Source organism: Homarus americanus, unplaced genomic scaffold (genome assembly GCF_018991925.1).
Source record: "Homarus americanus isolate GMGI-L3 unplaced genomic scaffold, GMGI_Hamer_2.0 scaffold12409, whole genome shotgun sequence".
Taxonomy (NCBI): Eukaryota; Metazoa; Arthropoda; class Malacostraca; order Decapoda; family Nephropidae; genus Homarus; species Homarus americanus.
The window spans coordinates 164,889-295,000 of NW_024726559.1; the positions used below are offsets into that span (position 1 = coordinate 164,889).

At 40.5% G+C, this 130,112-nt stretch overlaps 4 protein-coding genes across 7 annotated transcripts; 2 read left to right on the top strand and 2 right to left on the bottom strand.

Moving 5' to 3' along the window:
• Positions 1-139: 139 nt before the first annotated feature.
• LOC121865640 (CDAN1-interacting nuclease 1-like) lies at positions 140-20,596 on the bottom strand. The gene is made up of 11 exons (XM_042365163.1): positions 20,493-20,596; positions 20,091-20,223; positions 17,500-17,612; positions 15,646-15,756; positions 13,820-13,956; positions 10,484-10,563; positions 8,191-8,240; positions 7,036-7,169; positions 4,382-4,487; positions 3,112-3,245; positions 140-1,391 (listed from the first exon to the last, which is right to left on the bottom strand). The coding sequence occupies exons 3-10, from the start codon at positions 17,589-17,591 to the stop codon at positions 3,113-3,115; spliced, it is 843 nt and encodes a 280-aa protein (XP_042221097.1). The 5' UTR covers positions 17,592-17,612; positions 20,091-20,223; positions 20,493-20,596; the 3' UTR covers positions 140-1,391; position 3,112.
• Positions 20,597-32,191: 11,595 nt separating this feature from the next.
• LOC121865641 (sorting nexin-29-like) lies at positions 32,192-68,521 on the top strand. Its single transcript, XM_042365164.1, is given in 18 exon segments — positions 32,192-32,279; positions 35,427-35,505; positions 35,775-35,839; positions 37,738-37,871; positions 38,911-38,987; positions 41,605-41,750; positions 49,713-49,812; positions 56,044-56,196; positions 57,443-58,082; positions 59,282-59,420; positions 60,309-60,438; positions 61,364-61,556; positions 63,759-63,924; positions 64,138-64,212; positions 64,968-65,174; positions 67,074-67,208; positions 68,377-68,466; positions 68,468-68,521. Coding segments are annotated over 17 exon segments (2,526 nt in total). The 5' UTR covers positions 32,192-32,279; positions 35,427-35,483.
• A 21,139-nt stretch (positions 68,522-89,660) lies between these two features.
• On the bottom strand, positions 89,661-93,089 carry LOC121865643 (sialidase-like). Its single transcript, XM_042365169.1, has 2 exons — positions 92,407-93,089; positions 89,661-89,730 (listed from the first exon to the last, which is right to left on the bottom strand). The coding sequence occupies exons 1-2, from the start codon at positions 93,087-93,089 to the stop codon at positions 89,661-89,663; spliced, it is 753 nt and encodes a 250-aa protein (XP_042221103.1).
• Positions 91,389-104,797, top strand: LOC121865642 (early nodulin-75-like). 4 transcript variants are annotated; one of them, XM_042365166.1, is made up of 4 exons: positions 91,389-91,452; positions 98,549-99,497; positions 101,963-102,238; positions 102,986-104,797. In XM_042365166.1, exons 2-4 carry the CDS (start codon positions 98,568-98,570, stop codon positions 103,448-103,450), a joined length of 1,671 nt encoding a protein of 556 aa, XP_042221100.1. In that variant the 5' UTR covers positions 91,389-91,452; positions 98,549-98,567; the 3' UTR covers positions 103,451-104,797. The 4 variants fall into 4 exon arrangements, with proteins under 4 accessions (XP_042221100.1, XP_042221102.1, XP_042221099.1 ...); XM_042365168.1 differs by having other exon boundaries at positions 91,390-91,452; positions 98,554-99,497; XM_042365165.1 differs by having other exon boundaries at positions 91,392-91,460.
• The last annotated feature ends 25,315 nt before the right edge of the window (positions 104,798-130,112 follow it).

Below are 130,112 nucleotides of genomic sequence, written 5' to 3' on the forward strand. Positions count from 1 at the left end.
AAAATATACGGTTCATAGGAAAACCAGGTATTCATGAATTTCAAGGAGTAGCTAGCCTAATTTCTATCACTCTTCTTGCTGAACATAGTTTTATGTGATGGAATAGATAAACATGAATTTTAAAGAATGAAAATAAAAATAATCCAAATGAATAAACAAATAAATAAAATATTGTAAAATGTGGAGACCCCCAGATTGTGGAGGCCCCTGGGCAGCTGCCCACTCCTGAATCCGGCCCTGTGGGTGTGTATGCCATGATGTCACGTCACATCTTTAAAGCCCAGTAACCAACCAGCTCAAAAAACATTTACTTTCCACGTTTAATCTTTAGTTTTCTTATTTTATTGTTTTGTATTATATTTCCACATTTCTAAGCCACATTACAGTATTGTAATGATTTCTTCACAACTTTTAGAGTTTCAGTACAAGTAACAATATACGAGGTGGATGAGCTCGCAAGTCAGCCACGGTACTGTAGTTTATAGCCAAGGCCTTGACTAGACCCGCCTACATACGCATTACTTATCACACATCCACACCCATGCTCTTCATTCTTTTTATTATTATTATTATTATTATACAGCATGTTGCCATTGTTACATAAACTGAAACTATGAATGTTGTGGAAAAATCATTTGAATACTCTAATGTGACTTAAAAATAAAGAAAATATAATATAAAACTTTAAAATAAGAAATATGAAGAGAATGGGTCTGAATTCTGTGTGGAAGCAGTGAGCAATTTGTTAATAGCGCATCTGGCGACTCAGCTGGTTAGGTCTATTTCAGTTTAAAAGTGCACCACAACCACCTCTACTATACGTTTACTTTATCCTCTTTGCCACTGATTGTCAAGTTGATTTCAGCAGAAAATATTTTGGAAAAATAATAAAAGCATAAAAAAGCAAAAATTATGCAAGATAGTACATACACTGCATCACAGCTCAGCTATGATCAGCTGTCTGCCAACCAACCCTTAGGGTCAGTCAGCAGAGGCAAAATCCCTCTCCCGCTCAGTACACGTATCAACTGAGGTTGAGAGAGGTACGGGTGGAAGTATCTCCCCCAGCCATATGCTCCTACATTCACTATGAAGTTCTTTTTTTCCCTGAGCCAAGCACGTAAAGGTGAATGCGCAAAAGATGAGACACGACTGTAATGTGAACAATGGCCATGTACACCAGTACCACAGAACTGGTTGTGGTCAATGAAATTCCTGAACTTGTACTACTTTCTCTTCGAAGGTGTTTAAAGTAGCTGTAGATATTTTTTGGTTATTTCTGTTGGACGATCACAATCATCTTCATAAGGACCAATACATGCTGCATAGGCCACGACATGAGCCACATAGTTCTGTTCATGGACCCGGTAGAAAAGGCGAGACATTGGCTCCTGTAAAGATAATGCTAAGTGAATATTGCATAAAATTTTATAGATTAACTTTACCATTTTAACATTACACACCCCCCCCCCCAATGTTATGTTCCAAAACCCATGATAAAGAATTTTTATAAAGTTCCCCATCAGTGACAGCGGAGGTTCAAGTCTGAACCACCAAAATTAGTCTCTTTGTTTACAACAAATAGTATGCATGCCTGTGTGTACACTGCCATTTTTCGATGCTGGGAAAATCACTTAGATCAAGTGTGATTACAGATTAATATGTAAGAGAAGGGTTATATATTCTTGTGTGTGCGACTGTTTATGTATAAATTATTTTTCATTCATCCTTTATTTGAGTTCACCTCCAACTCACCACCAAAGAGTTCTTGAACACATACATAGCCTACTGACTGAAATAACATCACAAATACCATTTTATACTGATGGCTCTCTTTACACTGCCTGTGGGAGGGCTGCCAAGTAACTCGGCCTAACGTAATACCATACAATAAAGAAATGAGTTAGAATCAATAACCAGGTCATGGTGCAGAGACCATGCCATGATGTTGAGACAACCAATGTCATGGTGCTGAGACCAACACCATGGTGCTAAGGCGACCAATGTCATGGTGCTGAGACCAACATCATGGTACTGAGACCATGTCATGGTGCTAAGACCAACATCATGGTGCTGAGACCAACATCATGGTACTGAGACCATGTCATGGTGCCGAGACGACCAATGTCATGGTGCTCAGACCAACATCATGGTACTGAGACCAACATCATAGTGATCATGGTGCTGAGACCAACACCAAGGTGCTGAGACCAACACCATGGTGCTGAGACCAACACCATGGTACTGAGACTAACATCATCATGCTGGGACCAACACCATGGTGCTGAGACCAACTTCATGGTGCTGAGACCAACATCATGGTGCTGAGACCAACACCATGGTGCTGAGACCAACACCATGGTGCTGAGACCAACATCATGGTACTGAGACTAACATCATCGTGCAGGGACCAACACCATGGTGCTGAGACCAACACCATGGTGCTGAGACAAACACCATGATGCTGAGACTAACACCATGGTGCTGAGACCAGCATCATGGTACTGAGACCAACACCATGGTGCTGAGACCAACACCATGGTGCTGAGACCAACATCATGGTATTGAGACCATGTCATGGTGCTGAGAATAACATTATGGTGTTGAACACAAACCAAATAATCCAAACTTAACAATTCTAAGTTGGATTGGTTAGATTGGGTCAGCTTTTGTTATACAGTATTTCTCTAAACTAAATACAGTACAGGAGGTCCCTGGGTTACGAACCGGTTCCGTTCTTGAGGATGTTCGTTCGTCGGATTTGTACGCGAGTTGGAAAACATGCTATATGCATACTATACTTACAAAACAATATTTGAAATCCCACTATATCACAGCCTAAGTCCTTATATACATCTAAAATCACTTAATTTAAGAAAAAAGAAGACATAGAATGACAAATACAGTAAATGAAAGTAAAAAATAAGTCATCAGGTAAATAAAATACTGCAAATTTAAAGTTTAACCTCGTTCGTATCAGCGAGCATTCGTAAGTCGGGGACCTCCTGTACAGTATACAGTACATAATTTCCATGTGTTTTTGCGATAGTAATGTGGGATATGCCTGAAATGTTGATAATTAATTAAAAGTGTATAAAATTGATCACTTACATCAGGCTACTGAGAGAGGGTCCATAAATGTGATGTTGGTGGGGAAGGAGTCTCGCAGCATGATGCCCTTTTCTCCATGTTCATCCACTTCATCAATGTAGCCAAACCAGTATATGACCAGACCTGCACCAAACCTACAAACCATATATTACATATTTACACATTTTTACACTTCCTTAATGAAAAATAGGGGTTTGGTGTAAATGGGACTGCCCAGTATGGGCCAATAGGCCCGCTGCAGTTTCTTCCATTTTTATGTTCTTATAAATTGACTTGAAGCATCTTTGGGAGCACCTCTGATGCAATTTTTTGTTGTAAGATTGATTGATTAATTGGGTAGAATATCTAGCATTGCAGCCTGTGGCCATTTGATGCCAATAATGAAACCTATTTTTTTTTTTTTTTTTTAACAGGGAATAGCCCACCTGGGCACAGATCATCGACCCACAATGGGGCCTAGGGTGCGAAAAAATAAGAGTAAAATTAAATTAAAAATAGAAAAGAAAAAAAAGATTACCGGTAATAATCTACACCACGAAGAGCCAGAAAACCAGCTTTATAAAGTGAAACAGATTGTATGAGTACGGAAACAGAAAAAAGCAGAGCATTCCACAGTTTGGCTGTGTGAAGAAAGAAGGATGTACTGTATTACAACGGGTTATTCTAGTGTGACCGACATCCACAGAGAAACGGTGGGCACCGCGGGCAGGACGAGTGTTACGAGCCCACGGCCTTGCCTGCGGTGCACAGGATGCCAAATCCACCGAATATTGCCCGTTAAAGTACCTGTAAAAGAGAGAGAGTGAAGCAACATTGTGGTGAAGAGAAAGGGAAGAGAGATAATCAGCTAAAGGAGGAGAGTTAATAAGACGAAATGCCTTTGATTCCACCCTAACAGTTGGACAGAAGAAGAGCCACCCCAGATATGAGAACAGTTTTCCCAAGGACGAATGAATCCCTTATAAACTTGAAGCAACTGCTCAGGAGTGAAGTAGCTACAGCATCTGTACAGCATTCCCAGCTTTCAGGAGGCAGCTTTAGCAATGTTGTGGATGTGTGACTTCCATGACAAAAATAAAACCCAATTACGTATGTTTAAATATCGCATCACACAATTACACACCTACAGTCTCTCATCACACACACTCACTTCACAAGACATTATTTCTATAATTTACTTTGTACTGTACTTCACACCACCACACTACTTGTCTTTACAAAAAAGTAACTAAAAACTTAAAATGTAAATACTGTACAATCATAAGTTTACCTGTTCCAGTAACTCCAGAACTGATCCTTCAGGTAGTTACGATGACTTTCTTCATCACCAAAAGATGCCTTACTCTCTATCCAGTTGATTACTTTCCCATCCACAGCTGCAAAAAATTTCCAAACACTTCAAATCTGTCTGTAAAATTATACCTACAAATTATTACTGTTGTGCCATGTACTGCAATGTTGCACAGGAGGGCCAAATGGCACAGAAAATTACTAATCACCAAATTGCCCCTTGTACATAACCCATAAGGTTGCATGCTGTTTGAAAATAATTAATGCTTATGGGCTCAGTTAAAATATAATTAAGCCCTCGGTATTTAAGTGCAGCTTTGATTTTGGGTCATGTGAAAACATAAAACATTTTAAATGTGTAATTGCTAAAATATCTATGTGCAACATAAAAGGTGAACACAGGTTGGTTAACCTGAGAATCTATCAAAACAGTACAGGCAGTCCCCGGGTTATGAACGAGTTCCGTTCCTGGGAATGTTCTTAAGTCGAAACACAATCTATGTGCATACCATACTTACAGAACAATGTTTAAAATCCCACTATATCATAGCCTGAGTCCTTAAATATATCTAAAATCACTTATTTTAAGAGAGGAAGAAATAGAATGACAAAATACAGTAAATAAAAGTAAAAAAAATAGGTCATCAGGTAAAAAGAATACTGTACTGTAAATTTAAAGTTTAACCTCGTTTGTATCGGCGGATGTTCATAACTCAGGGACTGTCTGTACAGTACAGTACTTGTAAAATCCTGGGAGTAGAGGTAAGAACAGAAAATGGGGGCAGGTTCGTCAACTGCTTCAAAATGAGGGTTCAGGTTCGAAAATGCACACTACACTATTTAAATAAAGATGAATAACAATATCAGTATGTCACTTTGCTTGACAAATGTTCAGCTAAATATCAAATGACTAGTATACAGTGAAGCATAAACTGAACATTGAATCTGCCCTAATTATCTGGTTCAACTCCTCATAACACAACTACAGTTACAGCAATCTAATCCTTAACTTATCATTATGTACACAAATATAACACAATTAAACATACAGGCATCCCCCGCGTTGCGGAATTTCTCTCGTACGGAATTTGTAAATTATGACCAATAATTTCGCGATACGGCCCGTAATCCGCCCTTAGGGAAATTGGGGTAAATTTTAACAATTAAAAAAAAAATCACTACGTATATAAAATTAAAAATTTTTGTTAAAAATTATAATTTGTTGAGTGTGGATTTCTTGGTGTCGCCCTGCGGAGTCAGTCCATTGTTTACATCCAGTGTGCGCGCATGTTTCTTGCCCCAGCAGTTGGATTTAACTTTTACAAACATACAGTAAGTACAGTACAGTGCATTACCCTCATTCAAGATGACTGGAAAGAGGCCATCAAGTGGAAGTGACCGCAATAGCGCAAAAAGAAGCAGCAAAGGCATTACATTGGGTATTAAACTTGATGTTTTAAGAAGGTATATCATAAATTATTTAATGTACTGTATTGTATGTGTTTATAAATGTTTATTTTCATTCATAAAAGTGCTTGTATTACTTTTTTGGGGCCGAAAAAAATTCCTTAGGAACGCATCTCCAGTTTTATAATGGAAGTCAATGGGAAAATAGGTTTCGCGTTATGGCCAATTTTCCAGGGACGCAACCCTTCCGTAATGCGGGGGATGCCTGTACAATGGTTGTACCTAACAATACAGTAATCACAAGAGCAGTTACTGATACTGTACACAAACACCTGAATAGGTGTTCCCCAACAAATGTATGTTTACCTTACCAGGTACTTGAAATCCTGGCCGTGTCTGCCTCTGCCCGAGCAAGGGATCTAAAGCCTACATTATTTAGTGTGGAATTTAATTTGGCTAGTCCTCTACGCTAGTCTTCACTATTTTAACTCATTTGATTGTCTTAATAAATTACATGAAATAGATTATCATATAATATTATTAAAAACAATAACTTCCCCCAACCATTATCCATTACTGTAAACTTCCCCCTTACATCTACAGTACTGTCTTGTGACCACCAAGTAATTTATAATGACTAATCTGCACATGTCCTTCCCTAAGCTATGAGAAGTTTCTGGAGTGAGAAAACAGTAATGTGAAGGGTCAAAACCAACCCCCACAATATCTAAATCAGTAGGTTTGGGTAATTACCTGTTCAGCTTTTATAGTAACAATTTGTAATCATGTTATCAGTAAGAAAATACTAGTACACATTTCATTTGGGACCTTATCATCTGTCCTTCAGCATATTTCCCATAGTTTATTTAACATTTCATGTATATTCTTGGCCTATTACACTACTCTACTATATTTCCAAATTTGGAAAATTGCCAAATCCTGTTTGTTTCTGGTCCAAAGCCTGTTGAATAATTAATCAATATCATACCTGTAAATAAAACATCAAGTTCACAAACGTTAAGGTCCACCTGTACTCGAAATGTCACTGATTTTTGCAGTGTGAAGGAAAACGATTTTGCCATGACACTAAAACTTCAAGCACAGTGGGCCTTGTGGTGGTGATGCCTGTGTATATTTTAGGCCTGTACACTACACCCCTTGTGGTGGTGATGCCTGTGTATATTAATTGCAGTACAGCAGTTAACACTATCTACAATACATATTTACCTATAGGAATTTCCAGCTTGACGTCAGGTGTCTTGTCATAGCCTCTCAGTCTCAGTTCGTCCTCATCATAGTAGCTAATATTTAACTCTTCAAGTTTTCGACGCAAGAAAAATTCATATTCATGGCCAATGGAACTGTGAAGTACAGTATGGAATTATAAATATAAAATTGAGATCAGAAATTAAATTGAAAGGTATAAAGCTTGGAAACTGGCTTAAAATGGATACCAATATTTGTTTGAGCTAATTTTACTTATGGCGGCCTTTCTTCATAATATACTCTTCAGCATAAAAGTGAACTATTTTTCCAATTATTCCACCTTTCTTCTCATATTCCTCCTCTCATTAATTTTTGGACAATGTAAACTGTTCCTCCAACACAGTGGGGGCATCTTAAGTCATTTGAAACTTTAATTTTATCCTTTCTTAAAAACAATGAGAACATCTTATTATGATGACTGCCCTCCAAAATCTTTCATTATATGCCATTACCTGTTACAGTAAAACCTCCATTTAACAGACATTAATATAACATGAATAGTCCATTATAAGGTGTCACATCTAATGGGTCTTGATATAATGGACTGTATTTTAATATATAGTCTGTTGTATGGAGGTTTCACATACTGTATAACAAACCTTGATATAATGGACAACACTCTCCTGTAGAGTCTGTTAAATAAAGGTCTCTGTTGTTATGTTGTTCAGTTTCTGACGAACACAGTAAATCAAATTTTCTTGACAGTAAATATTATACCTTGATAAACTCTTACAATAGAAACACTGAGCTTTTAAAACAGGTTGTTTTCATGTCTTAACAAGACCATTAAAACTTCAATGTTGTAGTCAATCCAGAAATATCATACAAGTTTACTGATGCTCAAATGGAGTTGCAAATGAGATCTTACCCAGTGGAACACTATAACTTACAACACAACACTTACTCTCCTCTTAATATTAAATTATGGATAACACAAAAAACATTAACAATTAATACTGGTAACATCACCTCGCACTGAGAGAAAAAATGGAAGACTGATATGCATATGTGAGTAAAGTAACTGATAATGACCCAGAGAATGGCTTGGGAGATTAAGATATTGTTCAAGAAATAAATAACTTACACAAAAATGATGAACCATCTTGAAATACTTACTGTTTTATGCTGTCAACAAATGGCCCATAGACATCATCCTCAAGAAGACACTAAAAAAGAAAATATATATTGTACTGTATGTAAATTAGCACATGAGAACACCCTTGAACTTTCAAAATGGACCTGCACAGTACCCAGTACTTTTACCTGTCTAAACCTGTAACAAGTAAAATGTGACATCTTCTTAGCCCCAAACCTCCAATGCACACACAATAAAAACACCTCCTTTACATACACACACACACACACTATTAACATCTTCTGTACACACACACATGCACACACACACACACTATTAACATCCCCTGTACATGCACACACTATTAACATCTCCTGTACATGCACACACTATTAACATCTCCTGTACATGCACACACTATTAACATCTCCTGTACACACACACTATTAACATCTCCTGCACATGCACACACTATTAACATCTCCTGTACATGCACACACTATTAACATCTCCTGTACATGCACACACTATTAACATCTCCTGTACATGTACACACTATTAACATCTCCTGTACATGCACACACTATTAACATCTCCTGTACATGCACACACTATTAACATCTCCTGTACATGCACACACTATTAACATCTCCTGTACACACACACTATTAACATCTCCTGTACATGCACACACTATTAACATCTCCTGTACACACACACTATTAACATCTCCTGTACACACACACTATTAACATCTCCTGTACATGCACACACTATTAACATCTCCTGTACACACACACTATTAACGTCTTCTTTTACCTTTATCCTCTTCACCACTGATTGGCTCGTTAGCTGCTTGGGCGATCGGTCACGTCTCTGTTATGCACTGTTGGTAAGTACTGGGCATGGACCGGCTCCTGAATGTATCTGAACCTGCTCCAGTGTTGGTCAAGTCTGGTCTTGAAAGAGCTCACACTCGGCGCCATCACAACACTCTCTGGCAGGTTGTTCCACAAGTTACAACTCTCACTCCGAAAAGTTACCCCTTACAGTTTTCTGGATTTGCGGCTTCTTCAACTTTGAGCTGTGACCCCTTGTGGGGCGAGCTTCAGCCAGCTCGACAAAGCAGTGCCCTTTGAGATGTTTATATACCGCAATTAGGTCTCCCCTTGCCATCTGTAGTATAAGCTAGGCAATTGCAGGCACTCTAATCTCTGTGGGTAGCTGAGGTGTCGAAGTGCAGGCACCAGTCTGGTGGCCCTGCTTTGGACATTTTCAATCAATTGACAATCCCTAGTATATCTCAGGGACCAGACAGGGTGACAGTACTCCAGGTGGGGAAGCAATAGGCCGGTTGGCCTGTGCATGGCAGCTCCTATCGGGAGTTACAGTCACCCTCTATCATCCATGAATCTATCTAGCCTCCTTTTAAAACTTTCCAGCATCCCAACACTTACTGCAAAGTTGCTAAGCTTCTTATAAGACCTAATAATTTAGTTGCTTGGTTCACCTTCTTCTCACAATGTCCTGAGAACTTCAGTTCATTGACAACATACATGCCTCGGTCCTTTTCGCATTCAGTCTCAATGCAGCCATTTCTTCGACCATTCTTGGAGGTCACAGAGATCTTTCTGCAGCTCTTCACAGTCTGCTTGGTTCTTAATTTCCCTAAATAGCTTGGCATCGTCCGCAAACATTAGTGTGGAAGAGTAAACAGCTTATGGCATGTCATTTATGAAGCAAACAAACAACAGCGGGCCCAATACACTGCCCTGTGGTACTCCGCTTGTCACGGGTACACAAGACGATTTCGTGCCATTATTCACCACACATTGCTTGCGGTCATAGAGAATCTCTGATCCACGCTAGGACACTTCCCCGAATCCTATACCCTTCCAGTTTAATTTTTAGCCTTTCATGGGGTACACTGTCAAAGGCCTTGACAAAATCTATGTATATATTGTCGATATTGCCACCCTGTTCCAGAATTCAGGTCTAAACATCCAGTACCTTGAGTATTAGTGTTAAGCAGGAGCGTCCCAGCATAAAACCGTGTACACACACACACAGGCAAGATATAAAAATATACAGTATATATATTTAAAAAATAATTTAAGTGTTACTACAGTATATATATATATATATTATCATAGCTTTAAAATACAGTACACCTAATCTTTGGAAATACAATGAAACAAATAACATAAATGCATTTGACTAATACTTAAGATGACTTAGAAACATGTTCATCAGCATTACTAGTGGTTAAAATAATTTAAAGTTAAGAAGATATATGAATCTACTTCAAACTTGAAATGCAACACTAATATTTACCAAGTATACATCATAACCGAGGTCTCGGTCCTGTATTTGTGTGGTATCTCGCAAAAATCCATTAACTCGTGACTTGTTCACTGAAAGAGATATTATATGAAGATAATTGTGGTACAATATTAACATTAAATGTGTGGAAAAAACAAGAATGACTAAGAGGTGGTCATAAGCTGCCTCAGCACCATGTCTCGCGCTTTCTCTCTCTCACTTTGTCAGTGCAGTATACACTCTCTCGCTCTCTCTACTTGACTGTGACTGCTTCTCGTAAGTCTCTATTTATTTGTTTTTCTTTGTCCATCTACAATACAGTATCTCTTTCCTTGCCTCTCTTGATCTCTTTCTCGCATACAAGTAATAAACATGAGTAAAACTACATAACTCAAAACAAAAATAAACAATGAATTTTCTTGAAAATATTGTCTTCCCATCATATTTTCATGCAAACTTTGCATGAAATTTAAACTTAATCAAAGTGGTGCATGAAGCAATGTAAAGTTTGCATTAACAGAGTAGCAGTCACGATGGTGACCTTATAGTATACAGTGACCCCTCGTTTAACGAACACCTCGGTTAACGTAATTTCGATTAACGAACTGCCTTCCATAAGGATCTTCAATTCGGTTAACGAAAAAAAATTCGCTTAACGAACTTCTTACGAACCGACCTCAACATGTTTTCGCTTGCACTGACCGGGCAACCAGCTTTAGTATCAGTCCGCCAATACATTAATCGGTTCTAGGGCTTAAATTCCTTACTATTTTTGTAAATATCAAGAAGTTTATACTATTCAATAATTTTAAAAGTTTAATATTCAATTTTTTAGTCATTTTAACAATTATTGAACGAAATTGAAGGTAAAGTGACTAGTTTAATGCGCGGCATCCAGCCTCTTAACACAGCAAACAGGCGTCAGTCTCTCTCTGTTTTCACTGGAGGTAACATCTTGCTTGAGACTCTCTTCAACTAAATGCTTTTTTTCTGTGTTTCCAAGCAAATTATTGGTCATTTTGAAATATATTTTATATATTGACAATATATAATGCAGTGCAGCATTGATTTAAAGAAAATAATCTTGAATTAAACCAGAGAGCTAAAATTTTATGGGTGAAATGGCACCATGGGGTGACTTCTCTTCCACCCCAATGCCTTCTCTTCTTCCTTCTCCTCCACCCCCATTCTAAATCCCATCATCATCATCATCATCCAGGAGCCTTCTACATACACACCTCAAAGTAAGTGAACTTTTCTACCATTTTTGTTGAATTTAGGAAATTTTCGGTGAGCTGGAACCAATTACCCAAAAACCCATTGAAACAATGGTTTCGGTTAACGAACGTTTCGGTTAACGAACGACCTTCTGGAACGGATTGAGTTCGTTAACCGAGGGGCCACTGTACTGTAATACACTGCCTTCAAATACTATACAGTACTATACTTTCATGCTATATACACCTCACAGTATACTGTATACACTGCCTTCATATACTATATTTCAAGCTATATACACCTAACAGTATACCATATACACTGCCTCCATATACTATACTTTCATGGTATATACACCTTACAGTATACTGTACTGTATATACTGCCTTCATATACAATACTTTCATGTAATATACACACACAACCAGCAACCAAATTATGATCATCAGTTTGTTTTACACATCCATTCTACATACAAACACTTCAAGAGGGTAGAAAGCACACTGTATACTGTACCTAAATGCAATATCTAACACTATATCCCCTAATACTGTACAATGATAGTAATCTCCCCATTAGCCAGAATCCCCTATCCCCGGAACACTCCAATAGCCGGAATTGAAATCGGGCTGGGAAACTCTCCATTCCGGGTCTGCAAAAGAATTTTCAAGGATGAAAATCGGACACATTTTCTGGAAAATTTTCCAAGAAAATGTCACCAAACTTCTCCTTTCTGGGCCTGGGAATAAATTTACTATATCGTGAGATCTGAGAGATTGCATAATGCTCCGCCAGGTGCGTGAGTGGCCTAGCTGCTTGGATCACTTAGTTCATATTTTACTGCGATTGTAGAAGGTTGTTCCCTCATTAGCTGCTGTTTTTGCATACAATTTTTGTTGTGCACTACTGTACATTACTGTACAGTACCAGGACACAATCACCTTAACTTTTGTCTTTATTCAAGACATTTTACCTGTCAAATTTGGCTCTTCATTGGTGATCACATTTACCATTTTTTCTTTTTTTTCACTCTACTCCTAATTTCAAAAATACAATTATTTACTGCCTCCAGCAAGTCTTCACCAGTTGTTGTTCCTCTCATTGGCTGCAGTGATGCCAATTTTTCTGTGATCTTAAAATTTTTGGAAATGCCTTGAATGAAAATTAACAACTGTGCTATGTCTCGGACATCACAACTTTCATCAGTGCCAGTGAAAAGTATTCAAGTCTTAACTTTATCTTCAAACTGCAGATACATGTTCTCGGAGACGTCTTCAACACATCTTACAATACAGTAGGTAGTTCATCTTGACAAACTTACTTTCTCAAACTGGTTTTTCTTGTCTGGACATAAAATAGAGGCAGAATCAACCACATATTCCTTTATAAATTCTCCTTCAGAGAAATAAAAACCCACAAATTTGGGGGGCCCCCTGTATTTTTCTGTTGTTGTAATTGAGTAACCATCTTGTTAGCTTTCTTCCTCTTTTTTTTTCACCTGAAAAGTTTTTTTTATTTACTGGTATGCTTGGTCTAATGGCCTCAAAATGGTGATGTAAATTTTAATTTTTTAGCACTGCCACACTCTCTTTGCAATTTAAGCACATTGCTTTTCCATCCATGTTGATAAAAAAAAAAAATAAATAAAGTAAAGTCCATTCCTTGTTGAATGTTCAACATTCTGCCTCAGCTTTTCTCTTTTTAGATGCATTCATTTTCACTTTTAAGTACAAATTTTGACATACCACAGTAACATCCTCTTCATTGAGAAGCAGAAAGAATACTGAACTGAGCTTCTCTAGTGGGTGTTGGAGCTGGGCACCCAGGTCAGTGGACACATTGCGTAGTGAGGTGTGGCCGTTCGCCATAACTCGAGAATGGGTTTCTTAGGTAAGGGTTTACTGACTTTTCTTCACCAAATCCTAATCCCTATGCATAACCATACTTGGGATATTCCCAAGATCAGGTCAATAAGTGATGAGTCGGTCTTGCTGCTATGGGTGCCCAACTCCCTCATAGTGTAATAATGATCCTTTGTAAAAAATAAATAAAATAATATTAACAAAAATAAAAAATCCCTATTTGGGCCATATCACGCCCGCCCCTGATTTAAACCACTGACTTACTTACCTGTCATATCTGGGAAGTTGGCAGTAAGGTACTGCTCCAGAATCAGCTTAGCTAACATGGCAGGGGAGTAGTCCATCTCCTTTGCCTTCCTCACCAATATGCCGGGACTTTCTCCACGCTTAACAGATGACAAGTAACTGAAAAATCATAATCCATAATAAAATTCAGTAGCTCCAAATGTCCATCAGGTGCTGCTAGACAAGATATTGGCCATAACTCACCATTGTAACAATAAGAAAATACTATGCCATTGATCTCCTTAAAGATAATTTTGGGTTAAATCCACAAACTAAGATTCACTAAAAAAATCAATTCCACAATGCTTTTGTCCAAAGAATTCTTTGTAATTTCAGTTTTTTTCAAACACTAATTTTCTTTGAAAGGTAACTATTATTTACAAATTTTTCGATTATACTTAAGGTATAGACCCTCATATTCAAGACTTGGGACCATGACCAAACCAGTTTTGCTTCCACACACTCACACAAACTCAGTTGAACATTGGTTTTACTTCTTAAGTAATACTGTATATGAAAGAAAATATTGTAAAGTACAATGAACCCTCAAAGATCCGGACTAAAAGGGGGACCACCTGACCGGAAAAGCAGATTATCCAAATCTTCCGGTGAATGTACTTAATGTATAAAACCGATAAATAATGAAAAAAAAAACACCAAAAATACAGTACATATTATCCTGACCACTGGGCTTAGTTATGCAAACTTTTTCCTGAGAAAAAGTCATAATTTTGAGCAACATATTACTGTACTCATTTGTACTCGATGTACTACACTAAATGAATATTTTTTTTGGGGGCAAAATATGTAAATTCTACCGTATATTCAAATTATTTGCTGTTTTGCAAGGGTTCCAGCAATGCAAGTTATATTCTGCTTATTTTAGTATGTAACATTTTATAAAATAAAAACTTGAAACCTAAAACTACCTTCACCCTGTTTTGGGAATGCTTCTTAGGGAGGCTTCTTAGCTCAGAACCCCCCAATTTTTTTGTCCGGATCTTCCGAAATCTGGATTTACCGGGTTCAGATCTTCGAGGGTTTACTGTACAGTACTGTACATACATATAGCACTTAAAAAAATAATAACCGTCTACCTGTATTTAGTTGTTGAGAGTTCCATAAAATTGAGTTACAAGAGTTTGTTGACATTCCATCAGCTTGTAGTGTTTGAAGACGTTTGCCAGAAGTAGAATGTTCATTAATAATTGTTGTCTGAATTGTGTTAATACGAATTAATATTAATACCTGCTCAGTAAAGATACTTAAAATATTTATGAACTTTCTACTTCTGATAAATCTCATGAAATGCTACAACCTAATGGAACATCAATACTCATGTAACTCACTTTTATGGAACTTTTCTATTTAAAGTATAAATACAATATTTTCTTTAATTTGTCATTTAAGAAGTAAAACCTCAATTCTTTGATTAAATTTGACCAGTGTTAGTTTCAAAAATTATCTGAACACAATATTAATATAGTACAGTAGTTTATTAATTAACCCTCACCTCTAAGTTAGGCTAGAGATTATAAAAAAAAATTTCAGAGGGTCTTTAATGAGCTGTTTTGAGCATATTTTGGAGGCTATTTTGTTTTCACGATTTTACATGCTTAATCACAAAATTGGGCTTGGTATTATATCCCAAATTGTAAGATTCAGCACACCTAAATTGAGTTAGAAATAGAAGTTACCAAGTTCTGCTAAAAAAAATGCCTCTTGGTGCCATAAAATGATCCATTTTCATGAATTTGGTCTAGTCTATATTGACACACTTGAGTCAAATTCTGAGGGAGGTGAACCCACCTGCTGTAAACCTTAGCAGCATTCTCCTTGGCATTAATACGGTGGAAGCTCTTCTTTACTTTCCTCTGCATCTCCTGGGCAGCAATGCTGCTCAATGTAGTTCTCTCAATCCTGCACAAATAATGTAAAATTATCACAAACATCATGTAAAGTAGATGACCAGTGTCCAATGTTCATCTTATTTATAGGGTCATATCAGAGGTTCTTATGGGGTTATATCAGGGGTTGTTATAGGGTCATATCATGGGTTGTTATGGGGGTCATATCAGGGGTTCCCCAATATCTACCTGGTTCACCTGTCATCATCACAACCTTCCCCATAAATCTTTCATCTTCACTAATTCATACACTGTTTCTGTCTTGAGTGGCAACATAATGACTTGTAAATTTTTCGTCAGGCTCAACTATCGATTCAAATGACAAGTCTGACAGTCCTTTACCTTTTCAGGGCTGATTTTGGCATTTGTTCAGTTTAATGGTCTGAATGTTGTGAGACTAAGTCCAGCTTGTGGGATAGCTAAATCATATTCAATTATTATGCATCTTTTAAAAAGAATTCTAATACAGTACAGTGCTCAGTATCTCAACACATTTTAAACTGCTTTTCTTCTATAACATTTTATCCAGCATATCTAGAGTGTCTTGTTTACCTCATTATACCTGTACCAGACTTTGTTCAGACCCGCGTAGTATGATTTTGTTTACATTAAGCGTCAATTGGTTTTATTGCATTGTACTAAAGAATTTGCTGGAAAAACTTTTCATAATGGAAGGTATACATGTAATATGTGATAAGATGATATTGAGAATGCTTCTACACCACACTACTCCTGAGTGTACAGGACTTGGCATCATAATGTGGCAGAGTACAAGCCTACCGTATGTCTAATTGAAATTCTACAGTTTATAGTAACGTTAATGTTGTACATATTTTTTTCTGGCTGATATCTGACAATTTTATCAAGCTGAGAGCAAGCCTATGGACTGATGGGGTTCATGTATGGTGATGTGACCTGCTCTACGTGAGAGCAAGAAGCATAATTATTAAAGTCTACAGAGAATTCCCTTTATGAGATTATGACTGTGCAGCATCAGTGTTGTGTAAATTCCTAAACTAAATATTGTTGAAGGTCCCACATTATGTACTGTATTACAGTACATAGATACAGTATAGGGCTGGAACTGCAACGATGGCATTTAAAAAACTAGGAATATTTTCACCAAATACCATCACCCCAAAAAAGATATGTTCTCCTAGGTTCTTATCCTCTTACCCAGAGTATGGACACATTGATCCTGGTGGGAGATACTGTACATAAATAGCAAAGTATGTATTCACAATGCAGCATATTATAAACAAAATACTGTATATCATAGTCATGATAAATGTTGAAAAGTTGCTTTAAATTTTTCTCTTCTAGTTTTCCCTTACTATGTTTTTCTGCGATTCTTAAGAGTTCCAAAATTTTCATTAGCATTTTCATGACTACTGTTATTTCCAAGAGTTTTCCACAATTTTCAATGACTAGGGGAACCCTGCAGGTACAATCAGAGAAAGGTGTTTCTATATCCACAGTTCAAGACATGTAAGATTGTATCATGCAAGAATCCATATCCATATCGCTACGACTGCAAGAGAGGACTAGAAACGCGATCCGTGAGACATTAGTCGAATCCCCACTCATTTTTACTACAGGTACTGCAATTCTGCCACATCTTGACTGGGAATATGACAGGGGATGTAGAAACACCTTTCCCTGACTGCACAAGTATAAGTAGGTAGAGTACAGTACCAGGAACAAGACAAATTGACAGGCTTGGAGGAGGGACAGTAAACAGCAGGAGTTAACTCACCCAGGGAACTTCTTCACAAGAGCTGCATTAACATTTTCTTTGCGCTTGGTATTTATGAATTTAATTACTTCATTAAACTGCTCAAGCTTCATTCTATTGACTGAGGTATTAAGCTGAAAAAAATAGAAAAATACATAAAATATACAGTACAGTACAAGTATAACAAATTTGCTATACAGTACAGTATTCCCAATTTACTGATGTGAACATTAAATTCATGAGTATAGGTGGACCCATTTAGGAAAGAACACTCACATAGACTCCCACTATAGAAGCAGAGATATGTTCCTATTAAAAAAACTTCCCAACACGTCTTATATATGACTATATATACCATAGTGTGGCAGCTTGGATCACCATGTTCACTTTACGCGGTGCATGTACTCTTTTACACGGAGAGCGGCGCGGGCAGGGGTGCGCACAAGGTCGCCCAGTCATCAAAACATTACCGATTTCTTCACCCGCCACCCACCACAGCCGGCCCAAGTCAGTGATAGTGAGGATATGGACTTATATGGACTTTGAGGGGTTTGACAAAAAGGGCCCTGCAAGCCTCTGTGGTGGATAGTGATACAATTGATACAAGGGGTCCGACTAATTACCCAAATGTACCCAATTGTAGCCGCAATGAAGTCCTACATGAATAAATCGGACTGCTAATCACTTCTCGACTAGTATTTGGTGTCACGAAGTCAAAAAAAATTGGTAAACTTAATTTAATCTGCGTTAATAGATCGAATGCATGTACCTAACCTAACCTCGACTAGTATTTGGTGTCACGAAGTCACAAAAAATCGGTAAACTTAATTTAATCTGAGTTAATAGATCGAGTGCATGTACCTAACCTAACCTAACCTAACTCAACTCAGATTAAATTAAGTTTACCAATTTTTTGTGACTTTATGACACCAAATAATAATCGAGAAGTGATTCACAGCCCGATTTATGCTTGTAGGACCATCATTTGACTTCACTGCGACTACATTTGGGTTCATTTGGGTAATTACATGCTCCCTCGGTACAAGCACGCGATCTATTAACTCAGATTAAATTAAGTTTTCAAATTTTTTGTGACTTTGTGACACCAAATACTAGTTGAGAAGTGGTTGGCAGTCCGATATATTCATGTAGGACCATTATTTGACTTCATTGCGGCTACATTTGGGTAATTAGTCGGACCGGATACAAGTGATACAGGTGAGGGCCAATAATCTGCCCTCTGCTTCAGAACCAGCCCCCCATCCCCGTGTGCCCAGCCATCTTTTCTACTAATGTAAGTGTTAAAAAACCTAATATTATTGATATTTCTCTTAATTATTAATTGTGTGAGCATACCATCATAAAATTAAGAAGTTATTTTTACTACAACGTAGGTATTGTGTATGAAAAAGTGGAGTTTGGGGGTCGGCCCAGTCTCTATTTCAATTAATCCCATATGTTCTGTTGTTCACTTTACGTGGGCCTCTGTGGGTTCAATTGACCGCGTAAAGCGAGGTTTCACTGTACAGTAGACATAGGATTAGACAGCAACATAAGTAAATTTGCTGATGATACTAAAATAGGGCGTGTAATTAAATCCGACGAAGACTCCAAAAAATTGCAGGAAGTTATAAACAAATTTCTTTCATGGTATGAAAAATGGCAGATGAAATTTAATGTCAAAAAAATGTAAAGTTCTTTACCTCAGAGAAACCAGATATCAGATGAACAATATTGATGTAGAAAAATCCGACTGAGAAAGATTTAGGGGTAATAATAAATAGCACCTTTAAACCAAGACAACAATGCATATACCGTACGGTAAAAGCCCCATAATTCAAAATAATAGGGGCTCTAGCCTTTACGAATTATGAGGGATACTTTTTCCTAAAGGAATAACAAACAAAATCACAGTACAGTATTCGTCTATTGGTTGTTCGCGATTTCCACCATGTTTACCTGAGGCTATACTCCTCATTTCCTCCTCCCCTTGTAGGTTAGGTTAGGTTAGGTTAGGTTAGGTTAGGTTAGGTTAGGTTAGGTTAGGTTAGGTTAGGTTAGGTTAGGTTAGGTTAGGTTAGGTTAGGTAGGTTGGTTCCTTTGTTATAAAATATGGTTTTTTTGTGTGTTTTGGGGTGAGTTTTACTCAAATCGGACCTCCTTTTTGTGCAAATTAGCGGTTTCTGTTAAAATACAAAATTTCATTTTTTTTAACAAATGCTAATTTGCACAAGAAAAGAAGGTCAGATTTGAGTAGAACACCAAAAAAAAAAAAACCTATTGTCAACCAAAACCAGAGGACAGCCAATGGACAAATATTTACCTTATTATTTTATCATGTTACTATATTAAAGAATGTTTGAATGGTCAACTAAATCCCAAACATGACTGTCCAGCACATATGTACTGTACCTGTATTGTACTGTAGTCAGATTCGCCCCAGTTGGTGACCCAAGTACACCAACGACCACTTTGACAATTGGACCGAACAAATAAGTTAATATGTTATATGTATGTAAATTGTAAAATTGTAAATAAAAAAAAAAAAAATAAAAATAAATGGTTTTAAGTGATAGAAACGTCTTTGTATGTATACCTCAGTAAATATTCACCTTGATGCAAGTGTAATCATAAATTATGTATATTATAGATATAGTAAGTACGTATAATGTCACTAGCCTATTAAACCAGCTTTGTAAACTGTAGTAACCAAACTGGGAGTCTGGTGGAGTATCACGGCTGTTCCTGAAATTAGAAAATAACATAAACCACAAGATAATCTTAATTAACTAATAGTCATGTTTTGTGGAAACATTTCTACTTTAAACATAAATCTTATAGTTTAATTTCAAATGTTTATATTTCCGCTATCGAAATGTAGATGAAAACAATATTCAGTTTACAGGTGCAGGTCGTATGTGTGAAATATTACTGTTACCTTTAAATTTCGAGAAAAAAAAATTAATATTTGTGATCAACTTTTAAACTCAGTACGTAATTGAACTTTATTTCACCTGTAGTCAGTAGTGTTCTGCCCAAGGAATATAGAAGAAATAAATACTACTCCGCGTGTCAGTGGAATATGTCGCACTAAATGTAGATGGCGATGATCAATGAGTCGTCTGTTGCATGTAGATCCAATTTCCACACTGGAAACGTGGACAAGATAAATATAGATAAAACCACACAAGTAAAGGGAAATATATATATATATATATATATATATATATATATATATATATATATATATATATATATATATATATATATATATATATATATATATATATATATTTCATGTAGATCCACAATGGAAACGTGGATAAGATAAATCGTGATAAAATCACACAGGGGAAAGGGATACAATGGAGAACCTTAGCTTTCGTCTTTATTCAAGACATCTTCAGAGGCAACTGAATTACAAAGACTGAGAGAGAGTGTGGGGTATGGGTTGTTTGGGTTCACACTCAGGATGGATGGAGAAAGGAAACTCACAATGTGCTCTCTGTATACATGTTGTATTGGATGTACAATGCAGCTTGGTGCTGGGAAGTGGCAGCATGGTTACAAGCGTGATGTAGAGAGAGCTGGTTGGTGAGGATGCTCAGAGGAGGACCAGCTTGTGGGTCGCCATGCTCTCCGGCGGGAGCGAGGGCCGCCATGCAGGCGGAGGAGGAATGTTGCTGGCTGGTTGGTGTAGGTAGAAAAGAGCCAGGTCACCACGAGGTCAGGTCTTAAATAGCGGAGGTAGGCGTGGCTTAGTAGTTGACCTCCGTCATGTAAGGCGGCGCTGGTTGACCTAGACCACGAGGCATACACTGGGGAATTCGCGGGATCGGCTACTCAGCGACAAACAGCGTTTGTAGGGGAGAAATCCACTACAAGAGCTTATGTACACAGGGTGACCTTACAACACATGACATCCACTAATCCACAGACCAACCACACAGTAAACATAAGAAGAGATGTGGGTCAGTACTGTGTCGAACCGTCTGTCCTCAAACGCAGGAAGATTAATCGCATCCTCTTTTGTGAACACCAAGGAAAAGAAACTGTTCAATGCCTCAGCTTTGCCCTGGTCAGAATCTGCGTAGCTATCATCTTCAAGCCTCAGGTCCGATACTCCTCGCGTTTTTAAATTTGACTTTGCACAGCTGTAAAACGCCTTTGAGTTTGACTTGACCCCGCTTGCAACCAGCCTCTGGAACTCCTTTTCAGCCCTTCTACACTCTGACTTTGCTTGGTTTCTGGCTCGTGCATACATCCCCCTGTCCTGCTCGTACCTAACCCACGCCTTGAATTTCTGGGTTTTCTTAACTTTGTCGACTGCCGCATGGTTCACGTGTAGGGGTCTCTTTGTATTCCTAGAGGCACTGGGTTTGGTCTTGAGTATACAGTATATTTTTCGATCAAATGGTTCACTTTACAAGCCATGATATTCAGCGTAGTGTCTGCGTTCTTTTGCCTTAGTGAGTCAGGCAGTGGATACCCCTCATCCCGTCGTTATTTCCATTGTAATATTTGCACCTTGGCCTGGTTTTTTCGTGAACTAGGTAACAGTTAAATCTGAATGACAACATTACATGGTGACTGGTGCCAACTGGGACTAGATGTTCCAGTTTTGCCACCATACGGTATCCTCCTCGTTTGTTATGATGAGGTCCAGTGGCTTGGGTGTTTGCTCCCCTCTGTACTGTGTTAGGTCTTTAGCATGTTGGAACAGAAAATTATCTCTCAGATTTTCTACTGTTACGAGTGTCCGCTGTTAGTTTCTGTTCTTTGTATAAAAATCGTTGTTTCGGATGGTGTGTGGGTGTCTCGGGCAGCTTCGCTCACTACTCGCCCACACCAACTGAGCCCTTATTTAAGTATTAACTTTGTTTATTACATTGCATTATGTTTTATTGTATTGTTTTATTACATTAAGTTTGTACATAGGTTAAATACGTGGAATTAATGTCAGTAGGGTAATTTAAATATAGTTTTATGTTTTAGCCAATCAGGATATGTTACGTCAGTATTTGGCGGTAAAAGGTGACGTCGGTGACCAGCTGGTAGTCGGTAGTCAGTCTAGACACAACTGTCTTTAAGTTAAGTTACTTAACTTAAAGACAGCTGTGCCTACTCTCTCTCTCTCTCTTATGTTTTGGGAGTTGGCATTTGACTATTGTGATTTGCGTTGATTGATATTAATATTGTGTGATAATGTTAGACCTTCAGTCTTACTCAGCCGCTTACAAACATCTTATCGTATTATTGTTGTTTTAGTGTTTGTCTGTTAATATAATATTTTTAATTAAATCTACTTCATGAATTTCAATATACCCCATAGTAATGAGGTGATGAATTTCGTGGGATCTATTCCTGGACCTATAGTACAAAGAGAAATTTGAATTTGTGATATTGTTACGACTTCTTGATGGTAACTAGGAAAAACGCGCATGCGTGCGTAGTGTCAACAAAGGCTGTAAGAGACTGCTCCTTAAAATTCGTATTTCTGACGAATTCAGAGAGTCTACCAATCCCAGCCTGTGTAGACAACTACAGTAAGACCCAGTTATCAGCACAGTGGCATATATTTTTTTGTTACTTTTGGACTTTGTCATTTTTTGGGGATAAAACATCTGGTCCTACCACCCGATCCCTCTGAGCAAAGTTTTCAAGTTTGCGCATGCGCAGTGTGATAGTGTGACGTCATTACCACTCCACCTGACTGCAGTGTTGCCAACGTGTCCTATGCCCGCCGTTAAACGCTCCCGTTCGTTGGAAACGGCGGCAGTAGGTGACAGTGATGCTGACGACTTTCTTCTTGAAGACACGTCAAAGAAGAAGCAGAAACCTCAGAAGTCAGGGTCTCCAGCAGGGGCCACGGCTCCCCCTTGCACCCCTTCTGGGGCTGTAGAGGGTGGACTCCTGTCATCGGGGTCCCCAAGTGAGCCTACATGTGGCTCAATGACCGACCCTCCGCCGACGATGGACATAGGGGATTCCCTTTGTCTCCCTGCCCCGTCGCGCCTTCGTCGTCTCGCCTTCCCTCGGGACTTGCCTCTGAGCACACGGACGACCTGGTTCTTCCGTCACTGCTCTCCACTTCAGGACTCAACACTTCGCCTCCGCCGAGGTCCCACAGCCGTGATAGTCACCACACAAATGGACGAGACGGTACGCCTGCTCACTCAGGTGGGCTTTCCTGCTCCCCAGGGGGAGGTGATGCTGAAGTTCACCATCATCACCCCAGAAACTCGTCGTACCAAGGTAATGGTTCGCCACGTACCCTGGGAGATCCCTATCGACGATCTTCGCCCTCTTCTCCCACAACTACTGGACATGGAGCGCCGCATCAACCCGGTCTCCAAACGTCCATCCAACGAACTCATCGGCTGGTGGGTGGGCCCCCTCCCCCCGAAGGTGAATGTAGGACCAATTCACAACTGTCCTCTCGACCGATTTATCGGAACCCCGAAAATCTGTGGTCGTTGCCAATCGTGGAAACACCGCACCTGGGAGTGCACGAGGATGGTCGCCTGCGGTTTCTGTGCAGGTCCTCACGACACAGTGGAATGCAAATCGAAAATTCAGAACAAAATCCCAGTTATTCCACGGTGCGTCAATTGCCATGGCAGTCACCACGCCTGGAATGCCAATTGCCCACAGCGTCCTGGCACTCGCCCGGGGAAAACTTACCTTGTACCACCGCCCTCGTCTCTGACGAAGCCCCTGTCAACCAAACCTCAATCCTATCCACCACCGCCTCTTCCATCCACCAAGGATTTCCCATTGATCTCCTCTCCTCTACCACCCCCTCCATCACCCCTACCACCCATCCTTTCTCCCCTCCCTCCCTCTCCCTACCGTTCTTGGAACAAGGTCGTTGCCGGCCCTGCCACACAGTCACCACCATCTCCTGCCCACCCGGACCCCCGCTGTCTCTCACCAGCACCACCACCTCTTACTCAACTGAACCCTCACCGTCCCTCTCCGTCGCTACCACCACCACATGCCCAGTCGGGCCCTCGGCAATCCTCGCCGCCACCTCCAGCTCATGCACAGGTACACCAAGTTGGTTCTATGGAAACAATCACTCTCCGTCTGGATCGCCACTCCAAGCAAATCAACCTTCTCTCAACCCAACTCGACTTGTTTGTGAAAACAATTGCGACATTGCAGAAGCAACAACAACTCATTCTGGACACCCTGACCCAACAGGGGCGCGCTTTGCAAGCCCTGATGACCCGCCTCCTTCCATCTCCCGAGATGGAGGATCCATCCCTCGCTCTCCCACTCCTCCCTCTCCATTTCTCTCAACAGAATTTGGTACCTCCTCTGGAGCCCTGTCTAGCCCCTCCGACTCATCTCACACCGGAGGCCGTTCCCTCCTCTTCTTACAATGGAACATCCAGGGACTTAGACCTCGCCGGACAGACCTCGCCCAGTTTGTGCTCTCCCATCAAGTAGATGTTGCTCTACTTCAGGAAACCATCACAGACGATGTTACTCCACTCCGCCTCTCTGGCTATTCTGTTTACACCCTGCCTCGGTACCGTGGGCAGGCTCGTGGCCTCCTCACCCTTGTGCGTAACACCATTCCATCTGTTCGTCTCCCTTCACCTGACTCACATGGACCCCCGTCTGAATTACTTTCTGTCTCCCTTACTCTTGGTGACCGGACCCTTCGTGTAGTCAATGTTCATTTCAAGAGTAATTCTCTGGACCCCCAGGTTCTTCACGACCTCCATGATGGGGTTCCCACTATTGTTCTTGGCGACTTTAATGCCCGCCATCCCACTCTTACTCCGGATCATCCCACTCCATGTACCCTTAATGGATCACATCTCTCACAGTTTCTTAATGGGGATGATGATGTTCGCTTTCTTTGTCCTGACGATCCTACTCGCCTCCCCCATAGTTTCCTTGATGTTGGCTTACTATTGAACGGTCATACTTCCTTTCATCCTACCGTCTGCACCGAGCCTGCTCTGTATAGTGACCATCTTGCCGTTACTACCCATCTCAGGCTCTCCTTCTCTGCCCCGACATCAACTCCTTATCGATCCCCTCGCCTTCGTCTCACACAAGATGCTGTTCCTTCCTTTACCCAATACCTTTCTACCTGGGCGGATTCCTATGTTGTCCCTCAGTCCCTTGACTCTTACAGCGCTGATTTTGTTGATGCCGTGTATGACTCTGTCAATCGCGCTACCCCTCCACGCCCTCCCCGTCACCCCAGAAGTGCCACCAACTACTGGTATCGTATCCCTGCCATGAGACATCTCCGGCAGGTAACCCGTGATCTCCACTCTGCCATACGGAGGTCTCGGTCTCCAGAGGACTGGGAAGACTTCAAAAATTGGTGCTCCTTTGCAACTCAGGAGCGCCGTCGGATACGTGAGGCGGACTGGCTATCCTTCACGGGGTCTCTATCGTTCCAGTCGTCACCCTCTTATGTATGGAATCGGATTAATGCTATACGGGGTACTCGACGGAGGCCTCCTCCCCACCCTGACCCGCCTCCCTTGCCTGCTCTTTAATGGAGGACTGGGCACGAGCTTCCTCCCCTGAGGCACTTCCAGATCCAATGCAGGAGGCAGTGCAGGCCCGCATCGATGCGTCTGAGCCTGTTGTTCGTGCTGCTCTTACCTCCCCTGCCCCCACTGATCATCCCATCACACAGTTCGAGCTTGACAGTGCTCGTCGCTCTAGAAAAGACACCTCTCCTGGGGATGATCAGATAACCTACTCCGTCCTCAACGCCTGTACTAATATTCTTAACGGCCCCTTGCTTGCTCTCTACAATATGTCTTATGAACATGGGGTTCTCCCGTCCAACTGGAAAAATGCCACTATTATCCCCATCCCTAAGCCGGGAGATCCTGGGAAATATCGACCCATTAGTCTTACCTCCTGTGTTTGCAAGATGATGGAGAGGATACTCCATCGTCGCCTTCTTCACACCATAGGCGGCTTCCACAACTCCCTCAATGGTTTCATTCAACATCGCAGCACAGCACACTCCATTGCTTCCTTTTATTGCAATCAGACTGCCCGCGTCTCCGTCTTCCTTGATATCAAGGGAGCCTTTGATACGGCTCAGCCTGCCCTCATTTTAGCTGAACTTGCACGGTTAGGGGTTAAAGGGAGACTTCTACAATGGATCGCCTCTTACCTCACTGGACGTCAGGCCCGGGTTCGCGTTGAAGGCTCTATGTCTCCTGTTCAAGAAATGAACCTCGGCACCCCTCAAGGTGGAGTCCTGAGTCCCACCTTGTTTAACACTCTCATGCACTCCATTGCATCACTCCCGTGGCCGACAGAAGTTGTCCACTCAGGATATGCCGACGATGTCCTCCTCCAAGCCCCTGACTACCTCAGCATGCAGGAAGCCCTTGATCTGGTCTCCAGAGAGTGTGATTCACTTGGTTTCCTTCTTTCAACTGCGAAAACAAAAGCCATGTGGCACGGTCGTGTTGTACCTCCACCCCTTTTCTTATCAGGAACGCCCTTGGACTGGGTTAATGAGACAAAATACCTGGGTGTGTATGTAACTCGCACACGTTGTCAGATCCCTGAAGTCCGCTATCTTCGAGACATATGCTTTCGGCGTCTCGCTCCCCTCTCTACCATGTGCAGGGGTTCCCTTGGTGCCACCATCCCTGTACTTCTCACCATGTACAAGTCCTTTGTCCGTTCCTGTGTCGACTACGCCGCCCCTGCCCTCGTCAACATTAGTCGGACTGCTGTCAACCGTCTCGAAGTTATCCAGAGGAAAGCTGCTCGTATCATCCTTGGGGCTCCTCAGTGGACACGCTCTACTTCTCTATATACCGAACTTGGTCTTTCCCCCTTACAGGATCGTGTCCAGGAGTTTTACCTAAAAACTGCCGTTTCCATTCTACGGGATCCTAGGGGCAACTATGTCCAAACCAACTTGACTACTGCTGTCCGAGACCGACCTCCATCTAGAAGACAGTGGCGAGGGTCACTCATCCGAGCCCTTCAGGAACACGACCTCCTGCCTGATATTGTTGTCACCCCTGCTGTTGGTTCGTCTCCTTCTCCCTGGCTGGATTTTCAACCTGAAGTGATTGCCCTCGGTGGACCGCTCCCGAAATCCCAGGTGAACCCTGTTATTCTCTGCAAATACCACCTCTCCAGGATCGCTCACTGGTCCCCAGGTAGGGTCGTCCTCTACACTGATGGTTCTGTTGACCCCGCTACAGGTAGGGCCGGGGCTGGTGTCTACATCTCCCGTCCTCATGCCCCTGAGCCTATCAAACTGTCTCTCAGAGTTTCTGACGGGGCATCCTCCACTCAGGCTGAACTAATAGCCCTCCTTGCTGCCCTTCTCGCTGAGGAAGAAGCAGATGGTTTCTGCCCCTTGCTTGTCTGCTGCGATTCCAGGTCTGCTCTCGACGGGATCGCATTTGGATCTGGGGAAAATAAGGACCTCATCCTCCGAATACGAGGGTTAACATCCACACTTCAGGATGAAGGCCGTCCTGTGACATTCCTATGGATACCTAGTCATGTCGGTATCTTGGGGAATGAGGCAGCAGATGACCTTGCCAAGACTGGCTGCAACAAGGCCACACCTGACTACGTTGTTCCTCGAACACTCTTACAGATTAGGACCCAAATCCGCCGCAAACAGAGAGAAGCTCGGGAAGCAGCCATCCCCCTGGACTCCCCGCCCACATGGTACGATGTCCTCCGTAAACTTCCTGACTTCTCGTACGTCTACGGGAAAGGGTCGCGGAAGGGGGACGTGATTGCTGCCCGTATCATCATTGGGTATGACTTTGCTTGGGAGATTGGTATCCCCACATCCCCTGAGCAACGCTCTTGTGCGTTATGCAGAAGACCCGACAGCCGCACCCTTATTCACTACCTCCTAAGATGTCCCCACACACAACGCTTCCGTGACGCCTGCTGGACCACCACTCCACGACCCCCTGACGGAGACACGATGATCCTCCCAATACTGGCCAGATATTTTGTAAATAATATTAATTATGTGTTAAAGGAACATCCTTCCTTCCTTAGGCTTTAGTAAGCCCCTTTATAATATTTATACTGTATATACTTTTCACATTTGCCAGATGATTCTGGTGTCATTGTACAGGGGTACCTAGTGACAGCACTAGGATCCCGCTTCCTCTATCAAGGAATAAACAATTGGTGAATTATTGAGATTGATATTTTGTTACACCCTATGAGGCCAAGGGTCGTAGCACTACAAAAAGAGTAGCGGGGTTATTAAAGCCATTTGGCGTGGACTCGTTTCTCCGGTCGATGTCGCCATAAATAAAATCCCCCATGCAGGGCCGGATTCAGGAGTGGGCAAAGTGGGCAGCTGCCCAGGGGCCTCCACATATTACAATATTTTATTTATTTGTTTATTCATTTGGATTATTATTATTTTCATTCTTTAAAATTCATGTTTATCTATTCCACCACGTAAAACTATGTTCGCCAAGAAGCGTGATAGAAATTAGGCTAGCTACTCCTTGAATTTCATGAATACCTGGTTTTCCTATGAACAGTATATTTTTAATGAATGCTATTGTTTGTGTTGCTAATAATATATTTAGAATTCCACAAACATATATTGATTAAAAATGAACTACATGGAATAACGAAATTGAGATTAAAAATTTTTTTTTTTCACTATCACTCCCATTACGAATGCCATCAGGGCGCTGTGATCTAATTTCCTCGATATAACTGCATATGGCTTAAAAATTCTCCAAAGAAGTGATAAAATTTTCCCGGGGGGCTTACAGCACCCCCTGGAACTCCCAGATGCTTGGGCTTGTAGTGGATTCCTCCCCTACAAGCACCGAACCTTCTCGAATGCCCCAGCCTATGCCTCCAGCTCCGCCTACGGAGCGGGGGTCAATTATCAACCCACGCCTACCCCCGCCTTATAAGGCCTGACACCGCTGTGACCACCCTCTTTTCTACCCAGTGCCACAAGCAAGCAACACCTCCTCCGCGCCAGCCTGGCGGCTGCTGCTCCCGCCAGCGACCTTGGCGTCCCTCAAGCCATGTGTCCCTCCTCTGGGCACCCTCACCACCCAGTTCTCTCTACTGAACGCTTATTACCATGCTACCTACCCAACAACAAGCTGCATTGTACATCCAATACAATATGTATACAGTGAGCACATTGTGAGTTTCCTTTCTCCATCCCATCCTGAGTGTGAACCAATATCTCATAACCCCACAAATGGTGACCCCCGGAGATTCGCACTCACACAGGATGGAGGAGAAACTGATCACTCTCCCAGTCTTCAAGCAACATGGAAGACTGGCATCGGCTCTACAACTACTGTCTCTACACCGCAGGTTAGACACCCTAGAGCAGCTCTGCTACTCTAAGCAGACAGCCTCTCCTCTTCCTGCCCCAAGCACCACGTTCCTACCGACCCCAACACACCCGTCCTGCCTCAGACGCTGCCCCCGGCCCAGTAGTACCCCCTGCCGCTCCTCCTGACGCGGATCCCCACACCCCTCTTATCTCCCTCGGGTACCCCCTGCTACTGTCCTGCACCCTGCTGCTGTCGTGGACCCTGCTGCTGTCATGGACCCTCTTCCTGCTGATGCAGCCCCTGCTCCTGACCCAGCCCCTGCTCCTGACCCAGGCCCACACACCCCAGCAAGCGCATCTGAGGACTCTGTACCTGTCGCGAGGGAAGCACAACATTCATCGCCTCCACAACCCTCCTTCCCCCTCTTTTCTCCCACAGATCTCGTGTATCTAGACAGAGCTGTCCCCCTAGTGGCGGCTCATCCACGCCCTCGTGTCTCACATGTGGCATGCACCGCCCGTTCTGCCTCACATGTGGCATGCACCGCCCGTTCTGCCTCACATGTGGCATGCACCGCCCGTTCTGCCTCACATGTGGCATGCACCGCCCGTTCTGCCTCACATGTGGCATGCAACCCTGCCAACCTCCAGCCTCCCGCCGCGCCCGGAGGGGAAGGGGAGTATTGTAGTGGATTCCTCCCCTACAAGCACCGAACCTTCTCGAATGCCCCAGCCTACGCCTCCAGCGCCGCCTACGGAGCGGGGGTCAACTATCAACCCACGCCTACCCCTGCCTTGTAAGGCCTGACACCGCTGTTACCACCCTTTTTTCTACCCAGTGCCACAAGCAAGCAACACCTCCTCCTCCACGCCAGCCTGGCGGCTGCCGCTCCCGCCAGCGACCTTGGCGTCCCTCAAGCCCCTCTTCTGGGCTCCCTCACCACCCAGCTCTCTCTACTCAACGCTTATTACCATGCTACCTACCCAGCAACAAGCTGCATTGTACATCCAATACAATATGTATACAGTGAGCACATTGTGAGTTTCCTTTCTCCATCCCATCCTGAGTGTGAACCATATATCTCATAACCCCACAGGCTCGCTTCACTCGCCACCCCACCCTCTTGGGTAGTTATAATGGGGGCCTCCACAAAGAGGCTGCCCATGGGCCTCCACAGGTCTAAATCCGGCACTGCCCCCCATGATAAGGAGGTGGCTAGGGTTGAACCTCGCTGCGTTGTCTATTAAGGCTCACAAGTTCCTTTGGCTTAGTAAGCTACAGTTTGGAGATCTGTAGCCTGAATTTGCCTAACTTGTACTACAGACGGGCAAGGGGTGACCAAATTGAGGTGTATAAGCATCTCAAGGGGCACTACTCAGTTGAATGTCCTTACTTGGAGCTGGCGGACGCTCGCCCCACAAGGGGTCACAGCTCAAGATTGAAGAAGCCGCAAGTCCAGAAAACTGTGAGGGCAAACTTTCTCAGTGAGAGTTGTGAATTCTTGGAACAATCTACCAGAAAGTGTTGTGACGGCACCGAGTGTGAGCTCTTTCAAGACCAGGTTTGACCAACACTGGAGCAGGTTCAGGTACATTCAGGAGCCGGTGCATGCCCAGTACTTGCCAACAGTGCGTAACAGAGACGTGACCGATCGCCCAAGCTGCTAACGAGCCGATCAGCGGTGAAGAGGATAAAAGTAAAAGTTAGGTTACCGTAGGTTGGTGTTAGGTTAGATTGGGTCTGGTTTTCAAAGGCTTGTTTGGTGTTATTTTTAGGATTTTATCCCACATTTTCTCTCGATTTCAAAGCCCTGCCCATTTTAAACAAGTAATATTGTTGGTAATTTTATCTATTAAAGTACTCTAAAAATATAAATTTCCAACGAAAATGCCAAAGAAAAGTGTCTTAGAATAGTCGGAACTATGCGAAAAATGTATTTTTAATTAAGAAATGGAGTAAGGCCTACCTATGCAAATTTATCTCATTGGGTTGATTCACCCCAAGGTGTAAAAACAATAATCAACCAGAAACAATAACAACCAACAACCAGAAAACTTTAACAACAACCTAGAAAACAACAACACTAACCAACGGGAAACAGCAGTGGAGAAGAGGATAAAAGTCAAAGTAAAAGCAACCAACTACCAGAAAATACAACCAGGAAACAACCATAGACAGACGATTACGTAACATTAGTTGTGGTTCCTTATCCTCCTTATAACAAGTTTACATAGAAGAAAATAGAAACCTTACAAACTTAACAAATACCAGTAGGGTTAACCACCTATAATATTATATTTTATGTATAATATCTAAAATAATATATGAATTAGTGAGTGAGTTTTTTTTATTTAAGGCGTATAGGAGATAAAAAATATAAATACTGTAAACCGGATGTAATAATATGGGAGGAGTTGTAAATACAGTGTTACCTTGTGTCAAATATTCCTCATAGTGGATCATTAACTCCTTCATTATACACACATTAACCTGGTAAAGTAGAGAGATTTATGTAATATTAGTAACAAAATGTGATATACTGTAAAGATTGTTAATTATGGTGAGTTAATATGTTATAAGGTTCATAGGCGAGGCTGTGGTGGTGGTGGATAGTTATGTTAATACTAGTTATATTATAGGTTTTTATGGCACCAGTTATATTATAGGTTTTCATGGCACCAGTTATATTATAGGTTTTCATGGCACTAGTTATATTATAGGTTTTCATGGCACCAGTTATATTATAGGTTTTCATGGCACTAGTTATATTATAGGTTTTTATGGTACCAGTTATATTATAGGTTTTTATGGCACCAGTTATATTATAGGTTTTCATGGCACCAGTTATATTATAGGTTTTCATGGCACCAGTTATATTATAGGTTTTTATGGTACCAGTTATATTATAGGTTTTTATGGCACCAGTTATATTATAGGTTTTCATGGCACCAGTTATATTATAGGTTTTCATGGCACTAGTTATATTATAGGTTTTCATGGCACCAGTTATATTATAGGTTTTCATGGCACCAGTTATATTATAGGTTTTTATGGCACCAGTTATATTATAGGTTTTCATGGCACTAGTTATATTATAGGTTTTCATGGCACCAGTTATATTATAGGTTTTCATGGCACCAGTTATATTATAGGTTTTCATGGCACCAGTTATATTATAGGTTTTTATGGTACAGTTATATTATAGGCACCAGTTATATTATAGTTTTCATGGCACCAGTTATATTATAGGTTTTCATGGCACCAGTTATATTATAGGTTTTCATGGCACCAGTTATATTATAGGTTTTCATGGCACCAGTTATATTATAGGTTTTCATGGCACCAGTTATATTATGGGTTTTCATGGCACTAGTTATATTATAGGTTTTCATGGCACTAGTTATATTATAGGTTTTCATGGCACCAGTTATATCAGGTAAAAATGAATTGGACAGTTGCAACATTGGTAATGGTGGAGCAGACAGCGGTAAAGATTAGTCCCTTCGTTTTTTTTTTTACTGGAATTTTTTTTCTGGTGTATTTTGATGTGCCTTGTTTAAATCTGAGTAATATTGCAGTAAACAGCAACCATGGAATTCCGGAAATCCTCTACACTCAATCGATAGACCAAAAAATGTAGTTTGACTTATATCAAATGGTTAACCCAAATTATGCTTTTATGGTGAAAACTATGGTAAATTTGCATTGTCACACCGTTCTCTTTTAGCAAGTATAAAATATATTTTTCTAGTGTATTTGTGTGTGTTTAGACCGAATATGACCTTAATTTTTGGCGGAAATTAGCCGGGGGTTTTTTGCGATTTTTTTTTTAGTTTGATGTTTTCCGAAAAAAAAAGTGGCTAAGCGACTAAAAAATACAAAAAAAACACTAGAAAAACAAAAACCTAACCTAACCTAACTAACTGACTCTCACCATATAATGGAATCGCCTATTTCTTACCTTATTGGCCTGGTTCTTGATCATCGTTGCATTCTGGGATTCTTACCCAACGCCACATGTGTTGGTCTTTGCGATACATGTATTTACATTCAGTCTTGCTCTTAGTACACTTTACTGAGGTTGGAAGAACACCATGCGATCGAAAAAGTGCTATAGTTTCTACGTTTTTTTTCCAAAAACTCGCAATCAGCTCCAGATACTTTAAGTGACATCCATCACAGACTTCTATGGTCGGCACTGAACTTGAATTTCAAAATATGAGAGACCCAAAATAAAACTCGAATTTGATTGGGCCAAATATACTCCGAATTAAACCCAAACTCATTTTAATTGGTTCTAAAAGCAAAAACGCTTTTGATTGGCCACGTGACGTGTACGGGAATGCATGCGCGTGATGATTTATAAAGGAGATGCGAGAGACACGCAGTGTTGGGGGAGAGGCAGACGACGATGGCTGGAGGTTAATGGAAGAAAATATAAATTTTTTGGGAAAAGTTGCCTCCGTTATTATACATTTCCGCCGGTAATGTAATTGATGACAATTATCTTATAATTAGACGTCTTATTCGAATATGATAATAGATTAGTGGTAGGAATGAACGGTGTGTAAATGCAATAATACCCAAACTATTCTTTTATACTTATACTTTAGAAATATATACTGTACTGTAAACAGAAAATTCATATAACAGCATGGTGGCTTGACAGTAAATATTAATGTAACAGGACTTGGTCACAAAGACATATGAGGGATGAGGTGTTGCCATTATCTTACACTAAAGTTTACTGTGCCATGAATGTTATACATTTGGTAGTTATAGATTATTTTTTACTGGAGTTAACTGTACGGTACTTATTGAGAGTAAACATTTTCTGTGCTGTGTTCCAAAATTAGTTACCAAAGACCTATGATTGTTTTGTTCATGAGTAAATGTTTAAATATGGCTTTAAAATATATTGTTACTGTATTAAACTAAAATACAGTTGTGTATTTCTAAACTAAAACAAAGCAACGGTTAGGTATGTGTAAGGTTGTCTGCTATGAAACTAGTCAACTCTAATTTAATATACTTGAAAAGGAAATGCAGTGGCATAAATCCCATTAGATAACAATGATTACCAGTATGTCATTAAGTTAGTCATGGAGAGAGTCCTGGTAGTGAAATTAATCTCTCTTATATTATTAATTTACACTTTTGCTGGCAGAAAAGTTTCAATGTTTCTGAAATTACAAGGATAAAGTACTGTATGTATTGGCTAATGTTCACTGGAAATAAAAATATCTACTAATTTTTCACTCACCATCTCTTAATAAATCTTGTACAAATATAGCTACAGTATATATACAGTCAGGGTCACAAATGTTGTTTCAAGGGGAAGTGTGACCAACATTTTTCATAAAGTCCAAAGTGTGACCAAATAAAAAAAGGCGTTGAACCACAGTACAGTACAGTACAGTACATGTACGTATACTAAATAACCCGTGGGCCGTACAAAGTGATTTTCATAGGTTCAACCAGTTTTATTACATAGAACTTAACAGGATTGTAATCTTCTTCATTATTGCAGGTTGAAAATATATAAAGTATAGTATACAGTTTATACTGTATGTGTGTGTTACCCTGTACTGTATTTATTTTGTACTAATTTTCAGTTTATTAATTTATTTATTTTTTCAGAAAAAATGTGAAGCAAATCAAAAGAGGGGTGAATAGAGGCTTCATCAGAAGACAAGAATGTCTTCAACTTTAGACATTGGTAAGTGTAACTCATGGTTTTGAGTCTTTCATTTCACCTTGGTACATGTATTCGTGATAACTATTGTACAGAAATTTAGTCAGTAATAAGTTACTGTGTATAGTATTATTCTGACTGTTGTACAGTACCTGTATTTAATATTGAATAGAATTAGCACAGTTAATGTAGGGGTGCATTGTACCATTCTGAGATAACATATAATGTTTCCTATTTGTGAATATTATGGTAGTATATGTTACTAAGTCGTCCTGAATATTTGTTGATTTCAGATCCTCACAGCAATAAGAGAGAAGAACTTCTGTCTGCTTTACTTGGAGCAGTTCAAGGATGCCAGGTAGCTGTATATGTAATCCCTTTTAAATTATTTTACTTTTACTTTTGTCCTCTTCGCCACTGATCGGCTCGTTAGCCGCTTGGGCTTTCGGTCACGTCTCTGTTACGCACTGTTGGCAAATACTGGGCATCACTGTTTTCAGGACTTGTTGGTTCTTGAACCTTGAGCTGTGACCCCTTGTGGGGCAGGCACCCACCAGCTCAAGGTATTTACATTCGACCGAGTAGTGCCCTCTGAGATGTTTATAAACTTCAATTAGGTCACCCCTTGCCCATCTGTAGTATAAGCTACGTTTTTGCAGGTGTTCTAATATCTCAGGGTAGCTGAGGTTCCATAGAGCAAACACCAGTCTGGTGGCCATCCTTTAGACATTTTCAATTAATTGACAGTCTAGCATACCTCAGGGACCAGACGGGGTGACAGTACTCCAGACGAGGAAGCTCTTCACTCTTGAAGATCATGACGAGCAACGGACCATCCATAAATCTAAACAACCTTCTTATAAGACCTACTAGTTCGTTGCTCTTGCCACATCCTGCAAAATCTCCGGACCTCGACCCGATAGAACACATCTGGGCAGCAATGACCAAGAAGTGGGGCCATAATAACGCATCCACCTTAGCCGAGCAGCCGTGGTTAACAGTGCATTGCTGGTTTGGGAGCAACTTACAGGGCAAGAGGTACAGGCTTTGACACAGTCACTGGTGGCTGGTAACCTCTATGCTCCAGAGGCTGAATAGTGTCATTGATAGGTAGAAACTAATAATAAAATTGAAAAGTAAAACAGGATTTCTATGAATATTGTTTTCATTTCCTAGAATGTACTGCCAAGTGTTAGTAACATTATTCAATGTCATTAGCACAATATGACTATTATAATTATTATACCTATTACAATTACATTGAGGTAAACACAGTGCTATATATATAGCTTACAAACATTAATTTATAGCTACACTGTTATTCAGAAAGTGACATTTCTCCGTGTCTGTCGGTGCAAGCTGTATTTTCCAATGAGTCTTGGGTACTAGTGTTGGTCATGGATTTCCAGCAGAAAACAACCACATAATATGACTGCCTTTGATATATTTTTGCTACATTAATATCATTAGTATATTATTTAGCTAAAGATGGAGTACGGTGATTCTCCATAATTACAACAAAGGCCAGAAACTATAAATGGCAACCTCACAAATATCAGACAGGCAGTCAGGTAGACCTCCCCTAAAATAATGCAGGAATCACAATTAGTGATTGGAAATATTCGCCCATTGTGACACATTGTGTCGATGAGAAAAGGAACCGATACTTTTTGGGAAAGAGAGAGCACTGTACAGTACTGTATACCTCTGAATGTTTACCATGTTGAACTTCCCACTTACTCAGTGTAACATACTAGGGTAAACTCTCTGCCTGACACTTGTTTTCCACATCTCTATCCAGTTTCTGTGTTATCATAGTTTTTGCATGTTAACCACCCCACATATTGCTTCCAAGCACGTCTTTCCTATCACTTCTAATTGAACTTTCTAATGACCTAATACTTTACTTATCTCCAGATAGCTTCTCTTCATATGTGATTTTATTTGACTTTGTTTCAACTAAGTAAAAGAGCTTTGTAACATATCTTTCCATTAGCCCCTTGTGTACAGGCTCCCCTCTGAGCTCAGTGCTAGTCAAATACAGTAGAATAATAAAAGTGGCATCCCCATAGTGAAGAGATTAAACAGGTCAAATACAGGTTCTACTAGGGAGGGGTTTAGTTGAGTACAATATACAGTATTTGAATATCATTTGTTAGTTTCACTTTCAACTTTGTCATAAAATTGGATCTCGCACCTCATTTCATTATTTTGTAACCTCGATCATTGAGAATCTGAGTCATTTCTTTATTGTAGGTGAGGTTTGGAGGACGTGCTGAACTTGCCACAGAGACAGATGAACGAGTAGCTTCCCTCTGTTCCAGGCTGGAATGTGCCCTCTCTTATGGCCTTAAATTACGCTCTCCTAGCAGGGGACTTGCTGCCATAAAGTAAGTACAGTACTGTACATGTAATTAAAGTTTCCCTTTGTTGAAGTCATTGTGCCATATTGCTCTTTAATAGCATGATTCCGTGTTATGTAGAGTTAGTTTTAATTTATTTAATTAATACATGTATATTAGAGCCATGAGCTGTCTATGTACAGGTACTATCATATATAATTTTCCCAAAATAAGGCCATACCTCTTATAGTGCTCCAAATGCCAGAATAAGAAAGTTACAAAGTGAATAACAACAGTATTGATGTGGCTGAGCCTTTTGAATACTGGAGGTCCTTCCTTGATAACACCTGATAAACACTGCTGAAGAAAATTTCTATAATAGTAATATTTCCTTTAGCCAGAATCCCTCAAACCTGCAACTCTCGAATTGCCGGAATTAAAGTTTGCTCGGAATTTTTCAAGAAAATTCCTTAAATTTCGTGTTTGGGATCAAATTTGTGGTTGAAAATCAGGAGCATTTTCTGAAAATTAAAAAGTAAATTCTGGAAAATCTGTTCAAATTTTTATTTCTGGGTCTGGGAGCAAATGTCAATTATAAATACTGTAATGTGAAATTACTGTAAAATCTGAGAAAATGGCAAGAAAATCACTCTCAACCTTTCTGCTCAGGGCTTGGGACAAGGATTTCTGGGCATTATGAAAGATTGCATCATGTTCAGCCACATCCTCACATGGGTAGGAAGACCAACCACTTGGGTAAAGCTGGATTTTTCTGCTCTGGGTCGATTTATAATAACTGTGCAAATACAAGTGGTGAGGTGACACAGGCCAAGGCACTTACACAGTACACACATTAACAGCACTACTAAACCGTTCTCTTATAACATTTTACTTTATCATTTTTATTAATTGTAGTACATTAAGTTGATTGAGTTACTACTTGTGTCACAGTAAAACAGTATCTGTATGTAACATGTCATGATTTGATTCCAAGCTTGGTAGAAAATGGGGCAAGGTAGAAATAATTTGGGCAAGGGGTGATGTGGAGCCCATAAGTTGAATATATTCAAGATTTTATTCTTTTCAGACAAGTGACAGACATGGTTACCTCAGGACTCAGTCTTCACCTCGCCCTGCCTGGTGCTGCTGAAACAGAAACTCCTGGTATGTGTATTTTAGAAAACTATCCTTTTTGTTAGTGTCTGTCCCTCACACATGCACATGTTTTTATGGTATGTGAGGCCTTGTGGGTTACCTACAAGAGACATATTATCACCAAGCACCCTTGAGCAGAATCTGCCAGCACCCAGAATAGATACAACACTTGAAAGCAGTGTAACTCTGTCCCTATAAACAATGTTTTGTTTCAAGTGATGATACATTGTATCTTTGTTGCCTAGATGAATCTGGATTTAGATATTGATTCATTAGTTGTCAGAGAGGTCAGGTGAGAAGTCTTAAGTCCCTGGTGCACATTAACTTCAAAATCCGTCATGCAGGTAAGTCGCACCTCACCCCTCAGATTCTTTGGTGTCAGCTGAAACTTGAAGATCCTCATCATAAAGTCTGGTGAACAAACAGATGGGATATTTACTTCCATAAAGTGTATACACATTTAGTTCTTAAAAATATTTAATTGCATTTATTTGAATGTCATAATTGTTTTAATTTTACTTATGTTTTTTGTAATAAAACTGCAATTAACAAACTTATAATTTTATAAATATAATAAAATAGTAAAAATTGTACCATTATTCGAGAACACTGTACACAAACAAAAGGGGTGTTGGTGGTAACGCACATAAATCTCCTGGCCTTGGACAGTTGTTGGAAGGGTGTTATGCAGTGTAAAACTACCAAACATCATAGGATTTCTCCGGTTACTACAGTTTTCTTTCAGTACTCTACTATACAGTACAGAAGTTAATTTTTTTATTGATATCCAAAATAAGCACTGCCTTTTGAAATGACGTGTTGTTTTGTGATTGGTTGATGTGACTGTATGCACAGTGGAAGCAAATGTTAACCCTTAGGCCACGGGTGACGTTCCAGAACGTCCGACCAGCACACCTCGGGTGACGTTCCAGAATGTCCACCTATTCCCACCATTTTTTTTGAAAGGTTGATTTTTTCTCGATTTATCCCCACCAGCACCAGCCTAACCCTGGGCTTAAGGGTTGATCAATCCAGAGCAATTCATTATTTATTTGTTTTCTAACTGAATTTGTGCAAAAATTATAGCATTAATGTATCTTTATCCCGCCAGATAATGTAGCTATCAAATGAATGAATACAGATGGACTTTTACTTCATTGGAGGAATGCGGTATTCACTTAATTAAAAATCGGGATAAAACTGGTGAGAGGAATTTGCATGAAAAAGTCACTCAGTGGTGCATATGTTAGGAATGTTCTGGACTACAACATAATCAACAAGATGACAGATACTTCCAGTACATCAAAATTATATTTAGGTAAATCAGGTTGACACTCTGTAGCTTACATCAGAAAAACAGCATACTGTATGTTATTACCAATTTTTCTTGATTTATTTTATTTAGCAGTTGGATTTGTTATAAAAATAAGAGAAGATAAACATTGAATGGTATGGTATCTATAACATTCAGTGAGAAATTTGTCTTTAGAAAGTTTAGTTGCCAAATGGTGCTACAAGAGAAATTTTCAGGATTTTTCAATTATGACAAAACTTTTACTAATAATTTTTATGTTCATAAAATTTATTGTATAATCATATTTAAGAAAGACATTTTTCACTTTTGTATAGTGATACATCAAGAGGTATAAATAGAGACGAAATTTCACTTTTAACTTCAGCATGTGGTAACTGTTACCGAGTAGTGAATGGCATAGTCATTTGCTAAATTATTTTGTTTGCTTTTTCTTGTCAGGCTACTATTGGTGTTTTATGAATATGATTTCAGTATATCTGTTCGTGATTAGGAGATATCTTTTACAACATTTTTAAAACCACCCTTGTGTAAAAATTCAAATGACATTGTAACAGACAATTGAAGTTAGCTTTCAACTTACATCCATTGAGCTGCCAACTCATACCATTTTTTTTAAACCCTATTATCACATTTTGCCTACTCTGCAAGTACTATACTGTAGGTAGTAGGCAGCTATCAAACAGGGACATCTCCATTAGAACCAACACCTCATTGGCTGCTTCTGTTGCCTGTTAATGTCTCTTCAGTTGTGCTGGACTGATATTCAACCCAATACAAGCAAGGCTGGACAATAATAATTTTGAAAACCTGTTGCTCCTAAAACTGAATCAAGAATAGTGTTGGAGAGTAATGTTGGCTGCAGTCATTTGGATTTTATTTATTTTTTTAGTATTACCTAAGAAATCTGTAGTTTACAATTGCGGTTAATTTGAGTTGGGTAATTTTCATCATTGCCGATTCTTTGTACTTACATTACTGGTACTTTATGTACCTAATGTTTGAGATACTTTTTTCCTTTTACTTAAGTACATTTTAGTTATGGTACTTTTACTTTCACTTGCATAGCTTTTTTTTAATGTAATAGTACTTTAACTTAAGTAATGAAGTATGGTACTTTTTACACCTCTGGAACCTGATTAGACCGGGGATGTTTTGTAGTGAGGGTCACAGAAGATATCGTCATCATATTCACACATATGTTCTTTTATAATTATACTAGATTCCTTATGCCACATTAATCTGTCCATAGTTAGTATGGTTTACCATTATTACAGTATTATTATATTTATGATTATGTCAATTTATTTTCAGTGCTGTGGTGGTATGTCAGAGAACTTTTAACCCGGCATGAATATGAACGTTTCCTCCACTTGAAGAATGTTGCCACTGATATAGGTAGAGGTCGTGCATGGCTGAGGAGTTTACTCAACGAACATTCTCTTGAACGATACATGCATGTAAGTCTTGTTGTTGATGATGACATTTTTCTCGAAAGATATTGTTTTGAATTTTTTGCTTACTTCATTACTTTTAAATTTAATAATGTACGGTAATGTTAACTGATACTATGCAAAGGAATTTCTATATATTGCACAGATTTATCGTCATAGACCGGATTTTTTTTTCTTGGAGACTATAAAAATTTTCTTTACATTGAGTGTTGCCTCAGCTCTCAAGACAAGTGAAAAATATTAGGCAAAAAATTAAATGCAAAACAGAATAATTCAATGGTTTCTGTAATTAAAAAAAAGGCTTAGATAATAATGCATCAATTTATATATTATAAGTTAATTCAGTAATAAATATAATATGATGGGATACATGCAGGCTGGTGTAGCCTCACCCCCATCTGACATCTTAGTACTGTATAGAATAATTAAGTAAACTGCCAACAAACATTTAAACATCGTGAAGTCTGGCTACATGCAGATACAGATGCATTATATGGTATCCTCTACAGTACTTAGATTTATTTCAAGCACAGGTAAACCTCTATTTGCAATGGGGTTAGGTTCCAGAAAACCCAATCACAGGTTGAAATATCATAAATATAACATGAAGTTCAATGGAATAGGTTCCTGGCCACTCAAACATCCATATGTATCACAAAAAAAAAAAAATCCTGGAATACTACTAGCACTCCAACACTTAACATGTCATTAAGAACAAGCCTGGTCATCATTACACGTCCTCTTCAAGGCTGAAGGTGGAGTGAAGACGTCGCTCTGACTCCCACGCAGCCTCTGGAGATTCTCATGCCGCTTCACAATGTCAAGCCTCACCTCCAGAGACACGGTTTTCCCGGGTGCTTTGGCCTTCCCAGACTTTTCAAAATTACACTGCTCACCTCAGTCACAAAAACACAGAATTGATGATGGAAACTCACTCCTTTTATGAAAAAGATGTAAGAAATGTTGTAATGGAGGTGTGGTAGGGGATTAGTGGGTCTCTTACTGACTTGACCTGATCAATGTCAGGTAGGGTAGGTGACATGTGATCTCATGCAGTGTCAGATCACCCATTGTCAGGGTGGGAGTAAAGATGAAAGCTAAGTAGTAATGATATTTATGGCTATCCTAACTGCTAATCTAATATGTTGAAAAGCAGAAAGATAGAAATATTGGAAGAAATTTAATTTGGGAGTTATATACAGTGGTCCCTCGGTTAACGAGCACAATCCGTTCCAGCAGGTTGCTCGTTAACCGAAAATCTCGTTAACCGAAACCATTGTTTCAATGGGTTTTGGGTAATTGGTTCCAGCTCACCGAAAATTGCCTAAATTCAACATAAAAGGTAGAAAAGTTCACTTACTTTGAGGTGTGTATGTAGAAGGCTCCTGGATGATGATGATGATGTGAATTTGAAGTGGGAGGTGGAGAAGGGAGAAGAGAAGGAAGTGGAGGTGGAGGAGAAGCATTTTACTGCTTCTTGGAAGGAGAGTCACCTTCCATGAAAATGTCAGGAACCTCTGGACTGACAGATTCTCCACCATGAACATCCTCTCTCCTTCTTGAAGTGGAAGGCTGAGGGATAGCATCTTGTTCCCTCTGCCTTTTACTGAAGAAAGTGTCAATTGTGGTCTGTGGGGCATCTCTCCTCCTCACCATTAACTTATGTTTAAAGAAGGAGACCACTGAGTCCTCAACATGACACAAAGTTAGTTCAGTTTTTTTCCACATCTGGGTGTTTTGAAGCCAGTTCCCTGCACTTCTCCCAGTAGTAAATCACATCTTTCAACTGTTTAGCTGACATATGGTCATCACTTTCAATTTCCTCCTCACCACTGTCAGCCTCTACCTGTAACATCTCATCCAGTTGCTTCAAGTCATCAGGAGTAAGTTCCTCTTCATGAGACATCACAAGCTCTTCCACATCCTCCTCTTCCACTTCAAGGCCCAATGACTGACCAATGGACACAATCTCCTGGTCCAACTCTGTTTCTTCCTCAAATCCCTCAAAATCATGGACTACTGATGGCCACAGTGCTTTCCATGAAGAATTGAGGGATCTAGTGGAGACTTCTTGCCATGATGACACAATCAATTTTACAGCCTCCAGGATGTTGAATTGTGTCTTTCAGAACTGTGTCTTTCAGAACTGTTTCAGTGTTAGTTCAGGATCATTGGAAGTGGCCTGATGACACCTCCTAAACATTTTCTTCATGTACAACTTCTTGAAGTTGCTGATCACCTTCTGGTCCATTGGCTGTATGATTGATGTAGTGTTTGGAGGCAAAAACAACACTTTCATAAAGTCAAATTGATACTCCAAATTTCTGGCAAGTTCAGGGTCATGACCAGGAGCCTTATCCAGGTAGCTCTTGACAGAAGGGCAAAACACATCAACAGCCCATTCATTAAAGAACTGTCTTGTCACCCATGCCTTACGGTTGGACTTCCAATAAACTCCAAGCTTTGTTCTTACCACTTTCTGTTGCTTGAACACCCTGGGGTTTTCAGAGTGGTAGACAAGCATAGGCTTCAGTTGGAAATCCCCTGAAGCATTGGCACCAAGCAATAGAGTGAGACAGTCTTTCATGGGTTTATGCCCAGGTAAAGAGGCTTCATCTCTGGTGATGAATGTTCTTTTGGGCATCTTTTTCCAGAACAGCCCAGTTTTGTCCACATTGAACACTTGCTGTGGAAGATAATTTTCTTCTTCCATCAGTTCTTTAAATTCAACTAAAAACTTTGCTGCCCCTTCCTTATCAGCACTAGCAGCTTCACCATGCCTAACAACACTGAAAATGTCAATTCTTTTCTTAAATTTTTCGAACCAGCCTTTGCTGGCCCAAAAATTTTCAAATTCTGTGCCTGAAGAACCAGGTTGATCTGTCTTTAAATGTTCGTAAATCTCCCAGGCTCTTTCACAAATGAATTCAGTAGAAACTGAATCACCTTTCATCTGTTTTTCCCTAATCCGGATGAGAAGTAACCTCTCAGTTTCTGCAATTAGGGATCTACTTTTAAACACTCCTGTAGATTTATCTCTCACTTTCACTTTTTTAAATTTGTCTTTCTGTGCAAGAATTGTCGACACAGTTGATGTCGACATGCCATATTCTTTGCATAGCGCATTTGTTCTAATGCCTTGTTCATGTTTTTTTATGATTTCCTACTTGGTTTGGTTTGAAATCGCTTTTCTTGATCTCTTAGGCCCCATGCTGGATTCAAACAATGTCAACACGTGTTTTTTAAAGTTAAACTTGTTGTAAATAAAGAATATTTTCTTTAAAATAACACTGCACTGTGCTATATATTGTCAATATGTCAAATAAATTTTTAAATTACCAATCATTTGCTTGGAAACACAGAAAAAAGCGTTTAGTTGAAGAAAGTTTCAAGCGAGATGTTACCTCCACTGAAAACAGAGAGAGACTTACGCTTGTTTGCTGTGTTAAGAGGCTGGATGGGGCGCATTAAACTAGTCACTTTACCTTCAATTATGTTCAATAATTGTTAAAATGACTAAAAAATTTTATATTAAACTTTTAAAATTATTGAATAGTATAAACTTCTTGATATTTACTAAAATAGTAAGGAATTTAAACCCTAGAACCGATTAATGTATTGGCGGACTAATACTAAAGCTGGTTGACCGCCAAGTGCAAGCCAAAACTTGTTGAGGTCGGCTCGTAAGAAACTCATTAACCGAGGGATTGCTTGTTAACCGAAGTTAAGAATCTTATGGGAGGTAACTCGTTAACCGAAATCTCGTTAACCGAGGCGCTCGTTAACCGAGGGACCACTGTACAGTATATGTTGCATTTAATTTAGGTTATATTTAGTTAAATTAATATTTAATAGTTACCTGAATTGTAAATAATTTCTCCTGATTTAAATAATAGTCTTGCACATCCTACCATCTACCATTGAATGTCAAGTAACCTGCCATCTTAGGTTCCTTAATGATCCTTACCAGAGAAACACAACACTCGCCACCTTCATTAAAAACTGGCGATCTCACCATCAAAGCTCTACCATTAATTCCTGACCTCTATCCATATCAGCAAACCTTGAGTATCAATTTATATTGTAGGATATCCTACCTTTATACTTGGGTTGATGTAATATAAACTCCGACATTGCCACTTAAGGTAATGACCCATTTTGAGAGTTTATTTAATGCGTATAACGTAATGTAAATATTTCTTGTCCTGATGTCAACTTATTCAGGACAATGGCAAGTAAAAGAGTGTAATGTATAAACTTTTATTCACAACATCAGCTCTAATTGTGTTGGAGCAGTGGTGTCAAACTCAAAACCTTTCGAGGGCCAATTCTTATTTTAGTTACCCTCTTCAGGGCCAACACAAAACAAAGGCAATAGAAACAAAGTGAACCTGTAATGAACTCGTACAGTGGAGAGAGGGAGAGAGATTAATAAAGAAACTTGTAGGTAGGTAGATAGATGTTTTATAATGTGCAAAAAAGAGAAAGAAAGGAAAAGAAACAAATTATGAACCTGGACTGAGCCCGTACACTAGCGCAAGGCTGTGGTTAGTGGGTTTGATGCGACCGTCATGTGTACAAAGATTCCCTATAAATCTTATATATTCTTTTCATTTCAAAGGATTGACTGCACATCATTTCTACACATAGTTAGTCATAGCTATAGATAACCGATTTCTCCAAAAAAGTGGAGAGGGTCCAACAGCGTACACCAGTTCTCCTCCTCCTCTGTTTAGCTTAGTGTTTCAACTTTTGGCTGCTGCCTGTAATGGCTGTGGCTTCATTTTTTAATTCTTTATTGATTTCGATTGATAAGCACTTTACCTTTACAATAATGTTATTACTAGCATTAACAATATAAATTCAATTATTGCCACAATGATGTAAAGATCATTTCGGAATTTACTGACTCATTCATATCTGCATTTTTTCCTTCATATCTATTTCTATCATAATTTCACGGGCTGAAAATTTTTACCGTCATCCCACAGGCCACACCTGACCATCCCAATGGCTACATTTGACACCCCTGTGTTAGAGAAATGAGTGAGAGGCAGCAGTGGGTGAGAGGGAGGGAGAGGGACAGACCCCCCAAGAATGCAGTCAATTGGGAGAGCAAGGGTTGCTCCATCCCTCCCTCACCACCACCTCCTAACCCTAGTGAACAACACCTGTTCTAATTGTGTTAGGGAGATGAATTTTATACCGTAATGATCCTGAATAAATTCTCTACAAGACTGTTTCAGTAAAAGATCCTTAAACAAAATATTTCTACATGATACAATGATGGAGACTCGATATAAAATAATATATAATTAAGTTAGAAACACCATTGTTTTACTAAAATAAAACTGAATAATTTATCTAAATACTGTATATATAGGAAATAAAAATCTATGATGTGGGCATTCGAGGTGCCTCGTGGATGGAGCTGTGTGTGTGTGTGTCACTTTTCGCACATCTAAATGATGCACCTCACACGGACTGACACGAGCTGTATTTATTTACATATACACCACTGTACATGTACATACACTATATTATGAATTAACAAAGTACTACTGTAATGTATATTACTACTGTCATCTTGAGCCTACAGGAAGAGTACATGTATACTGTTCAGTCTCCTGAATGTAATACATAACTGTAATCACTTTTTACATCTTTTTAACACTTGTGATGGAGGTGTAGTAGGGGATTAGTGTCTATCCTGTTACTGACCTGACATGATGCAACCCATTGTATATAAAATCTTCTGTCATTTTATGGAGGGATATGCTACATGTAGCATATATATTTTTGCATTATTATTGAAAAATTAGACAATAACCACGGCCCCTAAGAAAGTGTTTGGTGTCAGTAAAGGTGGTGAGAAAGTTGAGCCTAAAAACCTTATCAGTGAACGAAAGGTTAAAGGTGATTGAAAAGCTAGAAAAGGCGATGCTCCCTCGCAAATTTGCACTGAATTTGGAATTTCAAAGCACTCAGACTCAGAGTGACTGCAAGCCTCTTGTAGTCAGAGGCATGTCCAGCTAGATCTGCCTTCCATTTTTGGGGGTAAGTGTACAGTACTTTGTGTACTGTACTTGTACATTACTTTTTTAAATAAATTTTTATTAAAAAACATGTATTTCTTTCATAAAAATTGGACACATTGATGTTGAACTCATTTTTTGTTTCAACCTCTTATCCCAGACACCCCTTTCCCCCAATTAGTCCACCTTAGTGAGGTTTTACTGTACTGGCTCCTGAATGTATCTGAACCTGCTCTAGTGTTGGTCAAGTCTGGTCTTGAAACAGCTCACACTCAGTGCCGTCACAACACTCTCTGCCAGGTTGTTCCATCAGTTCACAACTCGCTCCAAAAAAAGTTAGCCCTCCTCCCAGATAAACACTCTCATCTTCCACATACAATATACTGTACTCTTACAATTATTTGCTCTATTTTTATCTTTATATTACTGTACAGCATACAGTTTTCATTTTATTCATAAGACTAATTCTGTGGTTGCCTATATATAACACTCTACAGTAAATAACAGCTGTTGACAACCAGACTTGAGTAAGTCTGATTTTCAACCCAGAGAATTCCATTTCATATTTTTTGTTATTATTGATGTAATATTGTTTTAATAACCTTGTTATACACTTACAGACCTTAGTTGTTGAAGTGTAGTAATAACATAACAACATCTGATTTTCTTTAAACAGTTCGGATATTCTCTTTTTTTTCTTCTTTTCGGACTTTTGCATTTTTTGGACTGGGGTCTGCCCCAATTAGTCAGATTTATCAAGGTTCTACTGTATAAGGGAATTTCAAAGAAACAAGAACTTTATAAGTACATTACTGTAAAGGTAATATTGTGTTTAAAAATATGTATTTTTTTTTACATCTTTTTCATGTGAATGATCATACGTTCATATGTTTAGATTTAAAATGTTAATAGTTTTTAATGTTTGAGAATCTTATTTATACCATGAACTGTGATTTTAAAGTTTATTTCCTCAGAATTTAATTTTTATATATTGGTGGTGAAAACATGAGAGAGATGTTAGTTTTATTGTAAATCAGAGATTCGGTATGTAGTTGTGTATGGGATATGGGCAGTGTCTGATAGTGTTCTCTTAGTATTTCTCACTACTGTACTATGTCATTGGTTTAAGTTCTGCTTGGCCCAGGACATAAATGAGAAGGGTGCTATCCAGTTTGACCCTCACTACTTTTTTGTATGTTACATACATTAATATAGCTTAATGGATTTCTTGTTATATTGTATTGAAGTAACTCATATGCCATACAAGGACGACTCCTTCCTCCAATCCTGCCCCCATCTCCAGCTGTTGCTAGTATGGTGAGAAGGTATACCTACTTATGCTGATGCACTGAGATCATAATAAAGCATTTCCTCTGGCATTTCAAATTGTAGTGACAGAAAATATAACGATTCTTTTTTTTGGAGGGGGACTGTACATGGCTTCAGTTAAGTTACATAGTGAGAGAAATGTTTTATGCACATCTCTAGGGATTTGCTTATGGGATTGCAGAGTTGATATCTGCAGCTTTCTCTGGGAATATAACCTCTGTGGAAATCAAGTGTTTACTGTATAATTCTTCTGTTATTTAAAATATTGAAAGTAATTTCTCACACAAATGCCTCAAGAGATCTAGGTATGCAAGTGAGTTCCCTGTCAGTAGGGTTCTTTTTCTCTGTATTGTACAGTTTTATTGATTGGCAGAACTCTGGAACTTGCAGTGATTCATGATCCATTCATAGAAATGGTAATATAATGCAATTTCATTATTATTATATTTTTTTTCTTCAGGATTTTGTGCCTAGCCATTTATATTTAGTAACTAATGGGAATTTTCATGAATTTTACCTTGGATCTGTGGGGAATTTTTTTTTTAAGATATATTATTTTTTTGGTGTTGCAACTTAGAATTGTTATCTTTCTTATGTCATCAAGATTGTTGTGTGTGATGAAACACTACTACAACAGTGGTATGAACCCTGGGCTCTGCTGCGGGACCAAGAGAGGGCTGCAATGCTGCCCAATTTAGCAGCTGGTAAGTGATTTCTTTGCTTTCAGTTTCATGGCATTTTATGTTTGAGCTCAGCCTATTTGATTAGGTTAGGTCAGGTTAGGCTACTTAGGTGTTATAGGTTCAGTGAGGTTAGGTTAGGGTAGGTGTTTTAACTACAGTATTGATGTGGGTAGAATGAATGTGTATGAATGAAAGTTGGTTTGACCACAAAGGATATATGATGGAATGATATTTAGTAAAGAAGGTTTATTACATCAAGATGAAAGGTACACAGGAGGAGTTAGACTATGTGAGAGATTGATATATAAAAGTCTGCTGTGGTTGGGTGTGTTTCAAGAGGTAATGCCTAAACCTGTTATTTTTTGTTCGTGTTTAGGGAGTGTTGTGTGTTTAACAGTGAAGATAGACTTACTCTCCCCAACCTAGTTGACTTGTGCAGATTAAAGGAATGTAAAGCACTTGGTCAAGTGGAAGATATATAAACTCCCTTACATTTCCTTGACCGATTGTTGAAAATATATATAAAAATTAAATACAGTACCCATAAATATATTTTCAATCTGGTTACAAAAGGTAATCTCATGTTTTTATAATTGTGATTTTTGGGTGTTGGAGGTATACAGTACAGTACAGGATGATAGCCTCAGTGCATAATATTCCATGTCTTGTTTATACTAGAGTATTTCTTGTAGGAAATAAGCCTCAGGGTAGGTGAAGTCCATTAGATTGGAGTTGATGTATGTACCTTCAGCTCTTGTTATCCTGTATGCCTGGTAAGGGGTGGAGGGTTGATTCTGTCAATTTTCTGACATTCACCCTCAGCCATGTTGATGTCTTATTACTGGGTGACTTACCATGGGGGGGTCTTTGAGCTAATTTAGAAAAGCCTCCCAACCTCAGCCTGGGTTAATCTGTTAATGGCTTAGGTGAACCAATTACTATTCCCTTCCCCCTCTGTTGTCAGCTTCAGAGATGGAGGACCTGACACAGAAGTTATACCAAAGAACTGAAAGTCTCATTAGAGGTGTGAGCGCCCAACTATACCCTTTCAACGCTAAGTTGGCCCATAAGCCACGCCTCTTGTCTATAGCTACAAATAGCTGATTGGTTCCCTTGAGCGATTTACCGCCCCCCGGACTGCGCGTGTATAAGCACGTATTTTATTGACCTTTTATGATAAATATTTAAAATTTCTAACATCCTCTCTGAAGTGCTAATGACTTGAAATCATCTACATTGGGATATTTCAGATATTTAACATTATTTTAGATAATAACAGGTCTGCTTACCAGTTGTGAACACATTTAGTTAGAATTTTCTATGAACCGATCAGCTATTAGTATAACAGAGGGGCGTGGCTTATGGGCCAGGTTAGCGTGAAAATACTGTAGTACCATATCACTGTGTTGACCACCTCCACCAGTTATGAACCCAAGTGAACGTGATCAAATGAGAGAACCCAAGACACGTTGACCGCTAGCACTTCAGTTCCAGGATAGCACTGCGAGAGGACAGTCATAGCTGATCAGCTCTCCCCTACTCTTCCTTTCTTCTACCGAAAAGTTAAGTGTCGACCGTACAGGACACTTCATGTATGTATTAGTCAGATTTATTGTAGGTCTGAATTTTATCTTAGAGGTAAGGCAAGTCTTGCTTTTACTTATATCTTTTCATGAGGTTGTTAACATTTGCTACTAACCCAACTGAGTCTGGGCTCTAGCATGTTAGAAGGTGGTTAGCCTTAGTACTGGCATTTGTGATTCTTTTGTGTGTCTCAACACAAACTAGTTCAATATTGTGAGGTCCAGGACCCACCCCAAGATGGGCATTAACAGGCAGATGTTGGATATAATTCTTCTGTATTTTGACAGACCTGCACCTTCTAGTCGCCAGGCAAGAAGATGGCGGTAGTGATGTTTGTGCGGGAGGGGTTTTGAAAATTCCAATTAAATGCCAGGTAGTGACGTGTCCTCCTAATATTACGTATTTAAGTAATTATTAGATGTTTTAATTGCCTGTATGTTGGCCTGGCGAGTTTGCAAGGCATATACATATGTAGGTATAAAGCTAGACGTTGCATTCTGGACTTTATCACAAAAATTGTTTTTTTTAGAAAAAACGGGTGTATTGCATTCCTTGTGGGCATTATAACACCCAAAGCCTGCAGTGGAAGAGAGATTTGGTCATTCTTTTCCTTTATGGACAGTCTATAGAGAAACTGCTTTTGTTACAAGTGGATTTAATATTGTATGGTGTAACTCCCAAGAATACAGTATTACTGGAACTTGGAATGCTTGAGCAGATGCCTTGGCCTCAAAAAAGTGAAAACTTCTGGATAGGTGTTGGTTGGAGTCATTTTCTTAAATTTATTCTCTTGAGTAGTTCCTTTGTCTTGTGGATTTGGGTCTTTTGGTGGATTTCTTTGCCATGACTGAGAATTTTAGATAATACTTTTTTTTTTTACTTATGATGTTGATGCCTTCTTCTTCGACTGAAAGATCTGGCAATGGAAATCTTTCTTTCCAGTGCACTAGAAATTACAAAGAAACTTCAGACTTTCCAGGGAGTTAAAGATTTATTATTATGCCTGATGTCTGGCTGTTATTATTTGTAACTATTGTTTTAACTTTTTCTAAAGCCTCTTCCTGTTCTTCCTTTATAAGAAATTAGGGTAAAGAGAGACTATTTACTGTCTTGCTCCTCAATATTAGGAGCTTTACATTATGGTCTTCAAGGGTTATGTCGTTTGTCAAGGTGTTTCAGAAGTTGCTGGTTACTTTTAGGTTCATCCTGCTTCTCTCTTACCTGTGCAGTATTCACACAGTACTTCTTGGGTAGACATTGTCAACTGCTTCATCTTATTCATAGTATTTATTGTTTCTGTTATGTATAGCTATGAATTACAAAGGATTCTCTCTCCTGGAGGATTCAGGATAACACGAGAGGAATGGTGACTTCCGAACCTGCTAAGTCAACTCTTATAGGGAATATGGTTGTTCATCAGTCCTGGTTATTTTTGTTGCACGTCCTTTTCTCTACTGTTTATAGATGACTTAGAATTAGTGGTCCGGCTGGGTAACTGTGAACATTAGAAATGGAGAATTGATCCTGAAGCCAGGAGACTCAGCAATCCTCTCTGTCCTCCCTTTGATTTGTGACCAGTGTGCAGTCGTTGAACCACTAATACTAGTTGAAACCTGGGTTCATTTGGGTATGTGTGGGTTCACTTAGTTTTGTAAATACTGTAGCAGGTCCATTTGCCATGCTATTTGTGCTAGTTGCATGGTCATACATGTAGTTAAATTTTCAGTTGTTTGAAACACCTACAGTGATATATCCCCTTTATGTATAATGGCACATGGGGGAGGGAAGGGTAAATGATTTATCCAAAGGACTAATAGATTAACATGGGCTGCCATAGGGAGATCCTGTATAATGCACTAAAGACCCCCTGGTAAGTTGCTATAAACGAGGGTCATTCAATAAGTGAAGAGACTTTTTTATGTAGCCGCCAATGGGGAGGGGCAAGTGCAGCGATCATGTTATGGTTATGACATGTTAAGACATGCTTAAGTTACATCTTCATCTGTTTGTTTTGTCAGTTCATTCGATTAGTTTCAAGTAAGTAGATGAGCACTCTTCTTGAAATTTGTACTTTGGAAGAACAATGGTCTGTTTATAGTTTTGTTAAATTCGGAAGGGATAAAACCAAGTGAAATTCATCGTAGAATGTCCCTGTAATGTGGAAGCAATTGCATCAGTCAAACAAAAATTTACAAGTGTACAAGTGAGTTTAACAGTTCAAGAATGATCGAACAAGCATTGTGGATGAAAAGATGGTGCCGTACGGTGTGTCTAAGTTTCAACACCCACATTGCACCAGAATATTGAGAGGAAAATTTGGGGAAACCAACGCATTACAATAGAACAAATTGCGACAGATTTGAATGCCAGTGTTGGTACAGTACACAACGTCGTCCATGATTTTCTGAAGTTTAAGAAAACGTGTGAAGAAAGAAATCTGAAATTGGTTACAAAGTCAAACGAAAGAATTTTTCAACACAGGACTAAAAAAACTTGAAGAAAGATGGGACAAGTGCATAGCTGTAAAGGGAGATTAATATATGTGGAAAAATAGGTATACGATCATTAATAATAAATTATTACTTCTGCAGTTATATCCATTTGTCTTGTTACTTATTTAATAACCTTCATATTATAAAAGCAGCTTACCCTTGGGTGGTGCCAATAGAAGAATTTTGGAAACATTCCTCCATTCTTCACAAAAGAAAAATATTTTTTATATTTTGAGGGGCACCATCAGTATTAAGGGGGAGCTGTACACTAGAGCTCTGCCAAATATCAGTAATGTACAGTATATTTAGTTTGATTTCAAATTTGGAAAGAAAACTCAATTTGATTCTTTAGCTCGGACCCCAATTCAACATTTTTTAATCTATCTTTACAGTATACATACTGGAATCTATTTAATTTAAAGAAAAATTTTTGTACCATTATTTTTCCATTTGTTTATGTACATTTTCTTTTGTTGTTAGAAAGATTTACTTTGTGTTTAGTTCTAATAAATAATAACTAATTACTAATCGTGTATAGAAGTACAGTATTCCACATAAATAATAAACCAGTATATATACTGTACCATAAATCTATATCTACAGTTGACTGAATTTGTTTCAATTTTATTAAGAATTTTTGAGGGCTGATTCTGTTTGCAATAATAATACAATAATAATAATAATAATAATAATAATAATAATAATAATAATTAGCGGTTTATTGAAAGAGCATGGCAGCTGGAAGGCTGAAAATATACAGCTGCATAATTAGAGAATGGGTCTCTTGATTGACAAATAATATACAAGTAACATATGTGATCCAAATATGATATATAATAACTAGGTGGGAAGAAGGTCATACTACTAGGCATTTCAACATAGTGACAAAGTAAAAAGGGTAAGATTGACTGGGAGTGAACACTGGTTGATTATGAGTTGTTGATAATTTTTACAATGGTTGGAACTGGGCTGTTCTTATAGCGATCAGTACCTGCTCGTATGGGCTGGATGCAGTTGTGGTGTCAAACAGTAATTCGGGGACGAGGGATCTCGGGTGGTAGTAGGAGATGGTGTCGAGGATGGTGCAGAAGCTTCTCACCAAATTTGTAGATGAGGTCATGGTGATGGTCAGAGAGAGCTGAGAGGGTCAGTGTGTTGAGTGCTTCTTGATATCTGGATTAGGAGGGGGAGAGAATAATCTTTGTGTGTGTGTGTGTGCATGTGTGTGTGTGTGTTTATTACAGGGGCGGATCCAGGGGGTATCCTGTTTGTCCGGATCCCCTCCCTCCCCCCTTTTCATCAGAAAATTCCCATACTTTTTCTTTAATACAGTATTGTACTCAGGTATTTTTGTGTACAGTATAGTTAAAAGTACAATTACTATTGACCTGAGAATATCTTTTAATATCAAGTCAAGTGTACACTCGATAAAAAAACTACCATATTGGTAGAGTCCGATGAATTTTGAATTGAACAATCCACACGCATGGCTACCAGGCCTTTATCAAAAGCCTTCGTTGGTGGTTTCATTTTGTTTTGCACAAGAATTGAACAAATTTTTTTTACCGAGTGTACATGGCTTCAAAATAGCTGGGTGGGCTCATATGCTTCCATGTTCTCCCACCCACAACTTATTGGACCTCCCCCCTTTTGATATTCCTGGATCTGCCCCTGTATTATTACTATTTGCAGGGCCCTACTGTACACTATCTAGGGTCCATTATAGCACTAACTGTGAGGTGTTTATTTATAGTGGACAAATGTGGGAGGACAAATATATGTTTGAACTGAATAAAGCCACATGGACTTGAAATTTTGAATTCCTTCTAATCCTCTTTTTCTGTAACTCGGTGACAGCAAAGAATGGCGTGTGAAATGAACACATGTGTAGCAAAAGGTGAATCCTCTATATGTATTGATTCAAATTAATTTATTGAACCTTAAAGACATCTTGACTGAAAAAGGGTGTTTGTGTATGGTAGTTATGAACCCCCTTCCCAAATACGCCTCTGTTCAGTTTTATTGTTACAGGTTTTTCACAATAGCTTAAAATGTTTATTCTAATTGTTATCTTTTACCAAGCATTATTATGGATGCCTGTGTGTGAAGTTTATCAGTTTTATGAGAGATAACATTGTGTGATTTGAGGTTTTAGATCATTGTCTTCTTCTCTCAGGTCTGGACTCTATACTGTTTGCTATTAACATTGACAAAGTTGAGTTAAATGATGGGAGCCAGAATGTATCCAGAATAAAACCTGAAGTTGCCCCTAATGTGAAACCTGAACCAGAAGCACAGATAGCCACCACTTCAGATGCCAACCACACTGGTAAGTGTTTAGCTTTCAAATTGTATTTTGTCTTTGTAACAGTTGGGTTTTGTTTTGCTTTTTCTTGTGAATTTCTTTACGTTTTATAATAAATGTGTGTAAAGCTACAACAAAGTGGCATAAAGGATTTATATTATTCAGAAGTGCAGCAGACATTTATAAAACTAACATTCACATAATGTACAGTACCCTTCCTGAGAAAAGCTTGGTTTTCGTCTTTAGCTCTAAGTATCATAGGTAAACAAATCAAACTATTAATATAACATAAAGTTAATCCAGCCAAGTACCATATAGCAAAAATCCTGAGTACCGGACAAGACCAAGCATTCCACGTCACATTGCTCCACAACATTAACAATGACACGTAGCATAGTTTTTCAAATTCTTAATTTCCCAAGATTTGTGTTGTTATTTGGACGTGTCATTACTCAGGTGGTCCAATACTCGGGGTTTTTACTGAATATTACTGCGATTGTTTCTTTATTTGACGGTTTTATTTACTGACTGGAGGTTTACTGTGAACATGATTGATCTATTTTTCTATTTGTATCATCACTGAGTAAACCCCTGGCAAAACCTTCCTCTTCCTGAGAACATGACATATTTAGTGGCTGTATAAATCTCATTAAGAAGCATTTTTTACCCAGTAGAATCAAGATTTGATTTAATTTGAACCAGAGGTTGTCTCAAGGACCTGTAAGGTTTTACATCACTGGGTCGAACTCCAATCTCTAGACTCATCTGTTTTGAACCTTTTCATCCATAAAAGACAATTCATACTATGGGTCTCTCACTTCCTTTCACAATATCAAACAATCATAAGAACATAAGAATGGAGGAAACTGCAGCGGGCCTATTGGCCCATCCTGGGCAGTCCCATTTACACCCAATCATATATGGCTTCTCCTTGTCTTAGTAAGGCAGTACTGTACTGCTTCTGAGCCTTCATGTGGATCAGTTGAGGCTGATAAGTACTATTTTCGTTTTATTATTTAATGTTACTTGGAAAAAATTAAGTTTAACCAAATACAGTAGACTCTTAATGGTGAAAACTTGGGCTAGTGTTGGGCTCCAATTTAGACAACAATTTCATTTGGGTTCAAAAGTTGTGATTAAATTTGGTCTGATAATACAACTTGGTGTGTCTTTGTTGTAAATAAGAAATTATCATACTATTTTAATTTAAGCCGACTACGTACTATATAAAACTGTGCTGTAAATGTTTTTCTATTTTAATTATCACCAGTTAATCCGGTGGTCTTAAGAAAACGAGATCTGAGAAGAAAAAAGAAGAAAATTCCCTCCCACTTAATATCCTTTGATGATGATCTCTCAAGACCAGACAGACCAGATGTAAATTCTCCGTTATATCACAGTGCCCCCACGACGTGCCTCAGCTCCCCAGCACCAACCACAGCCAATTCAACTCCTTATGCTGACCGCTTGGAAAAGTTAGCACAATTACGAGAACTTCAGCAAGCTAAGGAAGTTCTTAAGTCAACCAATGAAACAAGTGAAAGGCAAAAGAGCCTTCCCAGAGCAAATGAAGAAATGGGAAACACTAATGATGCTGAAAAAACAGAGATTAGGAGTCCCCTTCAGGACTCTGATGACCTGGAGAGCAGCCTTCACATCCCAGACAAGAATGTCTTGTATGATGACGAATCTCTACATGAACCCAGTTACCACCAGCTATTTGACAATATATTACCCAAGCAGTTTGATGATTCATATGAAAGTGGTGAAAGTAATTTAAATGCCAGCAACACTTCAGTGGGTAACTTGCCAATAGTGAAACCCCAACGACCCAGAAGCTTTTACGATCAAGAAACCGGATCATACAAATCTAGTCAGTCCAATCTCTCAGCAGACAGCTTTCCATCCAGGTATGTCATTTGATCAGGTGGTTGATGTAAGACTTATTACCTGTCCCATATAGTGTATCTTATATACAGTAAACCCATAATTTATATAGTACAGTATTGGTGGTTAAGGTTCCTTGAAAACACACACACAAAGTGAACCCATGTAAAAAATACCTTAGGTCCATGGAAGTAGGGGGTTTGGTTCCAGGTTTTCATTAGTTTCCCATAACTGGCTACAGGAAAGGTACCTTCTGTCATCATCTAGCCAGTGTAGATGCAACCGACCATAGATGAATGTTTCCATCATTCCTATCAGCTTCTGAAAATGGTTCTTTGTGCTATCATTGCATTCTACAAGAAATAACCCTTTCCATTGATACCAAATGCAAGTAGACAGACAAGCAGACAAATAAATATAAGATGGATTTTTATTCACATAAATCATCTTACAAATTTACAGTTAATTCAGCTTGTGTAAAAACAAGGTAGGTATACTTGGCAATCTAGAAATAAGAACCAAAAATGTGGTAATAATTAGCCTTTATTTAAAGAGAGCCAGAAACAACACCTACTAGCCAGTTAAGTGGAATGCTGCCCTCTAGTTGAGATAAGAATGTGTGATGATAAGTGTGTGGAGAGGCAAGACACGTGAGTGAAATTTACCTCAGCATGAAGAAAACACTTTTTGTAATGGAATCCAAGGATTGCCTGTCTTGCCTTTTAAGCCAAGTTTTCTAGCTTAAAATAAGTAAAGTACTTATGTTTAACGATACATACTCCTGATTCTAGCAACACCACAAGTTAGTCATGAGGTTGTGAACTGACCATCCAGTAGTCACGAAATATTCTTGTCTGGTACATTTAGGATATAATTACCATAAACATAATCTTGACCCAGACTCTTGGTGAACTTTGGATTAACTCATTAATGTTTCTTGGGCTTAGACAAATTCTTACTTCTTCATTTTCTTATTTCCAAAGAAGCAAATGAGTAATATAAGAAATTAAAATGTCTGAATTTCTGTGATTGGGAAATTTAGGATCAAAAAAATTTGAAGGTTGCCTGTAAGATTTTGTTTTAGTAATACACGTACGGTATACTAATTTGTGTAATCACATGCTTGCATAAAGTAACAAAATGTATGGTGGGTATTTTTATTGGTTCAAACATATAGACAACTTGAAATGTGGTATCAAATTCTTAAGTTTTTATTTCACAGTGAAGGAGACATAGGAGCTGTATTCACCCCAGTGGGTGGAAACAGTGTTGGAGGATTAATTCCCATTAGCCCAAGAGGACTTGGTATATTTGATGGCATTCGTTCTGATGATGAAACATCCATACACAGCTACACTCAGGTTTGTTATTATCTATTACTGAGACCTTACATCTAAACATTCATTCCAATGATGAAGATTCATATGGCGATCTACTCTATTACAGTACAGTAGCTACCTGATATTTTTTGAGGCCCTGTCCTCCTGATGTCTACCTCCCAGACATAACATCATGAGAAGACTCTCTCCTCTAAGATTTTCTCCTTTCAATATAATGATAAGACATCCACCTTTATTTATATGTTTAATGGGTCCTCATGATTGACCTACAAGACAGATCACCATTAAGCACCCTTGGGAAGAACCTATCTTTGTCCAGGAAGCATGGAGTGGTTACTGTAAGAAATTAGTATATCAAACCATGCATTGTTGCAAACTTTCCCACCTGGTTGGATCTGAGTATAGTGGTTACAGTATTTTGAAGACTTTGACCATCCTTAATTTGGCTTTTTATAAATGTCATCTGTTATATGCTGAGAAAGTTGGTTATAAGTGAATGATGACAATCTCTTGTAATGGCTTGGAGTCAGTATAAGGAATATAAGGAGCTGGCAACACTGCTGTATGTAATATACTGTATTGGCCAACAGGCCCTGGCTGTGACTAGGCAATGAGCTGCATTTGAAACAAGTCCATTAATCACCTGGATATGCTCCTTACCACTGAATTATAGTGCATAATAACAGTACAGGCAGCAGCTTTGCCAAGGAGTTTTCAGCATGCAGGATTTCATCATTCACTCACCTTAGCCTTTAGCCCTAGAATGGGATTTCTTGTTTCACTCTTTCATTTATGTTCATATACAAGGGGAAAATGGTATACCTGGTACTAGTTATTGATAGATAGATATGAAAGCTTCGATATATAAAATTACTCATTTGATATTATATCATTCCAATCATTCCACAGGAGGTTGATGAGGCAGCTGCAGCTGTAGCAGACATTGTTGGAACTCAAGGGAGGGCTGGACTCACCAGCCCTACTTCTGTGTCCTCAACATTACCTAGTCCATCAAGTGGTGACACCACACTAACACTTGGTAAGGGATTGTGACATTTTTAGATAATTTATAATAAATCTACAATTGCATTTGTGGCCTTTGGGTGTTCTGAGTGACCTGTGAGAGCTATCACCAGTAAGTGCCTCTTTATCAGAGCCCACCATTGAGTGTGGAAACACATGGTTTACAAGGTTAGGTTCCTGTGCTCCTTCATTATGCTTGAAATACGTAACAGTTAAAATATTAACCCTTTCACAGCGGGAACGACCCTAAGCTGAATAAAATCATCTGGCGGTAGCCAGAATAAAATGGCAAGTGCGTGACACGCAGCAAAAGGGTTAAAATCTGTTTGATTCAAGTGAAATTCTCTTTCTGCTAGTTGCTGCATTAGAAATTTGTTGCCCCTTATGAAATGGTCATAATTCCAACCACTTATGATGTAGTAATGACTGACCAGGGGGTGTCTGTTGTATTACACAGTGCCAGGAAACATTCTTATGGACAACATTTACACTATAATCAGTTTACTCACCCATCCAGAGCTACTCATGACCCAGTACAGTATCTATCAGTTATTTATTGTGTTTTAAAGTCATATAAAAGGGCAATAAGATCTTGAAATTTTATATAATGTGTATATAATGTGAGAACCTTGGTTAGTCCAACTGAGATCTCGGCTCCTGACCTGAAGCCACAGTAGTTTTCATCACAACCGCCACATCAGAGGTTCAACACCCTGGTTTGACTGGTGAGGCCCTGTTTTCAGTACAAACTGTCTTGTCTGGATGATCTGTCTTGCCATTAAACAGTCAACACCTCTGTAAAAGGCAGCTGTATCAGGGGGTTCCTAAATCATACTTAAATCCTTCATTTCTTAGCTGTAATGTTTTATTTTTGTCATGTAGATATATTTGGTGGTGCATGTTTATCCATTTTTCCATAATATTTAATTTTGTTGTTGTAGATGAACTAAAATCAGCCGTTTTGGAGATAAGTCGTGCTCGTGATGCTGCAGAAGGCCGGAGGGTGGAGGTGGCAGCAGCACTTACTCAGGAAATGGAGGCAACATCTATGCTCAGGGCTGAGATTGCTCTTCAACAGACACAACATCAAGAAGCCCTAGATAGAATCAACACAAAAGTCAACACTCTCACCAGGTTAGTTAATGCATTAAAGCTATATATACAGGAAGTCCTTGTTTATCAAAAGGGTTCCATTTCTGAAAACCCAAGTGATGGGCAGAATTTTGATATGTGAACTAATTTTCCCATGAGAAGTGATGTACAGTGGAGATGGGTTCCTGGCCATGAATTTTGGGGTACAGGAAATAAACACAAATATATGTGAAATTTAGTGGAAAACAACAAAGAGATGTGTGCATGTTCTCCTTCTCATGACCTGTCATAACCTGGCCTCGTGCCACCACTCACTAGCAGCTAACCACCATCACCGTCTACTGTGGTTCTCAACCTTTTGTCTACCACGTTCCCCTTTTACATTATCAACACAACCCACTTACCCTTGAAAAGATGAATTTATAGAAAATACGAGAAAATAGTTATAGAACTTACCACTACTTGTGTTTATTAATGTTCACAATACCACAATTATAACACAGTAATAATGTGTTTGGCTCACACTTTAAAAAGCTGAACGTAGGATAAACCAAATCAAAATCATTTTAGAAATTACATAACATCACTATTTATGAATCCTCCAACTCTGCTACACAATATCATTACTGAAAGTTGTTACTGAACAATTGGTATACACATTCATGATGATTTTAATATTTTACAGCTACAGTATTATTTATTAATCCTCCAACTCTACAGAAGTGAAACATTGACAAGTTTTCTTTCCTCTTCTTTTCTGTTTTCTTCAGGAGAGTTTGAGGTTGAGATGATTGATAGGTGTTGGTGTTTTGATGACTTCTTTCCGGTCCAGTGGGGTTTGATATCTCCGGGTGATTCTACTCGACTGAAATCCTATTACAATCTGCTTCCTTCTTTGAGTCAGGGATTATGAGAGAATGGGGTCTAGTATCCCTGTCCTCAATTCCATTAGTCGTTATATTTATTATTTTATGAACATATTATTAGAGGGATGGCTGGGGTGCTTGGGAGCCATTATATTACAGCTAGTCCACATAAGAGATGCAAGGAGGTCAGTGGCACAGTCTTAATGTAGCAAGAAACTTATGACATCTAACACTGCTTCTGCCTATGACCTCGCAACCATCCATGGTAATGTGCCAGGCAAGTCTTTGTCTTTGGTTTTGATTTGAAAATTTTCTTGTTTATTTGCTTGCTGCAGGGCTTTCAGAGAGATACTGCTTGGAAGCTATTTAAAAATATATAGAACTAGTACACAGAAGATACAAACACTATGAATAATACAGTACGAGGAATGCATTGCTGCACTTCTAGTATACCAGGAGATGTGTGGTGAGTGAGGTTGCTCCTACCTCCTTGGCAGTGACCAGGCATGATAACTTAGTAGGCAAGTGCTCCAAAGATGGCTGGTGGAAGACTGTACAGTATTTGATTTTATCACTACACACCCAAGAAAATTGCTCAAGTATCTACACATTTAATTGAAAAGATAATCTATATTAATTTGAGTATCACACATTTGCTGGGAATCATTTTATTTAGCATTAGTAATCTCTGATCTTTACTGTATTTATAGTAATATACTGTACTCATGTCATAGTTTGATGCTGTTTACTATGTCAAGCAATTGCTGACATGAAATTGATATTGATTGATAATTTTTAACGAATTTCATGCTTCAGCCGGACACTCCCCTTACGTTGATGGACAACCTTGTACAGTATTGAACAATGTCACATATACTCCCTTATTTTTCAACAAGGCTCTGAACTTAATCTTATAATTACCTTAAGGTGAAGAATTCAAGTTGAGGGAATAGTTTTGGCCCAATAGATTTTTCATAAAAGAAATTGTGCTATGCTCTACTGTACTTGAAAAGAGAACTACTTCCTATTATTAAAAGGTCTTTCTCTAACTACAGTACATTACCATTATTATCATTAGTGGATCACTGGCATACAACAATATCCCCAGATTTTTTTTATTGTCATTATTCATGTGTATCTTAGTCCCATGTGGTACCTTTCATAGTTGTATTTTTAGATTGTTTAAGAAATTTGTGGAATTTGTTACCATATTGTCTTGGATACACAACTTAGTTAAGAAAGACGTACTGTACTGTAATTAAGGGAAATGTATGTATGATTGCTACTGAATATTACTAGTTAAGTAGTTTTTCTCTGTATTGTATTATTGTTTTGATCTAGACATATTTCTCCTGTATAGCTGTTGTTATTATTTCAGGGAGAACGAGTTATTGAAACACCAGCTGAAAAAATACGTAGGGGCAGTGCAACTTCTGCGTCGAGAGGGAAGCTGTGAGGGACCAATTACCCTGCCCAACAAACCTACACCAGAGTATCGCGACTACCACCATGAAGCTGCTGCCTACGAGCTGAAACTAATCCAAGTAGGAACATTATCTAAGCGTAGGAGAAAGTGTTAAGTTTAATCGACGATGGCGTTTTCAGTTGCCTGCTTATTACATATTTTATACATTAATCAAATAAATTCTTGGGTCCATTATACATTATTGATTAACCAACTCTCTTAAGATACTTGATATATTATATTCCCCTACTGTACAGATATGATATAAAGTTCTCTTATTAAATGTTTTCAGGTGGCTGAAATGCATGGAGAACTGATGGAATTTAATGAGCGGTTACACAGGTTGTTAAGGATGAGGGAAACACAGGTAATTGACTCGCCTGATTTTCATCTTATTTCACATTTAGTTAACTTCACTTCTCAGTTACTGTGGGAGGGGACGTCCTCTCCTTCATGGAGGAAGCCAGCCTTCTACACAAGCTTTGTTTTTTATCTATTAACATTTAAATGTTTTTTTGTTTATGAAAGTTCTATGTTATTTATTATTATTATTTCTTTTCTTTTTTTCTTTTGCATTATTTGTTTTTAGCCTTCTAAGCTTTTAGTTTAATTCAGCAGCATATGACATAAGCTGTTGCACTGCCAGGATGTTATTGCCACAATCAGTCAATCTTACTGTATCCAAGAAAGGAAGGTATCTTTAGCCTTTTACAGTTGTTTTATTATACATGGTGTTAAGACTGTAGAGTGTAGTCTAAGTGACCATGCACCAAGAAACAATGGTTCCTTCTTCCTAAAGTGTAGCAAAGTCCTAAACTGTGAGTGGTGGGGCACAAGGTCCCACATGATGAATTGAGTTTTGAAATAGTAAATCCTTAAAGTATAAGATTCCTGACTTGATAGTACATTAGTCCTCAAGACAACCATTGAATTTGTATTTGTATCTAGCTTTAATTGGATAAGGAGTCTGCTACACTTTGTGTTAATATGTAGTTCACAATTCCTGGTCAGTGGCAAGCTCTGCCCAGGGCACTAAATTATTGTGCATTTTACAGTTTCTTTGTTTCACACCTCTGGAAATTAAATAAAGCTTTGTCCTTTAGTCTTCCAATTGTTTAATAGGTTCGCTGTCTCCGTGAGCAGCTGGTAGAACTCCGAGGTCCTTTACCAAATGAACTTGATGAAAATGAAGAATTTGAAGACGACACCAGCATCACCAGTGATCCAAACACATTGACCTCTTCTCGTACATTTCACACTCTTATCAATATCTGGATCCCTACAGCCTTCCTTACTGGCACGTCTGCAGATGCTCACCATGTTTATCAGGTCAGTTGTAAAAATTTGTGGAGAGTTTTTTCTGAATACAATAAATGCATAAGATGTAAACAACCAAAACATGTAGATTTTAGTAATCATAGATTTTTACAATAAGTTTTGTGGATTATTTTTCATTTTAAGTAATTTTCATTACTCAGCCCAAAATGTCTAGAACGTCTCAAAGTGAAAGCTTGGTGATTTAAAGTTCTCTAGATAAGAAGTATACCATAGTTATTGATAAGTGAAGGCCGTATAACACGCCTCTTCAGTATCCAATACTTGTCTGGAAACTTAGTGTGTTGAGTGTAACTTGGGAAACCAAATGTCTAGTTAGTGTTATTATGGCCAGAACTAGTCCTTCTCATTACCCCTAAAAACAGGTAACAGAAGCAGCAGCTACCACAAAAGGCTGAAGACAACAAGTCATGACACCATACTTTCCTTGCATTTTCTACTTCATCATTCATACTCATCCAAAATTACCATTGTAGGACCAACTCAATTTAGTAATTCTTTTACAGTCTGGGAACAAATTATGAGGATGAAAATTCTGAGAAAAATTCCAGAAACTCTCCAAATTTTTTCTCGGTCTGGGGGCAAATTCCGAGGACGAAATAATGCATAATTTCCGGAGAATTCAAAGAAACTTTTCCCAGTGCCCAGAAAAATTCCGGGGATGGGGGATTTTTTCCGGGTTTGAGAGAGTCGTCTCGTTACCCAGAAATCTCTCATTTTCGGAAGTGCTCTACACCAATTGTTCCAGCTAACGCGGATATCACTGATATTTCCTTTAGCAGACATATGACTCCAGCCTTTCAGGCTACTCACTGATAGTCCCTGTATTCATAACAATGGAGCATAACTAGTTATTAACCAGTGACATTAACTGCTACAAGGAACTGTACAAACATTAACTGCTACAAGGAACTGTACAAACATTAACTGCTACAAGGAACTGTACAAACATTAACTGCTACAAGGAACTGTACAAACATTAACTGCTACAAGGAACTGTATAAACATTAACTGCTACAAGGAACTGTACAAACATTAACTGCTACAAGGAACTGTACAAACATTAACTGCTACAAGGAACTGTACAACCATTAACTGCTACAAGGAACTGTACAAACATTAACTGCTACAAGGAACTGTACAAACATTAACTGCTACAAGGAACTGTACAAGCAAAGGAAGAAAACAGTCCAACAGTCTTTGATGCAATTCCTTACATATTCTTTTTAATTGGGCAATTTATTCAAATTGACAGTGATTATTTAGGAACTCGCAAATCTTGTCACGTGTGAGAAGCTGCTGGGAATCAAACAAACCCAGTTAACTAATTTTTAAGGTAAAAAGGCTTCCTATAATTTTTTTTAATATGCATACAATGATACAGTATTTCCTTCTTTTTGTTATTTGAGAGAAAACCAATGTTCAACTGGGCTCGTGTAAGTGTGAGGAAGCAAAGCCTGTACTGATAGGTCGAAGAAATTATATATGGCCCCAAGAAAGAATATGTGCCCAGTAACCTATCCCAGGAAATAAAATGTCCGGTATTTTATAATCTCCTGTTTTCTGATATATGGATTAAAGTGTCTGTGCCTGTATTCTCTCCTGCTGAATTATTTTACTTGTGTGAAGTGTTAAGGAGCTGGGGTTTCTCTGGTCACTCCCCTCAGCTGTAAGTCATAAACTGGGATTTGCTGCTTCATTCCCTTATTTCTACTGTCATTGGATTATCATGTGTGTGATTATTCCTTTATTGCCTTTTTTTGTGTACATACTGTATATCTCTGGATACCTTACATTGTAAGTGAGAAGTTGAATTTTGGCTGACACATACAATATTAGATGAATGACCATAACTTTGCAAATTTGAACTCTCAATCAGAGCTTTTCCAACAGATTTATATTCGCATCCGAGATGATTTAATGAATGTTTACCGTCGATTTGCTCAGTTCTATGAGCTTCATAAGCAGCTTAAGAAGAAGGATCCAATTGTACTTGATTTTCCACAAAAGAAAACTTTTGGTTATAAGGTAAGACAAATAATTTAGTATACTGTACTATACAGTAATCTCTGTTAAAACACAATTTTATGTCTTAGTGAAAACAAGTTGTACTAAATTGAGGAACACTTTGGAAGAGTAGGGTCCAGTTTCTGTACCCAACTGCACTAACCCTCTTGAGCAGTGACAACATTGGTGGTTGAGAGATGGTGAGTGTTGGCAACATTGTTAGGGAGAACAGGAAGAATCAGCTGTTGCTGCTCTGTGAACAAGAGATGAATATACAGTACTGTGGCACAATAGCTCATTTGTTTCAAATTTTTTTCTTAACCTGTCACCAAATGAACTTAAATAATATGGAAAATATGGGTGAAATTGCAAGCTGTCCTTATAAAGGGATCGCAGGCTACCGAGCAGGAGGCGGCGAGTTGTTCTCTCCTCCCTCCTCCTCCACCACCCGCCACCTTCTTCACCACCTGCTACCTTCTTAACCACCCGCTACCTTCTTCACCACCCATCACCTTCTTCACCACCCGCCACCTTCTTCACCACCCCCCCCCTGCACCACCGCCACTCTCCACTGCTATGCCTATGCACCTAAATGTAATTTTATACAGTACAGTATCTTAACATAATTAATATTTTGTTCCTATTTCATAATATATTCTTAATTAATAATCGATTTTTCGGAGCTGCTCATTTATTTCCGATTCATTCTAAATTCAAATACTTTAATTCATTTTTGAAAAAACAAAAAACGAATTTAGCTGAACTCTGAATAAATGCGGGCACAGTGTACGTATTTTGATATTTAGGACTGTACCGTGATAAAGCATTTACCTTTTACAGATAGGTAACAGAAATAAGCTGAAAAGAACCACACTGTCATTCTACTAGGGAGAATGTACTGTACTAGGAGGGGGAACAGTGCTAAAATATAGCTTTATAGTGTAGACTGCCCTCATGCGTTGACAGAGTGAGAAGGATGCTTGTAGTGTAAACATTCTTCTAATGAAGTTGTTCACTTTTAAACATTGTACAGTATGCTCCATAAGAAGAGACAGACTCTCACTGCAGGTGCTTGATAGCTGTGTATCTTGGTTATTCATTTCATCCCTTTGTCTCTACTGTATACAGTATTGTACTGTATAGTAATATGATTTCTTGCTTCATTCCTATATTGTTTCTTATTATAAAGGATGACAGTGTTGTGGAGGAGCGACGTGTTCGTCTTCAGCTGTACATCAGACAGGTAGTGAACTTGCTCCTTAACTCCAACCCTCAACTCAACGTCTTCACCGGATAAACTCACATTCATCAGCATATTGCCATTTTTTGCGTAAGTTTCCACCTTTCTCAAAAATTTACCTGTACTTTTTTTTTTAGTAATTTTCAATTGTGCATTTTTATATAAATACTCCCAATAGAAGTTATTCTATTTCTATAAAATATGCTCAATAAACCATTAACTGCTTATAATATAAGATGACTTCTAAGAATTTCTTCAACAAAAAACAGTTAATGTAAATCATTGCTCACAGAGTCCAACCGTTTGTACCTTCATATTTTTGGAGGGATTTTCTTTTTCTCATTCTGTTCCTAAATTAAGTACTACTGTTACTGTATAGACAGTAAGTCAGTCTGTAGTCTACAAAAGGACCATTTGTCAATAACATTATTATCACCATTTTATGGCCATTATCCACACTTCATGGGTGAGGCACGATTACCTGATGGCATGGAGTCCCAGCTGCCATCCTTTAAATATGAATCAAGTTTTATGATTGGATGCCCTTCCTATAACCAACCCACTTCTATAGAATGGAAACTGGGCAACATATTCGTATATGGGCTTTAAAGTGCCCTCTTCACTGGCGAGGTAAGGTAGGGTCGTATCTTATTCAGGTCACCAAACATTACAGAGATCATTTAATCCTCACCTACAGTACGTAACTGACATGAACCTTCCTGGGCTCAATTTTGGTGAAATTTGAAACTAACAATGACCAAGTGCTTAGATTTTTTACCACCTACTGTACAGTGTACCCCCTCCCTCTATTCCATTTTTAAGTGTCATGGTGGTGGGGCACTGTGCAGTATATTGAAAAATACTGCTATTTATGTTTTTCAATATTCATGACACTATTGTACAAATACAGTAATACTGTACCCTGGTATTGTGCTGCTTTATTATAGTACTCTTGGTTTTGGAGATAATTTCCTTGATGCAAATTTTCATTGTTAAATAGCTTTTATGTATCATGCCATTGTAAAGCTCTATTATCATAGGTAAATAAAAACAAATAAACAGTTGATTATGATGGATTTGATGCTGTAAACTTCAGCTGATGACTTGTGCCTGGCAGTGCAGATGTCATAGAAACTGGCACATCACCTCCTCCACCGCTATCATCACCACCATTATTGTAGACTGGCTTTTATTGCACACCTTTTTGCATGTTGTTATTGTTTAAAGATATTTTTATTGTAACAGTGTCAAAATAAAGCTCATGAAATTCGATGGGAAGAAATGTCTAGGAGGAAAAAATTACAAACTTTGAGAAATAAGATGAAAAATGTATCGACATGCATGAGACTAAGAAGATAAATGTACAGTACCGTTTATCTGCTGGTAAACTTCAGGTGAACTAGATGTTGAAAATTCCCCTCTATTGTAGACCATAAATTATTCCATTCAGCTATTTCAAGTTCAATATCATTTGTATGGGATATGCAGTTGCTAATGGCTTCTCTTTATCTTGCAGTGATGTGCAACAGACTCAGTGCACTGGTAACAATAGCTCAAGCAGTTGCCCAAGACCGCCAAGGAGAGGAGTTCTCTCTCGATTTTCTGGATCTCGACCTGACCAACAATCCCCAGTACCAGACACACCTCAGTATAATGGTTTATAATCTTTATTCAAATTAACCATAATTATTGGTGTGTTATTCTTTGGCTCAAGTCCAAACATGTGAATATTCTTATGAACCAGACAACGTGTAGTACTCTGTAGGGTGTTTATGACCTTAGATTTGTCCGAGGCGCTCTGTGTATTATTATTATTATAATTATTATTATCCTTAAAAGTCTATGGGGTTAAATGTCCATTAAACCCTTAGGTATTAGTAGCTGTTACTAATCTATTGATCAGTTATATCCTTCCAGTTCAACCATAGACCTTAAAATGGATCTTAGAAACAGCTTTTACCACTTATGGCCGAAACTTAATGAGTCGTGACATCTCAGCAGGTATGTGGCCTGTCCTCTGTCACCAGGTCTCTCATGACACAGTGAAGACATCTCAGGTGGGGAGAGCTAAATTGAGTAACTTTTCTTAATATCACTTGGGAGGTTTACTAATCTTTAACCAGATAATTATGTTTAATTAAAAATTACACTCTGGGTGGTTGAGAAAAAGAGGTCTGTGTTTTTTGCTTAAAATGACCCCAATCAATGTAAAACACAGAAAACATAAAATTTTTAAACTCACTCACTATGTGTCTGTGTGTGGAAATAGTTATGGAGATGTTGTTGGTCAGGAGGTTCAGCACATATTGATGGTGAAAGAGATGATATATAATGCTTCTGTGATTAGCCTCCTCTTCCTCTTGTCTAATACTCCTCAAGATCTAAATTTTCTCAGGTATTATTCCATTAACCAGAGCCAAAGGTTTATTACATCCTTACAACACACTTCTCTCTCTGACCTGCTAGTTACTTGAAAGACTCACCATTTTTAACAACTTCATAATCTTGTAAGTGCTTCTGAACTGTCTTTCTCGTCAGAAATCTGCTGTTTCTTTCCTTAGGAGAAGAATTTTTTAAGGTGACTGGTCAGAGATGCTGTTGTAATAGAGAAGAAATTCTTGCAGCTGTCTCCTCATTCTTGTTTTTAAATCAGGTTTAAACTTGTCAGTTTCCATGTTGACCAGATGTGGTTAGAAATGCTGGAAACCTTTCTCTTAAGTCATGTTTGATGATTCAAGAGAGGAACATAAGTATCCAGCCTATTAATTTTTCCTGGTAATTTAGTTAATTAAGGGAATAAGGTTCAATGTAATTTCACTTATATATAATCATCTGCTAGAGAGATGAGTGATCCCATGATAGAGATCCGTTCCCAGGAAATCCTGTTCAGTTTAATCACAATGCAGTATTACTAAATCCTTAGAAGTTTGGGAGATTGCCTCTTGTTTTCCAGTCCTTTTGGCAGGGGGAACTTCATCATCCTCTTGAGAGGAAATGGATACTGATGGAATGATTCCCTTCTAATTCATGTTCCTGATGCACCTGGAGAGACTCAGGGTAATTCCTGTCAAAATTTTAGTGGTGAAATGCTTAAGCCAAGTGGATCCTCTCTTAACACAGAGAGAAATATTCACTGGCAGTGAGAGAAGGTTAAAAGGAAAGAACAGTAGTTCTTTAGCTTTAGTGATGGAGTTGATATCTTTTCTTGAAATCTGGATTATGAGTTGGTCTCTAGGAGAAATACACTCCATGTTCCTCATGGATGACACATCTGCAATAGCATGCATATGAGTACAGATCACCAGGTGGAAATATCCAGCGAGATATTTCAGTTGGCATCAGAAATTTTCTTTTTCATTGTGGTAAGGCATATAGAGAAATTTAAAGAAGAAAAAACATTTGAGGAACAAGGTGCCGCACTCTGATTGGATGGTAGATTCAAAGTGATTCTTATGGATTCTGCCTCCCAGTATTTACACTAGTGTTTCCACAGAATGATTCTGTAGGGAAGGGCAAACTGTATTCTCTTTAGTTTGGAATTTCCATTCCTGTTTTGACTGTTGCAACATTCACATACCTGACTGATTCAAGTTCATTCCATATGTGAGACACTGCCTTTTCATTTAAGGTATTGCAGAGCAGATACCTAAAACAATGTTGCTTTAGGACAGTTGTACCTTGCCCTTGCTGTGTAAATACCTCCCTCAACAAGGTGCATGTCACTTAACCTCACTTAACCTATATTTAGCTGGTTTTAGATACATGATTCATCTAGCACAGACATAAGTTCATAAATGATGGGTTGTTTCTTGAAATCCCATTTATGGCTTAGTCTGGATGAAGGGGTACCAGGGCATGTTGCAGGGGTAGAGGTAACAGTGTTTGATCTTGGGAAGTCACAAGATGGCCAACATCAAAGAACAGGTGGAGTACAGACTGCTAATGTGATAATTCATTAGTATTTGGTCGTGAGTGGTCCAAATTTTCCTTCCAAGACATATTTTTAAGGGCTGTAGTTGCAGTGGGAAGGTGTACCTAGTGTGTGAGTCGCCTAGTCCAAACTCGGTCATAAAATGGAATTTCTAGGATCAGTCCATCATTTATAATTTTCTATTATGCATATCATTGAACTTTTCTACTCATAATTATTACCTCATATTTGTTATATAATGTTACACATATAGTAAAGTTGTATACTAGCTACTGTATATTAGTTTTCCTATTAACTTGAGAACTGTGTGTGCTTGAGGTGACATGTAATGTATGTTTCACTTCATCTTGTTCAACAAGAAGAGAAACATGGTGATGTATTTTCTTAATTTAACCCCAAGTGAAGGAGCTTTTTATGTAGACTCTTTGCTCCAATGGAAAAATTGAAAGTTTTAAAATATGGGCAAAATTCTAAAATGTTCTTATGAAAAGGACAAGTTTTGCTCATTGAAGACAGTGGTGTGAACGGATTCCCTGTATGCCTGACAAGAGCCATGAACAATGAGGGAGATACTGTTTATGTAACCAGGTGGAAGTGGGGGACAGCTTTAGATCTTTTTTTAGTGTTATATTTTTGTATGATCAGCCTTTTGATAGTGGACATTACATCATAAAAATATCCTCAATAATAGAAAAAAAATATGATACAGTAGGGTTGATACATCACATTTGATTTATCACGAGTAACTACATTACTCCCATTATTTTTCATACTCGCTGATCAGTGCAATACATCACAAGTTTAATTTTCCCCCCACCAGAAGAATCGATGCACCATCGCATGCTGTCTTTCCAAGTGTCTCCCGCCACTTTTATATTCTCTCAGCTATTTGCTAGCTTCCCTATTGTGTAGACGTGTGTATCAACACTCTTGTTTTTAGACTTTATCTAATTTTCAGTGTGTTGTATTCACACTTTTACAATGTCCACGCATCCTACAATGATCCCTTGTCCAAGTGCACCTTTCAAGAAAAAAGGAAGAACTTCATTGTTGAAGAAAAAGTTAAAATCTTGAATGAACCAGGACCTACTCCAGCATCTGTGTCAGAGTCATCATGGGCGGAGGTGGCAACAACAGACAGGGAGGAGGTGGCAACAGCGGTCAGGGAGGAGGTGGCAACAGCAGACAGGAGGAGGTGGCAACAGCAGTCAGGGAGGAGGTGGCAACAGCAGTCAGGGCGGAGGTGGCAACAACAGACAGGGAGGAGGTGGCAACAGCGGTCAGGGAGGAGGTGGCAACAGCAGAAAGGGAGGAGGTGGCAACAGCAGTCAGGGAGGAGGTGGCAACAGAGGACAGGGAGGAGGTGGCAACAGAGGACAAGGAGGAGGTGGCAACAGCAGTCAGGGAGGAGGTGGCAACAGCAGTCAAGGAGGAGGTGGCAACAGAGGACAGGGAGGATGTGGCAACAGCAGACAGGGAGGAGGTGGCACTAGAGTACAGGAGGAGGTGGCAACAGAGGACAGGGAAGAGGTGGCAAGCAGCAGGTGGCAACAGCAAGGAGGAGGTGGCAACAGCAGTCAAGGAGGAGGTGGCAACAGAGGACAGGAGGAGGTGGCACAGCAGTCAAGGAGGAGGTGGCAACAGAGGACAGGGAGGAGGTGGCAACAGACAGGGAGGAGGTGGCACTAGAGTACAGGGAGGAGGGAGGATGTGGCAACAGCAGACAGGGAGGAGGTGGCAACAGAGGACAGGGAGGAGGTGGCAACAGAGGACAGGGAAGAGGTGGCAACAGCAGACAGGGAGGAGGTGGCACTAGAGGACAAGGAGGAGGTGGCAACAGAGGACAGTGGACAGGGGGGGAGGAGGTGTGGCACAGCTTTCTTGATGTTAAATACTCTCCAGAATTGTTTGAACAGTATTTTTTGCTGTGCCAACTGTTGATCCTCATCTTCTTCGCTCTTGCTATCGGTGGTGGTGTCACTCAGGTTACGCAACTCTTCCCTGGTGTTGGTGTAGTCGTTCAGGAGTTTGAATGTTTTTGTTGAGAATGCAGCTTTTACATTACAGATTAACTCTTGGTCCATGGGCTGTAATATAGACGTAGTGTTGGGAGGAAGGAAGACCACTTTTACGTTGGGGTGACGATCTAACAGTAGGGGCGAGTGTCCTGGTGCGTTGTCCAGCAGCAACAAAATCTTGAATGGCACATTCTGTCGCTCACAGAATTTCTTTACATCGGGAACAAAACAGTCATCAAACCAGGAGAGGGACAGTGTAGAGAACATCCACGCCTTACGTGCGGTCAGCCAGTGGACATTTAGTTTGGTCATGTCCATGGTTTTGTAGGCGTGCGGCTTGCGTGCTGTGTGGATCACCGATAACTTGAGCTTACAGGTACCGGAGGCATTGGTGGTAAACAGGACGGTGATGCGTTCCTTCTGCATCTTCCGGCCCCGAATCCTGCTGGCATTCTTTACAACGAAGGACTTGGAAGGTAGCTTTTTCCAGAAAAGACCAGATTCGTCCATGTTAAACACCTGGTCGTCACTGTACTGTCCTTCCTCCATAATCTCACGTAAAAACGGAGGAAATTCCCGAGCCGCAGCACGATCAGCACTCGCTTCTTCACCACCAATGTTTATATTGGTGATCTTGTTCCAGATCTTAAACCTCTGTAACCACCCAGAGGAAGCATTAAAGGGTTTGGGCTCTGTAATTCCCATCTTTCGTGCCACTGCAATGTACAGTTCACGTGCGTAGTCCTTAACAGAGCGCGTGTCGACCGCCATGTTCCGTCGCGCCTGACGCACCAAGTACCTCACAAGTAATTTTTCTGTCTTGAGAAGCACCTGGTTGTGAAAATACTTGATCATAGAAGCACCTGTAGACTTTGTGATCTTCATGTGCTCCTTTATCTTGGCTGCATCCTTCTTTATTGTTCGAATCGTAGATTCATTCACACCATGCTGGCGCGCCAAATCAACCTGCCTTGTTCCTTTCTCCAACTCTTGGATGATGGTATACTTCACCTCGTAGCTTACTTGGGTCCAGGTAAGGAAAGGTTTCTCTCTGGGGGTGGTGGTCCGGCGGAAGCCATTTTACGGAACAATGGATGCACGTTTACACGGTGTGGCCTTGAGGGATGAAACTGCCGCGGCTAGGTCAAGCGTCGTCTTTCCTCCCTCCCTCCCTCCCCCGGGTGGACACGTCATAATACTTTAAGCCAATTACTGCTAGCAGCAGAGGGGGGTAGTGATGCATGGCCAATCACAGGTCTGATACGTCATATGACGTCAGTGATAACACAACAAAGACACACACTGCGCAACCTTACCGCGCCGCTTGCCCAAGCGGAGGGAGGAGGAGGGAGAGGCGAGGAGCACAGGCAGGCAGGCGGGCGGGTGGTGGGTGGGGCGAATCTAAAAATAGCGTCGCGCCGGACACTCTCCGCGTAATGGGGTTCACGTACCGCGTAATGTGAGCACGTTAGGTTCTGGCAAGGCACCGCGTAAACGTGGAAACCCGGAATGTGGGACCGCGTAAAGTGAGGGTTAACTGTATATATATAATTTTTTTTTTTTTTTTTTATTTTATATATATATACAGTTATATATACATATTATTATATTGTTGAGTTATTATGTTATTGTTATTATTATTATTATTATTATTACATATACATATATATACATATATACGTTATATATATATATATATATATATATATATATATATATATATATATATATATATATATTTATATATATATATATTATATATTTATATATGAAAGACTGCTTAACTTAATACCCTCGTTAACGTAATTTCGATTAACGAACTGCCTTCCATAAGGATCTTCAATTCGTTTAACGAAAAAAATTTCGCTTAACGAACTTCTTACGAACCGACCTCAACATGTTTTCGCTTGCACTGACCGGGCAACCAGCTTTAGTATCAGTCCGCCAATACATTAATCGGTTCTAGGGCTTAAATTCCTTACTATTTTTGTAAATATCAAGAAGTTTATACTATTCAATAATTTTAAAAGTTTAATATTCAATTTTTTAGTCATTTTACCAATTATTGAACACACTAGTTGCAAGTGACTATTTACCGCCGCATCCATTTAACACAGCAAACAGGAGTTATTCTCTCTCTGTTTTCACTGGAGGTAACATCTTGCTTGAGACTCGATTCAACTAAACGTTTTTTTTCTGTGTTTCCAAGCAAATTATTGGTCATTTTGAAATATATTTTACATATTGACAATATATAATGCAGTGCAGTGTTGATTTAAAGAAAATAATCTTGAATTACACCAGAGAGCTAAAATTTTATGGGTGAAATGGCACCATGGAGTAACTTCTCTTCCACTCCAATGCCTTCTCTTCTTCCTTCTCCTCCACCCCCATTCTAAATCCCATCATCATCATCATCATCCAGGAGCCTTCTACATACACACCTCAAAGTAAGTGAACTTTTCTACCATTTTTGTTGAATTTAGGAAATTTTCGGTGAGCTGGAACCAATTACCCAAAAACCCATTAAAACAATGGTTTCGGTTAACGAACTTTTCGCTTAACGAACGACCTTCTGGAACGGATTGAGTTCGTTAACGGAGGGGTCACTATATACAGTACTGTATATATATTTCGTTATCATTAATGGTCTAATATTTTGTGTACAGCCTTTGTATTTTCGCGAGGCAAACAGGAACTAAAGCAAGAACTGTTTTAAGCTTTTCATAAACAGGGTTAAGAAAGTACAGTGGGGGGTCAAAAGTTTGCACCTTCCCAAAATGAAGCAGCATCAGCCCCTACTGAGATGAAACGGTTCAGGCAAGTCTGTTTAGAGACTCAGCCATGTGAATCAGTTTCACCATGGAGAGTGAACTTTTGTCCCCAACTGTACATCATGAGAATTTTATGTTTCCTTTGTTTTTTTTATGATGTAATGGCCAAAATGTGTGTGTACTTATTGCTTTATCATTTATTTATGTTTTTATTTATTTCTTTATTTATGTTAAATAAAAATTCAGGCTAATATTATTTCTGCCTCCCGAAATGAAGTTGGTCCCTCTGCCCATGGAAGGCCATACTGTACTGTATAGAACTTAGCAAGTTACCAGACTAGGGGGAAATACCCACATATACTATTTTGCTTAATGAGATAAAAATACAAAAGTGATTCTACGGGAACACTAAAGAGATGGAGAACAAACTCCTCTGAATGCCCTTATGTAGGTATGCTACCAGGGAAAATGGCTAGGAGCTAAGCGACAGTGCAAATAAGCACTGTTTGTTCTGGGAAAGGTATATATAACCTGGCTGCCTCCATTGAAAAATTAGGCCGTACATAACCAGCTGCTAGAACCTGTGAATGGGTCTTGTTTGCTATATGATCTGACATAAAGAAGGATAGAGTAACCGTTATATAGGAAGTATGTGCATAACTGATGGATAAGTATGATAAAGCACAAGTGTATGAAGGCACATGAATGTATGACAAAGCAAGATTAAGATGCAGCATAAGTGTATGGGGGAATATAAGTGCATGGTGAAGCATGATTTTATGAGGGAGTAGGAGTGTATGATACTTGAGTGTACGAGAGGTCATGGGTGTACAAGGTTGTATAAGTGCATGCTGAAGTATGAGTGTATGTTGCAACATAAGTATGAAAGCATGGGTTTATAAAGTGTATGATGAAGTATGAGTGATGCAGCATGAGTGCATGATGAAACATGAGGGAGCATGAGTGTATAAGATCATGTGTGTATGATAAAGCATGAGGGAGTGTGAGTGTATGATAAAGCATGAGGGAGTGTGAGTGTATGCTAAAGCATGAGGGAGTGTGAGTGTATGATAAAGCATGAGGGAAAAGAAGTGTATGATAAAGCAAGAGGAGTGTGAGTATGATAAAGCATGAGGAGTAGCGTATGATAAAACATGAGGGCGTGCATATGATAAACATGAGGAGTGTGGGCGTATGATAAAGCATGAAGTGTGGGCTATGATAAAGCATGAGGAGTGTATGATAAAGCATGAGGGTATGGGCGTATGATAAAGCATGAGGGCGTATGATAAAGCATGAAGTGTGGGCGTATGATAAAGCATGAAGTGTGGGCGATGATAAAGCATGAAAGTGTGGGCGTATGATAAAGCATGAGGGAGGCGTATGATAAAGCATGAAAGTGTGGGCGTATGATAAAGCATGAGGGAAGTGTGGGCTATGATAAAACATGAAAGAGTGCGCATGATAAAGCATAGGAGTGTGGGCGTATAATAAAGCATGAGGATTGTGGGCGATGATAAAGCATAATAAGTGTGGGCGTATGATAAAGCATAGAAAGTGTGGGCAATGATAAAACATGAAGTGTAGGCGTATGATAAAGCATGAAGTGTGGGCGTATGATAAAGCATGAAGTGTGGGCGTATGATAAAACATAGTGTGGGCGTATGATAAAGCATGAGAAGTGGGCGTATGATAAAGCATGATGAGGCGTACATGATAAAGCATAGTGAGTGTGGGCATATAAAAGCATGAGGAGTGGGCGTATGATAAAGCATGAGGAGTGTGGGCGTATGATAAAGCATGAAAGTGTGGGCGTATGATAAAGCATGAGGGAGTGTGGGCGTATGATAAAGCATGAGGTGTGGGCGTATGAAAGCATGAGGGAGTGTGGGCGTATGATAAAAGACATGAGGAGGTGGGCGTATGATAAAGCATGAGAGGTGGGCGTATGATAAAGCATGAGGGAGTGTGGGCGATGATAAGCGCATGAGGAGTGTGGGCGTATGATAAAGCATGAGGGAGGTGGGCGTATGATAAAGCATGAGGAGTGGGCGTATGATAAAGCATGAGGAGTGGGCGATGATAAAGCATGAGTGAGTATGGGCATGATAAAGCAGAGGAGGTGGGCGTATGATAAAGCATGAGGAGTGTGGGCGTATGATAAAGCATGAGGAGTGTGGCGGATAAAGCATGAGAGAGTGTGGGCGTATGATAAAGCATGAGGAGTGTGGGCGTATGTACAAAGCATGAGGGAGTGTGGGCGTATGATAAAACATGAGGGAGTGGGCGTATGATAAAGCATGAGGGAGTGTAGGCGTATGATAAAGCATGAGGAGTGTGGGCGTATGATAAAGCATGAGGGAGTGTGGGCGTATGATAAAGCACATGAGGGTGTGGGCGTATGATAAAGCATGAGGGAGTGGGCGTATGATAAAGCATGAGGGAGTGGCGTATGATAAAAGCATGAGGGAGTGTGGGCGTATGATAAAGCACCAGGGTGTGGGCGTAGAGGAAAAAGCATGAGAGTGGGCATGATAAAGCATGTGAGGAGTGTGGGCGTATGATAAAGCATGGAGTCGTATGTGAGGTGTGGGCGTATGATAAAGCATGAGGAGTGTGGGCGTATGATAAAGCATGAGGGTGTGGGCGTATGATAAAGCATGAGGAGTGTGGGCGTATGATAAAGCATGAGGAGTGTGGGCGTATGATAAAGCATGAGGTGTGGGCGTATGATAAAGCATGAGGAGTGTGGGCGTAATGATAAAGCATGAGGAGTGTGGGCGTATGATAAAGCATGAGGGTGTGGGCGTATGATAAAGCATGAGGGTGTGGGCGTATGATAAAGCCAGCAGTTGGGCGTATGATAAAGCATGAGAGTGTGGGCGTATGATAAAGCATGAGGAGTGTGGGCGACGATAAGCATGAGGAGTGGGCGTATGATAAAGCATGAGGGAGTGTGGGCGTATGATAAAAGCATGAAAGGTGGGCGTATGATAAAGCATGAAGTGTGGGCGTATGATAAAGCATGAGGGAGTGTGAGTGTATGATAAAGCATGAGGGAGTGTGAGTGTATGATAAAGCATGAGGGAGTGTGAGTGTATGATAAAGCATGAGGGAGTGTGAGTGTATGATAAAGCATGAGGGAGTGTGAGTGTATGATAAAGCATGAGTTTATAAGGGAGTATGAGAGTAAGGGAGCGTGAGTGTATGGGTGAGTATGAGGGGCGGCATCCATAAACACGGAAGGTGAGTGGTGGAATTAATTAATTTACATGCCTTAGAGATCCTATCATTTTTACATAAGGAAGATAAGGGGTTGTAGAGGTAAATGGAGGCTAGGAGGATGGGTTGTAAGGCCGGGAGAGTAAAGATTTAGGAAGAGAAATTAGCAATATGAGGGAGGTTGAGGAGGAAAGAAAGGAACGAGGGCGTTAGGTAGGGAAAGGAAAGTGGGGAAGAGTTGAGGCAGGAAGGGGAGGGTGCGAAGAAAATGAAGGGGAGAGGAAGTGTGGCGATAAAAGAGGAGTGTAAGACTGGAGAAGAGAAACCAATATAAACAAATGTGTGCAGATATGTGAAAGTCAATGCTGATATGGATAGGATACAGTTGTAGTCGTAAATGAACAAGAGAAAACAAAATACCAATTGGAGGAGAAAGAATGAATAGTAAGAAAACACGGAGACGAATATGAATATATAGAGAGTTTTATGTCAATAGTACAGAAAGTAAGACACCACAAGTCAGCGGTACGTGTGAACCCTGACTTTCACTCAGCAGCTGACGCGCACTAGTTCACCACAAGGTACCGACGGCGCTTTATTTACACACACCTTCCTCTGCTCTATAGCTTTCATAATTCTATTTCTTTGCTTTACAGAACTACAGAAACTACAGTTATTTTAATTCTAACATACAAGTTGCCTGAATGATCTTATGCAATGTGGTGTTTACATGTCGATTATTATATTTCTAATTCCTGCCAACCATAACTGCCCTCAAAATCAGACATGTGAATCACATGATGTGATTCATATAATATGCAGGTAGCGGCTTCAAACACTCGTGATTATTCACATTTTCAGAGTACAGTACAGCTAGGGCTTCCACAACAAAAAATTTCTTTACCCCGGACCGTCGTGAATTACCCCAAGTTTATTATAATTATATACAGTAAATTACCATATATATAATGTGTGTGTGTGTGGAATATATTCAATATACTGTGTCAGCAACACCGTTTTCCGCCTGCTGCCTAGGACTGTCACGTTACCTCATATATGTCGTGGTCAGCTTGGTGGGTGTGGTTTCTGATAGTTTAACCCTCAAACGACGGGTACTCCTGTAAGTGGATCCTAGTTTTAAGTGTTCCTTTGAGTAGATCCTAGTCTTAGGTGTTCCTGTAGTTGGATCCTAGTCGTAAGTAATCCTGTAAGTAGATCCTAGTCTTAGGTGTTCTTGTAAGTGGATACTAGTCTTAGGTGTTCCTGTAAGTAGATCGTAGTCATAAATGATCCTGTACGTAGATCCTAGTCTTAGGTATTCCTGTAAGTGGATCCTAGTCGCAGGTGCACCTATAGTGGATCCTCAGATGGTGCTCTAGTTTACGTCACCGGGGCAGAAGACTGATAATATCTCTCAATACTTTGTCAAGGGTTCGAGTCCTGCACTTGGTCAGGATATACAGGGGAATGGTGTTATCCAATCGGACCCTCACTACCAAGCGTCACAGGTCTCCTCCGGGTACTACATCTTCCTTCTTTACTAACCCTAAACAGACCAACCACCAGAATGGCTAGTAAGATGTTAAGTATAGTGAAATGGTGAATAATAGGACATTTAGATGATTTTTCAAGGAAAGAAGGACGCAAATATGACTCGTAAACACCACAAGGGAAACACCGACCATCTTTCGGGACAGTGGAGGTTAAAGGTTTAGTTATTAGTAAAATGCAATTAAGTTTCTTTTCAATATGTGTCTGTCTCCATCTGCTGTGTCTAACCTTTGACTTTCCATCACATACTATGTTAGGAAGATGACCATATTATTAAAAATATTAACTTTATTTACATTTGCATTACAATACAGACATCTACTCCTACAGGTGAATAAAAAAAAACAAGAAAATGCGGTGGATGACAATGACAACTGGTGGAAAGCGCGAAAATTGGAATAGAAATATTTTATCATTTTCTGAAATATATTAAGACACGTGACCGTAACACAGCTAGTGAAAGTGAACCTCTACCTGTTTCACGTAATTTCGAAGTTGAAAACACAAAGACACTGATATGGACACCGGTCACCACACACACACACACACACCACTTATGGACAATCAGGTGGGGGGAGTACCCAAGGAGGGGTCAGGACCTATCGTTTTGATACATCACCGAGTAGTCTCGTTTCTACACAGGTCCACAAGCTTTACTTCACCTTTTCAATGCCCGGGGTTCAGATATATTATTATAGGGCCAACATTATTTTTGATAGTGTTATAAATCGTAATCAAGTCAAAACGGTTAGAAAATTAAACACGTGAATGAAAATGAACTTTTTGTATACAGTCATCAACAATCTGTAAAATCATGAAAAGTGTGAGGAAACTTTCAACAGTAGTGTGTGAGTGTATCAAGACGTGTGACCAACCTAGCTCCAGACACCGCCTGTCACCATTCCCCCTCCCTCCCTCCTTCCCTCCCTGCTTCACTCACCTTAACTTACTTTCCTTTTTCTAAACCTTGCTGACACTTTCCCCACTTCTGCCACCCATTGATACCAACACTCTTCTTGCCACCCCTACCACCGGTATCGTTACTGCAACCCATGTCACCATTACAGTACCCTCCTGCCACCCCTATCAACCGAATCCTTCCTGCCACCCTTCTCGGCAGTATCCTTCCTCATAATTACATTGCCTGATAATAAAACACTATTGCTAAATGGGGGAGGGGGGGGGGGTTAGTTTTGATTACGCTTGATTCAATTAAGTTTGGTTCGGTAACGGTGGATTAGCTTAGGTTAGATTAGGGTTGGGTAGATTAGGTTAATTTCGTTAATTTTGGTTAGACTTAATAAAAACGCCTTCATACAAATAAAATATTGTGAAGCTTTTCCATTGTGTTCCACCAGGAGTTAACTTTATTAAACTATCATTGCTTGTGTTTCATACCCCATAGTTCCCAATTTTAAAACATAGTAGAAATAAAGGCAATAGCTCATTATCAATGCCTTCCTGTACAGTATTTAATAATTCTCATTAACTACCCTGTCAGCCATCTCGCATCGCAGCTGTTCTCATGTGAAAACAGTTATTAAGATCCAGTAAATAAAAGAATCTCTTCCTATACAGATTATCATACTGTACTTTATTTTCACCTATTATTGCATAACTTTCTCCATAGCTCGTCAAAGTGGAAAACTGTTCCCCATATCCTAGTACTCTTTCTCGTATCCTGCACCTACTTTTCATTCCTCAGGGTTTCTTTAAACACTTTATTTACCTGTAGTAACAAATCCACATTCATCTCTCTCAATTCATCGCCCATGTCAGCGAGTCTAATGCCCATCTTAATGAGTGTATCTTGCTAAACCTGAGTATATCTTGAGAAAGCGAAGCTTATCTAGTTAAAACGATATATATTTTTTTTATATAACGGAGTGTATCTTGTTTAACCTGAACACTATTCATCTTAATAAATTTGAGTGTATATTAATAAAACAGAGTGTATCTTGGTCAAATATTTCTTAAGTGTGGCTTGCTAAACCAGAGTGTATCTTCATAAGCTTTAATATATCTTACTCAATCCAAATGGATCTGGATAACACGGAGTTTATCTCCATAAACCGGAGTGTACCTTTATATAACTGCGTGTATCATAATATACTTGAGTGTACCATTATAAAACTGGGTGTATCTTGATAAAACTGAACGCACATTAAGGACACTTCAATGAAAATCAATAACCGACAACCCCAAGTGCTGTGAGAGACTTATGGACGGAGTGTACGAGGCTGAGTGGAAGAAACTTTCAGGTTAGCCGTGTTGCTCGGCAGCGCGCGTGTGTGTGGCCGACTTTCCTCTCATGAAGTACACATGCCAATGGTAGCCAAGCGGATGTATATCGTACACCTATGTGTTTATTTACTGGGGAGCTTGAGAAGCACCTTTCTCGCCGCCTCCCGCTGGAGAAACTTTGGTTGGTGCTTTGGGAAAGCCAAACATTTTCACTCGTTACCCAACCAAACTAATGAGGGATGAAGTTACACAAAGTTCTTTGTTCACTTATGTATGGAGACAATGGTGAAGTTTATTGTCCACTGACACATGGAGACAGCGGTGAAGTTTATTGTCCACTGACACATGGAGACAGCGGTGAAGCTTATTGTCCACTGACACATGGAGACAGTGGTGAAGTTTATTGTCCACTGAGATGTGGAGACAGTGGTGAAGTTTATTGTCCACTGACACATGGAGACTGGTGAAGTTTATAGTCCACTGACACGTGGAGACAGTGCTAAAGTTTATTGTCCACTGACGCAAGTAAAACTATCAAACACAAAAATGGAGAAATTTTCAAGTCGAATTAAGTTTGTTGATAAGAAATATCCCAGTTGTATGGGACACTGATAATAAAACTTTAAACTTTTATCCTCTTCACCACTGATCGGCTCGTTAGCCGCTTGGGCGATCGGTCACGTCTCTGTTACGCACTGTTGGCAGGTACTGGGCATGCACCGGCTCCTGAATGTACCTGAACCTGCTCCAGTGCTGGTCAAGTCTGGCCTTGAAACAGCTCACACTCAGTGCCGTCACAACACTCTGGCAGGTTGTTCCACGAGTTCACAACTCTCACTCCCGAAAAAGTTTGCCTTCCCAGTTTTCTGGACTGCAGCTTCTTCAACCTCGAGCTGTGATCCCTTGTTGGGCGAGCGTCCACCAGCTCCAGGTAAGGACACTCGACTGAGTAGTGCCCTTCAATTTTCAATTTCAATTGTTTATTCCTTGATAGAGGAAGCGGGATCCTAGTGCTGTCACTAGGTACCCCTGTACAATGACACCAGAAGCATCTGGCAAGTGTGACAAGTATATACATTATAAATATTATAAAGGGGCTTACTAAAGCCTAAGGAAGGAAGGATATTCCTTTAACATATAATCAATGTTATTTACAAAATATCTGGCCAGTATGGGGAGGATCATCGTGTCTCCGTCAGGGGGTCGTGGAGTGGTGGTCCAGCAGGCGTCACGGAAGCGTTGTGTGTGGGGACATCTTAGGAGGTAGTGAATAAGGGTGCTGCTGTCGGGTCCTCTGCATAATGCACAAGAGCGTTGCTCAGGGGATGCGGGGATACCAATCTCCCAAGCAAAGTCATACCCAATGATGATACGGGCAGCAATCACGTCCCCTTTCCGCGACCCTTTCCCATAGACGTACGAGAGGTCAGGAAGTTTACGGAGGACATCGTGCCAGGTGGGCGGGGAGCCCAGGGGGATGGCTGCTTCCCGAGCTTCTCTCTGTTTGCGGGGTTAGTGCCCTTTGAGATGTTTATACACCCAGGACCGGATTAAGGGTCTCGTGGGCCTGGGGCTAATTAAGTCCAGTGGGAGGGGGCCTATCTCGGTGTATTTGTATAGGCTAGACTGCTAGAGTATATAGGCTAGTATGAATGTATGTATGCATGAATGTACGTATGCATGAATGTATATTATATATGTATGTGTGACTATATGCTTATATGTATATTTTATAGCTTTATAGCTTGTTTATTAGGGCTACGAAACACTAAACACATGCAGTCCTCCTCCTCGTCATCCACAGGTCGCACTGGCGCATGCGTAATGCAACATAGTAACCAACAAACGAGCACACAGAAGCTCTGTCGGACGGTGATAACTTAAAATCCTAAAATTCGCTGTATATATTACGTTTCCATCGCAAAATTAAAAGTTTTGGCTGGAGACACGGTTTCATTCCGACTCACTCTCTCGGGTATGTTCCGCCAATCACCGAATTTCGGTGTCAGCGGTGTTCTCGGTGTCGCTTCAAACCCTGGGCAAAGATCATCTAAACTTCCTAAAGAAAGACAGGAAATGTTCCTATCAAGCATAGCAATTAAGTGTAGCCAAAACGATGCCAAATACTAACAGAATTTTGATCTGCTTACAGCGCCATCTATTGAGTGAACGAAAATTTAGTTTAGGGGATACAGATATTCCCGTTATTCCATTGTAATCACTATTACCTTTTTAATATTATTTCATGTTTCTTAGGCCAAATAATTAAAATCGATTACATAAAATTAAGTAGTATATAAAAGTAAATCAGATAATCCATAATAGGCATGTAGTTTTATTACTGTGCTTTATGAATTTAGCGTATTACTTGCATAATATGAATGTGTTCACGGTAGGAGCCTTTTTATAATATTGCATAAATAATTTTGTGATGAAATTATACTGTAGTGCATTGCATACAGTACCCACAGATTGTGTGTGTCTTGCAATGTATTCATGTATACCTACAGTATCTGTATATTTGTATCTGGTCCCTTTTGTGAGCACTTCTATGCAATTATTTTAATTCCGATAAAATATCTATATCTCGATAGGATAAAAATCACTCAGCAAATGAATATCCCCACATGCATTTTTATCACTCAGTTTCTCATATATCCATTTACCTTTCATTATTTTTTTTTCATTTACAGTTTACATATGTACAGTAATATGGGAGAAATAAAATCAGTTTTAGGAGATTATATTTTAATTGTGAAGTCCAAGTAATACCTACACTATAATTTATAAATACTGAGTTTGCATTGTAAACATATTTTCTAATGCCACACACTCATACAGCAATGCATGATCCATACATTCTCACATAAGCATTCTATTTTTTTAAGCATTATTATAATTGTTTAAAATTATCTTACATTGAAATTACATCCCGTATCTCACTCGGTAAATTTTGGTCTGGGTATGCATGACTGAATAATCTTGTTGAAGTTTGATAATTTTCTTTCGAAAAACGGTGGCTGCACACCCTGTAGCTTTGATTTAATTGATTTGGATTCTTGCCCAGAATGGATTGAGTTTGTGAGATTTCTTTCCATTTCTGACATCTGAGAAAATGCGTAGCATTAGGATACTCGTAATGTTCCGTTACCTAAAGTTCCTTATATTTATTGAACATTAACTCCATTTATTGAAAATAACAGAGATGCACCGTGCTTACATTTGTGTATCTTTTGGAAAGCGATGGTTTACAAATTCCGGATGAGTATCTTTCTTTCTTCTGCATATAGCGCAGGGATGCCCTCCACCAACCATGGTTGTCTTAACTAACATCATTCGAGGAGCAATCATCTGATTCACAGGTGTAGACATGCAGACGACGCACTTCAACACTAGCACCCTCATGAAGCGGGCGAAGGAACTAGAAGTTAATCAGTTCGCCTTTTCTACACCTCATTTCGGACCTTTCCTGTCTTTCTTTAGATGGTCTTTCCCTTGGGTACCTGGCTACCAGGAAGAAGTTTTCTTTGCACCTCGTGTTCTTCCATGGCTTGGCAAACCATTCATTGTGTATTTGAAAAAAATTCCGCTGCCATTGACATTTTTTAAGGCTCACTGTACTCTGCCAACCTCTGTGAAGTGTTACGGGCGTTCATACGTAAAATATAGAACGACGGTACATTTTCCAAACCAAATACATAGATCACAAGAATAGACTCCACCAGATCCTCCTACAAGTAGCATCACTTTATCCTCTAGCATCTGCTAATTAAAGTAAGTTTAGGCTAGGAGGTTTGGTTAGTTCAGGTCCCTATTGTTTCTCTGGTTAGGATGATTCGTTTCGTCCGTATTTTATTATTTTATATATTTATTTATTTTTTTTTTGGGGGGGGGGGGGCGTTTTTACCCCACCATTTCCCTGCACTTCAAAGCCCTGCAATGGAAAAATGGTCAGATCAACTTCAAACAACACAAAATGCACTAGAAAACCTATGTAGTAATTTCCGAGAACAGCACGCCAGAAGTTGTTCAATTTCGTTCATTTTTATTTCATATGTTCTTATCATTATCGTATGTATTTTAAACGCGGCTAAGTTCCTATTAACGCTATTTTACCGTTAGTGCGTTCTGATTGGCTAAGTACTTTCTGTTTAATATGGCGGGGGCGCTAGGAAGTTAAGTAAAGTTAAGTTGGATAGGTCAGGTTCGATTTGGTTATAGTAAATGTCGACTCTTTTATGATGATAAGTTTCCATGCACAACATAAATATAGTTTGGTATGTTTACAGCTACACAACGATCGACTCGCGACGAAATAAATGCTAAATGCCGCCAGTCACGGTCAAATATAGTTCTCGCGTTCGCCGGTAATGGACGATTAGCCAATCAGAGCGCACTCACAGTAAAGTAGCGTTAGTAGGAACTTAGCAGGTCACGGCAAAATATCTACTGTATTTTAAAAGAGAATAATTTTGTAGGTAAAATTATCGTTTCGCTTATCCAGCTAATTCTAAGATTTTAAGTTTTAGAATCAGTACTTGAAGTAATTCTAAGACATTTCTTTTCTAAAGCGTTTCTGACGGATATTTACATTTTTCGAGTATTTTAATCGATAAAATTACCAACAATATTACTTGATTTAAGTGGGCAGGGCTTTGAAGTAGAGGGAAAATGTGGAGTGAAATACTAAATAACACTTAACAAACTTTTGAAAACTTGACCTAATATTTCCTAACCTTTAAAGATCCTAAAACTAAAAAGGGTAAATTTTTACAAGTTGCCCATAATGGTTTTCAACATGAAACTTACGTGTTCCCGATGATTTTTGGTGTATTTTGAACGACTTTGACCTTCATTTCTATCGCAAATAACTCGTTTTTGAGTTTGACAATTTTGGGGGACCCGTGGGAAATGCTTTGTGTTTTTTAGTGCTCGGCAACTTTCCATTTTCTTCCCAGTCATGCGTGGGAGGGGTTTCTTGCAGCGGGTCAGGCAGGTGTGAGGTGAGTTGCATGTTCGTTATTATTCTTAATCACTGCAACTGTTTTACACCTGAGATGATATATTTATTTTCGCCACAATTATTTAACACCTGAAAAACCGCATTTATGTACTTTATTTGCTTGGGACTTATTTTGCTTAATGTATGTGTGTTAAGACAATTTCGGAGGGTAAATATTGTTATAATTGTCGCTCATAAGTTTCGTGTATAATATTATATAAATCAAAACTTCCCGAGATGTGTAACCACCACTTAAAATTTAACTGCAAAACATGAAGCCCACAGGAAGTATTTCACATGCCAGGGTGGCTGATTACTTCATACCCTGCCTTATGTTAGTTAGCTGTCATAGTTCTCGGTCATTTTTCGTTAACCTCCCATCACCTTTTTTCCCGTGAAAAAAATATTTTTTTTCGCTAGTTTTCTTGCTGTTTTAGATGATTCTGATATTTATCTTTGGGGCAAATAATTTTTTTATTTGTATTTATTTTTTATTCCCACTCCCGTTCCACTCCAATAATGTAGGGGGCCACGTAGGGAATGCGGGGTTTTGGGTGGGGGCTGAAAATGAGTGATTTTCACTAAAAATAAATGTCAGAATCATCTAAAACCCCAAGAAAATTTGCGAAAAAAATTATTTTTCATGGGAAAAAAGGTTAAAACTATACTAGATCTACGTACTCACCTGAAGTTCTCCCCAGAAGGACCTGAGTCGGTTTTGAGCTGATCTGTCCATTTTATTTTCAGCAGTTTCTGTATTTCGTCCCCATTCCCAGTGCGTAAGGCACGAAAACAATATATTTAACTCGAGTAGGCATAATGTGGCAGCTCCTGGGCTTAACCTTGATTTAGTGCCTTTTTTTTTTTAGTTGATTTTATTTGTCTCGGGAACCAATTGAGTTTATCATTCTGTTTTAGTGATGTAATTAGAACTGCCTGTATATGCTTCGCGTTTTGACGGACAAAAAGTACGAAGACACTTACAGTATACTAGATATGTGTCTGTGTTACATGTTGTTTTGTATAAATTCATGGTAAGATTTACTGAGTAATGTATTTGGTGGTGCAGGCGTGACGGTTACTGGAGCCTCTGATATTGTATCAAATTGCAATATTCCATAGACTCGATACGTCCTGTGCTGCTTAGCATATAGTATAGCGTAAATTTATATCATCTGAAATTGGATTACAAAAGTGGTGTATTTATCATGCTCCTGTCTTCCACAACTTACATATACGACACATGTAGTGCAGATACGAGTAAAAATAACAGCATGAACAACCATCCACTGTTTCAACATTACGATTAACCATCAGGGAAAACCTTCTAACACGTTATTTTATGGTTAATCTCCAGAGTGTATTATTAATGAAAGTGAAAAGGTGAATGAATAATTGGTGAATGCCGGTTGATAAAGCGTCAAGTCACTTATTGGCTTGTCCTAACCTTCGCCTGGCACAATTTTCGGGTTTTCTTGGTGCGTGTATGAATATGTGTGTGTCTGGAATGTATGTGTATCTAGTATGTGTGGGAGTATCTGGTATGAGTGTATGTATCTGGTATGAGTGTGTGTGTGTATCTGGTATGAGTGTGTGTGTGTATCTGGTATGCGTGTGTGTGTGTGTGTGTGTATCTGGTATGAGTGAGTGTTTACCTGGATGTGTGTGTGTGTGTGTAACTGGTTTGTGTGTGTGTGTATCTGGTATGAGTGAGTTTGTACCTGGATGTGTGTGTGTGTGTGTGTGTGTGTTTGAGCAACTTTATATTGTATTTTCTGTTGAACTTATAATTATTGATCCATGGAAGTATGTTTGAGACTCGTTTGCCGAACAACCATGTACGAACGTGTCCGTCGTCTGTTTAAATAGTTTTGGTTTCGGGTTCACGGACAGGATTTTTGTCATTAATAAACCAGGCGATGGCGGGTAAGTCGGATAGTGTTTTTATAAGGAAAAAAAAACACGCGAGGGACTGAAACCAGATAAATGGTTCTGTTCTAAAATGTACTGTAGTAAGTCTTTATGGTCTGTCTTCCCATCATTTAAAACAAAATGCTGGATAAAACGACCGTAGCTGTAATCTTCACTTATTTTATGAGGACTCGATCATGGTAAATCGTTATGGGTGTTGAATATCACCTTCACGGCTCGGCACCTTAGTGAGGGGCGGGTCTACACAGAGTTTCTCAAAAGCGTGGTTATTTAAGCCATGAGTGAGGAGAAAGCTACAGTACAGGGGTAACACGCGACGGTGAAGTTACACTACTGCTGTTTCTGGCTCAGGTCGGTGGGTTAGTGTCTATGTATTGTTGCTGATGATGCGTGTTGTAGTGTTGCTGTGGTGTTGGCACTATACCTGTAAAGTGATGGTGCTGCGCTTAGTGTTATCGTTTTGGTGATGACTTGTGTATGGTAACAGTGGCTGCGTTCGTGGTGTTGTATTATTGCACCGTTGTGTATCGTTAGTGTATTACTGTGGCACTGTTAGCCTTTGAAATACCGCCGCAGTGTTGTGATGGTGTTACTTATGTTGTAGAGTCGTTCAGAGTTATCGAGTGTTGTGATGTGTGGGAAATGTGATTGTTTTATGGGTATTGTGATGTATTTTTGGTGGTGTTAATGTAATGGCTTTGGTATTATGGTATTGTGATGGCGGTGCTGTGGTGGTGGTGGTGTTGTTGGTGTGGTAGTGTTGCTCATGTGATTGTGTTAAGGTGTTACTGTGGTGATGTTATAGTGCTGTTGATGTGATAGCGTGAGTAATGTTGTTAATGTGATGTGGTGGCTGCTTGGCACACACGAGGGGAGTCGCTGGTATTGTACCATGGTCATATTAGGAGAGCTGTTTACGTCGTGGTATGGCGGTGGTGTTTCGTGTGTATTGTGGTTAACCCGATGCTGTGGTGGTGATGGTGGTATGAGTATTGTGGGGAGCCAATAGCTGTGATGGTTAGTTAATGAGTGTAATGGTGGATACTGCAAAAGAGACAGGTGTAGTAGGAGTGACGCACGTGTAGCGAAAGTGACGCACGTGTAGTGGGAGTGACGCAGATTAGTGGGAATGACGCAGGCGTTGTGGAAATGACGCAAATGTAGTGGAAGTTACGCAGGTGTAGTAGAAGTGTCGCAAGTGTAGTAAGATTAACGCAGGTGTAGTGAAAGTGTCGCAGGTGGAGTGAAGGTGTGCTGGTTGATTTGGTGGGAATGTCGCTACCGTTTAGGGAAAGATATATGTACCCTGGGAGTGGTGTGGATGTAATGGGTGTGACATGAGCGACGGGTGTGTTGGGTGTGACATGAACGACGGGGTGTAATGGGTGTGACATGAGCGACGGGTGTAATGGGTGTGACATGAGCGACGGGTGTGATGGGTGTGACATGAGCGACGAGTGTAATGGGTGTGACATGAGCGACGGGTGTAATGGGTGTGACATGAGCGACGGGTGTAATGGTGTGACATGAGCGACGGGTGTAATGGGTGACATGAGCGACGGGGCGTAATGGGTGTGACATGAGCGACGGGGCGTAATGGGTGTGACATGAGCGACGGGTGTAATGGGTGTGACATGAGCGACGGGTGTAATGGGTGTGACATGAGCGAAGGGTGTAATGGGTGTGACATGACGGGTGTAATGTGTGACATGAGCGACGGGTGTAATGGGTGTGATGAGCGACGGGTGTAATGGGTGTGACATGAGCGACGGGTGTAATGGGTGACATGAGCGACGGTAATGGGTGTGGCATGAGCGACTGGGTGTGGCATGAGCGACGGGTGATGGGTGTGACATGAGCGACGGGTGTAATGGGTGTGACATGAGCGAGTGTAATGGTGTGACATGAGCGACGGGTGTAATGGTGTGACATGAACGACGGGGCGTAATGGGTGTGACATGAACGACGGGGCGTAATGGGTGTGACATGAGCAACGGGGTGTAATGGGTGTGACATGAGCAACGGGGTGTAATGGGTGTGACATGAGCGACTGGGTGTAATGGGTGTGACATGAACGACGGGGTGTAATGGGTGTGACATGAGCGACGTGGTGTAATGGATGTGACGTGACTGACTTTACAGGTAATAGCCTACCTGGGCACAAGTCATCGACCCACAACGGGGCCTGGGGGGGGAGGTGAGGGGACTTAAGAGTAAAAATAATTTAAAAATAGAAGAGAAAACTACTTAATTAATCTACACCACGAAGATACCGGAATGGGTGTGACGTGACTGACGAGGTGTATTGGATGTGACTTGGGTGTGACTTTAGTGATTGACATTCGTGTTTTCTGGTCACAGGTGTAGTGGGTGTGGTAGGAGGGGTGTAGGTGTGGTAGAAGTGATATGGGTGTGGTAGGAGGGGTGTAGGTGTGGTAGAAGGGATGTGGGTGTGGTAGGAGGGGTGTAGGTGTGGTAGAAGTGATGTGGGTGTGGTAGGAGGAGTATGGATATGGTAGGAGGGGTATGGGTGTGGTAGAAGTGATGCGGGTGTGGTAGAATTGATGTGGGTGTGGTAGTGATGTGGGTGGGTAGAAGGGGTGTAGGTGTGGTAGAGGGGTGTGTGGGGAAGTGGTGGGTGTGGTAGGAGGGGTGTAGGTGTGGTAGAAGTATGTGGGTGTGGTAGGAGGAGTAGGTATGGTAGGAGGGGTATGGGTGTGGTAGGAGTGTGGTGTAGGTGTGGTAGAAGTGATGTGGGTGTGGTAGGAGGAGTATGGATATGGTAGGAGGGGTATGGGTGTGGTAGAAGTGATGCGGGTGTGGTAGAATTGATGTGGGTGTGGTAGAAGTGATGTGGGTGCGGTAGAAGGGGTGTAGGTGTGGCAGAAGGGGTGTGGGTGCGGCAGAAGGGGTGTGAGTGCGGTAGAAAGGGGGTGGGTGCGGTAGGAAGGGTGTAGGTTTGGTAGAATGGGTGTGGTAGGTGGTGCGTGGGTGTGGTAGGAGTGACATGGGAGTAATAGAAGTGTCGTGTGGGTGTGGTAGAAGTGTTGTGGGTGTGGTAGTGTGGGGTATGAGGGATGTAGCTGTCGTGGGTGTGGTAGGGGTGTAGCTGTGGTAGGAGTGTGGTGGGTGTGGTAGGATCTCACGTACACGAAGACGTATGATGAGGGTGTGGGTGACGCAGGAGAAAGTGCATGGTAAGCGTGAGAATGAGGTGTTTTACTGCAAGTCTGTTATTAATTTTCACCTTTCAGAATCTTACCACTGTTTTGGATCTACAAGATTGGTTAAAAAATGTCGTGAATTATTGCTTGATTGATATTTACATGTATTCATTTAGTGAGTGTGCGCAGCTGTTATCTGGTTAAAATGAACTAATGTATAGTACTTTTGTTTTGCTATCTATCCATAACCAAATCTAACTGCCTAAAATTTTCAAACTATTGACCTGGGTTTCATCCTTAAAAGGCTGTTATTTAGATAAGCTACAGTAGTTCAAAAGTTGAGATGGTGTTTATTTATTCAGGTGATGATTCGTGATTCTTACATTCCTTCGTCTGAGAGGAAAGTTTTTTTTTTTTTTTTTTAGGGGGGGGGGTCACCGTGTTTATTAAATCATTGTCCATCACCTGTTTACCCTCTATGGTTCTTCATATCACAGAGAAGGCCACTTTCAACTGTTGACATATCCATTTACAACGAAGTTAAGTAAACTCGTATGTGAAGAACATAGACTAAGCGAGATAGTAGTGACTGGTAACGATGTTAATAAACAAATAGACAAACTAAAGCTTAAGAAGTCTTCAGGTCCCGATAAGATATTTGCCAGAGTATTAAAGGAATGTAAGGAAGAGCTTAGTATGCCCTTAGCAAATTTGTTTAACATGTCATTAAAAACGGGTGTAGTACCAGAATCCTGGAGGAGGATATCGAATGCAATACCAATTTTCAAGAAGGGAGATATATCACTATCCTCTAACTACCTTCCAATCAGTTTAACATCAATTGTAGGCAAATTGCTGGAAGCAATAATTTCAAATTCTATTCGAAATCACCTGGAGAAGCACAAGTTGATCAATGATTCCCAACATGGCTTCACAAGCGGGCGTTCATGTCTAACTAATCTTTATACATTCTTTTCAACTGTTTTCGGATCAGTGGATGACAGACACGATTATGATGTGGTATACCTCGACTTTAGCAAAGTCTTCGACAGTCCCCCACGAAAGACTAATACGAAAAGTGGAGGCTCATGGAATTTGAGGAGATATTCTAAAATGAATTAGGGCGTAGTTACAGGATACGAAACAGCGAGTAAGCATTAACGGCACCAAATTCGATTGGGGTAGCGTCGCTGGTGGAGTACCCCAAAGCTCAGTACTTGGACCAGTACTATTTATTTTTCACATGAACGACATAGATATAGGCGTAGACAGCAACAGAAGTAAATTTGTTGACACTAAAATGCGGCGTGTCATTAAATCTAACGAGGACTCCGCGAAACTACAGGAAGATCGCAACCAATTTTTTGCATGGCCTGAAAAATGGCAGCTGAAATTTCATGTGGACAAATGTAAAGTACCTAGTACAGATGCATCTGAATTTGCACTCCCTCGAAAGACGTAGTGAGGGGCGATTTGATCGAGGTGTATAAATGGAAGTCAGGGTTAAACAAAGGTGATATTACAAAGGTACTCCACCTATCCAACCAAGAGCGAACTCGTATAGCAATGGGTTTTAAATTAGACAAATCTGGTATTAGGCGCGAGATAGGTAAACATTGGTTTGAAAACAGAGTAGTGGACGAGTAAAGCAAGTTACCAATCATCATCATTATCTCGAATACACTGGATAGCTTCAAATTTAGGTTGGATGGATATATGAACGATAGGGGTTGGGTGTAAATGGGACTGCCCAGTAAGGGCCAATAGGTTCGCTGCAGTTTCCTCCATTGTTATGTTCTTGTGTTGGTATTTCATATGAATAGTATTGCCCCTTAGAATTGTTGTGGAGAGAGAACTTTTGTGGTCTGGCGATGAAGACATTGAGATGGAAGTAGTGATTCCGATATCCTCCTCCTCTGTCGTGATGGTAAGAAGAAATAATTTGGGTTGGTTTAAACATATCAGAAGGACATAGGTGAGCAGCGGAGGAAACTAAATCTAGCTGATGGTTTTTTTCGAGGGTGTATGTTCGGGGCTGGGTATGAGATGAACAGTATGTGTACTTGGTAGCTAGAGGAGTGGCCGAGGTGTACTGTATAGTTGAGTTAATACACACATATTGTCACGGTAACATGCAAGTCTGACGATTTGAAACCTCGGTAAAAATAATAAATATTAGGACAGTTGTCAAGTAGTACTTTGTATAGAAACACTGTGTTAGGATTATACTTACAGTAATTAGAAAGGCATTTTTTGCATTACACCTTAACGGTTCAGTGACTGGTAGTGCGTGTTTGGTAATAGAGTAGTGGATGAGTGGAACAGGTTACCGAATTTCATCATTAACTCTAACATGCTGGGAAGCTTCAAATATAGGTTGGACAGATCACAGATATATGTGCCATCGGGGTTGGGTGTAACCGGAACTACCTAGTGTGGGCCAGTAGAACCTCTGCAGTTTCCTCCATTCTTATATTCTAGTGTTGAGAATGACCAATAAAGCGGGTGGACAATATAACCACCATGAAACTCAAACGTCCACAGTGTTTAAGTATTTACATAAAAAAGGAGGAAACGGACGCAAGTGAAAGCAAGACACAATGGAGAGCATATAAAAAGATACTGAGACTTGATCTGACCTGATCTGACAGGTTACTTCACCTGCATATCTTGGTATAGCTCTGGGTAATACACTTTCACCTCGACCGAATTACCAATGTGTCTGTGTGTGTATGTGTATTTTGTGCGTGCGTGTGTATGTATTGTGCGCGTGTGTGTATGTATTGTGCGTGTGTATGTGTGTTTTGTGCGTGTGCATGTGTGTGTATTGTGCGTGTGCATGTGTGTGTATTGTGCATGTGTGTGTATTGTGCATGTGTGTGTATTGTGCATGTGTGTGTATTGTGCATGTGTGTGTATTGTGCATGTGTGTGTATTGTGCATGTGTGTGTATTGTGCATGTGTGTGTATTGTGCATGTATGAAGAACATAATAATGGAGGAAAATGCAGCCGGTCTCTTGGCCCATACTGGACAATCCCGTTTACACCCAACCCCTTTCGCTCATACATCTGTCCAACCTATATTTGAAGCTACCCAGCGTGTTCGAGTTAATGATTGTTTGGTAACTTGTTCCACCCAACCACTACTCTTTTCCAAACCAGTGTTTACCTATCACGTGCCTAAATCTAAATTTGTCTGATTTAGACCATTGCAACGAGTTCGCTCCTGGTGGGATAGTTTGAGTACCTTTGTTATATCACTTTTGTTTAGCCCTGACTTACATTTATACACCTCGATCATATCGCCCCACACTACGTCTTTCGAGGGATTGCAAATTCAGATGCTTATTCTGTAGTACGGTGACCAAAATCCAAAATTAAATTGCATAATCCAAGTGAGGTCTCACAAGCGCAATATATATATATATATATATATATATATATATATATATATATATATATATATATATATATATATATATATATATATATATATATATATATATATATATATATATGTGTGTGTGTGTGTGTGTGTGTGTGTGTGTGTGTGTGTGTGTGTGAGAGAGAATGCGAGTTAGATTAATAGTTATGATTTAGTGTCACGGAAGACTCGTGTATGTTTTTTTTTAATTTATCATCCCACCACTTGCCAGCTTACTCGCCGTTCGTGCTGCTTGTTAACCTTTATTATTCAGTAACTGTACAAGGGGAAACTAGAGTACTTGGAACATAACCTCTGTGCTTGGCAGTGTCACACCCTTCATACATCTGTCCCGGGCTGTGGATTGAACCCGGAACACAAATGTGAAAGATACGCTGTAGCACCGACCCCAGTAATGATTGTATTACATTCAATAGTATATATTAATGCATAGATATTAATAGTGTCCATCAGTCTATAATCATAATGGTGTACGATGGTATACTGTGTTAATAAAATAACTGTATAGTATTACTGTGAATTAGTAATTGTAAAATATTTTATATGAATACTACTACTACTACTACTACTACTACTACTACTACTACTACTACTACTACTACAAATAATAATAATAATAGTAGCTGGTGTTTTGTTTCTCAAAAGCGCCATTTATTCTGAAAAATTCACTAGCGCTCGAAACATTGTGAAGCCAAAGATTTTCACATTTGTTCACATGTATTAATAAATTATATTTGTGAAAGTAGATATATAAAGACAACACAAGACTTGGTGACAACTTAGTTTCTCTTCTCGAGATTACTTTCTACCACTAAAGTGATTTTATACAATACTCAGCACAGGCAGGCGATAAAGGATGCGACAGTTGGTGTTGGCGGTGACTCTGCTGGTGGTGGCAGTGAGGGGCCAGCACGAACAGGGGCCCCGAGGGCTCCCTGCACACACTCGACAGTTCCTGGACATTGCGCCCTTCTCCCAGGGACCTAAAAGTAGACCACCCCCAGTGAGACTCAGGGGACCTCCACCCCCAGCGGTCAGAGGGCCCCTACGGCCACAACATTCAGGTGAATCAAGACCAATCTTCAATGGACCGCCTCCCTATGCTGGTTCTGGACCACAACCTTTCCCATCAGAATCGGGACAGGGCACTGGCCATTTACCCCTTAACCCTCGTCCCAACTTTGACAATCCACATTTCCAGCCAGAGAACGAGGTCAACGTCGCAGCAGACGAAGTAGCCCTGGAGATAAGTGACTACTCGTCAATCTTCCCTGACGGGGAGTACGTGGCTCCAACCCGCGAGATCGTTGACTCCAGGCTCCCCACAGACCATTTCAGCGCCCGAGCACCTCAACCAAACAGTTTCACACCAGTAGCGACACAACAATCACCATCACCAAAAGAGAATCTGCAGCATCAAAATCAAGCAAAGGAAGAACACCAGCCACAAGTCAGTGACGAACACCTTTTATCCCAAGTCACTCCACAGCAACAAGACGAACCCCAACTACGAGAGCCGCCATACCAACCCGAGCAACAAACGCAGCAAGAACAACCAAGGCTACAGATAACAGAAGCAGCAGAGAAGCCGCAACATGACCTCCCAACTGTGCAAGAGCCTCCGCAGCAACTGGGACCTCAACAGTACGAGCAGGAAACCCAAGAGGTGGTAGAAATTGTTTCGCCGCCTCGACCCATCCACCACCCTATTCCTGGACCTCCTTACCCGCGCCCACAGTTAGAGGACGCCCATCGGTCCCCTTCCCATCCTAACCAGCTGCCTCTAGTAAGTAGTTCCACTACTCAGTCTGCCACATGACAAGAGGTACAGTCATCCACAAAACTCCTTGCATCACGAACCCCGAGATTCAGATTAGCGAACCCGAAGCATTTGTGGAGAGAATGATTCATTACTGTCTATTGCTTCGGGTTCACGAATCTGAATATCGGGTTTGGTGGATCAGGGATGGTGGTTACAGGACTTTTGGGGGTGACTACACTAAATCACAGAGAGCATGTTGTATGATTAATAATACCGTATAATTGTCACGCGAAGTAGGGATAATCACACTTGAGTTTAAAAACACAGTTTACAGTATACTTGTGTACATATAGGTATAACTTTTTGTTTTTATTGCTACACTTTAATGAAATTTAATTTGTATGTGAGAAAAACTGTTCTTTCACAGAAGACATCCATTACCATCATATTAGGTTTAAAGTAGTTTAGGTAAGGCAGGTAAAGCTAGTTTGGGTTAGATAATTCCAGTTGGGTTAAATATGAAGCTATTCATTTATTATGTTATGTGATTAAATACATGATTGTCTATGACCAGCCCGAAGTTTAAAAAGATTACATAAAATTATCACTCACACACTCCTCGTCACTCAACACACAGTTGGAGATAGATTAAATTTCGCTGTAAATCAGACGTATGTTGTGTATATACATATATGGTACTAATGTTAGTGATGGTGCAGGCTGTGTTAGTGTATAATTGGTTATTTTTAGTGCAGGTCTACAGGATCACAGATGGTGGTAGTGTTTTATGGTAAGTTTTAATATTAAAAAAAATATTGGTACCTAACCTTACCTAACCAAACCTAACCGTACAGATGGATTTATAGTGGCCATGACACATATAAAAAAACCACACAATAATCTCAAGATAATCGAATTTCTCATCAATTTACTCATCTTCTCGTTAGGGTTTCATAATTTCGTGTCACAAGTTAACCTGCAGTGGCGTCTCTCCCTTCAAAAACTCGACACCAACAACACAAACTTTCATAAGGTGTTCCTGGTATACTGCTCTCAACACCCTTCTCCTCTTTTAACCTCAGTGTCGGGAATAGGAAACTTTTGCTAATATATATTTATAAAAATTTTCCCTTTAAGGAAGTATAAGTTATACTGGTAAAATCTGTTCAAATGTTTAGGATAAAGTAGAGACATTATTTACTACTCAAACTAACTCAAACTTTACTGGCTAACCTAACCACGCTATTATTTAAGTGTGAGTAATCATGTACTTTTATCTCCAGTAATGTGGGGTGACTATGGAAACAAATGATAATGTATAGAATCAAAAGCTACCTGTAAGACGATACCTTTCCGCGGTTGAAATACCATAATTGTAGTTATGAAAGGCGTTTATTGATTTATATTTCTGTATTAGAGAAACAGAATTTTGAGTGACAAGATAAGGGATAAACAAAGATGGTAGTATTCGTTTTCCACAAATGGATAGATATAATAATTGATGGATTTTCTACTCGTTGGCCACAAATATCTTCGACCTTATTCCCGCACCACACTTATCTTGATCCATTCCTTGAGTGCAGCAAGACAACCCTCCTCTCAGAGTGTGTTTGTGTGTGTGTGTTTTTTGTGTTTGTCTTTGTTTTTGATTGTGTTTGTATGTGTTTTGTGTGTGTGTGTATGTGTTGGGTGGTAGTGCTGGAAGTAGGGTTGTGCCTCAGGCCGTGCGGTACAGAGGGGAGCCCGCAGGGACGGTCAGCTGCACTTCTCGGAGTTTAAGGCACTTTCTCTTATTGCCATTTCCCAAGTCATTTCACTGTGAGGCTTTCTAACCGCACTCTACTCACACCCGCTGACACTGCTCGCACTTGCTGACACTCAGTTCACACCTGCTGACATACTTCTCGCACCTGTTGGCACGCTGCTCACATACTGCTCACACACGCCTTGTACCTGCTCATACACACTGCTCGCACCTGCTCACACGCTAATGAAGGGAGAGGTAAGGCGAAGGGGTAAAGGTAAACGAAACACCCGGATAAACAAGGTGGTTAGGTTAGGTGAGGTAAGGGAGAGAAATAAACGCGTTAAGGAAATTTGATAACAGGAGCTGATAAAGGAGAGTAAGACAAAAAGACGAAGAAAATAACAAGAAAGACTTAATGTAGGAAGCCGAGGAAGGAATGTTAAGGGTTTAGTACACAGAGAGACAATATGGCCGGCAGTACATTCGACAGCCTTCGCTTCCCCAAATGTAAAGTTAAGTACACTTGTATAGCTAGGTGAGGTGAGTGACCTGGATACAAACTAGTGAACCTTAGAACAGTAGACCAGCACTGTATCCACTCGTCCACTGACATTACTATTCTTATACAGTAATATTCGAGCACATGGTAACACATAAGACGTGGAACACAAGGGGTATAGTTGTAGTTGGTTGTAGTAAACACTAAATAATAGTAAGTACTTAAATCTCACATCATTTTCAGTATAATGTAATAAATGAAAACCAGGAGCCTTTCGAAATCCAAGCGGCAGAATCGCGAGAGCAGCCGTACCGGATTGAGTACGACTACGATGAGGAAGAGGAGGAAGAGGAAGAGCCTGATCGTCTAGCCTTACTCTTACTCGACTCGCATTTCACCTGTTTCGACAAGAATAACGGCTACTACGCTGACGAGGAGGTGCAGTGTGAGGTCTTCCATTACTGCCAGGACAAATTGAAGCACTCATGGCTGTGTCCCCAAGGCGCCTCCTTCCACCAGGTGGGTTGATAGCACCTCCTTCAAGATGGGCCATGGCGCTCTCTTCATGAGGTAGTCATTATTGTCCAGGTGTCAGTTACCCAGGGCGCCTCCTTCACTAGGTAGGTTGTCAGTATACCCAGGTTAGATAGGTCTTATGGAGGCCAAATTTCCTTTTATTTTCTATTGCCGTAAACGTAATTGATAAGAGTAGTTAATAAACCAGAATATCATCTGTGCTAATGTACCATTAAAAAATAGAATAGTTGAGGAATATTTACAGTATGTAAATATTTCTTAATCTGATTAACCTTTTGCTCAGTCTGCAAAATGATTTTTGTTAACTCTTCGGTCTTAGGGTCTTAAAGACTCCGTTTTACTCCTGACTAACAGCATGGGCGGGCCACTTAGCCTGCCTGATCCGTATGTCTGAGCCGTGTTCTCACAACCTCTCCACTGAAAGTTTAAGTTTTCGTGCAATTTAGCAAGTACAAATGTTGACGCATATACTACATGTATATGCGCGGCTGTGATTTCATTTGGCGATTATAATTCAATCATTCCTTCTATTATTTTTTTATGTACAATAAGAGAATGAAGTATAATGAAACCTAACGGGTTATACTGGAAGCGTTAACGAGACTCCAGGCATATGTGGAATGGCTCAACCGTTCTGCGATGTATTAGTCAAAACCCGGAAAGATACTTCATTCTCCCCCTGTATACATGTGAATAGAGGATGAGACTGATGCATTAATTTGTCGATAGGTTCACCTTATCTGTTTGCCGCGTTCTGAGGACAACATCTGCGAAAAGTCCTCTAAGTTCCACTTCGTCAACGAGTTCTTATATAAGGAGGTGGACGGGGAGGACGGCTCCAACAAGACGTACGCTGATCGCTACTATCCTGAGGGCTTTGAGTTTGGTGTTGCACGTGTGGAAACTGATGGTCAGATCCCTCAGCCGGGAGGTGGGGTGGGTACCGGGCAACACCCTCCACGCCGTCCAACTCCCGCCTTCCTCGACCGTCTCCCCCACACACAACCTCAACGACCACAATACCAGGAGGAAGTGCCTGATGCCTACGTGCAGGACAGGTATCCAGGACAGTTCTCAAGACCACCACCTGATACTGGTACCCCACAGAGGTTTTCAGGGCCGCCGATATACAGAAGTGACTCCCAAGGCCATGAAAACCTTCAAGAAGTCATAGCTCACAGAAGGCAAGGTTGACTTGCATACTGGTACGCTTCCTCAAGTAGAATTCCTTCATTGTATTAGGAATCATTAGGAGCATAAGCAATAGTTAGTTCAGGCGGCTTGGGCTCCACCTAATAGGAATATGTTATTAGTGTTATCGCAGGAAGTATTGATTGATTGTTCTTGCATTTACACAGGTCGCGCTGGGTTTGTTTCACTACCATTTTATTCGGTTTCATTCTAGTTTACCGAACACTAGTTATGTATATATCAGTTAAGTTTGTTTTGTTGATCAATAATTAATAAATAAAAGTAAAAGACTTGAACGTATAGAGATGAAGTAAACTGACCCAGCACCCATAATAACTTAGTATCTCATCATCCTCACTTAGGATGGAGACTCAAGTTGGTCCTTCGGGTCTTGGTCTCCAGGAGCATTACTTAAGTTATACGGGCGAGAGAGTTGTAATGGGTCCTGTGTGATGACGCCTCTCCTTGTGTGTGCATCGCGTCTTGTGTAAAGGCAACCGTTCATAGCCAATTGAAACTCGTATGGGCAAAAGCATATTTCTAATTTTAATTTTTTTTTTAATTTACAGTTGCTTCACATTTCAAAGGTTACATCAAAATCACAAAATCATTTCGGATTATTTAAGTTGGGTAGACCTACTAGTCTGGCTGTCGCAAATTTTACCCATGTCTATACTAGGCACAAGGCACACAACTCGGTCAATACTACGAAGAAAAATTACCATTGAACTCGCTTCCAGTAACGTAAGCAACGCTCTTAGTTACATCACAACACACTCCCTGTTGTTCATTCATGTTTCATTATCAATTCGTAAAATTTACCTCACACCCGTACACACTAACTTTACATTTACAAGGTTAATATGCAACGAAAAGAAATATCAATTGTAAATATATTTAATAAGTAAAGGGTTTTACACTTTAATGACAAATATATGTTTACCATACAAAGATTATCTCATAATTATAGCCTTCAACCGAACAACAAGAGAAATGCACATGTTAGTATTTTCCTTGAATTAAATTATTAAATGTATCTTCCCTCAAATATATATTTAGGGCTTAAGTAGACATTGTGGACTGTAACCGGAGTATTAGGCATTAACTGGAGAAATGTCAGCGTACGGCGGCTGGAGCACCGCCCCATATTTATTGTTAAGGCGCGCATGTGGGCCAGCCGCCGCAACCCAACAAGTTTATTATATCTAGCATAATAGTGGTGATGGCAGGTAGTGGCCACGATTACTACAAGTTTGTAAATACTATCTTGTTATACCTAACTTAGGTATTTTGTTGTATTCTTAAGATTTAGTTAAGTACATTGTTAATTACTGTAGTATGGCATATGTCGGCATATATATATATATATATATATATATATATATATATATATATATATATATATATATATATATATATATATATATATATATATATATATATATATATATATATATATATATATATATATATATATATATATATATATATATATATATATATATATATATATATATATATATGTGTGTATATATATATATATATATATATATATATATATATATATATATATATATATATATATATATATATATATATATATATATATATATATATATATATATATATATATATATATATATATATTATGCACCGCGTCATGGTGTCGGTGTTGGCCGTGAAGTATGACTTACGTCCGTAAAAGTGGTCCTTCTGTAGCCACTAATATACTCCTTAATAAAATTAAAGAACACACAAAAAAGATGTTTTCGTTGTCATTCTAAAATAATACTACATGATCGAATACTCCATGGTAAAGACGACCGAACATTAAACAGGTAACAATATTATTATTGGTATACGTGTCATGGTGGGTCAGAGGTGGGCACTAGACCACCATTGTCACCATTGTTGTCTTTATCACAATTTACACCATCTCCACCATAAACATCTTGGCCACATCACCATTGCCGTGTTTATCACCATTAACCACCACGAGCACTATGACCAATCACCCTCAACACTACCCCGCGATCATCATCACTTTTACTACCAGTACTACGCCATCAACATGATTACAACCACTACCACCATTACTATCACCACCACGCCAGTCACCTCCATCACCACACTGATGCGGGAGCAAGTTTACTCTTTTGCGGAACAATTTTCCTAATGCCATCAGCCACCAGTACACATCAACACCATCATTTAATCAGTAACAGCAACGTAGGTGGTATCTTGTGACCTTATTTCAATACAGTACCGGTATTTACATGAGACGAGGCTCGCTGCCGTCCACTACCTGCTGACAAACATAGTGGTAATGGGTCCCATAGGCCTGAGGACCTGTTAGGGACAGTGTAGATACAGAACACTATATTGTACACTAAATCCGCCTTCACTTCCCAATTGCAAAATGATCTGGGGTGACCTTGACGCGAAACAGCGACCTCAAAGACAGGAGGCAAGCTTTGCATCCATAAACGTAGCAAAAAAAAAACCTGGTATCTGCCTCTGGGTTAATGCAGTTTGATTTGACTTACCTGTGATGTTATAGAATCATGAGAGATCCGTCGCTGGATAATTATTTATCAACTGTTGCTCACAAGTGGCTGGAGTTAGGAGGAGAAACTCGTGATGTTAACTTGTTCAGTGCTGCTGTTTGACAGTTTTATGCAGTGTGGGGAAATTGTAAATGTTCAAAAGCAGGAATTTTAGTGTTTTAGTTAATTTATGGAGAGTCTAAATATATCGCAAATATCTTTAAATGAACTAATATATGAAATTATTACCCAAGTAACTGAGAAAAAATGTATTTTTCAAAATCTAAAGGTCCCCCCCTCCCCTATTTTTGTGGGAAATCCATTATGGTGTGACGTAGACCAACAATGAAGGTAGTGAGTGACAGACACAATGGTTGATGATGTGAGGCAAGGCATGGTAGTGACCCTCTCTCACCTGCCTTCATTAATCACAGTCTCAACCTTTACAAACATTTCAGTTCATCAATAAGAGGCTTTATCGCAACACTACAGATTTTAACACCTTTTCAGCGAAGACGGCAGCCATCAAATGCCTCATTCCAGATAATTAATGAAGTGTAAGGTGAGCCGGGTCAGGTGTCGTGAAGCAGCCCACCTGACGTTATGACCCCTCGCTCACTGCACTGCCGCGGGGAGGCTCACCCAGCAGGTTGACAAGGTGCGGTAAACAGAGGTTAAAATTTACGTCAGCCGATCATCCGAGTCAGTTATACCTTACCACATAGTTTCACACCTGAAGCATTAATTAACGAAAATAGTGGTGTTACAATATACCAGGGGGTAAACGTTTGGTCATTCAGCACCACGCCTTGAGAAACTTGTTTTACTACTCTGTGTGTCCGATATTAACATTTCTTAGACAGGGGAAACACATTGGTTGACTGATTGAGGGTTAAATGTTAATTGATATAGGTAACCTACTATGTGATTCTGTATAGGACTAGAAAGTATAATAAATAATATAAAATACAATTTCGAAGGAGGGTAATGGTTTGGGTGATAAATGCAGCGTTAACAATCTCAAATAGCATGGACCATCTCGCAAATTACTACCGGTAATACATTAGTCTGGTCAATTCATAATTCGTTTATTGATTCCTTGAGAGCTGACAAGTGAGCACAGATGAGGCGCCTTGTAGGAAAAGTTGTGTAGGAGGCAACAGCAGCACATGTTGTCAGACTTGTTAAGGACCAATGGGAGAAGCTGTCGATGATAGTGACGTCACTGGTAATATGAAAGTGACGGGACGCTTGTCAGGACATCACTGAGGCGTCACCTCTGGCGCGCGCCACACACCTCCGCCACCTGTCCCCTCTGGACACACCTGCTTCCTCACTCCTCTCCCGTCACTACTTGTGGTCACACCTGCCTCATAATTTCACAGCCGTCACAACAGGTGACCATCCACATTTTCCTCCAAGGCTTAACCACACCTTCACCATTACTCAGTTACCACACTGTACAGTACTGTACTGTATTTTGCTGGTACACTGAGCCTTAGTACCCAACAGAGGTGAAAGTGGACCGCAGGTTGTGATGTGACCAGCTACTGCTGACACTCAACACTAACCCACAAGTGTCAGGAACTCAGGAGTGTCTGTTGTTACTCAGCACAAGGGGTGAGTTATAGTTAAACTTTCTTATTAGTTCTATTCGTTACTTTTATGTCACGAAAGCTGCAAACCAAATATTTTTATGGTAACCATTTATGAGGGGTTTGTTAAACGTTATTCTTGGCTTAAAGGCGATGTTAACCTTTCTGATAATCATGAATCCTTTTACATATAATAGTTTTATGGAGACTTAACTAGCTTACTGACAAGAGAGCTTATCAATATATGATCCGTAATAGTGGTGTGTGGGTCCCCGTGCTGACGGAAGGCAGGGCTATCGTCTTCGTTTGCAAGGGAACTGGAGACTAAACTGAAATACGAAAATTCTATTCCTCCACACACTATGCTTTAATCATTGATTTGATTTGATTTTGCCGCTTGCAGCGGCTACTTTATTGTGCACCCCACACTCATCCTGTGAGCGGTAGCGCAAAAGGATTACAGAGTAGGGTTTACAAAGGGTCATAATAATTAACCCCCGTTGTCAGGATATTATGGCACTGAAAGTTACACAGTATTTCATTTACATTATTTGTTTAGTTCTATACATAAAGGGTAACTTATTCACAAATGCGTGAGAACAGGCGTGTGAGGCAGTATGTCTGGCCTCACACTTTGTTATTCACATTTACGTGAGAAGTATTCAAGCACATTGCGTATTTGGTTCTGTACATGAGAATTGATATAGTTACTAAGTGCAAAAAAGTGGATACAATCTTAATATGTCGGCTATCTTGCCATTAGAGATGAAGTGTTGTGCCATTTCACACACAGTGTGCTTGGACCTGTCCCTAAAAGGTTCTATCTTCACACAGTCGAGGACGTAGTGTTCAAGTGTGTGGCCATATGTCTGGCCACACACTTTACATTTAGTTTTGTTTACATCTGCTTGAGGAACATACTGCCAAAGGTACTTATATCCTAACCTTAATCTAGCGGTTACAACATCTTGTAATCTAGTGATCTTGTTACTTGCACCATATACATGTTTCACTTGATACATCTCATCATGGTAACCTATGGATCGACTAGTGCCTGTTTGCACTTGTCTACTTGCGTCAAACTCATCAATAAGTTCTTTCCTAATTACAGTTTTAAGGGTTCTTTTTGACAGACCCAAATTGTATTCAACGGTGTCTTTGTTAGACGCGAGTTTGGCGAGGGCATCAACTCTGTCATGTTAAGAAATAAGTTTACTGCTATCCGGTCTCTTAAGAATATCTGAGACGAGCATAAACGTAAAAAAGCGCACGTTTTCTCTGGTAAGTTTTTAAAGAAAATTAAATGTAGAGAATAGTGTGAGGATACGGATAACTTAAGTTAAATCACACACACACACACAAACCCTCCTCCCGTTACCCTGCATAACCTTCAGTCTTTTGTTCATCGCCGTGTTTTGTCATGTTACCTTTTCAAAATTGAAGGATTCTACCTCTGATAATTTTCTTTACGCCCATACACTGCTGTCTGAGGCATGGCATCACCCCAACCTCGCCCGTCACCGACTTAGTGTTTGCTGTGACTACTTTTACTGTTATCCTCTTCACCACTGATCGGCTCGTTAGCCGCTTGGGCGATCGGTCACGCCTCTGTTACGCACTGGTGGTAAGTACTGGGCATGCACTGGCTCCTGAGTATATCTGAACCTGCTCCAGTGTTGGTCAGGTCTGGTCTTGAAACAGTTCACATTCGGTGCCGTCACAACTCTCCTAGCGAAAACGTTTGGCCTCAGTTTTCTGGACCTGTGGCTACTTCAACCTTGAGCTGTGACCCATTGTGGGGCTAGTGTGATTGAAGAGATCATACTATTGTTTACGTCGTGACAGTAACCTTTATGTGGATGATGAAAAATGTGTCACTGGCTAACCTCTTGTGATTACCAGTATCTGTTATCTCCAAATTTGTTTAATATTTTGATTGGAATGAACTGTGAGTCATGTACTGAATAGACAAATGTAACTCATTGGCGGGTCGTGAGGCTGGGAGTGTGTCGCTCAGGTCTGATGTAACACTGAGAGGAAATCATAAACGGGATGTTTTTTGTTGTGACAAGTGTCATATCATACCAAGTCGTATACATATCTTGAGTTCACCTTTACATTATGCCATTGTAAAGGATATTCGATTGTACCGATAATGGAAGACGTAGATCAGTAAATTAGTTTGAAAATTTTGGAAGAAAATAGACAATTGTAATGTTAAGCCGCACCATCGAGTCAGTGATGCTAATGTATACTGTTACCATACGGACCTGCAAGTGTTGGGTTTTGACCTGCAACCTCAGGGTCTCTATAGGCTCCGGGCCCTTGTAAGCTCCTGGTCCCTGTAGGTTCCGGGTCCCTGCAGGCTCCGGATCTCTGTAGACTCTGGGTATCTGTGGGCTCCGGGTCCCTGTGAGCCTCAGGTCCCTGTGGGCTCCGGGTCCTTGTAAACTCCTGGTCCCTGCAGGCTCCGAGTCCCTGTAGGCTCCGGATCTCTGTAGACTCTGGGTCTCTGTAGACTCTGGGTCTCTGTGTGCTCCGGGTCCCTGCAGGCTGTGCCACTAACTCGTGCAGTGACGTCAACTCTGTGGCCGGAGTATCAACCTTTACTTTGTAAATAATAGCCATAGGTGACTACGCACTGTACCACGTCAATGATTCTAAACTTTGAACTTGAGGAAGAGTAATCTATACAACAGTGGATACAGAAATAGTTAAAGTACCGAGTTCTAAAAAAAAAAAAAAAAATATATATATATATATATATATATATATATATATATATATATATATATATATATATATATATATATATATATATATATATATATATATATATATCTTATCCAGACTAAGAAGTACAAAACAAGGTGTATATACAGAGGAGGGTGAGATCAGGTCCACAATGGTCAGGTATTAGGTAATGACCCTACTAATCTTTAAAAAGCACCGCAACGGTCGGTAGTCAGGTCAGAGGGTAAGGTGACCCAACCTTCTCACCTGGTTACAAATCATCTTAATTACAAAATTGTCCAGTTTGCACATGCCATTACTCAAATTCATGTTGACTGCTTCGGTATGTTTAATGAGACTAGATTCTATAATGTTCCGACTGTCAATTCCTAGTGGTTATCAGCATTTATCTGGATCACGCGCAACTACAGTGATTTACTTGCATATATATATATATATATATATATATATATATATATATATATATATATATATATATATATATATATATATATATATATATATATAACAATGAACACAGTTCCCCATCCATGAATTTGACAAGTTCACATATAATGCAACATGAAAGACGTTTATATGGATCATTGACAAATAACGAGCTACGTAAATTTAACTGTTTAAAAATTCGATGTTTTCTTAGTTGTTTCTAGGTTTAAGACACTTGGTTTTGCTAATTTAGTGCGGGGCCCTGAGCTGGGCTACTGGCCAAGGTTTGGTCAAAAGTGAGATGGGGGGAGCGGGAGCGAAGCAGAGGGGAAGAGGAAGGCAACGTGTCGAATCAACCAACACATGAAATCTGTGTTTAGATGAATCTGGCGTGTCTTTGTGAATGTGTGTCTCCGTGGTAATACTATGTGTTAATATTGTGCGTCTGTGGTGATATTTTGTCTATTAATTTGTTTCTGAGGCACCTTGTGTATATACATATGTGTGATTGTTGTTTGTGGATATTGAGAGTGAGGATAGAGTGTGTCTGTTGTTCTGGTATATGTAGTTAAAAGTATAGAGTTAAGTAAAAATTATCGTCTTAACTAACTATTTTACCATCAACATAAACCGCCCGGGCTCCCTCCCTTAAAGCCTTGACCTATAATATAATTAAACTTCACAGAATTGACCTAGGTTTGTCACTTGGATCTGATATTCCTAAATGAATTATTTTACAACAACAGGATATTAAATAATTTCAGTATTTCATTTTGTAAAAAGATAGATTGAGAAATATTTTTACTTTATTTTACGTTCATGTTGATTATAATTGTCTTCAGTAATAAAAGAATGCATCTCATAAATTGATCAACATCAATAAAGTTTATCATAGACAGTCAGTCTCTCACGATTGGTATTGATAAAGGCGGGTGAAGCTGCTAATAGAATCGCCCTAAAGGAGTTATACTGTGATGTAATACTTAACTATAAGACCTGTAGCTCTTTCTAGTATAGGACGTGAGAGAAGTGTGGCAACTGCGTATATTTAATGTTGACTTGGTAACAGCGCTCGTCGGCAACTGTCATGGACACCTGTTTTTTCGTCTCGCATATCTTTTCGCACAACTAAGTTTTCTTGTTTCTTTTTAGTTGCACAAACTTATTTTTCTCTCCCTGTTTATATAATGCAAATAGTGCGTCGTTTTCTAAGTGACTTGGTCGTGGTAGGTTAAGAACCACACTTCTATGGTTTTATTTACGTAGAACAATAATGTGATGATTTAAATTGTTTTCGTGGGTGTGTTGGCTTTATGACTAATGTTGGGAGTTAGAGGAATAGTTGTGGTGAACGTAAGCAAAAGTGTACTGTACTCAAGGACATTATATTGTTGCTGTTGTTGTTGCCATGAAGAGTTGTCACACCACCCACATGTGTTGCCAGTAAGACATTTGGTTTCTTACGTAAGTGTGGCTCGCAGTTAACAGTATAATACGTCTGTTAACTGTAAGCCACACACTCACACGCACGCACACACATACACACGCACACACACACACACATTCAATGCATATTATATCATTATGTCTAAATTAAATGTAAGTCTGTATATTTTCAGCCACCGGCTGCAACTCTATTAATAAACCGTTTATTATTATTTTATTATTATTACACACATGTAGTACTTAGTAGTCTCTTTAGTCTAAGCCAACAAAAACGGGGGTATAATCCGTGTTTAGTAATATCTAAATAATATTATATAAAAACAAGCAACAACCAATACAAATAATAATTCTACCTAAGGTCTAATTCTATTGGTTGATATCGCCGTCATCTTGGCTGTCTGTAGTATTAAACAGATAAATCAACGCTATCAGAATACATTCTTAATTCCTGCCAATCATGTCATCACCACTACTGCAGGTCTTTTTCCTGAGACAACAAGACACGAGGTGTTGTATTGTCCACCATTAAATAATGACTTGTGTACCATTGATTTGTGTACCATTAGGTAAGTTGTGTATCGTTGTGCACCATTAAGTGAGTTGTGTATTGTTGTGTACCATCGAGTCGTGTACCGTTGTGTACCATTGTATACCCTTTAGTTGTGTACCGTTGTGTACCATTAAGTGAGGTGTGTACAGTTGTGTACCGTTGTGTACCATTAAGTGAGGTGTGTACAGTTGTGTACCGTTGTGTACCATTAAGTGAGGTGTGTACAGTTGTGTACCATTGTATACCCTTTAGTTGTGTACCGTTGTGTACCGTTGACTGTTAAGTGTTGTGTTGACCGTGGAGAGCTCAGCTGAGAACCAATTTGTTTACCTATAATAACGTGTGGCGGGAAGCACTGCCCAACTGGATTAACTCTTAATAGATAAAAATATAAGGAAATAACTGTAGTACAATCGTCCACAGGATTACATTGCTGCTGTAAGGTTTAGAAAGATGTTAAGTGTCAACTAATTAAAGCTGAATTAGTCTTCCAAAGATTGGTTAATCCCCCCCCCCCCCAGTTACTGTTAAACACTCGCGTTCTAATTGAGAAGATGTGCCAGTGTACAAGAGCCATCCTTGATTACGCGGGAGTTACTCTAAATGACATCAGGTGTTGGGTAAAGTCCTAGTGTTACTGTTGTTTTCATTGTTGCTCTTGCTGTTCTCCTCGCCACATGTTGACTCAGGTGGCATGGTGTGACGTCACTCGGTTTCCTGTTGGTAATGGTGTCGGCTGTGCTTGAGGTGAAGGGTGGTTCATGTGTTCTGAACAGGTGGGAGAGATTAACTTTGATGCTCCTCAGCTTGGGGGGACTTTCTTGTGGCCACCCCAAACCCCTCCTTAGGCACTCGCCTCAATCCCCAGGCCTTCCATCCTGGAATAGCCCTCTGTTTTGCAACTCCTGTCCACACTGAATACAAGTGCATACGTGTATGTGGGTGGGTATGGGTGTGCGGGTGGGTATGGGTAGGTAATTGCAGAAAAAGTAGAGCAATTAAAATTTGGTATCTATCTAATTGGTTCAGTATAAAAATTACCCGGTACATAACATCATTTATTGACAGGGTGTCTGTCTAGTGTCTACTGGTATGGAAAACTTGGAAAATGCAGGGAATTTTATTTGGGACAGGAAAACCTGGAAGAGCCAGGGAATTTTACAAATAAACCTGGAAGTTTATGTGAATTCAGTTCAACTTCAAAATATTGTTATTTTGACAGCAATCTTACCATAAATTAATGATGTAATATATAATAGGTAAATAATTAAACTTTTAGGAGCAAATTCCAGTAAATATTTCACTACAATAACTAAATTGTTTGTACCTATCATATTTCATGTTAGCGATCAAATAACCAAATATTACAGGTTATACCAACTAATTCTGCCGTGAGTATTGTTAGCGATGAATTGTTCTTATAATTAAGTGACTTTATTTAAGTGGATTTTTCCACATTTTTATCATGAGTCTTATAGGTGGATGAGGAGTGTGATTTTTGTCGGATTTCCGGCTTTTTTTTTAACTTCCAGGTCGACCCACATGAATCGTACTAATCCTAGGAGAAAAATATGGAGGGGGGGGGGTAAGGCCTTTGCCGATGTTCATCACTAGGCTTGGGGTGGGTCCCGAAAGGGTCTTCAATTTCGTGACTAGTATCATATCTATCATCTTTAAATTTCCCAATAGTATATACATGTTATTGAAAACCTCTAATTTTGTTAATCTGTCGTAATAAATACGGAATTAATGGACCTGGATTTTTTTTTAAATTTAGACCTGAAAAATCTGGAAAAGCCAGGGAATTTTATTTTGTCTGGCCAGTTGACACCCTGATTGATATTGTCTTTTATATATTCTCATTCACATTTATGTTACACTGTATGTAAGACTGGTGTGTTACTCCCGTTGTAGTCTTAATAACTTAGTGAAAAGGAGTTTTCTGTAACTGTTACTTTTACCTATCAAAAACAAAGTAAATCTTCCAGTAACATATATTTTGTCTGTCTTAGGCATCTCCAAATTGTCGATTATTTACGTCAAATTTTCCTCTTTTCATTTTAAGTTTTCCCTCACCTTCCATCTCAAAGTATCGTATATATTCACTACCAAATTCTGTGTTTCTGTCTCTACACTACGGCGAGAGCAAGAACTGTGAGACCAGTGATGTAATCTGGCAATAACACTTGCCTAGTAAGCAGTCTCGGATAACAAGAGCAGATGTGAGCGAGAGCTGAGACAACACCACTGATGAACGGAAGTTTAAGTCTCCATTTAACAGTGTTTAGAAAAAATGACTTATTTTATTTGAATAATTTTAACTTGATATGTATATATGCTTGATTTGTGGTTTATCAAGATTCATTAAAGATTCTTGGCGGGATCTTTCTTCATCTTACGTAAGACCTAATTACTGGAGGCAGAAGGAAGAGTTTACATTTATCTTGTTACTGCGGCGGGTCAGCTTACTGTAGAGTCTAGACAGTTCGACTGGGAGAAGTAATTTTTTACTATGAAACAAAGTAGAAAATAATCACACACTTTACTCTGAACGAAGAGGCGACAACAATTTAATTAGAGTTGAATACAATGTAGTTTATGTGTAAGTGTGTGCTACATCTTACTGTTCAAATGTGCTCTTCCTCTTGTTAACTCCTCAGCAGAAGACTCCGTCATCTGGCAGTGTAGGGAAAAACAAGTTTATCGTCTGAACCAGTTGACTTAGTGATTCAAACAACAATAACGGAGACATGTTGTGGACACCCCCGTACTGTTAAGGTCACCAGCTGTCGTCTTCCTTATCGTCGGTATGCTTTACATGCAGCAAGTTTACTAACGACTCTGTAAATATATTAAAGAAGTTAGATAGTTTCTTCTTACAGGAGATGAAAACCAAGCATAATGCTGTGAGATGCTTGACCGATATATTAAAGAAGTGTCCAGTGGTATGCGAGACAGCGCGTGTATTGGGGCACGCGCCTCTTACTGTGAACTTCAACAGTCTGGTGAAGCTGATCACCTCAGTCAGTCGTCTTGCGCGACCACCCCGCTGGCGCACTAGGTCACCCACCACCCACTAGTAGTAGACGTCAGTAGGGCCCGCCTGCTGGTGCCCCGCTCCTCCTGTGTCTTGTCTTCTTAATACCCTCACTCGAGTGTTTTATAATTACTTATTGCAACAAATGGATAATTACACGTTTGTCAGTGGTTGTGGGAAGCGTAGCAGTGAGTGTTACAGTTGTCAGCAGGGCTCGCAGATAACCATCGCCAGTGATATGTTATACAATTGAAAACAAACACAAGGTTATTGTGATATCTCCTGCAGCTTGATCTAAGTTCATCCTACAGTGTGATTTATTATAGAAATTAAGTACATGTGTGAGTGTCTCAGTGGTGCACCAAAGAAAACCAACTACACAAAACTGTGACCAGCTGTTAATGAATTGGGTCTGTTCTCCAGCAAGTCGAGATTCATGTCTACTCGGGTTGCTTCCCTGCACGTAAGTCAAGTTCATATTTACTAGATACTTCCCATGTAAGGCTAATTAGCATGTCACTTTGTAAATCAAATCGGAAAATTCATAGTACTGTATATAAGCAAAAATAAATAAATATATATATATATATATATATATATATATATATATATATATATATATATATATATATATATAGAAGAAAAAAAAAAAAAAGAGAGTATACATATTATGAAAATTTGTATATCACAACAAAACCTTAGTAATCAAAAATAGTGAACACAGTAACATATGGTCACACAATTTATTGCATAGCAAGTTAATTTTTGTAATATGTGACTCACTGCAGTGTTGTGTGACTTATAAGAGTTGAAAGTGAAGAGATTATTGTGGCTGGTAATTTGTGTGTACCTGTATGAGTGTAGGACCTGTGTACCTGTATGAGTGTAGGACTTGTGTACCTGTATGAGTGTAGAACCTGTGTACCTGTATGAGTGTAGGACTTGTGTACTGTGAGTGTAGGACCTGTGTACCTGTATGAGGTAGGGACCTGTGTACCTGTATGAGTGTAGACCTGTGTACCTGTATGAGTGTAGAGACCTGTGTACCTGTATGAGTGTAGGACCTGTGTACCTGTATGAGTGTAGGACCTGTGTACCTGTATGAGTGTAGGACTTATGTACCTGTATGAGTGTAGGACCTGTGTACCTGTATGAATGTAGGACCTGTGTACCTGTATGAGTGTAGGACCTGTGTACCTGTACGAGTGTAGGACTTATGTGCCTGTATGAGTGTAGGACCTGTGTACCTGTATGAGTGTAGGACCTGTGTACCTGTATGAGTGTAGGACTTATGTACCTGTATGAGTGTAGGACCTGTGTACCTGTATGAATGTAGGACCTGTGTACCTGTATGAGTGTAGGACCTGTGTACCTGTACGAGTGTAGGACTTATGTGCCTGTATGAGTGTAGGACCTGTGTACCTGTATGAGTGTAGGACCTGTGTACCTGTATGAGTGTAGGACTTATGTACCTGTATGAGTGTAGGACCTGTGTACCTGTATGAATGTAGGACCTGTGTACCTGTATGAGTGTAGGACCTGTGTACCTGTACGAGTGTAGGACTTATGTGCCTGTATGAGTGTAGGACCTGTGTACCTGTATGAGTGTAGGACCTGTGTACCTGTATGAGTGTAGGACTTATGTGCCTGTGGGTGTGGGACCTGTGTGCCTGTGTGAGTGTGGGACCTGTGTGCCTGTGTGGGTGTGGGACCTGTGTGCCTGTGGTGTGGGACCTGTGTGCCTGTGTGTGGGACCTGTGTGCCTGTGTGTGGAGTGTGGGACCTGTGTGCCTGTGTGAGTGTAGGACCTGTGTACCTGTATGGAGTGTGGGACCTGTGTGCCTGTGTGGTGGACCTGTGTGCCTGTGTGAGTGTGGGACCTGTGTGCCTGTGTGGAGTGTGGGACACTGTGTGCCTGTGGTGTGGGACTTGTGTGTGCCTGTGTGGTGTGGGACCTGTGTGCCTGTGAGTGGGACCTGTGTGCCTGTGTGGGTGTGGGACCTGTGTGCCTGTGTGAGTGTGGGGACCTGTGTGCCTGTGAGTGTTGGACCACCTGTGTACCTGTGTGAGTGTAGAACCTGTGCCTGTGTGTGAGTGTGGGACCTGTGTGCCTGTGTGGAGTGTGGGACCTGTGTGCCTGTATGGTGTGGGACCTGTGTGTGCCTGTGTGGAGTGTGGGACCTGTGTGCCTGTGTGGTGTGGGACCTGTGTGCCTGTATGAGTGTAGGACCTGTGTACCTGTATGAGTGTAGGACCTGTGTACCTGTATGAGTGTAGGACCTGTGTACCTGTATGAGTGTAGGACCTGTGTACCTGTATGAGTGTAGGACCTGTGTACCTGTATGAGTGTAGGACCTGTGTGTCAGATAGTGGCCTGTTTTCTTAGACGTTGTTATATTCATTCAGTACACCGCGACAAAGTGGAGTCACCTTTGAGCTTTAGTGAAAAAAATAAAGTTTTCGGCCATTGTCGTACGTGTGTCGCCAGTCAACTTCCACTGAGGGAATGAAACTGATATTCTGTATTGTAACTGTAAGATTTATTCCAACCAAGACTTTTCTCTTTTGATGATAAAATCTTTGGGGGAAACACTCGTCGTAATTTTACAGGCTAAAACTATACAACACCATGCGCTACATTCTTGCACTAACACCGTTAATGCTCAGAAAAATTTATTAGTTATACTAACAGTAATAATGTGTGTTTAACCCGTTGGGCGCCAGGTTGGTTTTGGTTTGTTGATCTCACATGCTCATTAAAACTCACGAGCTATGTATACTGTACACCCTTCCTTACTCTCCATGCAAGTGACTTCCGCGCGCCAGGCCAGCCACCATTCTTTGCAAATTGTGTCGTTTCCTACTGTTAACATAGCTGTGTGTGTGTGTGTGACATTTCATCATCCCAGTGAATATAATTATTACAACTTCACTCACCGGTTTTTCATATTGGCTTGCGTGTGCTACATTAATATTTATTATGTAACAATATGCAAGGTAAATTAGTATAGTTGGGCCTGTGTTCACCAGGTAAGGTCAGTCAGTACTTTGTGGTATATATAAGAAGAGAGACAACGCTTAAAATTTTGGAACGAATCTCCTTAATAATTTCATCATAATAATTTTTATTATTTTTAGCAGCAGTAAATATGTCACGATATAACTTTTTGATGAGAGATTTAGCGACCAAAAGTACATTTGTATTATGTAAGTTTTATTTCCTTGGTCAACATCTGCTTGTAACAGACACACTAGGAACAGGAAGCGGGAACGCTACATAATTGTCAGTTATGTCAGAACTATCATAAATTTAAGTTTTTGTTCTAAAGCTACGTGTTTACCTCATTCATAGGGAGTGGAGGTGGTGGTGTTGGAGCAGGACTGGTGGTGGAGGAAGGGGAAGTAGAGCAGGAGCGGTGATGGAGGAGGGGAAGGTGTTGGGGTAGAAGGGTGAGGGAGGAGTGGTTGGTGGAGGAGGAAGAGGTGATGGTGGAGCAAAAGATGTTAGAGGAAGAGAAAAACAATGTTACGTGGTGGATGTATGAGGGGCAGAACGCAGCCATCTTTACTTGACACCAATAGCACCTGACAGGTTGTAAAACACGGGGCCTCAGAAGGGGGGGGGGGCATGCTGCCTTTATAGTCGTTCTTGGGCGTCACCGTTCTTGCTGGCTCCCACAGACTACAGTAACAATTAATATTTCGTTGGTGTCGATTATCATACCATTTTTCGCAGCTCATTCTGGTTCTCAAACACTCCCACACCGTTGGAGTTCAGCTACCGTGGTGTGAATTAACACTCAAGCTCTGTTGCATAGCTTCTTGGGCGCAAACTGAAATATTTCCTACAAACAGTGATTGAACGTGTCACCTGAGGTTTTTTTTTTAACGGAGGTTATGGTTTCCTTGTGACTCTTGTATTTATGATACTTCTAGATAACATAAGATCAGTGAACAATTAGAATATATAGAGAGTTTGCCTGTGATTTAGTTATAAAAACATTCTCTTAAGTTGCCGATGCTGGGCGTGGATTCTCACTGTCACAACATCAAAGCAAAATTAGCTTATTAAGTGTGATGGTGTGTACCAGTTGCTACACAGCAATAAATCGCTACAAGTTCCTTCACAGATACCGAGTAGAATATATACTGTTGAGACTGAATTTACGCAATATTGTACATATCTTCTTTATTCTTATAGTTTGCTACATAACCATGGTATTCGCTCTGAAAAGTATCTTCACGTTTTTTGTGTTAGATAATATGACACAACGGACAACGGATTTTGACAACCCTACCGAGACAACAGGAGTCGAGGTGTTCATTTTGAAAATCATCGAATATTTTTGGGAGCGAGTTGTTACTTTTTTTCTGTTGTGTGGGTAGAGAAAACAAACAGCTGTACTGTGGGTGGAGGTGTTAACAATTACTGTGGTGTGGGTGGAGGTGTTATCAAGCAACTGTGGTGTGGGTGGAGGTGTTATCAAGCAACTGTGGTGTGGGTGGAGGTGTTATCAAGCAACTGTGGTGTGGGTGGAGGTGTTAACAAACAACTGTGGTGTGGGTGGAGGTGTTAACAATTACTGTGGTGTGGGTGGAGGTGTTAACAAACAACTGTGGTGTAGGTGGAGGTGTTATCAAGCAACTGTGGTGTGGGTGGAGGTGTTACCAAGCAACTGTGGTGTGGGTGGAGGTGTTATCAAGCAACTGTGGTGTGGGTGGAGGTGTTATCAAACAGCTGTACTGTGGGTGGAGGTGTTAACAGTTACTGTGGTGTGGGTTGGAGGTGTAAACAAACAACTGTGGTGTGGGTGGAGGTGTAAACAAACAACTGTGGTGTGGGTGGAGGTGTAAACAAACAACTGTGGTATGGGTGGAGGTGTAAACAAACAACTGTGGTATGGGTGGAGGTGTAAACAAACAACTGTGGTGTGGGTGGAGGTGTAAACAAACAACTGTGGTGTGGGTGGAGGTGTTAACAAACAACTGTGGTGTGGGTGGAGGTGTAAACAAACAACTGTGGTGTGGGTGGAGGTGTGGGTGGGGCAGGGGATGGTTGGTGTTAGTGGCCAAGGTGTGGGTGGAGGTGTGTGGGTGGGGCAGGGGTGGTTGGTGTTAGTGGCAAGGTGTGGGTGGAGGTGTGGGCAGGGGCAGGGGTAGTTGGTGTTGGTGGCAAGGTGTGGGTGGAGTGTGGGCAGAGGCAGGGGTGGTTGGTGTTAGTGGCAAGGTGTGGGTGGAGGTGTGGGCTGGGCAGGGGTGGTTGGTGTTAGTGGCAAGGTGTGGGGTGGAGGTGTGGGTGGGGCAGGGGTAGTTGGTGTTAGTGGCAAGGTGTGGGTGGAGGTGTGGGGGGGCAGGGGTGGTTGGTGTTAGTGGCAAGGTGTGGGTGGAGGGTGTGGGTGGGGCAGGGTAGTTGGTGTGGTGGCAGGTGTGGGTGGAGTGTGGGAGGGGCAGGGTGGTTGGTGTTGAGTGGCAGGGTGTGGGTGGAGGTGTGGGTGGGGCAGGGGTGGTTGGTGTTGGTGGCAGGTGTGGGTGGAGGTGTGGGTGGGGCAGGGGTGGTTGGTGTTGGTGGCAGAGTGTGGGTGGGTGTGGGTGGGGCAGGGGTGGTTGGTGTTAGTGTGGGGTGTGGGTGGAGGTGTGGGCAGGGGCAGGGGTGGTTGGTGTTAGTGGCAAGGTGTGGGTGGAGGTGTGGGCAGGGACAGGGGTGGTTGGTGTTAGTGGCAAGGTGTGGGTGGAGGTGTGGGCAGGGGCAGGGGTGGTTGGTGTTAGTGGCAAGGTGTGGGTGGAGGTGTGGGCAGGGGCAGGGGGCAGTTGGTGTGGTGGCAAGGTGTGGGTGGAGGTGTGGGTGGGGTGTGGGTGGGGCAGGGGTGGTTGGTGTTAGTGGCAAGGTGTGGGTGGAGGTGTGGGTGGACAGGGGTGGTTGGTGTTAGTGGCAGGTGTGGGTGGGTGTGGGGCAGGGGTGGTTGGTGTTGAAGTGGGTGTGGGTGGAGGGTGTGGTTGGGGCAGGGTGGTTGGTGTTAGTGGGGTGTGGGTGGAGGTGTGGGCTGGAGCAGGGGTGGTTGGTGTTGGTGGCAAGGTGTGGGTGGAGGTGTGGGCAGGGCAGGGGTGGTTGGTGTTAGGTGGCAAGGTGTGGGTGGAGGTGTGGGCAGGGGCAGGGGTGGTTGGTGTTAGTGGCAAGGTGTGGGTGGAGGTGTGGGTGGGGCAGGGTGGTTGGTGTTGAGTGGCAAGGTGTGGGTGGAGGTGTGGGCAGGGCAGGGTAGTTGGTGTTAGTGGCAGGTGTGGGTGGAGTGTGGGCGGGCAGGGGGTGGTTGGTGTTAGTGAGTGTGGGTGGGGTGTGGGCAGGGCAGGGGTGGTTTGGTGGTGGCAGGTGTGGGTGGAGGTGTGTGGGTGGGGCAGGTGGTTGGTGTTAGTGGCAAGGTGTGGGTGGAGGTGTGGGCTGGGCAGGGTGGTTGGTGTTAGTGGCAAGGTGTGGGTGGAGGTGTATGGGCAGGGGCAGGGGTAGTTGGTGTTATTAGTGGCAAGGTGTGGGTGGAGGTGTGGGGGGGCAGGGGTAGTTGGTGTTAGTGGCAAGGTGTGGGTGGAGGTGTGGGCAGGGGCAGGGGTGGGTTGGTGTGTTAGTGGCAAGGTGTGGGTGGAGGTGTGGGCGGGGCAGGGGTAGTTGGCTGTTAGTGGCAAGGTGTGGGTGGAGGGTGTGGGCAGGGGCAGGGGTAGTTGGCGGTGGTGGCAAGGTGTGGGTGGAGGTGTGGGCGGGCAGGGGTGGTTGGTGTTGGTGGCAGTACTTAGCCCCTTGGTACTGACACCCTCAGTACTGACCAACCCCTTGAGTACAGCTACCATGATACTGACTTAACCCTTGAGTGCTGACAGCCCTTGAGTACTGACAACTTGAGTGCAACAACCCCCTTGAGTGCAGCTGCTTGAGTGCTGACTTAACCCTTGAGTACAGCAACCCCGAGTTCTGACAACCCCTTGAGTTCTGACAACCCTTGGTGCAACCAACCCCTTGAGTGCTGGTTAACCTCTTGGTGCTGACGCAACCTCTTGAGTACTGACAACCCCTTGGTACTGACAACCCCTTGAGTACTGGCTTAACCCTTAGTACTGACTTAACCCCTTAGTACTGACTTAACCCTTGAGTACTGACTTATCCTTGAGTACTGACTTAACCCTTAGTACTGACAACTTGAGTACTGACAACCCCATTATGACTTAACCCCTTGATGCTGACTTATCCTTAAGTACTGACTTATCCTTAGTGCTGACATCCTTAGTGACTGACTTATCCTTGGTACTGACTTACCCCTTGAGTACTGATTTAACCCCTTGAGTACTGACTAAACCCCTTGAGTACTGCTTGTAGTACTGACTTAACCCCTTGAGTACTGACTTAACCCCAGTCCTGGCAACCCGCCAGTGACTTAACCCCTTAGTGCTGATTTAATCCCTTGAGTACTGACTAACCCCTTGGTAGTGGCTTAACCCCTTAGTACTGACAACCCCTTGAGTACTGATTTAACTTGAATTACTGACTTAACCTTAGTACTGACAACCCCTTAAGTACTGACTTAACCCCTTAATTATGACTTAACCCTTGAGTACTGACTAACCCCTTAATTACTGACTTATCCTTGAGTATGACTTAACCCCAGTACTGACTTAACCCTTAGTGCTGACTGTAACCCCTTGAGTACGACATTAGCCTCATAAGATACCAAATTATCCTTATGGTACGATAACTGTACTCAAGGAAATAAGGAGGGTTATCATCGTACTTCCAAGTCCTGTGAGTACGATATCACTGTACTCAAGGGAGAATAGGGAGGGTTATCTCTGTACTCAAGGCGTTCGACAGTCTATGTGTAATGATAACAAAGGCTATGGAAATATTACGAGATTTTAATGGTAATGTAAAGTAGAGGTGAGGAGAGGGCTGGAGAGGGGAGAGAGGGATGGAGGTGGAGAGGAGGATATAGAGGGGTAGGAGGAGGATGGAGAGGAGTAGAGAGGAGTTGAGATAAGATGAATATTTTTTTAATTTGTGATCTTTGCTTTCATCTCCAAAACCCCGGAGGCCGCAGGAGGTTTAAGGCCGTGTGTGTGTGCGTGCGTGTGTGTGTGTGTGTGTGTGTGTGTGTGTGTGTGTGTGTGTGTGTGTGTGTGTGTGTGTGTGTGTGTGTGTGTGTGACAAATCATACACATTGCTACTCCTGCTCCTCCTACTTCATGGTCGGCCCTATATACACCCACATACCCACACCTCAACCCACCCACACACCACACCCACACACCCACCCACCCATCAACCACCCACACCCGCCCAATCACCCACCACACCCAGCCACCCACCCACCCAGCCACCCCACCCACACCCACCCACCCACACCCACCCACCCACCCCTCAATAGAGGTTAAAAGACTTCGGGTCAAACCTCGAACAGAATCAAGAGGTCGTTGCTGGGCATTTCACTGAGCCGCAACGTTTAATTACCAATCCGACTCTACTTTGGTCTATTCACGGCTCTGGGGTGTGGGGGGTGTAGGTGGGGAGGGTATGTGGGGTGTAGGTGTGGGGTGGGGGTATGTGGGGGGTAGGTGGGGAGAGATGTGGGGTGGGGGGCTAGTCAAGAGGCCGATATAGCTAGAAACTCCTTGGCTCTCTCCACCATTCTGATTCATTTTTCTTTTCCCTTCCTGAGTCAAGTCTTTAGTCTCCTTATTCATTGTGGTGATAAACTGTTGAATTATAGATAAGTAAGGAACCCACGGAATTATCGGGCCTATCTCTTTAGCCTATAATTCAGAGTGGAAAATTAACGCCGTGAGCTATAGTTTTGGCGAGTTAAGAAACTATGTTATTTTGGTTTATAATGCTAACTGTCGCATCCTCCTGGCTCCTCCCCCCCCCCCCCCCCCCTCTCTCTCTCTCTCTCTCTCCTGTAAATCGCGGAATGTATGGTTAGTTGTTTATCGGGGTAGAGTGTGTTAGTTGTTTATGGAGGTAGAGTGCGTTAGTTGTTACAAAGGGTCTGTGTGGTGAGGGGCGTCCATCATGCTGCTAATCCACCTTCACAGCCTGTCAAATCTTCCTGTTAATATCCTGCCTACAGTGTGATGCATAATATAAAAAAAGGTGATTTTAATTATCACCCCCTCTCCTCCCCCTCCTCCCCCACCTCCCACCTCCTCGTCTTCATACCTGTCACCTTGGTTCATCTCCCCGAGACCAGATGGTGCATTTGTGTTAACGCTTAATCAGCTTGTATGTGAATGTAAGCTTGGTTTATGACATGCGTGTAAATATGCGTTTGTAGTGTGTGTGTGTGTGTGTGTGTGTGTGTGTGTGTGTGTGTGTGTGTGTGTCACTTCCTAAACATACACCACACCTTGCCACTACACACTACATCCTTGACCACCGAAGGTCAAGACGTACCTGGCGCTCCTCTCGAGCAGCCAGGTCAACTGTTGTTGGCCCATACCAACCCCCCTCCCTGAACCCTCCTCCCACCGGAATATCAACAAGTTCTCGCCAGAAGTTATAATTTCATTTATGAAAGGAACGGAACCAGTGTTAAACAGAGGTGAACAGTGGTGAACAGTGCTTAAGTCAGTGAGAACAACTCAACAGTAACAGTCGTACCCAAGTTAACCTTCACACAGTGAGGTCCCAGGCCAGTATAACGTGCCAGTGAGACCCAACAACAACCAGCGATGTGTTAACCGTCTACGATAGGAAGGCCTGGGACCAAACCTTCACTTATATAACACCATCTGTGAGGGAATTACTACACCACATATCCTCATAACACCATCTGTGAGGGAATTACTACACCACGTCAGGCCCCTCATAACACCATCTGTGAGGGAATTACTACACCACGTGATGCCCTCATAACACCATCTGTGAGGGAGTTAATACACCACGTGAGACCCTCATAACACCATCTGTGAGGTAATTACTACACCACGAGGTCCCCTCATAACACCATCTGTGAGGAATTACTACACCACGTGAGGTCCCTCATAACACCATCTGTGAGGTAATTACTACACCACGTGAGGCCCCTCATAACACCATCTGTGAGGTAATTACTACACCACGTGAGGCCCCCATAACACCATCAGCGAGGGAATTACTACACCACGTGAGGCCTCATAACACCATCTGAGGGAACTACTACACCACGTGATGCCTCCTAACACCATCTGTGAGGGAACTACTACACCACGAGGTCCCTCATAACACCATCTGTGAGGTAATTACTACACCACGTGAGTTCCTCCTAACACCGTCCGTGAGGTAATTACTACACCACGTGAGGTCCCTCATAACACCATCAAGGAGGGAATTACTACACCACGTGAGGTCCCTCATAACACCATCTGTGAGGTAATTACTACACCACGTGAGGTCCCTCATAACACCATCTGTGAGGTAATTACTACACCACGTGAGGCCCCTCATAACACCATCTGTGAGGTAATTACTACACCACGTGAGTTCCTCCTAACACCATCTGTGAGGGAACTACTACAACACGTGAGGTCCCTCCTAACACCATCTGGGAGGGAGTTACTACACTACGTGATGCCCCTCATAACACCATCTGTGAGGTAATTACTACACCACGTGAGTTCCTCCTAACACCATCTGAGGGAACTACTACACCACGCCAGGTCCCTCCTAACACTATCTGGGAGGGAGTTACTACACGTGAGGCCCCTCATAACACCATCTATGAGGGAACTACTACACCACGTGAGTTCCTCCTAACACCATCTGTGAGGGAACTACTACACCACGTGAGTTCCTCCTAACACCATCTGGGAGGGAGTTACTACACTACGTGTTTGCTGTTCAACACCTACATTAATCTGTATGTTCACTGTATATTCCTTTACCTTTCTCTAATGAAGGCTTTTGTTAAACCACCAATGTATGTAATAAGTCATTTATGTCCAATGTATATTTTCAGCCTTCGGACTGCAGAACTTTTTCATAAACCGTTAATTATTATACATATATTATTATTATTATTATTATTATTATATTATTGTTATTATTATTATTATTATTATTATTATTATTATTATTATTATTATTAACACACATACACGACACAAACTCAACACAACACACACTCAAACAAACACCCCCCATCCCACCCCCTCCCTCACCCTTCCTCCAACTCCCTCCTCCTCCCTCACCCTCCCTCATCTCTCCCTCACCCTCCCTCATCCCTCCCTCACCCTCCCTCATCTCTCCCTCACCCTCCCTCATCTCCTCACCCTCCCTCATCCCTCCCTCACCCTCCCTCATCTCTCCCTCACCCTCCCTCATCTCCTCCCTCACCCTCCCTCATCCTCCCTCACCCTCCCTCCCTCCCCTCACCTCCCTCATCTCTCCTCACCTCCTCATCCCTCCTCACCTCCTCATCTCCTCTCCTCACCCTCCTCATTTCTCTCCTCACCTCCCACCTTCTTCCCCCATTTTTATTTCTTATTGATACAAAAATAGTAGAGAGAAGATATAGGCCTAGCAAACAGGGCGTAGACATAGTGTGTGTGTGTGTGTGTGTGTGTGTGTGTGTGTGTGTGTGTGTGTGTGTGTGTGTGTGTTTTAAACGACTATTGACAGCGTATTCTGGAGGTATGTTTGAAGGGGTGGGGAAGGGGAAAGGGGAGTGGGAGGGGGTTGGGGAGGGATAGGGTAGGGGGGATGGTATTGACAGAAAATATTGTAGGAGTTATGGTATTGTATTTTGGTGAGCTGGACTGGTAATGTGTGTGTGTGTGTGTGTGTGTGTGTGGGTGTGTGTGTGTGTGTGTGTGTGTGTGTGTATGTGTGTGTTCTATGTAGTAGTAGTAGTAGTAGTAGTAGTAGTAGTAGTAGTAGTAGTGGGCAATAGTAGTATTAGTAATAGTTAGCGTGATAGTGATAGTAGAAAGGTAGCTAGTAGTCATAGTAGTAGTAGTAGTAGTTGTGGTAGTGGCAATAGTAGTAGTAGTAATAGTTAGCGCGATAGTAATAGTACCAATAGCAATAACAGTAGTCGTAGTAGTAGTAGTAGTAGTAGTAGTAGTAGTAGTACACGTTATGGTTATCGTATGAAGAATCAGTAAAACAAATAAGGAGATATTTACATAACTCAGTCGATTCCAGTTGGATTAGTTTATGTTCCAAACACTTGACTTTACCCGTCAGGATAGTGGCCGTGGTAGGACTGGAGGTGTTGGTGTTTTATGGTGGATTTAGAGTGCGTGGACGAGTGTGTTGGTGTTTTATGGTGGATTGAGAGTGCGTGGGTGAGTGTGTTGGTGTTTTATGGTGGATTAAGAGTGCGTGGGTGAGTGTGTTGGTGTTTTATGGTGGATTTAGAGTGCGTGAGAGTGTGTTGGTGTTTTATGGTGGATTTAGAGTGTCGGTGAGTGTGTTGGTGTTTTATGGTGGATTTAGAGTGCGTGGGTGAGTGTGTTGGTGTTTTATGGTGGATTAAGAGTGCGTGGGTGAGTGTGTTGGTGTTTTATGGTGGAGTTAGAGTGCGTGGACGAGTGTGTTGGTGTTTTATGGCGGATTTAGAGTGCGTGAACTAATTTGTTATTGTTTTAACAGATGACACTGCAGATGGGTTAAAACAATGTGGATTAAACCAAACGAAAGAGGATCTGGACTTAATCTGAGGTGAGGTTTAAGTTTTATTCTGTTATTTCACTACTTATTAGGCAATTACTCTGTTTGGTGTTTGGTTTGTTTGGTTTTTGTTTGGTTTTGTTTGGTTTTAATTATGAGGTTTATTGCCCAGTGTTTCTACAGGAGGAAACTGGACTACCTGGGAAAAAAAATCTCACGTGTGTTCAGGTCAAGCGGGATTCGAACCCAGGACAGAACGGGGTGAGATACGCACTTAACGGGGAGAGATACGCATTTAACAGGGAGAGATACGCACTTAACAGGGAGAGATACGCGCTTAACGGGGAGAGATACGCAGCACTAACGGGAGAGATACGCACTTAACGGGAGAGATACGCACTTAACATGGAGAGATACGCACTTAACAGGAGAGATACGCATTTAACAGGAGAGACACGCACTTAACATGGAGAGATACGCACTTTTCCGCTTCTAAGCACAGACCATCCAAACACTGTAGTTCCAAGTTGAATTCTAAGTTTGTAAGTAATCAAGTATAAGTGATATATATTGTTAAGTAGTGTTAAGTTAAGAATTAGTTCGTCAGGTGTTCACATAGAGTAAAGTACAGCTGAATAAACATTGGTCAACACTTAAGCGGATTGAAACAAGTTTAAACCCAATAATAAACCTGATTAGCTTATTACCTGTAAGGGGGGGAGGGAGGGGCCTGTATAACTGAGTGGGGGTGAGAGGGAGGGAGGTAAGAGAGGGGGGTGGGTGAGAGAGAGAGAGAGAGAGAGAGAGAGAGAGAGAGAGAGAGACACACACACACACACACACTACCCATCGCAAAATTTGTATAATAAAAGAATTAATCTATGTCGACATCCGCTGCAGACCAGGCGGGCGGGGCTTATGAACTGTGTGTGTGTGTGTGCGTGTGTGTGTGTGTGTGTGTGTGTGTGTGTGTGTGTGTGTGTGTGTGTGTGTGTGTGTGTGTGTTTAGAGGGAAATAGACAATGATTTTATTTATATATTTTATTTAATATTTTGTGGGTGTTCGATCGTAATCCTCTGTCAACAGGGTGGTGGTGTAGACAGAAGCATTGGACGGGAGGATTTACTGTGTAGACAGATAGACAGAATTATATTATCCTTTTATTTATTTACTTCTCTGTCTATTCTCTGTTAATATATATATATATATTATATATATATTATTATTATTATTTTTTTATATATTATTATTATATATATATATATTATTATATATTATTATTATTATTATTATTATTATTATTATTATATTATTATTATTATTATTATTTATCAAATTTTTTCTGCTATAGGACCCAAAACTTTCACTAAAAATCTGTTCTTTTTTGCGACTCTGTATGTAAGTTGGTGTTGTGTATTAACTCCAGTCTCTGTGTAGTTTGGACGCCATTTTGAGAGGTTACTTTCCTTTTAAATAGTTATAGTCTTAAGTTATAAATCAGATGAATAAATTTGGTTGTATAAATTATATCGTAACTTAAGTGGAGGATTATGAATGAATGACCTCCTCTTCCCTCTCTCTTCCCCCATCTTCCTCTCCTCTCCCTTCTTCCTCCTCTTCCTCCCTCCCGTGTGGTAATTTAATGGCTTACTGAACATGGAATCCAGTCTTTAGTTGGTTTACAC

Bases quoted from the DNA above. Each gene is read 5' to 3' on its own strand.
- LOC121865640 (XM_042365163.1), bottom strand. From the start codon at position 17,591: ATGAAGCTTGAGCAGTTTAATGAAGTAATTAAATTCATAAATACCAAG. The intron at 13,957-15,645 runs GTGGGTTCACCT...ATGATTTTTCAG, and splicing joins GCTGCTAAGGTTTACAGCAG to TTACTTGTCATCTGTTAAGC. The intron at 7,170-8,190 runs GTAAGTATTTCA...TGTACTTCACAG, and splicing joins TTTGTTGACAGCATAAAACA to TTCCATTGGCCATGAATATG.
- LOC121865643 (XM_042365169.1), bottom strand. From the start codon at position 93,089: ATGTCACACCCATTACGCCCCGTCGTTCATGTCACACCCATTACGCCC. The intron at 89,731-92,406 runs GTACATATATCT...ACTCATTTTCAG, and splicing joins ACATCCACACCACTCCCAGG to CCCCCACCCAAAACCCCGCA.
- LOC121865642 (XM_042365166.1), top strand. From the start codon at position 98,568: ATGCGACAGTTGGTGTTGGCGGTGACTCTGCTGGTGGTGGCAGTGAGG. The intron at 99,498-101,962 runs GTAAGTAGTTCC...CATCATTTTCAG, and splicing joins ATCCTAACCAGCTGCCTCTA to TATAATGTAATAAATGAAAA. The intron at 102,239-102,985 runs GTGGGTTGATAG...ATTTGTCGATAG, and splicing joins AAGGCGCCTCCTTCCACCAG to GTTCACCTTATCTGTTTGCC.